Source organism: Penicillium chrysogenum, assembly GCF_028827035.1.
Source record: "Penicillium chrysogenum strain IBT 35668 chromosome Unknown utg000002l_segment0_segment0, whole genome shotgun sequence".
In the NCBI taxonomy this organism is placed as follows: Eukaryota; Fungi; Ascomycota; class Eurotiomycetes; order Eurotiales; family Aspergillaceae; genus Penicillium; species Penicillium chrysogenum.
The window spans coordinates 3,378,528-3,489,224 of NW_026622750.1; the positions used below are offsets into that span (position 1 = coordinate 3,378,528).

At 48.2% G+C, this 110,697-nt stretch overlaps 26 protein-coding genes across 26 annotated transcripts; 13 read left to right on the forward strand and 13 right to left on the reverse strand.

The window, feature by feature from the left end:
• Positions 1–24,838: 24,838 nt before the first annotated feature.
• N7489_004728 (uncharacterized protein) lies at positions 24,839–25,552 on the forward strand (the record flags this gene model as incomplete). Its single annotated transcript, XM_056710480.1, has 1 exon — positions 24,839–25,552. The coding sequence occupies one exon, from the start codon at positions 24,839–24,841 to the stop codon at positions 25,550–25,552; it is 714 nt and encodes a 237-aa protein (XP_056568901.1).
• Positions 25,553–27,639: 2,087 nt separating this feature from the next.
• On the forward strand, positions 27,640–27,852 carry N7489_004729 (uncharacterized protein; the record flags this gene model as incomplete). The annotated part of the gene is made up of 2 exons (XM_056710481.1): positions 27,640–27,673; positions 27,764–27,852. The coding sequence occupies 2 exons, from the start codon at positions 27,640–27,642 to the stop codon at positions 27,850–27,852; spliced, it is 123 nt and encodes a 40-aa protein (XP_056568902.1).
• A 462-nt stretch (positions 27,853–28,314) lies between these two features.
• Positions 28,315–28,689, reverse strand: N7489_004730 (uncharacterized protein; the record flags this gene model as incomplete). Its single annotated transcript, XM_056710482.1, has 1 exon — positions 28,315–28,689. The coding sequence occupies one exon, from the start codon at positions 28,687–28,689 to the stop codon at positions 28,315–28,317; it is 375 nt and encodes a 124-aa protein (XP_056568903.1).
• A 579-nt stretch (positions 28,690–29,268) lies between these two features.
• N7489_004731 (uncharacterized protein) lies at positions 29,269–29,891 on the forward strand (the record flags this gene model as incomplete). The annotated part of the gene is made up of 3 exons (XM_056710483.1): positions 29,269–29,319; positions 29,374–29,622; positions 29,676–29,891. The coding sequence occupies 3 exons, from the start codon at positions 29,269–29,271 to the stop codon at positions 29,889–29,891; spliced, it is 516 nt and encodes a 171-aa protein (XP_056568904.1).
• Positions 29,892–33,718: 3,827 nt separating this feature from the next.
• On the reverse strand, positions 33,719–34,311 carry N7489_004732 (uncharacterized protein; the record flags this gene model as incomplete). The annotated part of the gene is made up of 2 exons (XM_056710484.1): positions 33,719–34,008; positions 34,056–34,311. 2 exons carry the CDS (start codon positions 34,309–34,311, stop codon positions 33,719–33,721), a joined length of 546 nt encoding a protein of 181 aa, XP_056568905.1.
• A 372-nt stretch (positions 34,312–34,683) lies between these two features.
• N7489_004733 (uncharacterized protein) lies at positions 34,684–35,046 on the forward strand (the record flags this gene model as incomplete). The annotated part of the gene is made up of 2 exons (XM_056710485.1): positions 34,684–34,805; positions 34,845–35,046. 2 exons carry the CDS (start codon positions 34,684–34,686, stop codon positions 35,044–35,046), a joined length of 324 nt encoding a protein of 107 aa, XP_056568906.1.
• A 1,596-nt stretch (positions 35,047–36,642) lies between these two features.
• Positions 36,643–37,398, reverse strand: N7489_004734 (uncharacterized protein; the record flags this gene model as incomplete). The annotated part of the gene is made up of 3 exons (XM_056710486.1): positions 36,643–36,783; positions 36,840–37,002; positions 37,064–37,398. Coding segments are annotated over 3 exons (639 nt in total), but the record flags the coding sequence as incomplete, so codon positions are not given.
• A 3,473-nt stretch (positions 37,399–40,871) lies between these two features.
• On the forward strand, positions 40,872–43,204 carry N7489_004735 (uncharacterized protein; the record flags this gene model as incomplete). The annotated part of the gene is made up of 6 exons (XM_056710487.1): positions 40,872–40,976; positions 41,035–41,438; positions 41,490–41,765; positions 41,817–42,281; positions 42,326–42,435; positions 42,492–43,204. 6 exons carry the CDS (start codon positions 40,872–40,874, stop codon positions 43,202–43,204), a joined length of 2,073 nt encoding a protein of 690 aa, XP_056568908.1.
• A 1,885-nt stretch (positions 43,205–45,089) lies between these two features.
• On the reverse strand, positions 45,090–48,399 carry N7489_004736 (uncharacterized protein; the record flags this gene model as incomplete). The annotated part of the gene is made up of 6 exons (XM_056710488.1): positions 45,090–45,557; positions 45,653–45,922; positions 45,974–46,367; positions 46,417–46,580; positions 46,648–48,039; positions 48,112–48,399. The coding sequence occupies 6 exons, from the start codon at positions 48,397–48,399 to the stop codon at positions 45,090–45,092; spliced, it is 2,976 nt and encodes a 991-aa protein (XP_056568909.1).
• Positions 48,400–52,642: 4,243 nt separating this feature from the next.
• N7489_004737 (T6SS phospholipase effector Tle1-like catalytic domain-containing protein) lies at positions 52,643–54,456 on the forward strand (the record flags this gene model as incomplete). The annotated part of the gene is given in 3 exon segments (XM_056710489.1): positions 52,643–52,821; positions 52,839–54,108; positions 54,148–54,456. Coding segments are annotated over 3 exon segments (1,758 nt in total), but the record flags the coding sequence as incomplete, so codon positions are not given.
• A 6,292-nt stretch (positions 54,457–60,748) lies between these two features.
• On the reverse strand, positions 60,749–61,287 carry N7489_004738 (uncharacterized protein; the record flags this gene model as incomplete). The annotated part of the gene is made up of 2 exons (XM_056710490.1): positions 60,749–60,987; positions 61,035–61,287. The coding sequence occupies 2 exons, from the start codon at positions 61,285–61,287 to the stop codon at positions 60,749–60,751; spliced, it is 492 nt and encodes a 163-aa protein (XP_056568911.1).
• A 2,085-nt stretch (positions 61,288–63,372) lies between these two features.
• Positions 63,373–63,566, forward strand: N7489_004739 (uncharacterized protein; the record flags this gene model as incomplete). The annotated part of the gene is given in 2 exon segments (XM_056710491.1): positions 63,373–63,477; positions 63,489–63,566. 2 exon segments carry the CDS (start codon positions 63,373–63,375, stop codon positions 63,564–63,566), a joined length of 183 nt encoding a protein of 60 aa, XP_056568912.1.
• Positions 63,567–63,839: 273 nt separating this feature from the next.
• Positions 63,840–64,067, forward strand: N7489_004740 (uncharacterized protein; the record flags this gene model as incomplete). Its single annotated transcript, XM_056710492.1, has 1 exon — positions 63,840–64,067. The coding sequence occupies one exon, from the start codon at positions 63,840–63,842 to the stop codon at positions 64,065–64,067; it is 228 nt and encodes a 75-aa protein (XP_056568913.1).
• Positions 64,068–64,766: 699 nt separating this feature from the next.
• N7489_004741 (uncharacterized protein) lies at positions 64,767–65,066 on the reverse strand (the record flags this gene model as incomplete). The annotated part of the gene is made up of 1 exon (XM_056710493.1): positions 64,767–65,066. The coding sequence occupies one exon, from the start codon at positions 65,064–65,066 to the stop codon at positions 64,767–64,769; it is 300 nt and encodes a 99-aa protein (XP_056568914.1).
• Positions 65,067–65,144: 78 nt separating this feature from the next.
• Positions 65,145–65,378, reverse strand: N7489_004742 (uncharacterized protein; the record flags this gene model as incomplete). Its single annotated transcript, XM_056710494.1, has 1 exon — positions 65,145–65,378. One exon carries the CDS (start codon positions 65,376–65,378, stop codon positions 65,145–65,147), a length of 234 nt encoding a protein of 77 aa, XP_056568915.1.
• A 3,537-nt stretch (positions 65,379–68,915) lies between these two features.
• N7489_004743 (uncharacterized protein) lies at positions 68,916–69,620 on the forward strand (the record flags this gene model as incomplete). The annotated part of the gene is made up of 2 exons (XM_056710495.1): positions 68,916–69,124; positions 69,185–69,620. 2 exons carry the CDS (start codon positions 68,916–68,918, stop codon positions 69,618–69,620), a joined length of 645 nt encoding a protein of 214 aa, XP_056568916.1.
• A 12,395-nt stretch (positions 69,621–82,015) lies between these two features.
• N7489_004744 (uncharacterized protein) lies at positions 82,016–82,279 on the reverse strand (the record flags this gene model as incomplete). Its single annotated transcript, XM_056710496.1, has 1 exon — positions 82,016–82,279. The coding sequence occupies one exon, from the start codon at positions 82,277–82,279 to the stop codon at positions 82,016–82,018; it is 264 nt and encodes an 87-aa protein (XP_056568917.1).
• A 2,256-nt stretch (positions 82,280–84,535) lies between these two features.
• Positions 84,536–85,808, forward strand: N7489_004745 (uncharacterized protein; the record flags this gene model as incomplete). Its single annotated transcript, XM_056710497.1, has 6 exons — positions 84,536–84,676; positions 84,731–84,904; positions 84,990–85,289; positions 85,365–85,453; positions 85,483–85,675; positions 85,737–85,808. The coding sequence occupies 6 exons, from the start codon at positions 84,536–84,538 to the stop codon at positions 85,806–85,808; spliced, it is 969 nt and encodes a 322-aa protein (XP_056568918.1).
• A 1,461-nt stretch (positions 85,809–87,269) lies between these two features.
• Positions 87,270–88,946, forward strand: N7489_004746 (PP2C family serine/threonine-protein phosphatase; the record flags this gene model as incomplete). Its single annotated transcript, XM_056710498.1, has 6 exons — positions 87,270–87,475; positions 87,818–87,842; positions 87,898–88,007; positions 88,059–88,278; positions 88,405–88,507; positions 88,567–88,946. 6 exons carry the CDS (start codon positions 87,270–87,272, stop codon positions 88,944–88,946), a joined length of 1,044 nt encoding a protein of 347 aa, XP_056568919.1.
• A 3,499-nt stretch (positions 88,947–92,445) lies between these two features.
• N7489_004747 (uncharacterized protein) lies at positions 92,446–92,868 on the forward strand (the record flags this gene model as incomplete). The annotated part of the gene is made up of 2 exons (XM_056710499.1): positions 92,446–92,481; positions 92,533–92,868. The coding sequence occupies 2 exons, from the start codon at positions 92,446–92,448 to the stop codon at positions 92,866–92,868; spliced, it is 372 nt and encodes a 123-aa protein (XP_056568920.1).
• A 645-nt stretch (positions 92,869–93,513) lies between these two features.
• N7489_004748 (con-10 family general stress protein) lies at positions 93,514–93,809 on the reverse strand (the record flags this gene model as incomplete). Its single annotated transcript, XM_056710500.1, has 2 exons — positions 93,514–93,630; positions 93,684–93,809. The coding sequence occupies 2 exons, from the start codon at positions 93,807–93,809 to the stop codon at positions 93,514–93,516; spliced, it is 243 nt and encodes an 80-aa protein (XP_056568921.1).
• A 1,203-nt stretch (positions 93,810–95,012) lies between these two features.
• Positions 95,013–95,411, reverse strand: N7489_004749 (uncharacterized protein; the record flags this gene model as incomplete). Its single annotated transcript, XM_056710501.1, has 2 exons — positions 95,013–95,143; positions 95,210–95,411. 2 exons carry the CDS (start codon positions 95,409–95,411, stop codon positions 95,013–95,015), a joined length of 333 nt encoding a protein of 110 aa, XP_056568922.1.
• A 1,111-nt stretch (positions 95,412–96,522) lies between these two features.
• On the forward strand, positions 96,523–99,158 carry N7489_004750 (trehalose-6-phosphate synthase; the record flags this gene model as incomplete). Its single annotated transcript, XM_056710502.1, has 3 exons — positions 96,523–96,545; positions 96,607–99,074; positions 99,121–99,158. The coding sequence occupies 3 exons, from the start codon at positions 96,523–96,525 to the stop codon at positions 99,156–99,158; spliced, it is 2,529 nt and encodes an 842-aa protein (XP_056568923.1).
• A 4,112-nt stretch (positions 99,159–103,270) lies between these two features.
• Positions 103,271–104,221, reverse strand: N7489_004751 (uncharacterized protein; the record flags this gene model as incomplete). The annotated part of the gene is given in 3 exon segments (XM_056710503.1): positions 103,271–103,587; positions 103,599–104,160; positions 104,177–104,221. 3 exon segments carry the CDS (start codon positions 104,219–104,221, stop codon positions 103,271–103,273), a joined length of 924 nt encoding a protein of 307 aa, XP_056568924.1.
• Positions 104,222–105,984: 1,763 nt separating this feature from the next.
• N7489_004752 (uncharacterized protein) lies at positions 105,985–106,242 on the reverse strand (the record flags this gene model as incomplete). The annotated part of the gene is made up of 1 exon (XM_056710504.1): positions 105,985–106,242. The coding sequence occupies one exon, from the start codon at positions 106,240–106,242 to the stop codon at positions 105,985–105,987; it is 258 nt and encodes an 85-aa protein (XP_056568925.1).
• Positions 106,243–109,523: 3,281 nt separating this feature from the next.
• Positions 109,524–110,352, reverse strand: N7489_004753 (F-box protein; the record flags this gene model as incomplete). Its single annotated transcript, XM_056710505.1, has 3 exons — positions 109,524–109,914; positions 109,962–110,034; positions 110,085–110,352. 3 exons carry the CDS (start codon positions 110,350–110,352, stop codon positions 109,524–109,526), a joined length of 732 nt encoding a protein of 243 aa, XP_056568926.1.
• Between the last annotated feature and the right edge of the window lie 345 nt (positions 110,353–110,697).

Here is a 110,697-nt window from a genome sequence, read left to right on the forward strand (position 1 = left end):
CAGTGGAAGTGACCGTTCATAACATTTAACGTGATCGACTAAATTTGTTATACAATCCCGCAGCACTTGTACATGAATCATAACGTTGATCGACTTTGAACAGTCTTCAGGGCCCAGAGCACATGTTCTAATTAGTAGAGCACAGCAGAAGCCTTTGGGGGAGTTGATCCCTTGCACAAAGTGATAAGAGGAGAATGTCTTTAGAGGGATATAGGTTGCAAGGGGTGGACTGAACTAGTCAGGAGGCCCCTACAAGGGCATCCAATTGAGGGAGACACTTGTAGCTAGCATGGTAGAGATTCACGGCTTGGACTCTGGGTCGCCTGGAGACACTTGAATGGGTGTGGGATGATAAGACCTCTTGGAATCAAGTTATTACCTTTCTGGCGACGAAATCGATGACCCAGTGAACTTACTAGTTGATGTTGGGAAAGAGGCCAATCTTTTGTTTTTGAGGCCAGAACGAAGATCTTCCCGGATTTCTTCATCCGAAGAACGAGATGGATATCGGCATCGCATTCCGAACTATACTCCGATGCCTTTTTGAAAAGAGACTTTCTTCTCCTGCGTGCTTTTTGATTCACTGCGTCGGCTGGGTTTGTTTTCAGCTTTGGTTGAACATCCATATTGAGATTCTTTGCTGGCTCTGACTGAGAGCGGACAAGAAGTAGGAGGATAAAACCTAGGAGGAATTGAGCGGACGATTTTAGGAGTCGAGTTTGGTAGTAGTGACTTGATAGATAAATGGTGGTCCGTGGCGAGCGCCGCATTTTTGTGACAAGGGAAATTCAACACAGGGACAGTATGTTAGTAGCATTGGTCTTGATAAGGGATGTTGGTTGGTAAAGTCCATCGTTGAACTCGCGACAGGTCGTACAAGGAGTGGTGAGTCAACCCGACTCACTTAAACGGGGAACTCCATTTCCCTTTCGGATGTGAGAACATTTTATCGCAATGATGGGCTCACCACTTGTTCCACTCAATCGGTACAATCACATTGGTCTCGAAAGCCAAATATCGACCTTTTATCTGCTGTGGCGCACTTTTAGCCGAAGGACAGCACAACTAGGCTGCACTGTGCTCTTGTGATGGACTCACATATCCGCGGCAGCCTCAACAGCTCAAGCGTCCTTCCATTCATGTGCACTTCGGAGATATATAAGCCGCTGCCAAACCTAGTATAACCTTCAGCTACATGATATCTAACCTGTATTTGACCACAGGAGGCCATCTCGCCTTTTACTATGATACTCGTGAAATGGTGTCTGCTTTTGCAGGCAGTTGCATTTTCGCCGACATATGCGCACCTGAGAATGGCGTCTCTCGAGCCCTACGGATCTAGTAGGAAGACACTTGACAACTCGCCACTTGCAGCAGATGGTAGTGACTTTCCTTGCAAGATATCCCCAGGTGACTTTATCGTTCCGACTGAAGAGGCGACTTATCGGACTGGGAGCAACAATTCCATCAAGCTTCTGGGCAGCGCCACCCATGGCGGTGGGTCCTGCCAGGTGAGCCTCACCAGTGATCGCGAGCCGACAAAGAATTCGGAATGGAAAGTCATCAAGTCCTACGAAGGGGGATGCCCCGCAAAAGGACCTGGAAATCTTGATGGGAGTGCCGAGTCGGACCATTCTCTCCAACTCCACTTCGCGATCCCTGACAGTATTGCACCCGGGAAATACACCTTGGCCTGGACATGGTTTAATCGTATCGGCAATCGAGAGATGTACATGAACTGCGCACCCATCACTGTGGCTAATGAGTCGCCGTCAAATTCGTCGGACAACACACCCAAACAATCGCTGGCTTTTCCTCCTATGTTCATCGCCAACGTGAATGGTTGCATTACCAGAGAAAATGTAGACATTCACTTCCCTTGGCCTGGAAGTATTGTTGAACATAATGGCGACAGCAAATATCGACCGCAAGAAGGCGAACCGGTATGCACCGGAAATCCTACATTCGGCCCAATTCCCATCACCGATACAGCCGACACCGGCGAGGCTAATTCCACTACTGAAAATGCCAACTCGATGCCTTGTTCGTGTGGCTGCCAGGGTAGCTAAACTTGTATAAAATAAATATTCTGATGAGCAATGGGGTCCTGCATCGCAGAGATATATAGACGGGAGCGTTCAGACCCATCTAGCTCAATCCAGATCGTCTGTGAAGTGGAAAATTCCAGTCTAATAATATTCACCTCCCTTTGTTGATACAAATCTAGTTTCAGTAATATAGTTCCAGCGGGGAGCACATCTGCGAGATAATGATAGTATTTTGCCCAGCGGGTATGGTTATGTCTCAAATCCCAACAGAAGCAACGCACTCCTTGTGTTACATAGACCCTAGTTAAATAGGCGATAAACGAATGCAAACGAATGCAAACGAATGCAAATAAATTGGCAATACCGATGGGTCATATAAGTAAGAACTGATTATAACAACAGGTCGCAAATTGAATGTAGTCGAGGGGCTACCCTGAGCCTACTATATTTGTTCGCTTGAAGAGCGTTTGAAACTACCACCGTCTGAACCATGCTCCATCTACTAATCTGCCGTACCTAGCTTTCCTTATGCACCAATAATATATTGTCCGAACAGCACAGATGGAAAATAGGATCGCGGGTTCCTTCTCAATTTGGTAGGCCTCAAAAAACAGCCGAGCAAAAGCCAATGAGTTTGTCCTTCAGCAACGAGCATAGTAAGATTTGATACCGTGATAGGCAGTCTTGTTGGCTACACTGACCAACAATTTCAACTCTCCCTCGCATGAATCTCGGGTAAACATCTCATTCTGTCACATTAGCCGAGAACATGATGAGACGGAATGAACTTACCTGCAAGATTTCCTCGACGGAGATACTTTCCAGTTGGCAAGGTAAGTTCTGAATCTCCGTTTCCCACTCGTATGTACGATTTTTCAACATCAATTTCGTGACAACATCGGCTAGAGCGCATAATTTTATCGTCGCAGGATTCATTTCCGATTTTTTAATTTCGCAGCTATTCTCGACGCCCACTATTGAAAGTCAGTTTTTATCAATTTTCGCAATATTCGCGGATACCTCACTAATCTTGACATCACCAGACCGCGTAAGCAGGATTGTTTCCGGGCCTAGGGTAGCGAGTGCTCGCCCGACCCCGCGCAGATATTGAATTCCTTCTAGTACCTATTCCAAGTTAATTTCGAATGCACCCGCAAGAGATTTTATTGGCTCACCGGCTTGACAATTCCAACGAGTTTATCGGTGGTGATCGAGCAGCTGGAGGCTAAAATGTGACTGACTGACACTTCCGTTGGTTCCCAAACTAATGTGCATGAAGCATCATGATGGTAACATTCGAGCAATTTTAGGAAGCTTGGATGGGCGACTTGTTCCATCAGTTCTAGGAAACCTGTGGCGGGAGAGAACTGTTTTTCAAGTTGTTGGATATGCACCAACTTCCCTCTTTCCGACTTATTTCGGGCAAATATCAGAGACCGATCTTGGGATGATCCAGCGGCAGGTTCAAAAGTATCCCATGGGTTCTGATTCAGTTGTGTGATCCTTGCGTTCGGGCGACCCGGGTGTGGCTCCATTGAACCAGGTGTGATTACGGCGGTGGCCATTTTCTGTATTGTTGGGGGTTGGATATGCGGAGACGCCGTTGAGTTTGGACTCAGCTGCTTATTGCAGAAGGCCGACTCATCAAGCCACACGGTAGAAGGTCGGCTGTGTTTGGTCTTAGCGCGATTCATAATGCTGTGTTGGCTTCGCGGCGTGAAAAAACATAGCGAGGATGGACAAGGGTCAAAAAACCATTTATAGCTCCAAGATATTATTTTGACACATGACCTTCGTCTTCGCAATATCAGTCCATTGGTAACAACATAACGACATTGGATTTTTAAGTGTGGTGGTGAATTGCCGCAATTATAGTAGGTTACAGTGAACCTCTGCTGATCGGGATTTCCACCACCGTCAATTGAAGTGTGGAAAGTTGAGGTGCGGTTGCTCAGCATCATAAAATAGCCTATAATTTTCAGTCTATTCTAACAGGTCTACTTTCAACATGTTCAGATGCTGTTCCCCTTGAATATCCAACATTTTGTTTTCCTTTTTGCTAGAGTCTCGCTGCAGAAAAGGACAACAGGGAATAAAATTTTCCTGGACAGAGACAGATATCGTGAGCTAGCCCTATTCTGCTCCTCCGTGGAGGATGTTGAGCAAATTAAATGGATCGACTTTCATCAATTATTTTGACAACTAGGAGGAGCAGATAGCATAAAGTCAGCTATCGAGTGGTCGATGACCACAACACATTTCCAGACCCTTCAGCCGGTATGGTAGGTCCGATTCGTGTAGGGGCAGGAATATGAGCTGTTGTGATAGCCTCCACCGTACTCCCAGTTGGCAGCGTGAATGTTGGAATTATCAAAGCTAAGGGCAAGGCAGCGTTGTTCCAGGAGGGCGTTCGGGTTGTCTTCATGCTTTGAGTGGACGCCATTTCGTCTCCGACACATGGGCCGATAGTAGGGTGGCTCGTAATTATATCACATGCAAAACTCTCGGTACTCGAAATTGTCAACCCATAAACATAGCAATGTCGGTGATGTTGGTTGATCTACGTACTGGTTTTGTGCGAGAGGCACTGTTTCCGGCGTCACGGTAGTCGTTAGGTCTTTGGTAGACATGTCATTTGGCCTAGGCTAGATTTGATTCCTCTATTGGAAAACACCTGTCTCCTAGCTATGTCCCGCTCGGTTTATTAGAGATATTGCGAGGGAATGGGGTTTGCGGAGTGGGGGCTTCTTACCGTACGCACTGGCAAAACAGGCTAATTCCCAAGAGTAGCGCGCTTTGGGTGATCTGTCTGAGGATAGGACTCAGGTATTTGAGTAGAAAGGGGGGCTCACAAAGGCGGTTGGCCTAATATTTATGCCCTCTCATATTTCACTTACACCTTAGCCTTTAAATAAACCATGCTGGCATTAGGATCACCAACTACCCGAAACATCAACGTTAGTTAATAAATAGCTTCAACGGTATCCGGATCATGCGCAATATTATGAATGGTTACTTAACACGTTTGACTACCCAACGTTTCTCAACATGGCTACTTGAACTAAATCTTGTGGCACTCAATTAATGGCATAATTTAAGAGCTTGGTCTGTTAGCACAACTTCCATCATCGTATGTCATGTGCGTACGTAGCTCCCTATGGCTGTCATGTTGAACAGTCTCTTTGACATTTCGGGGAATCACAGCGTAGAGAGTCATTTAGCTGACCTTCAATCTACTGGCAATCGAGTGCTTCCGTACGAAAATCTCTTTACGATTGAACATGCTATTTTCCTGGGCGCGGACGAATGTTATTAGACGATGATATACGGGATGATTAGTGGATGGAGACCGGAAAACTGGACAGGAAGTTGTGCGGCATGATGAGGGAGTGAACTATCGGGAAGCACCCAAAGATCTACGTACACATTCAGCTATTTGTGGACATTCATGTCCAAACTACACAGAAAACGGCTTCCACAGAACAAAATCAGGGGTAGAATCAAAAACAGAAAAGATGGAAAATACCAGCCTCGATGCAACGGTGATACTTCTGACCAGGCTCTTCGGTCTGAAATCTCTGATATCACGTATCAAGAGTGGTGGATGCTCGAGAACGCCGAATATCCTCATCTTCTTTTCTGATCCGCTCCAGCTTGTAGAACTTGTAAAGCGCAAGAAGTGCTGAACAGCTCAGAAGAGTTGCTCCAGTAACAGCAGTTGTTATGATAGCCATCACCGACCAATCCCCACCTTGAGATGTACAAACATTGATGACAGTGGTCAGCAGCCCAGCAGCAGCATGCAGGCATAGGGGTCTAGTCCAGGATTAGAGTTGGATCTGGCTTTTCATACCTCTTTCAGTTGGGATTTGCTCACTTACACAAATACTTTGTTGATTAGCTAGGGGTAGTTTCCCCTGAGATTCGGGAAATGCATCAGCCGCATGAGAGCCGCAATTCCACTAACAAAAAGCAAGCACGCAATGGCGAGTAACGGGGGGTTCTGGATCATATGTAGAACTGTACGACCGGCCTCGTTGGCTTGCAACGTCTTTTCAACCTGGTTTGAGGTCTGCAGCGAAGTGAATGTGCCGGGAATGACTAGATAGCCGGCCAGCAGTGCCCAGTTAGCCGCGCCAACTGTGATACTGAAACGCATATCCATTTCTGCCTCTTCTCTAAGCATTCTGACATAGGAAGTTTCATCGGCGTGGTGCATCTGGTTGACTCTACACAGCGCCGGGGCCACATCCGCAGCTGAGCAAGACAGAACAAGCACAGGGTCAATTTCGCGAAGTGGAGTCTTTTCTGATCCCGTTTTCGCTGGCGTACTTGTATGATCGTCCACACCGAAGGCCATGACCAAAAGATTTTAAGGTTACCGTAAGGAGGCAAATCAATAAAGAACCGTGCCAGCCCTTTAAATAGTCCATATGAAAGGCCACTATGATACGTGCTCCAACTAGGTCTAGGGGTCCTAGTATAGGGGGAGATGCATTTTTGCCTTGCTGTGAGACTTACGCGGTCCGGTTTCCGAAGCCAAAACGAATGACTTCTAACGAAACGCAAAAGTTGCTGCATAATTGGTTTAAGCGAGCGTCATCTGCGAATGCACTGGCGGAAGGAATCTGGTGCTTGACATATTTTTGGTTCAGAGGGGATTTTGAGGCGAGACAAGGTTATGCCAACTTCAACCTGAGCGTCGGCCACCTGTAAGTCACTGCCAGTCACTTTCAAATGAGAGTCCGTATATAAAGTCCCTAGTAGGCCCATTTTTTTGCTAATCTCTCAATCTCTCGATCTCTATAATGGCACTCTGGCTTGACCTCGTCAAGGAGAATGAAGCTTGGGATTTAGTTGATACCAACCGCCTAGAACAACTAGTGCAGGAATTACCCAAACCAAAGCATCAATATCCATGCCTGCTCTACTTTTACGGAAATTCAAACCGCAAGAAAGCCTTGCGGACTCTGTTCCCCTACAACAACATCACACGGAAAGGCCCCGTAGGCTTGATCCGTCTCCATCTCAGCACCAAGACCGCCTATACACAGAATCCTATATTGTTTGCTGAAAGCGGTCTATGCCTCGAACAAAGCTTGGGGGATTCTAAGTGGCTAAAGAATCCAACGACAAAGCATCAAACCTTCTCACTAGGGGGGTGCAGACGGGACGTTGACCCCTGCAAGGCTACAGCAAGAGGTCAAGAGGCAACTCGTTTTACCATGGACCTAGATCCTGTGTTTATTCCTCGACTCCGTCCCTGACATCCAAGCCGCAACAGACTTATTACAGAGACCACGTCGACAGCTTACAATTGGCGATGAGGTTGTTCCCGCTCCCCCTGCAGGTAGTCATCGTCTTGACCAACAGTCAACATGTAACAGAAGCCTTCGCACAGGAATGCGCTCAGCTCCAAAAGCTCGATACTGGGACAGTCACGATTCTGGACCTGCGTCCACGTCACGGGCTTTCAGATAGCGTCGTTTTCCAGCCACTGCAAACATTGATCGTTAAGCAGCTCAATATAGTCCAGGCCGAGCAAATTTCCAATTGTCGACGCTTCTCGGCGTCTCATCTGAGCGCTTTCTGGAGCACGGGGGTACAAACCCACGAATGGCTCCTGCATGCACCACCATTTGATCTTTTGGAAAGAGCCCGAAGGGACTATGTGAGGAACAAAACGATGGACGATTGCCTTCGAGAGGTTATGCAAACATGCATTGGCTACCCAAAGGAGGACTTTGATGACCTTGTAGCCTCGGCCTTCTTGATGGACGCCTATCCCCCTCAAATGCATGGTACGACCATCCTTCTTGACTCATACTCTCAACTCAATTAAGAAGCTAATTTGCCCAGGATTCTCGCCTACCGTGGTGTTCGCCGCACTTATGAGAAGCGATGTCTAAGCATCTGGGACAATGAGTTCAAATACCATATTGCTGGCGTTTCATCCCGCTTCGTGCACCACTTTGCGCAATTGAGCGCAGTAAAGACATCGGCAGCCATTCGAAAAGAGACGTTGTGTCGCTTGTATCGCCAGTGGGGTGGTCTTCGCTCCACAACTACTTGTTTGGTCTGTCTGAGTCGACCCCCGGAGCATATGCTCCCGTGCAAGCATGCAATATGTGACACTTGTGTCGTAATCTTCGGAAAGCCAAGTCGTCTTGGGGAGTACCATTTCGAGATTTCTCAATGTCCCATCTGCGAGGAGAGGTCCGACGTCACTGTTCGCCAACTGCCTCCGACGAAGCCCCCGGTGATTCTCAGTTTAGATGGTGGTGGAGTGCGCGGTCTGATCCAACTGGGCCTTCTACGGGTTTTAGAAAGTCGCATTGGCATTCCGATCGCATCTTTGCCGGACCTGTGCATTGGAACCAGTGTAGGTACGTACGCCGAGTGGCCGAGTGTTTTATTGTGGTTGATATACTAAGAAACCTCCTCTAGGCGCATTGACGGCAATTGACGTTTTTCTCAATCAATCTTCGGTCACGCAATGTTTCGATGCGTTCCCGCACCTGGCGCGTAACATTTTTTGTCATTCATCCGAAACCCCAATTCCTCGCTGTATCCGGTGGTTTGCCTCGGCGTTCAACTTGACCATAGATGGCCTTTATAATTCCGAAGGTCTGTCGAAGATTTTGAAAGCAGCCGTTAACCCATCTCGTCGCATGTTCGATGTCGCCACCGCCAATCCTGCGGGTTGCCGGATCGCCATTGTAGCAAGCCGCACATCTGATGGTAAAGCCTGCGTGCTAGCCAATTACCGAGGAACAAGTCCACGTTCCACCAATACCGCCTACGAGTTTCTAACTCCACACAACGACCGACAAGACCCTTCCTTACTTGACGCGTAAGTGATCGTTTGCAGCCAGTTGATTTGGACAGTGGTAGTCGATCTTGCTAACAGTTAGCTTTTGACAGGTCGATATGTAGTGGTGCAGCACCCATGTGAGTCCAAGCACCATGAGACATTTCAACACGCTGACATTTTCTAGCTACTTCCAACCAAAAGAGTTGCCAGGCCTTTGTCTGCAAGACGGTGGGGTCCGTGCGAACAACCCACTCGCTATTGCTTTGCGAGAGTCGAGCATCATCTGGCCCATGGCGAAACGACACGACCTTCTCCTCTCTGTCGGAACAGGCTTCTCCACATCTCCCCCCAGTCGTCCAACGGGCATACTGGGTCGAATCTGGGAGGGGCCTCTTCCCCGACTGTTCCGGGCCATGATGTCCTCTCTATCTATGGATGGAAAGCAAGGGTTTTTGGAAGCTCTGAATTACCTACCCCATCTGTCGACGCCTGATATTTTCCGACTAGACCAGGCAATCGATGGGACGCTCCCTGATTTAGACGATGTGTGCTCGCTGGAAGCGATGTCGAATATGGATTTTGCAGTTCCAGCTGAGCTTGTGAGGACCATTCTCGCGTCGGCAATGTTTTTCTTTGAGTTGGATGAAACCCCTATCCAGGGTAAGGCTTCATTTCATTGTCGGGGATCTGTTCTTTGTTCAAGACCAAATCCTGCCGAGATCTTGCAGCGGGTGCTTGTCGAGTTCCCCGGCGCCAGATTTAAGTCTGGTCAGGATCTTGATTTAGGAAGCATAGATCTAGTCGACATTTGCCGGTTTTGTGGATACTTCAGGAAGCGCGTTGATTTTCGGGTCACCAGCCTTGACGAAATGGTCACAATTGAAATTGCTAATGATACCTTTCGCGAAAGGATTGGTGGTTTCCCCAAATCGGCGCAGGAATTCCTCGATGAGCAAAAGGCATACGCCCAGTTTGGTCGCACAGATCATCAGAATCAAGAATGGCCGCCGCAGAGATCTTGTTACTGCTATCGTGGGTCAAAGCGAGTAGTTCACTTCCTAGAACCTGCTCTGGGGCAGAAAAGGCGGCGGTAATGAGTTGGGTGAAGTTTCAGTTTGGCGTTTAAGTCAGTTAGTAAGTAGAATACAAAATCTAGTTAGGTCTCGACGGGTTACCCCATGAAATGCGAGACGCACGGAGACTAGGTTTACTCTGGCAATATTAACAACAATTAGAATCATATGATTATCATAGATAGGAGTCTGAATTCGAACTGCGGGATATGATCTGTCTATACCTTGTAACCCGTGGACTCGTGTTATGGTCGCCCTCGTTAGTTGAAATCTGAAAGCGCGAGTAGGTGGCGGGGCGAAGACAAAAGTTCGCTCGCTGTCAAAGAACCATGCGTTGTCTCTATAATACCACCCCTTAGTATGGCAATATACTTGGCGTCTGGGAACATTGCTGAAGTTCTCAACAGACTAACTTGGTACTATGCCGATGCTGGTCTACGGCTAAGAGTGCGCGGTTCGTCAACGTGGTGAGAATGTGAGGGAAGCCGTTCAGAAACTACCTTAGAGCACAAATTGACTGTTTCGCCCATGAAATGGACTTTCCGTTCTTAAAACGCTAGTAACTCCCGTTCCCTATGTACGTCGGTTTCAGAGAGCCGAGACGTGGACAGTCCATGACCGATATGAACCCTTTCCAACATCGAACTCCCGGTTACTCTCGCGACAACACTTCAAGCATCTACAGTCGATCCACAGACACAGCTAAAGATACTATCCCTATTACTACCATACCAACTACCCTACAAATCAAGCCATCTCTTCCTGAGATAAATTCACTGGACCACCAAATCTCTATGGCGAGCGGATCTACCATGGCCTTGGAAACAACCCGGCCACGACTGAGAAAATCCAAAACACTGACCGAAATGTCAATGTCCGAATTGAAGACCGAAAGGATACAGCAGCACCGTCAACAGGGACTTGAGAACGACTTTTATTGCAAGTGTTTTGAGAGCTTCCACCAACTTGTCAGCACCACAATAGACGCAACTCAAAGCCTGGCTTTGCAGTATCATTTCAACCGGGCAAACAGCCCTTCTAGGGATCCTCGCTTGATTCGAGCTATCGTTTCATTAAGAGTGGCTCTTGACAAATCGCGGGCCGAGGAAACCAGTGCAGAACAGGAGTGGAAGCAGCAGTGGAACGTCTCTCCTGTTAGGCAGTCTTCGCTTCGATGGCTTTGACACTTCCAGAGCTTTGTGTTGCTTTGACTCCTTTCAAGACAGATGACTGAGGACAAGTGGATGAGGTGGGTTCGGAATGAAAGTGGACCGAGTGACCTGACACCTAGACAGAATTAGATCTGTGGCTTGAGCATTTTCACGGAACTTGAAAGTATAGGAGCAATTTCAGAATTTATTCTTTATATTCCTACTCTTTTTACGAGACGGTGCAGTTCGCCATGCGCTTAGCGTTGTAGGTAGGATACGCGGACGACCCCTAAGTACTTTTGAACTCCGCATGTAAAAACTGTTTCACTTTAGAGACGAAGTCGTCTTCAACGCTCTGAAGCACTCTCTTGACAGCTTCCGGAAGCAAAACTAACCGCCGGGCTAAATGATCGGGGTGGGCTTCACCCAAAGAAATTTGTAAGCGGGCATTGTTTTTTAGCTGGGCTCTCAGCTGGTCGAACTCTGAAACCGATGTCTTCACGAACTTTTGAATGCGACAAAGTCTTTTGGAGCTTTCGAAGCCAGCGATGCATTTCGAAAATTTGATGGCGGCGCGAACCATCTTAAGGAATGGTTTCCGATCGTGTGGAATGCGGTGCACAGCTGCGTGGCGAATGCTACTAATCACGCGACGCCATCCTATCAACGTGCTCCAGGTCAACTGAAAACATTCGCCCTTGACTTTTCCTTGATGGACTTCCAAGAGACGAAAGAATTTGTGCAACTCTAAGGCCTCTGGGCAAGTCCATCCGGCTGCGAGAGACTCCGATGGAAGCCAACGCTGAAGGAAGCAGAAGGCATGGGTTTCGAGTTGTCGCTATATGAACTGCAGAATCTGGTGTTGAGCGCAAAATGGAAAGTAGCGAGCCGAAAATCCGGATAGCGAGATTATGCTTTCTATCACCCCTGTCCGAAGTGGTTAGCTAATTAGTAAGCACGCCGGTTGTCAAATTCGGTGACAAACATACCCTCATGTAGCAAATCTTTCGGGACCATAGAGGTGATTAAGTTGTGAATTTTAGCCCTTTGGGGGTTTTATAAATAATGATCTAAACTAATGAAGCGATACGTAGCCTGTGAGCTGCTGAATTCCCCTAAATATATATCATTGCTAAATGTGAGAACCTGGTTGGCTGAGGTTGGGGTACCGTTTAAGTGGGTAGGATGAATTCAAAAATTCCTCATGTTTCTGAGTAGGCGATAGCATCAAATTGCTGCGGGCCAAAGAGTTTAGATTGTGACTTCAACAGGGGTCGGTAGCTCTCTCCCTCATGTTATATATATCCCCAAAACCACAATTTGTATTGCAAGACTGCCTACAAAAGTCAGGTATATAACATCGAACTCTTTCCCTCATTCCCCTTCACGATGCATATAGCGTTTCTAAAAAAATAATACAGATGATCGCACTGGGGTTCTTCATTCTGGGCGTCCTACTGGTTACCATTCCAGTGGTATGGCTCTTTCTTTCGCCGTCCGAGTCCGAGATATGCTAATAATCCACCAGGCTTCCAGGCCATTAAAGGCAATCATGTTCCCACCAGAGCCGGTAGTACACACTGCCCATATATTATGATATCACGAAGACTTGCGCTGACAATTCTCTGCAACACAGACACCTGGCTCGCTACCTACTCACAGCGTGAGGCGAAGCCATCGCCTTTCTAGTGACCCAATCAGTAAGTATTATACTCCCTTTTGAAGCGTTCCGTTTACAGTACTTATGTCATGTTACAGTTTCTCTTGATCCAAGCGCGAAACACGGTCGATTCCACCGACATCGCCGGATGCACGTTAGGCGGAGGTAGCATCGGGGAACTGGACACAGGGTGACGGTTGCAATGTGTCGTAGAAGATAAGCCATTATCCCTCGCTCGATCCCCTGGTTGGCAGGCTCAATAAGAAGCAAGTTGAGGCCAATATCAATCGGTGGCCATCACCAGCTGATCACAGCCCATAGATAGGTTAGGCCTTTGCATATACCGAATAGAGCCTCTCAATACCGAAACTTCTCAAGTTTACTAGAATTATGATATGCTCTCAATATGGCCGTAGGAAACAAGACAAGTATTACAACCAACTAAAATTTACTTGTCCGCTCCTAACTAGCCTTCCTACTGTCCTCTTTGGGTCGTCGCCTCTAATCTACTTCTGGCCTAGACCAATTCGGGCCGTCGAATAGGAAAGGGCGATGAGCAGTACATCGTCGACTAACTACATTAGGCCTGGCGTGACTAGATTTAGAGTTTGAGAAACAATCAAAGAAATAAAATGGTGACATTGGTTTCGATTCTCCCTGATGTCATACCCGGCTTCTATGTTGAACAGGTTCCATTGCTTTAACCACCGTATTGAGATCGGTATTTCTTGACGTGCGCCACGGATCCCACTGTGCACCGAAGTGAACTAACTAAGCACGAAACGGTTTGTATTACTACGAGACCATGCAGCGATTATTGTTCAAATGATTCGCCAGAGCTTCCCATTTTTGGTCCTGACGAACTGGGGCGCAGAAGACCGGGATATCTCTGCCAACTGACTGAGCAGAGGTCGCAGAAATATAGTCGCGAGGCGTTCGAACAATAGTGGGCTTGGGCCGTGTTTTCTTTCGCCAATCAGCGGCAAATCATCGAATACTCATATTAATTTTGTCTTACCATATCTTCCCTTGAGGGCGGAGGGGTATCTGGATGGGAGTGGTATGTAAAGATCTGACCATCAGGCAGTTCCATGATGAGCCAGCTTTTCATCCCATACAGAAGCCAAAATTCATTGTGGCGTCGTAGTAGATTGTTGCGACGCTTACGGAGTTGCTCCCGCTTGACACGGCTTAAGGGAGGCGCCATTGTCCACTAATTTGCTGCAATGGAACTAGTAGTTTGCCTTGGCCGGTGGATGCACTTATTTATGTCGGACATCTGCGATGGCCTAATCGTCCAATCTATTACTTCAACGATGGTCACCATTCGCAGGAACTTTGAACGATGTTTACTGCTACGACTTATATTGCGGTCTAGCGAATAAAAATATGCGGCTGGGTATTGACGTGCAGAATTGACATTTTCCAAGGCCAGCACCAGACATAACTAACTGTTATAATAGTCTATGTGCCTTTTATATCGCCACAATCCTAGCCCTGGGAACTTGGAATTATATCGGCGATTCCCAGAGACCCAATATATTGAACAGTCCACCTTATCTTATTGACACGCTCTGGTCTTTCCGTGCTTGATCGATGCATATTCAGTCTGTAAAGAAGCTTGCCATGGAAAGTCATAGCTATCGCTCAGCAGTCGTATGTATCATACATGCCTCTTTCCAGATTTTTCTCATACTTTCCCAGCCTTCAGAGACGATATATTGCCTTTGAACATCATCGCTGACAATTATTGACTTACAGCCGACGTTGACCTCACAGAACCCTACGTACACTCAAGCTATTGGTTCTCAGACAAGCCAGGCACTACATGAGGAGGGATCAAGGCTTCACGTCACACCAGTCTCGAAGCAATTCCCTTTGTCGGCCTTGAATCGTCCATCATACTGTGATTTGCTATTACACTCCAGTTCTCCAGTCAGCGCCCCTGGTGATGAGCCTACGACGGAACCCAAGCACAATGGAGCAATTACCGAAAAAGATTCCATAACCGGTGCCATAAGAGGATCATATACCAGCACCGGTTCTGATGACCATAGTCTCTTTCCGATTGAGAATTCAAAGAATAACACTACCGACTTGCTTCAGAACGTGACCACAAGAGCCACCTTTTTGCCGTCTGCATTCAATCGTACATCTCAAGTATGGGCTAGTTTGGAAACACCGCACTCTGAGGACTCGTCGGGACCTTTCGTGGAGTCCCTGTATCATTCGACTAGCCAAATACATACCGAAGCTTCCGAGATCAGAGAAACCGGACAGAGCAGGGTTTTCCAAAGCGACGGAGCTTCTGGCACCGAATGGTCTGGCACTGCTGGTCGTATCGCTGGGACGGCTAGGCATCACTTATCTCTGGCCCATAGCGATAAAAGCCAAACCTTGTCGAGGACGTTGACAGGCACGCTGGCTAGCTCTCAAACTAATTCCTCGATTTATGGACCAACATCAGCCACAAAAACCTCAGATCATGAAAGGCACGATACAGCAATCTATGGTAGTAATCTATCGGCAAGGCTTTCAAAGCAGGGCACATTACTTATACTCAGCAGCGTTTTTGGAGGCAGTGTTGCTTTGATCGGGGTCTTTATTATACACTGCTTTATCCTCCGTTATCTCAAGAGGCATGCCGTGTGTTCGACCTCTCTCCTTCGGTCGCAACGAGTGGTAGATTCCCCGGAAAAAAGAGCGAAAGTCATACCTAGGACAGCTGAATTCTCGCATTTTTCAAATGATACTTGAGTTGGCACCTCATTAATAAAATACCTCGCAAAATTTATCTGGGATTAATCTTGATAGATCAAGCCGATGCTCCATTTCAAGACCACCTATTTCTCCAACTACACTCTGGGACACATTTTAATGTTGAAATTCTAGGTTCAGTGTATATGGGATGGAAGTCAATCTAAGCCTAAGAGTGGTTCCCATTCAAGACTCAGCGACAGTGAAGGTGGTGAAGGTGGTGAAGGTGGTGAAGGTGGTGAAGGTGGTGAAGGTGGTATGGTGGTAAGGTGGTAAGGTGGTAAAAATGATCACGGTGAAATCAACATCAGCACAGTCGTGCTTTGAACATGTACGCTACGCCTTCTAATTCGGAGTCGACCTGGTACGGACATGGCCATTCTCATAATGAGGCTTCACCGTCTCCAGCCTCCAATTCTGCTTCCTGCCAGCATAATCCTTATCCCGTTGATGCCGACAGCGATACAAATGGCCTAGCCTCAAAGATCGACAACGGTGACCGCGGTCGCATTATGGTGTACTGGCAAACTCGTAGCGCCGTTCCAGTTATTATAGAATACTTGATCTCTATTTAATATTGCTAGTCCCGCGTAGTAAGTCCAGGACAGCTACCGTACGTCATGTTGGACTTTAGCTCCAACACACCCACGGCGCAAGGGGGTGCGTACAGCATCCGTACCGGCCAGGTCATGACTTCTGGGCATCAATTGATTAGCCAAAATCCCGGCAAACCTTTAGAAACAAAAGTGTCGCCAGATGGGCGAGACCAAATCTCCGATGAATGCTGTATCAGTTGCATGATCCTGTTGGTTTTACTCTTTTCGGGCACCTCCCCAACTCATCGTATCACTGCCGTCGAGAATGAAGTGGAGCGGCCGGTGGGAACATTGATGGCAACAATACCAAATATTCACCGTCCCAGCCTGGATCCTACGACCATGTTATCGCATCTGTTGGCTCAATTGCAGTCTAAACAGGCGCTTCAGCGAAAGAGGGATGATTATAAGATTATGTTCCCTGCCAAGCAATCTCGGGTACCATTAGTAAATCTATTAGGTACAGGTCAAATCCTGACCAAAATTGAAACTCTGAAGAGACGAGGCTGGCCCAAATTGAAACGACTGAGTCGGGCTGTTTATCGAAATTCAAAACGGATTTCGCGTCTTCGTGCGCACTTGTCATTCTTACAAGCAGAGCTCGAAGAACTGACATCTCGAAACGGTTCATCAAAGGCAGTTGTGTGCAAGCAGGAGATGACTAAAAATGAGCTATCCCCGAGGCGGATATGTTTGATTGGATCTTTGTTGGTTCAGCATTATCTCGAGAAATGCAGTGAGGGGCCAGTTGATGGAAATAGGGTGAATATTCCGGGGTTGACCGCTCTGGTAATTGACCGATTTCCTTCCCTACGCGCGTGACATTATTTGTTTTGTGCTTTTTGGCTATTTTGGGCGGAAGTACTGTCGAAGTATTATCTCATCGGTCATGCAGTAAGCATGAGCACAATGATTGAGTTAAGGCTGGTACTGGTTTTCAACGATTTTACAATGCAACACGGCGAATGGTATTCCAAGCATTCTAAGAAGCTTCTTGGGAAGCGATAGCCTTCGATATTTTGAAGGAAGGGCATTACCAACGCACGAGCTTTACAGGTCCGCTCGAAATTCCTTTCACCATATTTTATTCTCTTTGGTTCTTTCCTAAGACTTGGCCAGACCACCTCGGCCTACATCTGGCCTAGCCCATCAATTACTATCGAATAGGAAAAGGGCAATAAATATTCACTAGCTATATTAGGCCTAGCGTCAATAAAAATAGAGGTGGAGAAGCAATCAAAGAGAACAAATTGGTGAAACTCATTTCGAGCGCGTGCATAGGAAAAACAGCTCCCTAATTTGAGAGTTCTAAAAGAATCTACATACGGAAATGTGAATCACATCCGTGCTACGCTCCGGCAGCACCTTAATTGGTCCACCTCGAATACCAATCCGACTCAGTGGCAAGGCCGAGAGGTCTGGACTACTCTATAGGTTACCCCATGGAGTCGACCGCAACTACCAAGTGAAAGTCAATCGAGTCACTCGCGTTTTGAGAAGAGCCACCGATTATTCCAAACGTATAAAAGTTGTCGACCTGACATGTTTCTTGAACCTTTGTCGCCAGTGGCACAAGGCTTCCACAGTTTGTTGAGATGCGCTCGTGGCTCTTAGTGCCGTCAGCACGGAGCCCTATTTGCCTTGAAGTTTGGAGTACTTACATAGTTGCAAAGGAATATACCAGATAGGTTGGCATATGACAGACGATGACAATTTCCAGCATCAACGTTGCACGAGGTTTCGCTGACTTTGCTCAAGTGGTCAATGTTCTCCGTCGTAGCGTCCATGTAAGCAATTCCGTGCGAATATACACAAGCCGGAGTTTGCTGTTGCGATCATTAGATACTTGCAAACAATCAATGATAGGGACCGACCTCTATGATCATTTCGTACGGTAGTTTCGGCAGTGGGAATGTTGGCGAAGAATGATACTAGAAAATACGTTAGCGGGTCACGGTCGCGGATGCGCTTTCTGGGGATCGCACTGGATGGGTGGATGTTGCTGTGTGGATCGGGTCATCATGGGGCCTTGCGACCTATCGAAAGTCAGTATATGAAACCCGCATAATGCAGAGCGAATGTGCAGCCACTCACGACTAAAACGGCGAGAAGCAGCAACAAAATGCTAGCAGAATCTATACCGGCCCTCATCACGTTAATTGGAAATAGACAAAGTCCGTTAAAGAGGGGGAGATCGAGGGTAATATATATCCCTTGGGTCTTGGAAATGGTATATTTCTAAAGTTATAGCTTCACACGCAGGGAATCTTAAATTGAGCCATACGGGCACAAATGTGCTGTCCCAAAATTAAGAGTTGATTCTCCCGCTGGCATCAATTTTCAATGTCATCGGCATTTCTTTGATGCCAGTGATGCCAACATAATGATGCACCACCCGTCGTTCTTCTCTATTTCTTTTACTTTCATAGGATTGCCACGCCTCCTAGGTAAATTGGTGCCTCAGAAATATGCTCATCGAGCCTTGATGATATAAAAGCGCTTCGCAGCACCACCCGCCAAAGCCGGGTCTTTGGATACCAAAGTTGTTTGATCATGTTCAGGTCTCTGCTTACAGTCATCGCTATCCTCGGTCAGGTTCAAGCCCTTGATCTTAGGCCCCTCATTCAATTCACATGTAATATAGTCAGCACATGGCACCAAGCTATGGGAGGAAGCTTGAATGCCACGCTTTCAACTTCTGGACACACGCAATCAGTTTCCTTGTCGCCTGACTGCGAGGCTGAGATGGAAAGCGCACTCAGTAGATGTAGGTATCATACTACCCTCGCATTATACCTGACTGCTAACCTTTACAGGTGTTGATGGTCCTTCCATCGATTGTCGTGGTATTGCAGTCTCCCTAGACGGTCAACTTCCCCTGATGGCTTCGGTGAGGCAACATGCAGAAAGGGCAGCTGGTGATGAGGTTCGCTCGCAACAGCAGGGCAATTGTTCATGCCAATCGCCACCACTGAATAAAGAGACTACAAGACGCGAAAGCACTCAACAACAGACAAGCACCAGTACCGAGAGTACCGGGTCTGCTACCCATACTGCGAGCTCTAGCTGCGAGCTCCCGAATACATCAAGCTTTGCGAGCATCTCGGCATCCCCAAGCGCACCTAGCGAGACACATGGCCCCACCACAATACCCTCGCCGAAGGGTTCTGGGGAACTCGACCTGAATACCTGCCTCATCAAGTAAGCCACTCTTTGATATGGAATTCAAGTTGTGTTGTCTAATTATATATTTAGGGAGGCGGACCATCGTGAGGGTGGTCTTTGTCATTGCGCCTCTGGGTCAGCAAAGGTATTTGAGTCGGCGGAGTGTACCATAGTCTATTGAGATAAAAGAGGCAGCACCTCACTTGTTAAACTTGAAGCGACGCCATGTGGTGTAGAACCCTTGATGGTGGCCAGAGAGTGAACTACAAGTATGATGCTATATGTTGAATGGAAGAAGAGTATATAAATCAGAGAATAGTTGAAGCCATTGAGATTCCTCGGGCTATGGAACTTACATCTAATTGTCAGCTGTAAAATATAAATAACGATCAGTGCCGGACACCAAGCGCATGTCTAATAAATATAATTGATCGAACCACGATGCATCCCAATAAATCAAGAAGTACATTATCATCTATTCCTTCGCACTATATAAGATAGATACCATAGGCTTGCTCGCTTCAAGCTAAAACGTTGCCGTTTACAGGAACATGCTCTGAGATATGATAGATCATAACATATGAATTTTTACATGTCTCACTCATACCATCTCTACCATACCAGGCCTCCCCTATACCGTGAGCCTCTTCAAGGCCTTGGTGAAACCCGAATTTGATACCTCCTTTCCCGTCAAAGGTCTTCGTCGCCGTTACGCCGATCCGAAAGCAACGCAATTTGCTCCTGTAACCATATTTCCGCTCTAGCCATCTGCTCGTCTTCATCAAGCATCCTTCTCTTGCTCCCAGCGCCGATTTGCGAGGGTGCAATAGCGTAGGTAGTATGCTCATTTTGTCTGAATTCGGCGTGTAGCACCGACGACGGATTGTGCAGATAATGAGAGTAGCACGTATATGGGGAAATGGATCGCTTTTCCCTCTCATCGGTCTGGACGTTAAAGTTGTTGTTGAATAGACCAGTCGAAAAGTCTTTCATAAATGAGTCGTGGATTGGTAGGTCTAATATTCGTGTAGTTCGTCCAACCGTGATGGTCATGACACCGAACGGCGGCAGTATGTCAGCTGGTGAAGCAGTAGCCGCGGCATTATGCGTCCGCGCTGCTGAGGTGACGAGAGGGTTTGGCCTGAGGCTCCCAGGATCCACGTCCATGCCGTCTGTGGCCATCATGGCCCGACCAACATTTGCGGTAGTCGGCCTTTCGCCGCGATGGTGAACTTCAATGTTGTCGTCAGGAGGATCACCACCGGCCATTTGACTATTGCTATTCCACAGATAGCCAAAGAACGCCTTGAAAACAGACTGTCGGAGAAACCCCGCCGTCACTCGAACCGAGGCTTGACTTTGCCGCAGCGTCTCTGCGGACAAAGCGAATCGATCTGCCTCGACAGTGTTCGAGTACGGCTTCCCACATCTTTTGGCAACTTCTATTTCTTCGGCTAAGTCTTCTGGAAATTCGCACACTCTAGGGGAAGGTAGCTCCCCTGTTGCAAATGACGTGTCGTCTGTGACGGGTGCTTGGAAACCTCTCGCTCTCACTAGTGTAAAGAAATGGCCCCATATTTCCTGCTTGGGAAGAAAGGACGATCCGGAGCTTCGCCGATCAAGTATATCCTCGGGATCAGCGTCTGTCGGCCATTTAAGGCGTTGGTGATCGGTCATTTCAAATCCATACTGGAAGCTGAAGCGCCAAAATTCGAGCAGGTCGGATCCTAACCATTCCTGTCTCAGCGCCATCGAGACGGGAACCGGAGTGTCATACTTCCCATACACACCCAGGTCAATGGTAATCTTATCCCCTCGCGGCTGGACGAACAGTCTCTTCATGACACTTTGAGCCACCTCAAGATAGAGCCGATCTTTGAAAAATGTTTTCAAGGTTGGAATTGGATAATCGATCTCTTTCAAACGCGCCCATATGTCCTGCCGAGCCTCTTCCGAGAAGTTCGGGAAAAGCCGGCCCTCCTCCAACTCGACCTGCAAGGATTGCAAATCTTTACGGGAGATTTTAGGGACGCGAGATTGAAGCAGCTCGACCGTAACTCCGTCAATCAGCAATAAAAGCTCTTCCCTTCCTCCAACCAGTCTCGAAAAAGTGAAGAAGATCAATTCCCAGTAGCATGCTACTGGCTAGATTTGCAATCAAGTTAGCTGAGATGGAACTGGCTTTGTGGTTCAGAGTAAATTTACCTCGTCGCAATGCATGGCTGTCAGTTTATGAAGTAGCCCAATCCGCATCCCTCCCCAGAGACCCGGAATAATGAGCAAAGAATTTAGCTTTTGGTGTAAGGTCTCGTGTTTGAAAAATTGCTTTAAATACTTTCCTTTCTTGCTTCCCGCGAGGGCCTCCAGTACAGCCCACCAGTTATTCGCAGCGAGCGGATCCCTGGGCGTATCAAGGTAGCCTTCGTACCGGTTAATCCGCTCGTAGATCAGTCCATCAGGTGGGCGATTGTCGTTTGGATACCGCTCCTTCAGCGATTGGATGAATTTGTGACGAATAGACTCCGCTTCATTTCTTTGGTCGTCTGGCGACACTATAAACTTATCAACGACGATCTCTGAGAGCTGAAACTGAGCAAACGCACCTTCCTCATTATCTGTTAGATAGACATCTACGATCCACCACTGATTGTCGTGGTCAAGGAAATTCCTTGCAGCTGTTATGAGGTTCTCGTGGTCGTATGCGCACAACCTATAGTCCAGCTCCATATCCAAGCTAGGAATGATTCCACCGCCAGATCGGGGCCGCACGCGATCTTGCCAATGAGCCCTGGGGACTATCACCGGCACGTGGTTGTCCCTCATCAAGCGTTGACAGCCTTGCATCTTCATCATTTGTGTCAATCGACGGATATTCTGCCGGCCGTCCATCCGTCTTCTGAACCCACTCTCGAAGACGAGGTGAGAGATGTGCACTCTGGCAGATAGCTCGAAATGACTTTCTCGATAGTCATATAATTTCCGCTCCCAATGTTCAACTTCTGACTGCCTAGAAAATGACATGACGGGGTCTAGTACAAGTCACCTGTGATTTACAGGTGAGGAGGTGTATGGAATAACGAGAAAGACAACTTAGATGTCGAGGGTCACTCCGTGCAGTAGTATTTATACCACCTTAATTATTGAATCTATCTGAGAATAATTGTGGGCCGAAGATCTAACTCGCCAGCCTGATCACTTGTAATTGCATGCCCTCATATTCCGGCGGTTAATGCTGTCAATTATCTGCCTGCCCTCACAACACCTATGTATTATGGATCCCCATTCACTGGTAGTTTACCTGACATATTTATCTACTACTGCCCATAGAATGAGGCGGAAAATTGCGCCGGCCTCAGTTAAATTTGCAGAACACTGCCCACACGGGTTAAGTTGACCATATCTGGAAAGTTTATATATATGCTTCCCTGAATTGCGATACAGCATAGTTCTCAATTGTTCTCTCGATCTCAAAGTCTATTATTCGGTCAAGATACAATCCTTTATCTTCTCCCTTCTGAAGCCATGAAGCTTTCCACCAAGAGCAGATTGGATTCGCTAGTTTCAACCACAGCATTGTCATTTACCGTCGCCGTTCTAGTCTGTCTATCTCTTGTCTTTGTCGGATGTTCGTCGTCTTCCTCGCCGAAGGGTCTACATTTTCTAAAAGTAAGATACGCCCGAAAAACTTCCATGCTAATCAATGCTAAGCAATCGGCAGGTAGACCTGAAAGAATTTCCAAAGCTGCGTGATTTGCAAATTCGGGGCTCATTCAATGTTGATACTGCGCGTATCGAGAGCGGGGGAAGAAATGCCGTCGAAGGCGTGGCATCTAGCATCCATACCAGCGCAAACGAAGCAACCCATGAGGCAACGTCGGCTGCAAGCAGCATGGTTGAAGCCCAGGTACACGAATTCAAGTCACATCTGCCTCAATACTATTTGGTTGGCCTCTGGAGCTACTGTAAAGCCAAGGATGGCTCGGAGATGGTTTGCTCCGACCCCAGCAGCTCTTTTACTTTTGATCTATCCGCCGTGCTTGATTCCACACCCATAAATCTCAGCAACATACTTCCAGATATTGACCTAAGCTTGGTTTCCGGCTACCGACGGTTTTCCCAGAGTGTGATCTGTTTGTATATTGCTGGGTTTGTGGTAACCACATTATCCGGAGTTTTGGCTTGTCGCAAAGTTTTCTTTTCAAAAGGCAGCAGACCCCTTGCCATATTTTGCACGGTATGTGATACTTGGACAAATATCGAAGAGACATGCTGATAAATTAAGCTTTCCTCGATGCTGATTACGACTGCCACAATTGTGGTCACGGTGATGTATGGGGTTTTTGCATCCAAGGTCAAAGACACCCTGCAGCCTTACGGCGTTGAAGTTACCCTTGGAGCTAAGATGTTTACCACAGCATGGTTGGCAGTGTTCTTTTCTATTGGTGGTTCAACCATATGGTTGGTCCATCTTTTCTGCTGTTGCATCTAATTGCCAAGCCCGTAGATGGTCATTCGGCTGGGAGTGTGGGAAATGATATATAGGGACGGTGGCAGATGGTGGGCTAAACATTGCTCGCCTTTATGGTGCACATCCTGTGGTAATCGGAACTTCTTGATAGCTGCGTCTGATTCATGAGAGCTTTGTGTTGGTGGGCTCCTACATGGTGTATGAGCTTTTGGAGAGAAATACTGTGGTACACAAAGTACATTATGATTTTCACGCGGCTATATAGAATTACAGAAATTCCGCCTTTGAAAATATCACTATAGTAGAGTGGCCAGTCGTGCTCGTCCATCTTCCCAGGCGACGATGCCAGGCTAGTAGTTCCACCATCATCTTGTACCCTGCAATGAGGCTTGTGGATCGGTGTACATTCTCCTGATGGGCTCGAAGACAACGCGCGCTGAGTGTGATTCATTCACTGAGCAGAACTCCTCGCATTCCGCTTGGGCTTCGCATGCTCTTTCAACCATATTACAGATTGTGTTCTGAAAATTTCGGAGAAGTTGATGGACAGAGTTGGTCGAGCGCTCGGTGCCGGATTTGTAAAGTCTTTGTAGTTCGGTGAACGTATGTTCTGTGAGCTCTTGGAGTAGCTTGAAGAGGGAATAGCAATCGCAATAATAAGCATTATGAGCTTGCTGTTGACCGATCTGGCGTACAATATGTACAATATCTTTCATGGTGCTATCATGGAAGAGAGGAGGAATCACAAACGACTCTCAGGTCCTGCATTTGCATAATGAGACACCAATTACATAGTCAGGGAGGTCTGTCGGTCGGTCGGTTAGATTGAATATCGATGAGGCAAAAAGGAGTTTCTGGCAACTCAACATAAACGTGGTCACTTCTGAGGCGCCGGCCGTTGAGGTGGGTGGTCATTACAGATATGATGGTTCCTCACCGTTCTGGTGATCAACACCGTACCCATCATTATTCCAACACTTATGTTTTTGCAATACCTGACCCACGGTCAAGGAGTAAAGACTGAGCTCCACTCTCGTCTATAAAGCCAAATGCTCGCCCGAGGGGTGCTGCCTCAAGAGGGCCGGTGCTTACTCCAACTTTACACAATGGACACTCTCGATTACCAAAACCTGCGCAGCTGCGCCATCGGTGCCATCATAGGCACGCTTGGATTCTCCTACTTTGTCATTTATCTACTGATGTTCTTGATCTTCCATTTCCCCTCATCTCAACAGTCAATCCCATACGCTCTAGCAGTGATGGCGTTTGGTGGAGGAAGCGCCATATGGTATTTGTGTGTTGTCTTTCAGAATTGCTTCAGTGCATTCCAGAAGGAGAAAATGACGAAAGAGCAAGATTCCGTGTGGTTTGGTGGTTTATTCCTGGTCTGGACCGCAGCTCTTCCCACGATCGCTTTTCTCTTCCCAGCCCAACCATTGCTACAACTTGGGTGTGCATCGGCTTTCACAATGATCGCGGTTGGAAGCCTCTCGGACGGCTATCTCAAGGACATGGACATGGGGGCATTTTCCGCCCAATTGTCTCTTCAATTTGCCTCAGTGGTCCTGTTGGCCTTGGTACCGTCCATTCACGCATTGGCCGAGCCGCTCCACGCTCCCTCTCCACTGGCCACTGCATTCGGCAGACTAGTGCTTCTCAACCTCTGCGGTTATGCTCTGTACGCTTTGCGCCCTCTTGAGAGAATTGGAATGGTCCAGTTCTGGCAGCCCAGTCTCCACGGCATGTACTTGATCTTGACATACAGCCTCGTAGAGTATTCCAAAGCGGTGTTGCAGGTAGCAATTCCTTACATGTCTTGATATCGAGTGTGTGGAATTATGGCAATAGTGGACTACAAAGGCTCGCACGCATGAAACGTCATGTCCTGTTGTCCATCGTTCGGTTTATTCCCGGTCTACTGTCTAGATGAGCCGTTAACATTCAAGTGCGTGACTTATTCACCATATGAAATGTCTGCGTCGCGGTGATCCAGATGCTGTTTTCGATTTCATTATTATCTCTTATATATGTCATTAACTTTTGTTTCTTAGTTGGGAAAGTCTGCGTGTATTTTTTAGAGGAGCAAGGAGAAACGTGATCAATTTGAAAAGTCCCACATTCTGAGCGGATTGACTTTGAAATAGCAGAAGTATTTCTGTCACATCTATCGACGTTTATTTGCACATCGCATGCTGTAGATTACAGGAACCAATTTACGATACCCTGTATAACCTGTTGTCTGGAACCTTCTGACACGAGTGAGAAAAGGGAAACACAATCTATATATCATTGCCGATTTGGTAACTTCACGCTGTTGGAACAACTACTCATCGGCCAACACAATATATACGCACTTCAGACCGCCAGTGAAGATTATAAGCGATAACCCATGAATAGAGCATATTTCGCTTACTTTGATGGTTTAGTGATGTAGCTATCCATTTGTCTCCGTTACATAGAGTACCGACGAATCCCAAGATACTATCATGACGGTGAACGGATATTGTAACCCCGGTCTCCACATTTGCTGATCCCAGCACCCTTTGGAAAGGAGATACGTATTGATTTTTGCCGATGGTAAAACATCATCAAATAATGGGCCTTGAGCAAAGGTTAGTTACGGTTTCGGCCGAAGGAGTAATCACGATAAGCTAATGAGTCCGTCAGGGCAGACAATCATGGACTGCTGAAACTGACACGGAGAATCCGCGGTGCATGAAAACTGCCCCTGGGATGCACTCATTCAAGACACCGTGTACTCTATGGCTAATTCCAGCCATTTTAAAGGTGAATGCTGTTTTATCAAAACATTGTGTGACTTCCAGGCATATTGTAGCGAGCACACACTTTACTTTTTCTACGGGTCCGGAGGCTGAGCCCTGAGAGAATCGCAGTGCTCTCCTGAAATTGAGTTTGGCATTTATAAATGTATGCACCACCTTACTGCATATCCTCGATGTCTATGTGAAAGCAGGATGTTGCAACTGCGATTGGCCCTCCTAAATGTGGTCTGGTACACGATGCAAGTTAGATCAGAAACAAACCCTTTCAATGTGGAGTCTATTCTCGGGTCAGCACAAAAGAAGAGCAAAAATTTTGCCCCGAAGCCTCAACTGAGGGTCCCCAATTCGTCTTCAGTGCCATAAGATTGAGGGCAGCTCCTTTCTATACGCAGGAAATATAGTATGCTATCCGCCAAGAAAATTTCAGAATCAAATGAAGACATCCTGGGAATTTATACACTATTACCCGGCCAATATGTCTCTTTTTCGGTATATAAATCTCAAGGCCTCGTTCAAACAAGAACATTAGCTGGCAGTCAAGTATGGCCATGGTTTCACAAAACACCATCAGGTCCGTCTTAGTGACTATTCTTCTACTCCTCAACTTTGGGAGACTATTTCTTTTGTATCGTATCCAGCCACACTGGCGTTGGTATAAAGTCGATTTAGCGCTGTGTGCCTTGTCTTGTAGTTCCTTTGCTATTCTTGCTGGGTTGTTCTGGAGCAACAGGTTTCCAGCATGGAGTCAAGTACTCTTTTGGATTACACCAATATTCCCACCACTACAAGCGGTAAGTTGACAGCACACCGAACTCGGTCACATACAGTGTTTTCGTTCTGAGCTAACAATGCTGCAGTACATTCGCATAATCTTCCAGCAGCGCGAAAACCCACTCACACCTCGATTACTACGTTTCATATGCCCTTCTTTCTCTGTGGCTTCAACTTTGGCGAAAATAGCAGTCTCCCTAGTTGGAACCTTCCTTCTGAAATCTGCTCATCTGGGTAGCCTCTATATTCTCTTCGCGGACTACCTTTGTGTAGTTGCATGGTATTGGTGGTTGTTTCAACAGTCAACTGCCGGTCGAGCTAAGCTGCGGTGTATCTCGTGTCATCTCTCTGCAATGGCACTTCTTTTGCTTGTAATTGCCGTCATTGGTACGTTGGGGAGATCGTGGATGGTTGCATTGGAGGTAATTGCAGATTCCCACGTTATGCCGTTATACCAATAATGCTGACACTCAACAGGTCGAACTGGTCATCATCGCCATCTGGGCGTCGTCCTTGCAGTCAATCCCGTGAGCCAAATAGGTGGATCCTTGGTTATCTCCAACTAGCTTGTGGTATGTGGACGGGTGGCTCAGACAAGACCATTGAAACCAGGAGTTTGTTAATCGTGCTGTCTCTAAAAGATAAAATATTCACAAGAATCACGCAACGGATCGTTTTTCAAGTCTAAATTAGGTATAGAAAAATAAAACATGACGCCCCATGAACTCTGCCTACACCGTAAACTGCGTTCTCCTTGCTTCAGTGCATGTAGAGTAGCATGATCTCTCTCAGAACAATTTGGTAATACACAGCAATCATGAAAGCATGGGTATACTGGCAATCTTGCGTATATCAATCGATAGGAGGCCTAGCTGAGCAATCCCCTACATAGAGTCCATGTTTACGGGCTACCTCATCACGCACTGCATTATCATACTCATTGTCTTGCAAGTCAATTTCATCTATTCAACGATATATGAACGAAATTAGTAATTGCGGCATGCCGACCCCTGGGGCTTCATTTTGCCCTATCCTTGTCCGATATAACAACGTCTATGGGGCTTGGGACGAAGTCGCCGCATCCAATCCAATCGAATTGCCTCTCGCTCCGAAATCGCTCGCTTCCGGCGCGGGCTTTCTTTGGCACCCTTCCTTTGGGGTCTGCCAGGCTGTCCTTCTAGGAACGTAACGTGCGAGCCATGAAATCGATGATGAATCCTCATTTCAAGGACCTTCTTGGCTCGCTGCGAAGGTGGGCTCGATGAGTCAGTGCGAATGTTACGACCGGCATGGCGAGTGATCATCTTTGATGGCAGAAGCTTTGAGGAGTCACACAGTAATGGCGTCAGATCGTGGGCGCTGGCTAGTCTTTGGCGGCGGGGCCAGTGAGCTGTTGGAGTCATCGCAATTTTAACAGATAGGTGGCACAAATGACATGGAGTCGACCCAACCTTGCTCAATATATATCTTCCAATGTTTGCTGTGTCTTTGGGAATGTTGTTAGCGAGCCCGACAGTCTGCTCAGTGGCATCAGTTTTCGACCCTCCATTAAGTCACTATGGGTTCCGCCGGCACCTTGGGAGGCAGAAATCTTTGGCAGCGTGAAGAGGCCCCAACCAAATTAATCCCAGCGTTTGCCGACCAAAACTTAATGATTGAGGATGTATTTGAACAGAAATTGAGGTTACTTTTTCCTGTGTTTTATTCAGTAGTCCAGTTTAGTTGATGAGGTCTCAATAAAAGTTATACTCGACTTTCAACCAAGCCTCAACTAATCCAAGTTTCAGCTGAAACTTTATTTATCCAATATGAATGGGATACTAGTGGGGCCCCACCCACGGATACCATTTTCGACCTAGGAAAGAACGAATCATCGATCTTACATTGAGCCGGTCTTTGGCGCAAGGCTCAGTTTCGAATCATATCTTAAATACCGGCCTCACCATTTCCTTGATATTCTTTGAGTGCTAAGGTACCCTACGATGCCTAAACGTAGCAACGAGAAGCGCTTCAAACAGAATCAGCAATGTCGAGTAGCCCTAGCGGCAAATATATGTATTTGTGGTCCTCTTCTGACAATAACTCAGCTAATACTCCTAGATGACCGACTTCGCATCGTAGTCGCTCCTGAAAAAGTCCGTCTTCAACGGCGACCTGAAGATGGATACGCTTGGTCCGTCACGAGCGCAAATGCTGGTTTGCTCAAATCTAGCTTAAGTAGCGGCAACATTCATCTATACCGGAAAATTTGCAATGAGATCGGTCATTCAATCGAGGCTGTTTCCCCGCACACGTTGGGACACTCGCAGACAAATACGAGCTGTATTCCAAAGGAGGTGAGCATTACTAGACATCCTTATCAATATAGCATTGCTGACAGAGCCTGGAGGCGGAGAGTTTTGGTGACGGAATGGATGGTTCTTTCACAGCAGAGATCTCCAAGCTTAAGGCTGCTAATAGCAGTATAGAAATCGAGTTGGAACGCACGCGTGCCCGACTGAATGACCGTCTTGACGAAAGTCACACGGTCCGGGCTGAGGCCAATGAACTCCGCCACGATACGCAAATTCTTCAGTCGCCAATAAGAAACTGCATGAGGAGCTAACAGAGGCGAGAGCGGGCATTGCTGGAGCAAGGCGGATCTTGAACTCATTGCAAACGGAGGGAATTGAGATCTCACTTGGCACCCGCGATATCCAATCATCAGCCAATGGCATCCATGGGGTAGCGAGCGAGGTCTTGGATTGACGGGAGCACGCGACAGAGATCCCATATGCGCTAACAGCCTACTGAGTACCCTAGTTGTCATGCGTCAAAGGCAACAGTGAATGTATACCTCCAATAATACGCCTTACAATTTGGTACCAACTTCATCTAGATTCAAATCAACACCGGCCTCGTGATGTATAGTATCCATAGACTGTGAACGTGGGCTACCAGGGAAGTGAACTATAGGAGTCTCGAGTTGGATGCTTGATAGCAGAACTCTCAACTGTTTAAGGCCGAGGCCCATGCCGTAGCTTAAACTGACAATTATAACATGCTCAGGTACCTGCTATGACTGTCGCTTGATTGGTAGCACTGGAGATTCCTATCCCTCAAGCATGTCTATGTTATGGTGGACACTAGATGGATACCCTTACTACTGCGTCTTGGCCGCAAGAAATGCCTTTCCCCCGTAACAAGGGCACAAGTATCAATGATGCTGGACAAACAAAATTCAGAACAAAACTCAAGTAACGGCTTGTTGAGGAATCCAGACGTATGGGGACAGGAAACTGAAAATTGTTAATTCGGAAAAACAAGGCTGCTATCTTCTTAGGCAGGACCAATGGAGAGTCGGTGGGAGTCAGTGGGAGTCGGCAAACTCCACAAAGCATTTGAAAGATGACATTGTAGTCTTAGTACTAAACTTTGGATGGGATGTGACCGATTGGTCCTTTCTATCATGAGACAGGGTTGTATGCAACAACGTACATATTTGTGCGGACCTGTTGCTCGCACCTCCATAATCGAGCGGTAGGTATTTTGTGCGTTCGCGCTAATGCCCAGTGCTCAGTTTTCTTAGGATTATGATCCTTGTTTTGGCATACCTCCTGGGCAGGAGCAAGAGCGGCTTCATTCGGGTTCAAGTCCTGCGCTTGGGCCTCCGCATACTCCTATATAATTCAGCTTCTCGAAACTCGCTGCTTGTATTTCTTTCAAGCTTTCTACGTCTCGGTTTTTCTTGAGCCGTTGTTCATCTCACGATCGAACACACCTAGCATGGCAAAGGATCACAAGGCTTTCCGGGAACAGGCGGACCATTGCAGCGAAGTACAGCTGCGTGCTGCGCCTTCGTGTTATTCCCTTCGGTCTACCCAATCTAGATCCAAAGATGATCGGAACCCTCTCAAACCGGCGACTGGGTTGCACAAGCATACGGTACCCAATCTCTACCTTCCACCATATTCTCTGGTTTTGCCATGGCCAACACTGCCCTGGAGGCATACCTTGATGTACTCCGTACTGACTATGCTAGGCCTCCATCACAAAAAAACGAAAGCTTAGGCCGAAACATGATGAAGCGACCCATAGGAAATGTCTTGAGCTGATGAGCATCATTGAGGAAGAGATTCAAAAAGCACAGGAGGAGAGAGAAGAGGAACGACGCAAGAATTACCAGTTGCTGGAACAACTTGAAGCCGAGAAAACCGAAGAAACTTCGAAATTGCAGCTGGCTATAGCAGCAAGAGATGCGGCATTAGCTGACAGTCAGCGGGTCGGGCGCAAGATCTGTGAGTTGCAGCAGCAGCTGGAGTCCACAAATGCCGCTCTGCAGGATCAGGTGCCGTGGAATGATATTCAGCTGGTTTTGGATCAGGCACACGGGGACATGGTATCAACGACCACTCGATTTTGGGACACGATTGATGCCCTCCAGAACAGACGACTGGCATCCTATTTGCCAGGTTCCGGGGTGATTCACGCGGACTGGGCCGAACAAAGCGGCCCGGCTACTCAGGGCCACGATGTCCTCCTCAGCCTCGTTGCGCCCAAGGACCATGTCAAGAGCTTGGGCGTCCTCATGGACGCGAAACTCAAGTACAAGGAACATATTGCGAGGGCAGCATCCAAGGGCCTGGAGGCCGCGATAGAGCTTCGGCGACTTCGGGGTTTATCCCCAGCGACAGCGCGGCAGCTATTTACATCGACGGTGGCACCGGTCGTGGACTTCGCATCCAATTTCTGGATGCACGCGTGCAAGGATAAGGCCATGGGGCCGATCAACCGCGTCCAAAGGGTAGGAGCGCAGGCGATTGTAGGAACATTCCTCACAGTTGCGACCAGTGTAACAGAGGCGGAGGCCCACCTTGCCACTGTTCAACACCGTTTCTGGAGACGAGCCGTGAAGATGTGGACGGACATACATACCCTACCAGAAACCAACCCTCTCCGCAGGAATACAGCACGGATCAAGAAATTCAGAAGATACCATCGTTCGCCGTTGTATCAAGTAGCAGACGCGCTGAAGAACATTGAGATGGAAACACTGGAAACCATCAATCCGTCCACATTGGCACCATGGGAAGCACGCGCACAGGCTGGCGTTGAAGCAACTCCGCAGTCGCCGACCGTACCAGGCGGGTTAATGCAGATAGCAACCAGCAGTTCGGCACGGAACGAGCTGGTCGGATTTGGGGTGGCGATCGAGAGGCAGCCACCTCGGTACCGAAAACTGAAACTGAAGACCCTTTCCGTCACATTGGGTGCAAGAGCAGAGCAAAATCCGTTCTCTGCGGAGCTAGCAGCGATGGCACATGCATTGAACATGGTAATTGGACTGAAAGATTACAGGATTACGCTGCTCACGAGCAACAAAGCGGCGGCTCTGACACTAAGGAATCCTCGACAACAGTCAGGCCAGGAATTCGTCTGCGAACTGTACAAGTTGATGAGAAAGCTACGGAGAAATGGAAACCAGATCAATATCCGGTGGATCTCAACGAGCGAAGACAATAAACTGCGGGGTCTGGCTAAAGAACAGGCCAGAGCCGCGACACAAGAAGATGCTCTCCCGCAAGAACGCGTCCCGAGAATGAAGTCAACAACACTGAATATCGCAAGGTCCCAAGCAGTCCCCAGCAATGACCTGCCAGTGAACGTAGGGAGACACGCAAAACGAGTTGATGCAGCAACTCCCAGGCAAACACACCCGGCAGCTGTATGATCGATTATCTTGGAAAGAAGCGAGCGTGCTGGCTCAACTCCGAACCGGCATGGCAAGACTCAATGGAGACCAGTGTGCGTGTGGACAACCGAGAGAGACCGTGGAGCACTTCCTATTTCGATGTCAAAAATGGACGGCGCACCGGACGGAACTACTACAATGTACCAACACCCACCGAGGAAATATATCCTTCTTCCTAGGAGAAAAGTCGCCTTCCGATGATCAGAAGTGGACGCCGAACTTAGAGGCGGTACGGGCCTCAATACGATTCGCCATCGCCACGGGCCGACTCGAGGCCACCTAACCATGCCGACGGACATAAATCACCCCCTTTCGCCGATCTAACCCACCAACCACCTCGTGTTACAGATGGTAGACGCGCTTCAACTGCCAAAAATAGGATGTTGAACACTTGGAGAAGCGCCTTCAAGCCAGCCTACTAACAAAATTACTAACCCACGAGGATCCGCTGCGGCACGGACATCTGAGATGACATATATTGCAAGGCTTTATGTATGGGCTCTGAGGAGACACAGTACTGTATATATTATGACATGTATAGTAGATCAGAGATAGTTGCCCTTCGGCTTAGCCGCCGGGCGTTAATACATTGTGTGTGTGTGTGTGTGCGTATCTAAACAAGTCCTTTCATATCATCCCTAATGGCACCAAATCCTCATGATTGAAACGCGAGTCAAACCTTAGCTTGATGGGAGACATACTTAGATTCCAACAAGAGCCATGAGGCCAAGGAGAGTTGATCCAAAAAGTTCAATTGTAAGCTTAGTTGACCTGTCTGCTGAGTTTGGAGTCGACGACGCAACATTCGGGCTAGTAGAACTACCTGTGGCAGACGCAGTTCCGCCCATAGATGTGGCTGACATAGTTCCACTGGCCGAGGCCGTACTGGGAGAAGTCATGCTGGCCGAGGTGTTGGATGTTGCGGAAGAAGAGACAATAGCGTCATACGTGGTTGAGGTAAAAGAGCACTTGCGAGCAAGATCATTGGCGTCTAATGATTTAGCACATCTGTAATTTCTCCTCACTAGGTGAACATACCGTTGTCCTGTCCGTCTTTGCTGTACTTGTCAAGGCAAGCAGCACAGTTGGGAATGTCTCTCGAGGCGCGGTGGTCATTGCAGATACATCTCCTCTCAGCCGCATCATCGTTATTGGATTTGTCGCAAGTGGAAGTCAGACTGACAACAGGGGCGCAAGCGCTCTTGCATTGGGACGGAATATCACTTGAATCCACATCTTGAGCCACGATAGACGCAGCGATGGCTAGCACGGCTATGATGAAGAACGAGCGCATTGCGATTAACCGGGCACGTTTAAGCTGTGATCAGTTCGCATACTGAAGTTCGAAGGGAAGGAGAGCATTATAAGTAACTGCCGTCGGAGCCCCCGGCCACTTTAACTCTCGGTACCGGAGCGCCACTGCTGATCATGCAAGGCATCGGCATTCCAGACCCCACATTAAACACTCTCGTTCTATCGATAGAGGAGCAGTGCCGCGTGCCCACTGGTTTCCATGCAAACTGAGTTTACAGTAGCTCAGAAATACTCCCTATTGAACATGGTTGTCATAGATGCATGACGCAATAAGAATTCCACCACCTCCAGTTGCTGGAGATCTCCCCGGTCCGAACGTCCCCCGCAGCCAATCATATGTTCGTTCTTATGGATGGTCGAGGAGCGGCGCATCCAGAGAACACTTGAGATCTGGTCTTTTGAACGCGGAGAGTGGAAATGGTCAGACCGTCTCCGCATCAATCCGTTGGATCCATCGCTGCTGGAACGACTGGCGTAAAAGTATTTATGGAAGGATTATTAACTGTACGATAGGAATCTGCACAATCTGAGGCAAGCTCAGTGTTACCGCGCAGCGACTGCTGATGGCAGTAATGCCTTCTTTGTAGTTTCCGAGCATGAAAAGGAGAAGCTTGCGGCAGAAGGCCGAGTTCTAATGGAGAAGGAACTTCTATGGATGGCACCTAGAGTCCTAGACCGGGTAGAAGATGAAAGAGACACGCCTCCTGGATCATGAACAGACCTATGTTGCTTGAAACAAGGGCATACTACAGACAAGATCTATGACATCCCGAGAGAAATCTGATAGAAGTGATACTGGACTGAGGGACTGCTTTTGTGTCTATAATGGACCTATGTAGAGAATCCTGGCAGTGGTAACACGAAAGGACGCTGATAACAGATCATTTTCAGCAAGCTCATGTCAGGAGTGAGGGTCACTTGGAAGGCAGAAAATAAGAGACTTCTTTCGGGAGGGTTCCGCTCATGGGGCAAAACTCTTGAGGAAAAAACCAGTCACAGTACGCCCCACCGAAAAGCACAAGGCGACACAGTAGGTCACACACCATCTGAGCTGGCTCTTAGTACTACTACTCTCCTAGTCCAATCATTCTAGGCCTAGACCAGCGTTGACATAGTCTAGATGCCGGAGAATGCGGATGGTGATTCTCAGCCAGACAGCCACTTCTTCAAGTTGATCTCATTGGTTTATGAACTGTGCTGAAGGAGTGGGTCCCCGCAGCGGCCTTCAACTCGGCGGTGGTCCTTGCCGCACCCTCCTCAGCACCTAATCTCTCTCCTACGTTGTGAAACAGTCTTCGGTGGCAGATTGTTCAGAGCTTGCAGCAGGCCCAGTGATGCGACCATGTCTGAACGACACGTGCTATCTTGACTATTGCACCTCTGCATGCCATGCCTCACGTACACCAAAGCCACATACTCGAGAACACATCGCAAGATTGCCCTTGCATGCATGAAAAACATCACTGTCCCTCTCACTCATCATGAGGCTCGGTTCGTTGGCTTCGAAATGATTAGCAGAGACCGAGTGCGCTTGCTGGGTCATTAAGAATCTGTAAATCCTATCTGCTCTGACACAATTTTAAGACCGATAAGTTTTTCGATGCTACGTCGACTACTCCGATATATACCAATGCCTACATAGCCTGCCATGCTATGTAAGTTTCCATATACTCCCCTCTGCGAGAGAAGAGCAACAAACAGAGCGCGTTTGTGTACTTTCATTCGACATACGGCCGAGCGCTTGGCAAAGATGAGATCTTCCAGAGTCGCCACGATGGATTGCCCGCTGTTATCGTATACCGAAGCAAAAACCCGCTGTGCAGCGGCCGAAGATCTGTAGTGACGTGGGACTAAGGGGCCGAGCCGAGGTGGCCAACCAATCCGGCGCGGGTTAAAGAGAAAAAAAAATAAAAAAGGATGGCGATAGCATTGCGTAGCTCGGCTTCTAGCTTCGTATTAGTGCCGTAGGTCGTGATTTATTCTAGCCCTCATTCTAGCGACCGCATGGGCCTTGGGCCCCGAAAATCTTCAGTCGGCGGTCTTTTTGGTCAGCCAGGTCTGGAGACCGGGATCCTAGGACCTGGCTGATCTCGGATTATGTGTCACAGGCACAAGATTTCTAGCCCTTAAGTCGATCGTAGATTCGTAACCTCTACAAACATGGAATCTTGGTTGAGAGTCTTCATCGGTCTTTCGGTGATGTATAGATGTTCGGACTCAGGAATACTCAGGCCATGTAATAGCTGACTTCAAGGAATGGGATATGTACCTTTAGCTTAATAAAATGAGCCGGAGCGATACAAAACTGGTTTTAGCTCTGTTCCGCCATCCCTGACCGGACCCAAAATATGATTGATTCCAGACTAGGGTCTTCGTTCAGCCAGTAACCAGCCCTTTTGTCAGCTGCGAAAAGTTCCGAAGCAACAAATTGATCTGAAACCTTGCTTAATTCCTGGTTTCTCAAGCTTCTCAGCGACATGAAACGGAGGGACTTGCATCCTCACTCACACTTTGTAGCATCCCGTCAATCACTTGCTGCTGTGCAGTAACCTCACACTGTCCCGAACGACGCGCTAGATTGACACGATTTATCTCCCACCGTTTAGCGGCGGCAACGCGGAGGTAAATTTTGTATGCTTCGTGGCGATGGGCACTCGCGTCGAGGATGATTCTGTACGATTAATTCCGTGTTGATAGCAAGCGAGCAGAAATGAAAATGTTGCTTCGCTTACCGTCTCAGTTGGGACGTTTGAGTGTCATCGTTCCCTCTGTTGTCGGCGGCAGCGGAGGGTTTGTAGCTGGTACGCAACAAGTTCAAGGCAGCCGCACGGTTCTGAATGAGAACCAGATGGCCTTCCAGGAGAGCGCCACTCAAGGGTAAGCTTGAGGTTTGTTCCATTATGTGAAGTTGGAGTGTACGGTAGTCATTCATCAATTCTGTAATTCTCATGGCACGTGCATCGTTAGATGTGGGTGTATATTGATGTCTGGAATGGGTCGATTCGATCAAGTCGTCTTGACCTACCGACGAGGAAGACAGGGGAGCCTGCCTGACCATACCATCAGCCTCTGTTGCATAGTCGAAAACTGAGTTGTCTTTTCCCGATTGCGAAAAAATGGTTCAGCTGCCTCGAGGGAAGTCGGAGTCTATGACCCAATTTTTCTTGCCCTGACTCTGAAAAAGGGCTTCTAGTGTGATGTAATGGGAGGGACGACGTTGCATCAATAATCACGCACCCTGCAGAATCTGAGGTAGGATTCAATAGATAGCTGATGCTAAGTCGATGAAGAGTAGTGGACATAGTGGAAGAATGCTGTAGTGGAAATGATCTGGAAAGTCCAGCTCCGCCCGACATTTGCAAATTCCGATCACATGATGTCTGCGACTTATTAATCATGGGCGGGGTCCCATCATTGGACGTTAAAAGTAGTCATCTGACGTTGGTAGGTTGGGTTGCGCGAGCCTCAAGTAGGAAACTACCGGATCGGTGACACTCCAAATGTTTTGTAGAAGACATTTGCCAGGTAAAGCCTTTGTAAGGCTAGAGAGAGAGAATTACTCCGCGCTGAGCTTCAACGGCATCTTAATCGACATGGTTTCCATTTATCAAATTTGGTCTAATGTTACTCTGAACTAAAGGACAGAAACGCCAACCGATTTGCGTTAGCTCGTTCGCGAATGATCCGAGAATCTACGACTATCCTCAGGAGCTGTAGGTCCTCTGGGAACTATGAGACTGACTCCTGCGAGCGACCAAGAGCGTGCCTAGGAGCCATGCTATGGATCCTAGGGCCGGATATGATCCTAGGAACGTGGGTCTTCTAGATAATAAGTGGGATCTAAAATGCAGGCAATAATTGCGGGCAGCACAATAATTGCTCCCCGAAGTAGTCAACGCTCCCGTGATCGGACGGGTGTGGCTCCAGGATCCAAGGTAGAGAGCCCAGGAACAATCTGTCTCGCTTCCACAATCTGTCACAACAGTTCCCCGAGGACATTGAGCTCCCAGAGGCCGTGAGCATGATCCTAGGAGCGATAACTGTAGCTCCTTAACTCAGCATATCGTAGGTTGATCAGAAAAACAGCCTGATTTTAGACCAGAACAAGACAGGCAAACGCAATTAAGTGCGGCGGCGTTGAAGGATTGAGACTCCGCTCATTTTCGATGGCGTGAAGAGGCCGATTCAATGTGTTTGAGCTCTTGCCATAGTAGAGTGAGGAAACGGAGGCCCTTCAAGAAATGTCATTGTGCAAATCGGGTGGATTGGTTGATCCTGGACTTGTGTTGACCATTGCACACGACGAACTCGATAAACGTTCAGTAAATAGGAAGTCAACAGTTGTTGACGGTAGTGTTAGTCCCTGTCCTTTATGTGCATGCCAAAGGAGAAGAAAGTTCCTAGTGAATGTTTTGCATGCTCGAGGAAATCATATGTTTTAATGATTTAATTGATCATCACCTTAGTAGCAAAGGAAAGATGATGTTTTTACATGTTATTGGCTTATTTGTCCCCACTTGCTTTGATGTTCGTGCATTTCCTAATACCCTGCCACCCCCCAAGTCTACCAGCGATAAATTTTTTCACCCCGCTCTTACAAGATTGTTCTCAGCCGATTTCCAATACTTGACGTCACTCCGCACCCCTCTTTGCCATGTTTCCCCGGCAAGCAGTAAATACCCACTCGGCAGAGAACGGACAGCCAAGGTGCATAAATCTCCGCAGAATCGAGAGTCCGGTTCTATAGTTGATCAGCGTTTCTTTGTGCGCGCCATCTCCTGCTGCCCTTTTTAATTTTCACCGCATTTGACCGAGCGCTTTGATGACTTGCTCAAGCCACCACGCATGACTGTTCCTCTACAATCCTAAGAGCACCGATTGTCTCAAATGCGAGTCGAGTGAAGCCTCTATTCCAAGATCTCAGCATTAGCGGCGAAGCAGCATCAGCGGCGAAGGGTTGTACGTATATGCGGCGGTAGCCAATCGTAGTTCTTAATCCCAGGCTCTTTTCTGTAGAGACAAATCTCGCATGGCCTTCTAGCCTTGCGCCGTGGTAAAATATGGTCAGTAGTGTCTTGATTGGGCCCAGCGTGACTGAGCAAACGTGAAGAGAAACGCTAACCGCCTCTGGCTCGTATGAAGCCTGAGGCTGCAGCCCCAATTTAAAAAGGGGTACCTATGTAGACTGCAGGGGTTCACGCACGCATTACGTGCTTCTTGCCAGACCACCTGCATGATGTGGCATGCACTAAATCGCTGCAAGCACAACGCCTTCGCCGCCTCGCAAACTGTAATCTTATCGATTTGCCGAATCTCAGATACGCGCGCGGCCACCACCATGTGCGTATTTAGTAGGTGAAATCTTATTAGTCGAACACCCCCCTTTGGTGGAAAGTCTTCCAATTTGAACAGTAAAAGCTATAATATGAAGATTATCACAAGGAAATTCAAGATCGTTATTCTACCCGTTCCTAGGGATCACACCACCCGCACGACGACAATGACGCCTGGCTCCATTCCCAAGTCATGCGGAGACACAAGTCCGGGCTAAGCATGTGGACTCTGTCTCAAAGCCAGCATAGTTGTTAGATTAGAATCTCGGATATCGGGAGTAACCAAGAACGACGTCCAAGGGACGGCGATATGCGACCAAGAACTGAAGACTGTCGGCGTGGGCCGTATTGTAAAATGTAGGGGTCCAATCAATGGTATTCAACTCTCTGTATTGCTGTTATCGGCTTTCCTAGCAATTTATAAGGGCCGCCGATTACTAATTTAAATTACAAAAACATATGGGATCAATAGATCCCCCGGTATGCCGGTATGCCAATGCATCTGCTCCGACAAGGGCGCTGCAGTGGTTTTGATCGTCGAGAGCCATAGCTCCCAGTTCGATGAGTCTTTTAGGGTGACGCGAGAGGACGAAGTCGCGGAGAGAGTGTAATCCGACATCGTGAGGGTTCAGTCAACGTTCGCAAGTTGGATTTCCGATGTTGTTGATGCTTCCCAGGGGCCTATCTCCATGCAGCCAATGGCTCAATGTGTGAGATCAACAAGGAGATGTGAAAAAGGGATCAAAATTGAAGCGATTCCGGCTCATAACTGACAGAAATCAGGTGTATGGCGAGCGTACTGGTAAATTCACGATGGTAAGATTCTCTAAATACAACAATGGTCTGTATTTACCAATCTGGTCAGACACAATTAGTAAGCAAAATGTATAGTAAAATATCACTATTTTCAGGGTAAAAAGACAGTACCATCCTGTATCTTGACATTATTTTTGAGATTGCATCAAGTGAAATAGAGCTGTATGTAATAAGATGGTGGACTATCTCAAATGCCAGTGTATCAATTGAGATTCTCGATGTGCTACATATTTGGTATTGTTTGTTTGGTTTGGAATTATAGAACCGGTTTGTCAAGCACCCTACGTCATGATCGATAAAGCCTCCTCGATGTACTGTTTTACTCCGGATTCTACCCGACTATTAATTATCACTTGTGTTTGCTGTGTCTCCTTTGTCGTCCAGTATTACCATGGCAGGCAAAGGGCATGAATTCCAACGCCATGGATCTGTGACTATACAGCGCCGGCTATCGCAGCAGTTCAGAAGGAATGCCTGGCTGGCACCACCGTCAGATGTACGCGCAGCTCTACCAAGGAGGAGTATAAGCTTGAGCAAAGACTAACAGACCTCAGAACATCTACGCAGGGATTTCCGCCTACTTCTCCAACCATCATGTTTCCGTCATTTCCATCTCCATTCGGGACACCACGTACCTGCTCGACTTTATCGAGATATCATTTGACCAAGGGAAAAGACCGTCCGTCGAAGAAGCAACCAATTTTTTCGTCACTCAACTCCGGGCATATGGAGAGAGACACTTGGAGAAGATCATCGGAGCGGCAATGCCCAAGCACGTTGCGGACTGTTGCCCTAGACTATGTTCCCGTTTATGGGGCGAGCTCGACATCATCCCACTAATATTGCCCGATTCCAGCTTGATGGATATGTATGCAACGCGGGCAGAGGTCAAATCGCTTGCATGGGATGTTAAATCGATAGACGAACAGGCTGAAGCCATGTCGCGGAAATGTGTTCGGTGAGTGAGGATCGGCGAGATGTGGACCCAAGATGCTGACTGCATGCGCAGGTTATTTGGACCAGAAAACGTTCCCTTGTTGCAAGTTGGTTTTATGGGCCTCGTGGAGGTGGACACAAATTTCCACGTGCGGCTAGCGAACCTTGAAGATTTCCAGAACACCGTGTCTCCCGACACCTGGGGAGCGGTACAGCATTATGCCTCGGACCTTAAGAAACGGAACGTCAGCATTGCATTCTTTAGTGCGACGCCGCAAGGAGGTGGTGTAGCTTTGATGCGGCACGCCCTTGTGCGGCTTTCTCATTCATTGGACACGGATATCAAATGGTGGGTCTATACGTTACTACGGTGATGCGGAGAAAGACTGACTTAGTGCAGGTACGTGCCGAAACCCAGACCGGGCGTCTTCCGAGTTACCAAGAATAATCACAACATCCTGCAGGGTGTTGCAAGCCCAGATGAACGCTTAAGCCCCGAGGATCAAAAGTTGTTGACGGAATGGATCGAGGAGAATGCAAGACGCTATTGGTCCTGCCCCGGCGGTCCTCTATGTTCACCATCGGACGGGGGAGCAGATGTGATCGTTATAGATGATCCTCAGATGCCAGGATTGATTCCTATCGCCAAGAAAGAAGCTCCAGACCGACCAGTTATCTTCCGGAGTCACATTCAGATACGAAGTGATCTAGTTAACACGCCGGGCACTCCACAGGCAGAAGCATGGGAGTTTCTGTGGAACCAAATCAAACTTGCCGATTGCTTCATCAGTCACCCAGTCAAGGCGTTTGTGCCTCAAGATGTGCCAACAGAGATCTTGGGCTACATGCCGGCCTCGACCGATTGGTAAGTGCCCGATAGATATGCAGAATCTTGCTAATGTGGCGCAGGCTGGATGGCTTGAACAAGGATATGCGCGACTGGGATGTGGCACATTACGGTCGCATATTCAATGCAGCATGCAGGAATGCGGACATGCCGATTATCCAATACCCAGACGGTATGCTTCCTCGGCAATTTGAGAGCATGGGACAAATCACTGATCCACGCATGCAGATCGTTACATTGTGCAGATCGCACGGTTTGACCCAGCTAAAGGGATCTTTGATGTGCTGGACTCGTACGAGAAGTTCTATAACCGACTCGCCCAGAATCGGCCAGATCTCAAACCGCCCAAGCTCTTGATCTGCGGACACGGCTCCGTAGATGATCCAGATGGAGCTGTGATTTACGATCAAGTGATGGATCACATCGAGAACAGGATTGCATACGTCCGTAATTTCATCTGCGTGATGAGACTGAGACCCTCAGATCAGGTTTTGAATGCGGTTCTTTCAAAAGCCGCAATTGCACTGCAACTTTCAGCCCGAGAAGGATTCGAGGTAAAAGTATCCGAGGCGATCCACAAGGGCAAGCCGGTTATTGCCACCCGGGCCGGTGGCATCCCACTTCAAATTGAGAATATGAAAAACGGCTTCTTGGTGGATATCGGCGACACCGATGCAGTAGCGGGACATTTGTACGATTTGTGGGTCGACAAGGCACTCTATGACCGCATGGCGGCGCATGCAATCAGTCACGTCTGCGACGAGGTTAGTACGGTGGGAAATGCGCTGTCTTGGTTGTACCTGTGCTCGAAGCTTTCCAAAGGCGAGCCTGTGCGGCCACACGGACGGTGGATCAATGATATGGCATTTGAAGGAAGTGGTATTACTCCAGAAAATATGTCTCGGCTGAAGCGCGCAGTGGAGGTGGCCAAAATGGGATGACAAGGGGATGGCCATGTCTAATTTCCCATTGAGAGTCATCTCATCCGTTTGTTCCTTCTCCCGAGAATTTATCTATTCCCATTTATATTTGAAATCCAAGCATAGTGATAGGTCACTCCAGGCCGTAGCCAGAGCCCATGCAAACAAGCTTTGAACCAAGGTGTATCATTTGCAAACCACAATCAAAAGCCGCCAGTCTCCTAACATCCCGATATCTTTCTCGTGCCATGCTATGCCACCATCAGCTTCCTCAACTCCATACCCCTTGCCAACCGCACCAAAGATCCAAGCAAGTCTCCCACCAACAAAAAGCCTATTGGGCCTCCTGGGTGAACAACAGTTCGGGCAAAGTCTTCGATCCGTAGATGCGACTACCTATGGTTCTCAACGGCCAACCATATCTTGGAAGGCCGCTAGAGTCCAGTATCCTACAATAATAGTATCCACGGTCGCAACTGTCTTGTACGATCAGAATCAGATCTAAAACATGAAGCAGAGGCCAGTTGGTAGGTAAAGACCTAGCGAACAGTCAACGATCTTTTTTTGTTGCCAGTGAAACCGTACCCTAGGACATAGAGCCAGAATTTTTCCTACCTTACCCATAATCAGCCCCACATTCGTCTCATTCTTGGCATGTCCTCGTTAAGAAGCGAGCCTTTGGTGTATGGGTTAGACCTCGCCAAAATCCGTCCGCTCGAAATACGATTTTGCTGGCTCAACTAAGCATCGTAATGCGATAGACTGTCCTTGCGTAGTCAAAGTCATCGCTTCAGTCAGCGATTGCAAGTCACTCAAACCGACTCTACTGTAGAATGCCCACATCCTAGAACGATCGCGAGAGAAAGTGGATTCGCAACAAAGACAACCAAGTAATTGAGGGCTTTGGCTCAAGAATATCCGATTGGCTCCTACATACGGGAGCCGCCGCAACCTTGTGGTAATCCCGTCGGTAACTACGATTTATATTACCAGCCCATCTCCCGTTTATCAACATCCGCTACTGCACTCAAAGCGGCGATCATGTTTTTTGGGGCGTAGTACCCGGGTTTATGCGATGAAGCATTCTCTGCTGCCTAGAGAACATAGTTGAAGCCCGATCGGGGTCTAGCAAGCGCAAATTGAAACCAAATCTGGTAAAGACATCTCCACCGTCATTTACGACGGGCCTCCGTGAGGTGATGTCATCGCAAGTGGTAATCCATTTCGCTTGTAATCGCAGCAGGCATGCCCCTAAACCATTCCCCCAAAGGTAAACATGACATGAGCGCTGATTAGGGGTAAAAAATTCAGGATAGGTTGTCGGGGATAGTCGAAGAGGTACCACAGCAGGATGGCTTTTGGCGGTGTCGTTACGGATATCAATGCCACCTTCACCAATGATCTGCTTGAACGGTGATACGCCAAATGTTGGCCAGGGAGCGGTGAGAATGACAAATATATACTAGATGTTCAAGGACAGTTGACGTAGGGGACGTAGAGAGCTCGGCCGTTTCCTGGCAAGAGCTGTTTGCACGCCATATGTTAAAAGACGATTTCGGTGAGAAAATGATACACGCGTTCGGCTTGACCGACCTGTAGCTGCAATATGGCAAGGCGTCATGCATCAAGTAGGAAGGTAGGAATTGAGCCGCCAGCAGAACGAGTGTACAGGCAGGTCTCGGACGCAGAGTGAAGCATTTGAATACCAGGAGTCCTGACAGAAAAGGTTATAGCGGCACTAGAATTTAACGAAAATACAAGTTTATGCTTATAGTGCTAGTAGAGCTAGTTTGATCCCACCATGACACCTGACCGAAAGAAGCCAGGAATTTAGAATAGAATCCAAACAGATTCTCATCCTCGTTGTAGCCCATCTCTTGTAAGGCAGGAAGGACAGCCTTCTGGATCATTGTCGGAGGACCACAAAGTAGCGCCACAGTACGCTTTTCAGGCCCGAAGGCATATTTTTCCAGAATACTCTTCGAACATGACCCTTTTCTCCCTTCCAATCATCTCCAGGATGCGAAACTACATACGTAATCTCGAATTGGTCGGGGTGTTTGTTGGCCAGTTCATCCAATTCCCCTCTCAACAGAATATCGCCCTCCGTCTTATTCGCATCGATGACCTTGAGAGCAGTCTTGTCTTCCTTGTCATCCTGGTCTTTTGCACGTAATATCCGTGATATAAGCTGGTATCCAGGCGTTATACCAGAACCGCCTAGTATAAGGCTGACTTTGTCGAAATGATATTCCTTCTTATCGATCACGAACTTGCCCTGACCGACGTACATGATTTCGCCAGCGGGCCCCTTCACTTCGATCTCCTCCCCGGCTCGGAGACAGTCGAGGATATTACTCATAGTGCCACCGGGCTGGGATTTGTCGGGGGGTATGTCTTGACCACGAGACTGAATGTTCCATCTTCCTCCTTTTCAAAAATAGGTCGTGTAGGCGTGTATGGTCTGACCACAAGCCGATCTCTGAAATGGAAACCCAGTTGAAGATGCTGGCAGGTCCCAAGCCCGATCTTCTTTACACCCGGTGGAAGGGTGAAGATGTACTGGTTGGTGTCTTCGGAAAGCGCTTTCTTCTCTTTGAAGCAAACAGCGTTCCAACGGTGGCGATCCAGCACAATCCCCGAGGCCTTTCCTGACGGATTGGCTTTCTCTTTGGCTGTGGCTTCCCTGTCTCTTGATGTATCCCATCGCCTTCTTGGTGACTTGGCCCAGGACACATTCTATAACCAGCCGGTCAGACAGGGGGCGAAAACGGATTTAGGACATGATACCTTACCACTCAATTTCTTCTCCGCGTAATCGTCATGAATACTAGCGAACTCGTCGGTGGTATCTACATGCACCTTGCCCGCATGTGCCATGATTGGTGTCTTGCCACCAGGGTGCCAGTCAAGCACGCTCGTCGCATCGTAGACCTTGCCATTGAGAACAATCCAACAGTCATCTTCTCTGTTGTGCTTTTCAATCTCTTCGCGCGTAAATTGTTTTTGCGGTGATGCCACTTCGTGCTTAATTCTCTCGATCTGATTCTCTGCAGAGGGCTGCATCCAGCCTCCATTTCCTGTGCCAGGCTCGCACGGGTGTCGGAAGTAAAGGGTTATCGCGCGATGTTCATCATCGTGTAAAATCTCCGGACGCACGGTATACCAGCAGTTGTTCATCATACTATAAAGCGTTAACTGGGCTTCTAACATTATGGGTGATATTGGCTTACCCCATTATGTTCCATGCAGGTTTCTCGGGTTGTGTGTTCTTGAAGACGTTGAAGCTGCGGACGACGACGCTCTTGGCTCGAACAAGATGTGACAATCCAACGTCCACATGCCAGTGAAGCCACGTCCAGAACTTACATCCATGTCGGACTGGGTATTGGGGGAACTAATCGTCAAAGTTAGTGCTAGATATAAGGATACAAGACCTTCAAGTGGTAAATGTATAAGCTCACCTTGCGGATACAGTATAGCCAGGTTATTCCACCATCTAGACTGACCTCCACCCTCTGGACCTCATGGCCACCACCATCGTATGCTATGCCAGAAATTCGGTAGTTCAGGTTGCTGTCTGAATCAGGAAGGCGGATGGTCTCGCCATGCTCTGGCTTGACAATAATCGAATTTAGATTCTGCTCATTGCAGGCCGTACTCGGATGGCGGAACATCGTCTCGGCAAACTCCGAGTCCATATCACGAATGAAAGTAGGGAGAACACGATTATCCCAAATATGATAATAACTATCATTCGCCTTCTCGGAGACCCAAATTCTGTGAAGCCACTTGACACAACGACCACCAACGAAGCCGGGAATCAATAATCGCACCGGATAACCATGATCCGGCGGTAGTGGAACGTCATTCATTTCATAGGCCAAAATCACGTCGTTCTCTGGGTCCATGGCATACGCCAAGGGAATGGATGTGGCATACTTGCCCTCGCTGAGCTCATCTGCCCCTTCGAAGTGCACCCAACGGCGAATTCCATTATTTTGAGTGCTCTCGCCTTCGAAGCCGGCAGCCAGAAGCACGTCACGCAGGAGGGGTCCCTTCCAAAACGCACAACTGATGGCGCCAGCGCCCCAATTAAAGCCTTTGGATTTTCTGATCATGTTAAGTTCTTTCCGACGGTTGCCGTCGCATGCTAATGCTACTGCGATATTGATGGCCTCATAGTCATTCTGCAGATTGTCCATGGAAAGGACGAGTTTCCCATTCTGAACGTCGATTCTATGAGTTTCCCACAGAAGATGAGGTACGGATCCATGGTTGCGTATGTAATGGAGTTGATTCGGTGTGATGAGCCCCGCGTCAAAGAGCGCTGTCAGTTCAGGCTCGCAGTTGAGTGGATGCTTGCCCGTGAGACGGATGAGATTGGTAGATCGGTTGATCCAGTTGTCCGGAGTAAATTGGTCGGCCTCGTCAATGGAAAGGTCTTGTTCCTTAGCTGGTTTGATGGGCGACTTGACCGTACCATCGTTCTCTTTGATAGTCCGCATCAGTTCACTCTCCCCTTGTAGCGAGCGGAGCAGAGACAATTCCTGTGGTGAGTACTTGTCTTGGAGGCTTTGGCTCTCATCCTTCTTCTGGCCATCGCCTTCACCTGCTGCGTGAGCCTCGTTGTGAGTCTCATTCTCGCCGCGACCTCGTCGCCATTCGTGTTCTTTTTCCGGGGCCTGACTGTCATCTTCCTTCTGCTCCGACTCCTTCCTTTTCTGATCTTCGTCTTGCTGTCGTTTCTTTACATTTACAGGCCAGTCCTGTTTGTACTTGATGAAATCTTCTGTGGTGTGAAGGACGTAGCGCCAGCCCCGTGGGTGATTTCCAGGGAACCTCAGGTGATAGTCCTAGAAGAATGGATCAGTCATGAACAAACTGCTAGAATCAACGCGGAACACTGCTGAGTTTCCGAAGCGCACCTCTTGTTTGGTCATGAACTCGCGGACATCAATCAATTTCTTGTCGCTTAGTTCCGTACCAAGTTCCTCGGCTTCTTCCTTCGCCTGGATCAGAAATTGACGCTGTTGCTCGGTGTTCCAGTCATCGCCGGCGTGAGTGAGCCCTGCATGCCGATCGTTTCTATCGCGGAATCCGATTCGGTGGTTATGAGTCCGGACCCAGTCTGGTTCGTCTTGGATTTCCCCCTTGGACGAACCGCCATGACTGCGGTTGGGACGTGTGTAGTGAGGTTTTGCTGTAGGTGTCATTGTATCGCCTCAAAATGCTGTCCTCATGCGGAAGATGATGAACAGTGGTCACTGTGCCGGCCAGAACGTCAAAACCTTAAAGATAATTTGCCTATATTTAATTGTGGTGAACACACAGAGCAGACACATGTCCATGCTTTGTCCTGTTCGACCACATATAAGAATGGCGAACACTGCTATGGAACTTTATCTGCTAAACGTCATCTTCCCCACATCCTGTTTCTGGTTCGCTAAGAAGATTTGACACCTCATTCTCGTTCATCTCGTTTAATGAGGGATGCTATGATTCGATAATATCTCACCGCCATAAACAGGCCAACCCCTTACGCAACGCCAGTAAGTGGATTCTCTGTAAATTAAGCAGGAGGAATATCACACCGCTTTATGTGGAAAGGATTTAAGATGTGAGATTTGCGGATAGACTAACAGTGGTAAACAGTCACGTTAACCAAAGACTTGGCTTTTTTCCGAAGTCAAGCATCGTAACCTGTGCATACCGGCGCACCGTGTTTTCATTTCCCAGTCTAAGTCTGCTGCGGGAATACCGGAGTATGGCAATGACTAGCATACTCGAATGGATGGACAAGTATGACCGTGCGCCTGCATCAGACCCTAATTTCGCCTCCCCACTATTTAGTTCGGAAATTATTAACTTTAACTCCGCGGAGATCGCACATTGAGGGGACAATCATTCTTGTGGAAGGTACTAACCGGCCCTTGCGTTTTTCGGGGTCCGCCACCCAAATGGAAGGATCACATCACCCAAACGCCAGAATTTTCTGTATTTGCTTCAACCACCATTTACTATGTCAGCACGCAGTAAATCAATTAATCGAAACAGGATATAGATTGATTGGCCAATCTTCTTTTAGAGTACAAAATTATAACCGTCCCTACTGTTTCTTGGCCCTTCCGTTCTTCCTGATTCCAACAAACAGCTTCCATTTTTGGCCGGCTTTTTCGCTCAGTTTATATACTTTCCGCTTCATTTCTTTGATCTGGATTGAAGATATGGTACCGGTAATATGTACATGACGCCGAGAGGTATCATACAGGGCGTGGCGAGCCCCAGAATCGCTTGCTTCCGATCGAATCACCGCTGTAGCTGGAAAGCTAAAGTACAGTGACCTTGCAACGCGCTGAGAAAGAAAGGAGCAAAAGCACACTCGACCTAAAAGGCAAGTACCCGCCGAAGAAGGTCTCTCAGTTCAAGAAACTTCTTGGCTAATTACTTAATTGCTGAACTAGAGGGTGTTGACGAATAGGGCACAAAATCAATAGATGCGTAACTAGATAAATCATTGCAGTCGAATTGATTTAAAGGCGATTACATTCAAGATAAATGCATCTAAAACCAGTAGGATGGGTAGTCCACTCGCTTATATGACCCATGCGCTTACCGCTTACGTTCCTTCCTTTGCATGACATTCACTGTCGTATCTCTCAGTGATCTTGGAGTCACACTTTACTTTTCACATATTTCGATACTTCGTCATGAACATTCGCCATTGTGCTCATTGGGATTGCTCCCTGCCTCGTTCCTTCATATCCCTACTCTACCAAGCAGTTAGAACCGTGTTGTAGGCTCGGTTCGCGGACTCTGCCAGTGGCCACGAAACGCGCGAAACGCACGAAAGACGCGATGACAACTAAAGATCTGAAAGCAACCTGGCTAACAGCTCTGTAATCTATAATATGGAAGGTGGCGCTCGCTATTAAAAATTCTCGAAAAATGTCCGGAAGTGTGGACGCGGCTGGCAATCCAATCCCCTAAGGAGAGCACGATCACGAACATAATTGAACGCAACCGTAGTGAAACCGAGCGGTGCAGTTATACTGTAACTACTCTGGGTAGATCAGAAAGGCCAATCCGGAAACGGAAAATGGGCTGAGACTAGGGCCACAATCACCATGCCGTCGACGGCGTTGTCCATGAGGTTTTGGAATGTCATGTCCAAAATAAAGTCGGACGGCGTCACGAGGTCAGATTCTGCACGGTCCCGCAGGACGACCGCAAAGTCTCGAGTGGCTGAACTGAGTCTGGCGAGGGCCGGCCAAGTGATGATAAGGAAAATAAAGACGAGACGCATTCGAATTTTGGTGGCGACAGTACTCGGAGACATTTTGTCTCCGTAAGAACAGATTTATCGAAGGTGAAAAGGTGAGGGGGTGTCGCTCAAGGGAACAGTTGAGCAAAGTAAAGAGTGGGAGACAGAAAGATGAAGCAGGTCATTATCTCCGGGTACTGTAAGAGCCTTATCACTCCCTTGGGAGTCCCATGGGAATGACGGGGTAAAGGGACCAAAAGTCTGATCTGACAGGGTTTTAATGTTGGCGCTCTCCCTGAGCAACATGGTTGAGTCTAGTTTCCACCTCAGTGGTAGTTTGGCTGCCGTCGGCTGTGTGAAAGACACTCGGGGAACTCGACGTGCAGGGAGGGGCCCAGAGATTGTCGCCTCCTAGATAGCAGGACCATAAATGGAAAGGAGCTTGGCAAGTTGAGTTATTATAGTGTTCGTCTTCGTCCCCAGTGGATATCCAAATTTCTATTACCGACTATCTCAAGTATCAGCTGATGGACCTAAAGGTAGCGGTAATGTCAGACTATCAGCCTGCGAGGCTTACCTTCATCCAATGTTCTACGTGCATATTCGTGGTTCACATCAAAATGCATTGACGCAACATTATTGTTGTGGTTGTGAACTTCGCAGCTCGGCATTGCAACGTGCCTTTCCAATTCTATCGGCCCGTTGCACAAATTTGCAAAGAAGTGATCTAAGCATTGTGTCTGATGCCGCTTCTTATCAGTAATCGATGCTTCCTCGCCGCTGCCTGTGTCCTGTACGTCATCCCCAAGTTCGTTACCCGAGGATGCCGAGTCAAACGCAGTCCTGGAGGATATTGAAGGATCAATGGAACAGTGGCACAGGAGATTTGACCGTTCCGAGGAGAGACGGGCCACCCCATTAGAGGAATCATGGACCGTCTCAGCTAAAAATAGTTTTAAACTGAGGCGTTTTACCTTCTCGTAGGCACAAATCTTATCGTGACGGGAACCCGCTCACTCAGTGGTGCTGCTCGGCCACCGATAAGGATGTCACATGATATCTGATCTCCCCACCGTTTTGAAAGGTTGATTGGCTCCACATAATCCAAAGACGTATCGTATCGTCTGGGGAACTGACCAACGGGACCTCTTTACAGTGTACGACACTGTGACCAAAAATCGAGGTTGGTTTGACCCGAACTTGGAGACGATAAGACACACTGGCACGTTCTAGACATATGGTCTCTGGCAGTCGCGAACCGACGGTCAGTTCGAAATTTTGCACATACCGGCCTGGGTAAACAACCCTGGGCCCGACGACAGCGAATTTGTTGTTTAGGACAGTTGTTGCATTTGAAAGACATCTTTTAATGTTCCTTAACGAGAGACTTCCCTTTCGCAACTGACAGTGCCGGGTTTCGCGAACGTCGCCGTTCACGGGCGGATGACCATCAAGCTTCAAGCTGCATCCGTTCCCCAAACCATTCTCCGGGTATAAAGTCCATGTCCGATTGATTATTTTGTTCGTTTTACATGCCCCTTCTGTGGTCAGTACCGAATTCAAAGCCACGTATGGGCATCGCTCACCGAAATGAGCTTGGCTTTTGGACAACCCAAGGAAATTTAACGAACAATGTGCCATACTGCTCTTATTGTGAACGTCGAGTAGGATTTGTCCGCGCAGCACAACTGGAGTCCCCGCGTTCTTTTTCACGTATATTATCGATTCAAGCCACGGAAAAGATACTAAATGGAATGCCGAGAGAAGACGTCAGGCGTGGTATTCTTCATTTTCGCCCAGCTAAGACACAAGGCCCTGTCCGCACGAATGAAGTGAGCACTATAGGGATCCAACTTCAGAGGATACTCCTCGAAATTTTAGGCTAAGAATTGGAGTAGCGTGTTCGATATGACGAACCGTCTGGACCAAACTGCAAATCGAATCATATACTAGGTTTTTCCGAGGGGCGCGGAGAAGCCCGCTGTTGTCAATCTTGCTTGCGACGTGTACCGTGCTCCAGGAAATATACCGGTGGTGATATGACATCAACGTACCGCACTTGCTGTGTGCACCCCATATCTTAGTATTAGAGTAATTGCGGCTGACAAGTTTTCGACTTACCAAGGTTTCCCTGGCAGATTCCGGCCCATCCGGATGATACCAAAATAACTAATTAATCTAAATGATGGACAGCTCGACGCGATGACCCTACAACGAACAGAACCGTCACAGCCCATGACGGCACTCCGACCGGAAAGCAACCATTCATATGGCGCTCACGCCAGGAAATAGGCAATTGGTACTGTGTCTTGATGCGACAGGATATATATTTCACGGTGACGACTCTGATAGCAATGTCCTGCGGATATCCCGAGTAAGTCTTCAGTAAAGTTTTCATCTGATTACAAACGTCACTGACGCTAGGGTGAGGAAGATGCTCGACGACGATGGTACTTACCAGCATTCTTATTATCAACCCGGATTCGGGACCTATGTCAGCTCGACTTGGTTATCTCAAAATCCTGGAAGCCTTAAGTCGCGGTATTTAAGAGCAAAAGATGCGGTCACTGGCGCGACATATCCTCAGCATGTTATGGCTTCCTACCAGTGGGTTATGCGCCATTACTCCCCGGGTGATAGCATTTATATGTTCGGATGCAGTCGCGGAGCTTTCGTTGCACGTATTTTAGCTGAAATGTTGGATCATGTCGGACTGTTAAGGTCCGGAAATGACGACCTTATTCGATTCGCTTGGACGACCTTTGCTTACTGGAAGAAAAGCGGCACCCAGTGGAACACGAAGCCAGGAAAGAGAAATCAGCAGCTCAAACATATGAAGTCGTTCAGGGAAACTTTTTGTCGTCCCGTGCCGCAGATCCGTTTCCTGGGATTGTTTGATTTGGTGAATAGCGTTCCACGAGTTGAAATTCGCCGGGACAAACTGCTGTATCCCTTTCTGATGCGGACGTCAGCCAAAGTTATCCGGCACGCACTTAGTATCGACGAGCGGCGTTCCAGGGTTCGGAATGAGTTGGTCTCAGACACGCGGCCAAAGGAAGCACCGGCGCAGTCGTATTGGCGTAAGCAAGTCCTGCGCCATATCAGCCGCTCTCGCCGCGAAGATAGACAAGACGGCTTCCGCGCGTGCAATGACGAGACTTCGGGGCCTGGAATCGTTGGTCCGCCACCAGCTCGGCAGGAAAGTTGCGACTCTGATCCATTCTACCGGACGAAACGGTTTTCGGTCGGGCATGACGTTAGCGTGGGCTACCACGTTAATGGCCATGCTCACGGTGAGACGGAGAACACTCAGGACGTGGAGGAAGTGTGGTTCCCTGGATGCCACATGGATATCGGTGGTGGGTTTCATTTAGCAAAGAATGAAGACTGGCCACTAAGCCACGTGCCATTGGTGTGGATGGTGCAAGAAGCACAGCGCGCAGGACTACGATTCGATTTGAACAAATTGAAGCAGTTTAATTGTGTCGAAGATTCTACGCTTAAGACAGATAGTGCCGCAGAACATGATAACGCCGGCGGACAGATGATTGGACGAAGAGAAAACGACGCTGGCGACGCATACTATGAGTCTCACTTCGTCCATGCTCTTCGAAGCGCAAGCGCCATGGCAAAATCCATGATGACCTGCAATATCATGAGGGTACTCCGCGGATTGGAGTACTGAGCTGGAGGATTCTAGCGTATCTCCCAATTCGGAGGATGTCGTTGGTGCGGGATGGAGCTTGGAATACGTTTCGATGGCCCTTCCACGGGGGAAGCGCGGAGTATCCCGGCTGATTCCAACATTCATGGATCAGCTATTCATCGGATGCAGACTAAACCCAGCTATCGGCCAAGAAACCTCATCGAAGGTAAAATGCGGGGGAGGCTTCCTATTGGGTGCGAAATCGGGGAGTGGAAAGTGTACAATCATCGGGGAGATCCAGTGCGCGAGACATACCGTCGCATGCGTAAGCCCACAGAAGAGAACATGCCAATGACGGCGTAATCTACACCAAGAATTCCAACAAAGCTAGTTTTCCGTACGTTGAACAGACCACGTCTTTCGCCTCTGATGACGGAAAAATCTCCTTGTTGAAGTACCGCGCTCGTTTCCTTTAATCTTGCGATAACAAGAATGGAGAAGCCCATGCCTCGCGCTTGTTTCTCCAACCATTCACGCAGACTCGTGTTTTTAGCTTGCGAATTGACTTGCAGAACAACATTCAGGTATCGGTTGTGATCAGTTAGCCCGCATCAAGGCGCATCTGGTAATCTGCATCATTTTGTTCGTCTGCGATGGAAGGATACGACTGCCGGGGGTGAAGGGTCCGCGGTTCCGCCGAACTTTTTGGCAATGTCAAAGTTCTTTCTGGTTTTCGTAAAAAAATCCTTGATTTGCTTCATTGCGGAGGAGCTTTTCTGAGAGAAGGTAGAGCACTCTTGCTAGATCATAGATAGATAGAAAGCATACAGCGCAGACCAAGTACCACTAAAATTAGGACGTTCCTCGGGCCAGACGATAATACATGGAGCATGTTATGATGACTTAGATTAGCTGACTAGAATAATGCAGCATGAAGGAGCTATCTTGATCTAATGAGCTGAAATGTATGGGTGAGAATCAAACAAGTGGGTTTGTCTAATCTAGGTAAAACCTGGAAAAAAAGATGCTCTTTAAATACATGCTTGGGACCCGATTTACTATGTCCAAGGCATAGAAACCTCTGCCGATCAAGGGTAATCGAAATGTGAGGCAATTCCTATTGGCTTATCCACGTGGGACAACAACCAGGTCAGAATTATGGAGTTTGCGATGCACTTCGGGAATTAAATTCCCAATAGGATTAAGGGCAATTCTCAACAAAACAAGCAGACAGTAGTTGTGCGAGACCTTTAGAATCTGATGTTGTTGATATTTTTCAAAAACGACAGACGCTAGGGAGAGCAGCCTTTATTTATAGGCCTTTCCATGTTCAACCGATTCTTCTCACATTGCCGTAGGTTTCAACTCAACCGCAGCCCTGTGTTCTTGCGTGCCGATCGCAAGGGTAAGGAAAGCACGGCTCCAATCAACTGCTTTGAGAAGCGGAGTTACCGTTTTCCTAGCCGCCAGTTACTGTACTTGAAACACGGGAAGAAGATGCATGCCTAAAAATACAAACTTGTTTATGGATAATTAACTGGTAGAAATTAGATGTATGACGAACGTACTGGTAAATTCACGATGGTAAAATTCTCTAACTAATTAAAAATAAAAACAACAATGGGCCGTTTATGACAATCTGGTCGAACACTATTAGTAAGTAATTTGCATAGTCTAAAATCACATGATTCAATGGTACTGGACTCGGTAATCCATGTAATCAGTCATTAACTAATTGGTAGGCTGTTTGAATCTCACTGAGTCGGTCCCAAATCAAAAGCGGTAAGGTGTGGGTGGCAAGACGGATAATTTAATTGGTGAATGCCAGGACGGCAAAACAATTGGCCGCATGAAGGGCCAAAGGGGGCTTCAGACCTTCGATCTCAAACTCCCGTGCGGCTTACGTTCTGGGAGAAGCAAACCAATAGCCTGATATGCTCCGAGTCTGGCGGTGGTTGGGAGTCGCTTCGTCAATCGTTCAGCATTGTCGATTCCGTTGCCCATCTCGAACATTATCCGACATGGGAAACAAGAACAGCGCACCTTCGCCGCATACCCGGCTGGACAGTACATCCCCAGGAACAGATTCGCACGAAGTAACTCGTTGTTAGTAGCACACTCACCGGCGTTGACCAACAAGTTAATACGTCACTGTCTTTGCATTGTAGGACATGATCCGCATTCGTATACCAGTGGAAGATGGCTGAATCGGGACGAGCTCGAGCGAAACTCTCGCCACGTTATGTTTGACTTTCAGCGCTGTGTGAGCGGGCTGTGTACATATGTCTAGGAGCTACCAGAGTTGAAGCAGCGAGAAGGTGGGTCCAACAGAGTCTTCTTTTTAACAATGGACAATGGACCAGACGGTCCGACGGAAGGAGTTCCCCTCGCCATCGCAGGGAGTCCCAGGGCCGTCCATCAATACAGTGCAGAGAAACCTCAAGAAATGTACATCCTGCAAGAAGCGCGGCCATGTGGTCGCGGAGTGCTGGAAGAAACAGCGCAAAAAACACCCGCCCAGGGACCATGCCCTGAAGGCTGAACGGAGTGCCTCCGGCTCACCAAGAAACAACGTGCAAAATATACCGTTAAGCCAGAGGGAAGATTGGCAGGGCCAGCCGACTTCAAGAGACCGAGGATCAATATGGTGAGGGCGAGGGTGACGACCCTTTATACCCACGCACCGCAACCCCGGTGGATCCTGGACTAGGCCGCCACCAGCCACATCCGCTGGGATCGGGGCTGCTTCAGCAGTCTGCGGCGCCACCGGGAGATGCTGGACACGGCGGGCGATCCAGTGGAAGCCGAAGGAATTGGTACGGTGAAGCTTACGCTCCGGGGGAAGTTCAACCAACCCCTGGTGTTAAAGAATGTATATTTGGCGCCACGCGTCGGGATTGAGCCTGGTCAGCGTGCCGAAGCTGTTGTGAGACCGCTACTCGGTGGTGGCGCACCCGCAGAACGTCTTCGTGTAACGCCGAGGACGGACTGTGTGGACTGCCTACCATGCTGAGGATGATCTGTTGATCCTGCGGTGCAATGCGAGCAAAAACACCCCGAGAGCGAGCCCAACTGGCGAGGGCGCCGGCGACCCACGGCCATGCAGATTCCCTGGAACCGCAGGCGGTGGCTATGGCCGTCGACGACCCTCAGGAGTCAAGTGGCACAGAATGCGCAGCGTCAACCTCTGAACTCGGTGGTGAAGCTGTGATACTCGAAGAAGATGCGTGCAGAGTGGACCAGGCCTCCGAAGCGTCGTGGCACGCTCGGATGTGACATCTGAACCGGGGAGACTTCAGGGTGGTCCTCCGGCGGACCGGCACTCCGTACCGACCGCTGACGCAAGCGCACCTGCTGGCAACGCCGCAGTGCCCGGCGTGCATGTCGGGTAAGCAGTATCAGAAGAGGAACTCCCGTGCAAGACGGCCGCGTCTGCATTCGACGAGAATGTTCGAAATGATTCATTCGGACATTATGGATATGCCGATTGCCAAAGATGGCTCCAGGTACGTGATCACCTTTACTGACGATTATTCTCGTGGCTCGTGGGCATATGCTATGAGATGAAAGCATGAAGCGCTCCAGAAGTTCCGACAATTTGAGGCCTGGGTGCACCGTCAGTTCGGCGCCCACAGGAAGAGGTTCCTCACCGACAACGGGAGAGAATACTTGCCGATCGGAACACACCTCGAGACCCAGGGAGTCGAGTTTGACATCTCGCCGCCATACTGCAAAGGGCAGAATGGTTTGGCCGAACGAACGAATCGCACTATCCGGGAGCGGATCAACACGCTCCTGTCCGATGCAAGACTTCCTCCTTCCTGGTGGACCGAGCTTTTAGAAACGGTAGTCTATCTGAAGCTGCGCGCTCCAGCATCAATGTTACAGAAGCAGACACCGTTCGAAATACTGTAAGGGAAGCCGCCCTCGCTGTCGCATCTGCGACGGATTGGCTCCCGCGCTTGGGTGTTGACCCCGAAAGAGCATCGAGCAAAACTGGGACCCAGATCGTCCGAGTGCCGATTGCTAACCGAACCAGTATAAGCTGTATGCAGTCTATTCCGGAAAGACCGTCTTTTCCCGTGATGTCGAGTTCGATGAGAGGACCTCAGTGGCGCCACTCATCAAGAGGGAAACAGGCAACGACCTCCCGGACATCGCTCCACCATCACCCGTCTTTCCATCAATGCCAAGTTCAGCCAGCCGATTGCCAACACCACCTGCATCGCCATTACCTCTCGAATGAGCGAGAAGAAACGCTACCTGAGCGAGAAGAGGAGACACCAGTGGTCAATCCAAGTCAACAAAGAACCCGGCTTGACGTCGGATCTTGGGTATCCGATATATGGTCACAGAGGATGGCTATCACGGCGTCTCCTCGGATCACTAGGCAAGGTGTACTCGGCAGGCACATTGAATACCGCACCGCGGGCCAGACAAGTCGACCCGCGACCTTTCACGAAGCTGCGTCAGACCCAGACAAGCTGGAATGGTGGGCCGCCATCCAGAAAGGATACGCGTCGCTTCTCGTACACGGAACATGGGAAAGGGTTCGGCGAGAGGACGTGCCAGCCAGAGATCATGTGATTGGCTGCAAATGGGTCTTCAAGACCAAGGCCAACGGAACGCGCAAAGCGCGATTGGTTATCAAAGGCTACCGGCAAAAACAAGGGATTGACTATCACGAAACTTTTGCTGCTGTGTCCAGGATGGACTCCGTCCGCTGCATTATCGCCAGTACCGTGTTGCGCGGATGGAAACTCCAACAATTCGATGCTGCCACGGCATTTCTTCATGGAGACGTCGATACGTCTATCTATATGGAGTTGCGCCAAGGCTTGGAAGAGCCAGGGTACGTATGCCGGCTGCGCCGCTCGCTGTACGGGCTGAAGCAGGCTCCACGGATTTGGTACCAATGTGTCCACCGCGTCCTGGCTTCTCATGGCTTCACCATGGCCCAACCAGGCAACTGTGTGTTCTACAAACCGGATTGCGTCGTTTGCGTGTATGTCGATGGCTTTCTCGTTGCTGCGGCAAACACCCACGAAATAAACCAAGTGCAACGAGCCTTGCAAGCAGAGTTTCGACTGAAGGATCTGGGCACCCCGCGATCGTTCCTCGGAAACCAGTTCGACCATCACATCGATGGGTCCGTGTCTATTCACCAACACCAGTATATCCAGAAGGTTCTCCCTGCCTTTGGTATGGAGAGCTGTCAGCCGAAGTCTACGCCTATGAATACCAAACAAAGTCTGAATCATCGCCCAGACGAGGAACTTCCGGACGAGGAAGCAAAAGCGCGTTTTGCGACCGCCATTGGATCGCTAATGTATCTGATGGTTGGCACACGACCGGATATTGCGTTTGCACTGCGCTTGTTAAGTCGCTTCGCGTCTCAGCCGCAATCGCACTACCAAGTTGCTCTACAGCGAATGCTTCGCTACATCAAAGCCACGCAGTCTCATCGTATCACCTACCGCAGTGGGCAGTTGATTGGATACACGGACGCCGACTTCGGGGGCTTCGTCGTCACTGACGGGGCATACTCCACATCCGGCTATGTGTTCCAACTTGCAGGTGCGCCAGTTTCCTGGTCGTCCAAGAGACAGGGGGAAGTAATCAGGTCTACGACACATGCCGAATACATCGGACAGTACAATGCCATTCTGCATCTGCAGTGGCTCCGCACTTTCCTAACTGAAACGCAACTGTATCGGTCTCCGGTCACCAAAATCATGGCTGACAACCAGTCCACCATTGCTCTTTCTCGCAACCCTGAATCCCACAAACGGACGAAGCATTTCAATGTGAAATTTCACTATCAGCAAGCCGTGCTGAATGCAGGCGAGATTGGGTTTCAATATACTCCAACCGAGAAACAGGCCGCAGACGGTCTCACCAAGCCATCGGGACCTACTGCCTTTGCGAAATTCTGTAGTCTCTTAGGAGTCGATGCCTCAGAGACTCCAAGGCAACATGCATGACGGCGCAGGCGCTCTTTCCACTTTATTTTCCCACGAAGGTTTTTTGAGTGGTCTTACTGAGGCCTGACTGCTCTGCGCAATTCCAGTCTCGCCCTGCCAGCAAAGCGATCCTGAGGGGGAATGTTGTGATATGAGGCTGGTGCAGATCGGAAAGCAAGCCGCACCATCGGAATTAGCTCCGAGATGTCTACACAGACAACCAAGTTGATTGGAAATCAGCTTGGCTCATTGTTGTATATATAACCTCATCTTTCCCTCTAGAATAACATATAATCCATACCTCTGAACTACAACAACCATGTCATGTTCATTGCTTTTGAGAACCGCAAAGGATAGTTTGTGCGCAGTAGTTTCGTGTATAGAAATCTTCTTCGTGGCATGTTGTACAATAAAAAGACGATCTAGCAAGTGATCAGGGTAGCAAGTATAAACCGCCTATTTTTTTCAGGAGCCGCGCGCTTCGAATATATTATCGGAAAATCAAGTGTGCAATATCTTGGATACATGTACCTTTTGAAATACATGTGGCCGTCATTCTATAACTAGGTTGCTACAACTTCATCCAAAGTTAAACTCCTTGGATGAAAGACGGCTTGGCATTGACGTCGATGAGATTGAATTGAACGGCATAGTAAGACGATCGTTCCCCTAGAGCAGGAAAGTTTTAATGATCATTCAAAGACCGACATAACGACTAGAGTAGCACTCTCTAACAGCGTCGTCCATTTATTGTTGCACTCCACCGTCTCCTTATCGACCGGCCCATCCAACGCATGAGCCAAGTTCGAGCCGTCTATTGCTTGGGCCAAAGGATCTGAATCATCCTCTTCTGCCGTTTCAGCTTCGTTCTTCCAGGACCCTGTAAAGGGCATATTCTTCAAAATGCTTTTGTACGCCTTAGTGTCATTCCCTGTGGCATGGTACGAAGGATATCGTCATTTTTCTAATTTTACTTACTGATGTGGAAAAGATTTGAATCGGCACGTGCCTCGACGGTCATTCCGGAGCATGAAAGTTGCCCCAGCAAAGCCCGGAGTCGCCGCGGCCCTGTCTGGCAAATGGCGATATTGTTAAACACAGCGACGCCGTGCGCATGTTCGTCGGGGCGAAACTGTATATTAGAGGTCAAGCTGCCTTGTAGTCCCCCGCTTGTTCTCGCACCGTATTCGTCGACAAGGGACACGTTGACAGCAGATGCTTGCGTTTGCATTCTTGAGAATCTTCTGGACTCTCACGGATATAAAAGAAGCGCCATGTTGTAAGATGAAGGGGGGCTCCTGTGAAAATCTAATAGTTCTTCCATAATCAGGCGGACATTGCTGCCCTTCACTAGGCCCTAACATCATGTGTCACTTTTTCCGCCTTTGGCTTGATTGCTGTGGGCAAGCGCATACGGATAATACCGATAGCGCAAACAATAACCAAGGGAGGACACAGATAGACAGCAACTAACTGAACCTGTCTAAATGCATAACCGGTGTATGCATTCGCGGTCTTCTACCTTGCTTTTGTAGGAAAACCGAGAAGATTTGCGGTGACCGGAAGCTTCAGCGCGAAAGGTATGTGGCTCTCTTTTTCGTAGGTCTGTGCATCCCGTAGCAAGATTCTGCGTGGTTGGTAAGATCTTTTAAGTTCCTTCAAATCCCGTTCAGACCCCGATCATTACATGGGATCTCGCGAAGCTGTAATTCAGCCTCCAATAGTCATTCCGGCCAATACAGCCATTGTATACCCTGCGATCGGGATCGACCCAACCCGCATTTTAATCTAGGTGTTCATTTCATGACCTTGAGCAATTAACCCGGCCAAATCGGGTCTACCTATCAAGCCTGCTTCACCAACAGCAATGATTCGTTTGGTAAGAAAATGATCGTTCGCAGAGCACTATTTTGATAAGCAGATCGCCATGGGCAATTTGCGTAAGCAGGTTGGTGGAAAAGGTAAGTTTTTGGATAAGATGATTTTCCAAACGCCGACCACTTTCTGCGGCCCCACAACCCGGCAAACCCATCTTCGAATCCATTACCTATCACGAACGGGTGTGGCCCAGGCCCGCAATGGTAGCGCCGTTTGCAGAAACCAGGTTACGGTTTTCTAGTTGAAAAGTGAAGGATTGGAGCAGCAAGTTAGTGAGCCTCCCTTTTTCTCTATTTCGCCAATTGACCCCGCAATTGCCCTACCTTGACGCCTCGAAACGCGACACACTACCCAAGTCCTGTGCTTTCAGCCAACGAGGTGTAGCATACTCAACAGGGCTCCACTTCGCTGAAATATCTTGATCCGACTCGTTATCATTGAGCACTCGGCCATACGGAGCCATGAAAGCTTCGTAATTTGTGCCAATTTTTGCCTACAATCAAAGTTGGATAGCTTTAGTCGGTTGCGATCAGGCAGAACACTCTCAGGCCGTAAATCACCATGAGCGAGGTTGACGGATTCCAAGACAGCGGTGGCTTGAGCAAGATCGTTCATTCATTGTTTTGGTAGGTGTAGAAGTTCCAACCTTTTTACTGTAGTAACCACCATAGTTGGCTGGTCCCGAGTATGATTTTTTGTATCCTAGAAGAAAGTGACATGTCTAGGAAGTACACTAGACAACCTTTTAACTGCCAAAAGGTGTCGCACCTTTCATGTACTCGAGGAAGATGCCACTGCTAGAAAAGAGAAAATACTGCACAATATAGGGACAAGGCGGATTTTGCGAGAATACTTGATATACATTGGGCTCTTTTTGAAATTGTCGCCTTGATCTTGAAACGCTCAATCTCCCAAGACAGGGTACCATCCTTGGTCCCATAAATCTACGTTCTTCCGCATGTGGAGAATGGGTGGGGCTTCACAAGGCTGCTTGTTGATGGGTGGGGTGGAAAATGGGTTGGACTATCGGACTCTCCTGCTCAGCAAGTTGACCTCTTCGGGACCTTCAGACTGTGTGCGATAATTTCACTGCTTGCTCTGCCAACACCCAGATGTTTCAGAGGGCTCACCTCCATGCTCAGCCAATCACTATGCGGCATGGTAGAAATTTATCTCGCTACTTTTCTAAGGCCAACACTTTTTCCCCTCCATCACCTCCCAGTACATTTTTTAGAGTTTACAAATTTCAAGACCACCAGGTCGCGCAGCTCATTTACAACTGCATCGTCCAAGCACGACACCAAGGTAGCAGAACCTGTCGAGCGTCTGATCCAGACACGGCGACGTAACCCCCTCCTTTTCATCGTATTTTAAGCGTCCAATCCACTCAAGTTCCGAACGAATCCTGACCCCAATATTGCGAGTCGAAAGCCACAAAATGCTCGCGTCTCTCCCGCCGTTTATTCCTGGGATATATACCCGCCAATTAGACTACTTATACGGTAGCGCGGGCGGCTCGGGCTGCTCGAGCCGCTTGGGTTACGTAAGTTGCAGACATACGCAACACTCCTACACTCGCCGCAACCGACCATAGAATTTCCCTTCGATGCCCAGCGTGAGGCTGCTGCGTAAATGAGCATGCCGATGAAGGCTTAAGCTTATGATTGATAGTTGCTGACCGCAAAGCAAGTGATACCTTTCAGAAGCTCGAGAAAGAGCTGGCCAGCTATTTCCATCGAATCTTTGCCCATATCTTCACCGGATTTGCCAGCGGCACAACATTCTCATTCTTACTTCCGTATTTCCCTGAAACATGGCATGTTGGGCGGCACGGCAAGTCGAAATAAGCTCATTCTAGGATTCCAGGGTTACTGACAAGCATAAGAAAGCACTCCCAACCCAAAAATGGTTCGCGACGGTGCACTGCTCAGTCGGGTAGCTCAGCCAAAGCCAGCGCGGCCGTCCCGAGGTGGTCGATCGAGCCGGCCACGACCCCACGAGAAGCGCCTGGCCATAATCCCCTACGGCGGTCGGCCACCCCACAAGACGAATCCCTGTCGCCGGAAACGCCTTCCCACTCGCGCCCAGTCCATACGCGGCTTTATAGGCAGCCCCTTCAAAACGACTCGTTAGACTGCACAGTATGTTGCGAGTTAAATGCCCTCTGCGATCGCGCTCGACCGCAGTGCTCACGCTGCCACCAACAGCAAACCCTTTGCTTCTACGTAAGACCAGGGCAGAGGCCCAAGAGCAAGGCAGAAATCTGGAGATGGCTGGATCAATCCTAAATTGAATTTGGATGGTTAAAGGAGATGACGGGGAAAATAGAAACAAGGAAGTGGGCGTGGGCGTGGATCAACCAGATGGCAGATCTAACCGCCACTTCTATCTCCCTCGCTAGGGTTCTCATGTGAGAATACGATATTTACAATGACCCACGGTCCAATATGTTATACCGCTTAGTAATGTTGCTTTCATAGTAACTACGACCAAGCGTAGTTCGGGGTATGGGCCGAGAAACATCGCGTGAGTGTCTGGGGGTAAATTGTTCTAGAATTCTACTGTACCTCTGTGATTGTCTACTCGAATGACATGGCAATGGTGAATCTTTTATTTAATATCCTCTATAACTAAGAATGCGACGGATAACAATACTGCAACTGAAAAACCAAATAGCAGCAACTCATTGTGACATTGCAAAATGCCAACCCTATCAAAGAAGTCAAAGTCAGCTCCCGCTACATCTCGAGCCTTTACAAGCGTTCTTTCTTTGCATTTCAGTGGTTTAGGTGTATAAGTCGCCAAACCTACCGTCCTGTCGGGGTTCGACTCTCAACCACCTAACATTTCTATTTTCAACCCCGCCTGGCGAAATGCGGGGGCAGCCTTGATGAGGTCTTCGTAGTTTTTGATGTCATCTACCTGGATGAGGACGTCGCCGCTGGCAGAACTCATGCTGCGGAAACGACTCACTAGAAGTCTCGTGCTAGGCTCAGCATTTTCTAGCTCCCTAGCTACGTGATTGACGGATCTGCTCAGCCGTTTGACCAGCTCGTCCTCCTTCCTGCGAAGAGGGTCAACGATGGCACGGTCAGTGCCGCGGACGGTTAGCTGGAGATGCTCGCGCATCATCGTTGGTGCAGGTGCACTGCTGTTACTGCTCAAATCATTACTCGGGACAGAACTCCCATTACTCTGTGTTCTGTTGATTCATCCAGAGACCAGCGAGGACTGGGGTGTCACGTGATTCGCGAGTGCATCGCGATATGAGGCCGGTCGGGGGATCGGAAGAGTATTGATGGGGTTGGTGGTTGCTGGTGTCTTTGTACCCTGGACTTCGGTGGTACGTTGCATTTCGCATATCATGTCCGAGTGCTTTCTGTCGTGCTCACTCAGCAGGGCGCGGATGCGCCCTAGCTCTTGGAGCATTTCGCTGTCGCGCATCCTGGTCGTCAGTGAAGTCACTGCACCCAGAAATTCCACGAATCGATCATGGAGAGGTAGTTCGCCTTCGTCAGCAGCAGCTTTCCACTGCTGGGTGAGCTACAGGAGTTTTTTCGCATGCGCCTTTGGTTCTAATTCCACGTGGTCGAAGTTTGGGTCGACCCACGCGGAGGACCCCTTGTTCCCTTTTACCGCCCATAGTGGCCACCACGGGCGGCGGAATGAGGGTAAAAGTTGGGTCAATTGAATCGTCTATTCGTAGAGAAATTAGTAAGGTAGGTTGCGAAGCGCCAAACCTGCTAACGTATTCCACATGCGAGCCGCCCACACAAGCGAGCCGCACCCCCAAAACACATAGTAAATGCGATATTTTAGAACCTCTTATCACAACAACCACGTTATCGTTTTATTTCATGGTCATTCGGTAGCTATCGATAAGGAATTTAAACACTATATGTCGAAGCAAGAAAATCGAAGAGTTGCATTATCGCGGTATTGAAGATTACGATGCTCGTAGCTAGAAATATGTAGATCGCAACCATCGACTCATTAAAATCTTTTTATCTCTATAGAGTGGCTAGATATCAGCAAAAATATATGAATTTATTAGGTAGACTCTGTATAGACTACTGTTGTTGAAATATCAAATTGTAATTTATCACATTTACTATGTGTTTTGAGGGTGGGCGGCTCGCATGTGGAATACGTTATTTCAGCAGTTCGTGTTTCGCAAAGAGTGAGGTCTTAGTTTATAACATTCCCACGAGGCTGGGGTTGCGATAACGGTACTTGTCATGTCCCCTAGTGGGAATAGATAAAAGAAGGGTCAAGATACAGGATGATACTGTCTTTTTACGCTGTAAACATGTGACTTTCTTTACTTTACTTTTGCTTACTAACTGTGTTTGACCAGATTGTTAAATTCAGGCCATTGTTGTATTTAGTTAGTTAGTTAGATATGGTACATTGAACTACTGTACTAGTATCAACCGCGAAGGATCGTACCTCAATAGTCGCGACCAATCTGCAATCACCTTTACATGGCGTATAATTCTTATGTACTACTGTGGCTTTAGCCTTTGGGGAATGTCTCCAGTTGTACAAACCGTGCACAAGCATACTGGACTAGACAGTACAAATCATCTGCAATGGTGGAACTAATGGAGGGCTTAGAGTACTCATTTACATATAGTGGTTCGCGACTATAGCCCCTCGGCTCGGGTGAGATAGCTTTGGTGTGCACAACCTAGGCAAGCATTGATAAAATTCGAAGACCCTAATACAACGACAAGATTATACATGATTCGCCCAGGTATCAGCTTGGCATTGGGTCAATCAGGCCTTTTCCAGTGACCCTCCAACCCAGCGTCCATGATGAGAGTGTCCATACTCAGTAATATTTTCAGTCGGGTGGAACAGTCGTATCGACAACTCAAGACCAACACGGATTCATGCCTTTCTCTGGTGTACATGGTCGGATATCAAAATACAGTTTGGCTCGCATCACTGCTGCCGACGCAGGGATCGCCCGGTCTTCTGACCCTCTGTAGTTTTGTTTGTACCCTGTCTGATCACCTTCTGCACCTCAGTCTCGGCGATTGCTAATCGACCAAAGATGTCGGCCAGATCATTGCGAACGGTTTCATTCCAGGTGACTTGGTCATGCGATGAGCGCTCAATAGACCTGCGGAGACGGTTAGTGCTTTACATTCTCACTCAGTATCAACCGCAACTGACCCCATTCGGTTATCTAGTCTGGATATTGTTAGCAGGCCAATTCTAAATTATGTCCGTGTGGGATTGTACTTACTCCGTCAGGCATTCAAGAGCGCCCGTATCGCTGTCTCCGGATAGCTGAGTTTGCCCACGTATTTCCAAGTCCGTTTTATGTCTGAACCCAGATGTCCGCTGTTGTACAGTTTCCTGCTCACTCTCATCATCTGAGGTGTTATTTTTCTGGTCGCCAGAGTCGTTTTCCTCCTGAGGAGGTGGCTCGTCCCCTGTTGTATTCTCTGTAGCGGAGCTACACTTTTGATCGCGGCTGGTCTCGCAATCTATTATGGTGGATGGAAGCGGCGGAAGTTGGAGCGGAAGTAAGAGCAGTTGCAGGCGCAACAACAAGATTTGGCAGTTCCTACTACCTATACCAGGTTCAATCATAAGGAGTCTCCCGGGGAAATGCCTGGCTCAATACCACAATCGTGGATCGTTCGCCCGGTTCCCGCTATCAGAAGCCTTGGAAACAATGAACCTGGAGAGACTACAGGAAATCGAAATGATTGACCCTACCCCGCAACCACCGTGGCGTAAGGAGGCATTCTCGAGTTCGAGATCGAATCGGACAGGGAGATCGCGATAGCAAGGGCCGAGGGTGCACGGTCAACCGCGGACATCGTGACGTACTCGGATGCCTCGGGAGGAGAAGGTCATCTGGGTGCCGCAGCGGCCGCGCTGAATGACTCGCTGGAGACAATCGACAGCATACAAGTGCAAGTTGGGCCCATGGGTCGATGGTCCGTACATGCTGCCGAGCTGATTGGGATCCTGTACGCCATCAACATCATTCACAAGGTCGCCCTCCGACACTGGAGAACATCCCATACACGGGTGAGATCTGCCGCTATCGTCAGTGACAGCAAGTCGGCCCTGCAAGCAGTCCAGAATCCCGCGAACAAGTCGGAACAACCAGATCATCCATGCTATTCTCCAAGCAGCCAGGAACACCAAGACCCACGGCACGTCGATACGACTACAGTGGACACCCGGACACTGCGAAGTGGCAGGGAACGACGCTGCCGATTTTCTGGCCAATGAGGCAGCTGTACCGGGAAAGACACGCCCGTTTTGCTCTTTGCTGTCACGCGAGAGAGCACACGTCAGGCAAGGAATCCACGCTCAATGGAAGAAAAAATGGAACGACTCAAGCAGCGGCGCCCATCTGCGTCAGATCGACAACACACTGCCGGCCAAGTACCCCTGACGGATCTACGGCTCTCTGCCTAGAAATCGAGCGTACTTACTAACGCAGCTGCGAACTGGACACTGCTGGTTGTCAACATACGCAAAGACTTTCCGATTCCGAGACGACGATCTGTGCGTCTGTGGTGAACTGGAAAGCGTCCACCACGTGTTGTTAGATTGCCGACGATTGAGAGAACTGAGGAGAGAGCTGCGAATTAAGGTTGGCGATGCTTTCAACAGCATATCGACACTGTTGGGTGGACCAGGAGAAGAAGGAAGAGATAAGATTGGCAGTGCATCACGGACCAAGACAGTGGAGGCTGTCTTGGATTTCGCTGAAGCATCGCAACGGTTTTAAACCCGCGCGCCATAAGGGCAGCATAAACACAACGACGGCATAGAGGCCACGGCAGGCCTCGGCGAGGCTCCAAGTTCGCTTAGGAAGTGGTACACGATACATGTACATAGGAAGATATATATAGTAGTTGTAGGCTGTGTATCGTTTCGACGAGGGGTCAGCGTAAATGAATTACACACACACACATACTGGAGAAGCCTGATCTCTATCTTGATGAGATGGCTGTTTTCCTCTGGGATGACTTCCAGACCATGGTGACAACCTCCAGCATCAGACGAGCACTTGTTGCCAAACGCTGGTCCAGAAAAACCTCCCGGCAACGCGCAAGGGAGCAGAATGCCGACTTACGTGACTATTATCTGCAAGATCTGTCGGACTTTTATTCGTATCACCTGGTATATGTCGGTGAATCTGGAGTGATAAGAGGGTTGGATTCAGGCGGACCGGCTGGGAACCACTTGACAGAACTCCTTTGCAAATAACACAGTTCCATCGCGACCAGCGATATCAGATACTGCCCGCGTATACCCAAGACGGTATCCTCCTCGCGTGTCTTCCGCGGCTCCACCCATGCCACTGTGTTTGAGAGCTTCATAGCTCAGCTTCTCCAGCATTGCGGAAGATGGCCAGAGCCTAGATCCGTCCCCGTGATGGACAACGCATCATTCCATCGCTCAGAGCTGCTTGCAGAAATGTGTGCGGAGGCTGCAGTGAAATTGGTTTATCTGCCACCCTATTCGCCGGATCTTAATCCAATTGAAGATTTCTTTGCTGAGCTTGAAGGTTTCATCAAACGTAATTGGAGCTATTATGAAAGAGACTCCAGCCAGGGGTTTTATTTTGCCTCGAATGGTGTATCAATGTGGTCGGTACAAAAGAAGAAAGTGCCAAAGGTCATTTTCGCCATGCAGGCGTGGAAATAGAGATTTCAGATGGTGAGTTCCTGAAGGGTGGTGTGTATCATGGCATATATACATGTTGGTGCAAGCAAAGAGAACGCCTCAAGGCGACACAAGGTCTGATTTGCTTTTGATGGATCCGTCGCCCTTCCCAAAAACATCCCCATGAGCTGCCGCTTTTATACCTTTTTGTAGAATTGATGTGTGTTGTACTCATGTTCATCTGTTATTAGTATAGTCCCAAACCATCATTGTTTCTGTGATATACAGTGAGGGTCAAAAAAAAACAAATCCCCTCTGGACACAGACGCACTGCTTGCTAGAGGCCGAAGAACATATATGTGGGTAACAAGCAATTTGGCGTTATGTCTGACTTGAGATGGCATGCGATTTTACCACCTAGACCCTCATAGCCTCCAAAGGATATGTAGAGGAGCTCGCATCAACTGTATCCAATGAGACTCTCAAAGCTGTATTCTAGCAAGCCGTGCTATGTAACGCTGTCAGATAGCTTTGAACTTGAGCACATATCTAAGGACCAAAACTCAGGCTTCTTCTTCGGCGAAGGGGTCAAGCCGGGAATAGCTCGAATTTTGTAGAGGGTATTCGTGGCTGCGTTGAGAACGTGAAGAATGCAAGACCGGTTGAAATGGTTTGTTTAGAAGAGAACATGTTTGCGTCGGGTGCGGTTCTTTGGTTTCTTTTTTAGATTAGTTTCTCAAGCTCCACAATTGGAAAACTCGACGCAGCGAAGTTCAACATTGTATTCACCCCAAATTGATAGCGATTTTGTCCGGCCCTCCTTCAGGACACGCTTATCATTATATGGTTTAACTGCAAATCCTCCGGTTCTCACTTTCGGATTGTAACAAAAGGAGCAGCTCTCGTAAAGTACTTAAGAATACCGGAAATTTCGACCTCCTCACCTATTACCCCTCTTCCTTTACTATGGCGCTCAGCTGAACAATACTCATCATCGATGAGCTTCATCAGCAACTGCTTCAGGTGAACCACGTCTGGGCTGGTTGGGGATGATCCTGGAAGACAGGAGTGTTTGCAGTTTGCGTGTTGGCAAGGTTGGGCAATACCTTTTCACGGACTTCATAGAGCTGCTTCAGGTCCTCCACAGTAGCCTGAGGCTAGCCAAAACATTAGTGGGGCTATTGGCGGCGTCAAGCCCCAGTGACAGGGGGAGAAGCCTTTTTAGATGCCATGTTGTGCGATTTAACGATGAAGAGAAGTATGCTTGAAGTATTGCAAAAGACTGGAATGTCTATGATGGAACAAAAGGTCAACGAGAGCCTGAGAGTTGCGCCTTCTTATATGTTCAAATTGTGGTAATTTATGCCTGTCTCACTCCATTTCGGGCATTACATTCCGTCTTCATCTCCATGTCCTGTGTTGCTGATCATGAACGGTTACATAGTCGTCTCAATCTCCTCTACTCCGATACTCTCTCGCAGGTTATGTGAAATTTCTCCAGTCTGGGAATATTGGAGAGTTGCCTTGGCGTCAACAAGTGGCCCAAGGAGGCGTCAATACCAATGCCCTTTAGCGCAGTTATATTTGAATCTTCCAAGTCCAGCCTGAATGGACTAGAACAACTTTCAGGCTCTGATATACGGCATCATGTGTTATCTTGACATACGTTGCTTCAGAAATACCCAAATCTAATACTATGAACGGTTCTAAGCTTTCGGTACGATAGAACCAACAGTTGAATAGAGATTTCGATTGGGGTTGTTCTGGTCTGAACTGTTCATCCCCTGGTGACTACGCTGACTGGATGATCGAGGACTATGGTTTTCTGTCTGATGCTTGCCCATCATATACCCTAGTACAGGATGTTTTGGCGGCATCTGTGAAGAGCAACAAGACATTATGGAATGAACGCCCGGACAAGTCTGCTTTGTGTTCCATTTTCACAATTTTGCCTAGGCTGAGAACCATGAGCTTTTACTTTTTCCAACTATAGAAGAGGAAGAATGGACAGGGTCTATACTGGCTTGGGTAATAACAATTGAAGGATATGGTTGATGCCATTCCAATAATATCCGGAATGCTATTCTGGTCGCGAGGGGCCTACATCCAACGGAATGCCTTTTCGGGTCCCCCTTCCCGAGCAGCCTCCTTAAGGATCCGGCGGCAGTTCAATTGCAAATTATTTACTGTCATTGCCCGACACTTGCAATAACAGTTTCCAGTCACGTGTACTTCAATGTAAGTCTCATTTCTAGCAATGATACAATATGTGCAATAGCCCGGTCATATTCAATATGGCGGGTGGCCTCTATATCGCACCCAAGGGCTACCGGCACCTAGCATACCGAGGGAAGTCATCCTGCTCGAAAGTTCTACATAACGGACCAGCAGGCCCACGTAAGGTAAAAGGCGAGCAGCGCTTTCTGTGGCCATTTAATGTAATACAGAGAGAGCTTTCGACTAATTTCAATGTACCCGGAGGTCGCTGATGAGATACGTCCGACATTGGCTCCTCCATTCATGCTTCATGTTCTCCTCGGCTGCTTCCCCAGTCTCGCGCGACGGCTATCTAGTCTTCCACCAAGCACGTCGCGACGTTGACCCATTAGAGAGATAAAGAACAGCCAAAATCGGCTGAATGAAGAATCCCTACCGGAAAGAATCATTTTTACGGGATACTCAAACCTACATAGCTATACGCGGAAAAGATCTTGAAATTATGTTGAATGTAACTTTAGGTAGACATAGCAAGCCACTGTGTGTTGTCCACCGCTGGTTGGCGACTTCCTAGCGCCCCCCCTCCCACCACCCCCACCTCCCCTCGGGGACCAGCTCCATACTTTGTGTACTTGGCATAGAAGGCTCCCTTGTAAGCTCGCGCTTTATTCTCTCCTCCTTCTGTGCTTTGAAAGAACCCAGCGGGCAAGGGATGGGTGAACGATCAGGGATGTCTCTTCCTATTTGGCCGTGCCACTGATTGTGTAGTTTCTCCTGCTTATCCCAATGCTCAGGGATCCTTTGCTTTTGACGCAGGGAGATCTGGTTAGTCTAACCAGATCTCCCTGCGTCAACAAGACACCTCGCAGGAAAGAGCTGCGCAACCAAGGACTTCAGAGCTTCCGTGACTACGACTGTCGCTGCCACGAGCCCAGCGATGTAAGACTTGCGCTCCCTCACAGCCAATGAGCCCTGTGCATGTAAAAATGCGCTCATCCACGCAAGACTTGGCTCGCCAAGGACTTGTTATGGCTCCCCAGCAACGTACAGGCGCCTCTCCGTGGTGCTGGGGACCAGTATTCGAGTCTTCATGGGTATTCGGAGAAGGCAAGACCTGCGCAACATCTCCGTTTATCTGTTTCATATTTCGAATTATTGCCATTGGATACATAGAGTGAGCCCTAGATAGATATTCGCAAATGTCATCGCCCAAAGTAAGATCCAAACTGGAGTTTCTTCGTTAGCGACTGCCGTATTCTCAGCCTCTGCCTTGATATTCTGCTACCTGGTAAGGTCCCTTTGCCGCGGTGTTATACGGTATCTGCCAGCAAACTTTAGAGCAAACGGAGACGTGAGTGTTGATGTCAGTGTTGTGATGAGCGTTGTGACGAGCGTGGTGGTTTGTTCGGGCGGTGAAGGAGTTGGTCAACGGCTAGAGGTGGTCAACGGCTAGACCTTGCCATCGGTCCATGCCAGCCTCAGATTATGTAAGTTATTTGAATAGGGGGTTCAACCTCAACTTCTGGAATTTATCGGTTATTTACGTCTGTCACTGTCACCTGCCGCCATAACCACTAGTGTAGTAGGTAATTGATTATAATAGCAGTGTATCCTGTTATATAATTTATTAGATATATCGCTTTTATAATAAATATATTGGTGAGACTGGTAGACAGTATAATGTGGGTGGATTTGTAGTTCAGCATACTTTGTAGTCATATATATATTTTACACACATTATACTCGCATCACTATTTCTATTTATTTTGGATCACACGCTCAAGACTCAACAGTCCACTGCTTTGACCAAACTTGGCTCAACCGATCTCGTTCATTATACATCCTTCTACCCAGCTAATCTGAATACGTAGTATTGTGGGACCTGTACGTGTCTAAAGCATAAAGTAAGTGCATGCGTGAAGGGCTTGTTAACAAGCGGCCCATGGGCCAGTCAAACGCCCTGCCCGCCCATAGGCATGTGGAAGTAACTCAATGCGAATCCATGGGCCTCATGGGCCGTGGCGAGGTCTATCAATATCTCACAGACTTAGCACGGAGGTTTTCTTGCCATCCCACCCACATGATATATGTATCAATTCGGATTGACTCTATTCAACAAGCCCATATCTCGTCCCATTCTGATCACTCGGTGAATTTGGCATAGCAGCCCCCAATTTAATTGAGCTGGTCGAATGCAAAGACCAGACTGCCCTCCGTCGGTTCAACTATGAATAGGCAATACATACGCTCAATATCAGACCTACCAGGTATAGAAGCATTTGATGAAGGGCCGCTCGAAATACCATTTGTTGGCTCAACTAAACATCGTGATGCGATAGACTCTGCCTTGCGTAGTCGAAGTCATTGCTTCAGTCGGTGGTTGCAAGTCACTCAAGCCTACTCTACTATAGGATGGCTATATCCTAGAACCATCGTGAGAGTGAAAGTGGATTCGCAACAAAGACAACGAAGTTATTGAGGGCTTTCTTTGGCCCAAGAATATCCGATCGGCTCCTACATTTGGGAGTCGCCGCAACATTGTAAGTAATCCCCCCGTTGGTAACTACAATTTATATCGCCAGCCGTCTCCCATGTATCAATATCCACTACTGCGCTCAAACCGCCGATCGTTGCTTTCTGGGGCGTATTACCCGGGTTTATGCGATCAAGCATGCTCTGCTGCCGAGAGAACGCAGCAGGATGGCTCTAGGTGGTGTTATTACAGACTAAAACTCATCTTCACAAAGGACCTGCTTGAACAGTGATATGCCAAATGTCGTCCAGGGAGTGGTGAGTTGACAAATATATACTTAATGCTGAAAGGATAGCCGACGCATGGGTGGACAGAATCCGACGAGTCCCTGGCAGGAGCTGCTTGCGCGCGATAGGTCAGAAAACGACATAAATAGACAGAGACACGCGGCCAGCTTGATGACCTGCAGTTTCAGTGACATCCTGTGCATATTGCATATGCGACTTTCTGGATATTTCTTGGGCTTTGATAGAGAAACGGGTGCTTGGGATCCAAATCTACCAAACATCTGTTCCGAAGGAGACATTTCTGATGCCGACTTGATAGCTTCGTATATTTCCGCTTGGTTCATTTCCGCTCGTTCGTATATGTCGAACACCTGAGCAACGCAGAGTAGGAGATGGGACGGTATCGGACGGTATTTTTGGCTCTTTAGTTGGCTCGGCTGTGCCTCGGTATAAACGGCCTTGTCTTCTCGTTCGTAGCTGGTATGACCAAAATTAGCCTGTAGGTCAGAAACGAAGGGAGTTTTGCCTCACGTTCTCCTTGCACGCGGATTTGGACTAACAACATGGCCAACAGCGAAGGTAGGGCTCCCCTGCCATTAAACAAGACGAAACATCGGCATTTCTCGGTGTTTGTGGAATTACCAGGCTTGGAAAGACGCCAGATGTCATCCGAGAACAACGTGGGGCACCCATTGGACGCCACTAGTGCAATTCACGAGGACTATCATTTCACGGTGTTCGAATGCCGAAAGACACACGGTCATGAAATTTGGCGGATGTATCGCGTAGACACATCAGCATATGAACTGATGTACAGAGTCGACTGAGAGAGAATGGCGAAGGTAAAGGCGATCAGAACTTTACATTGGCTCATCATCTATGCCACCAATGGTCATGTCGGGTGATAGAGCATGGGATCGCATCGGTATCGGGGAGTCCGAGCAGACAATGCACTTGCGCGCTTCAAATTCGACTCGAACGGAACCACGAGGGCACCTCCTATTGTACGACCCGAGTCAGCAAGGCTTGAACCACTGGGGCAAGTTGTTATGACTTACCAGTTCATAAAGATCGCAAAATTTTTGCTTGAAACGAGACGACCAATTAGCTTCGTGATAATATCATATTACTGACAAGATCACTTACAATAGTCTTCATCGATGTGGTCACCATTCATGCCATGTTGACATGATGTTGTATCCAGATCGTTGCAATCTCCGGCTGTCGCTTCGAAGAAGCCACGCTGGGTGCACCGGGCAACTTCCGAGAGACAAAGGCGCGTGATGAACCCACCTTTGATAATGAATTGTACAGTCGTAACGGAATAAGACCTCGCGATGCGGACGGCCAGAGGTTCATACACTCCGCGGTTCATGGGATGAAGGCGGTGAGACCGAGGGCAGAGGACGCGATGGAGCACGTGTTGTGATATGATGCAGATCAGGAAGCAAGCCGCACTATCGGAATTAGCTCCCAAACGTCTATACAGACAACCAAGTTGATTGTAAATCAACTTGGCTCCGTGTTGTACACATAACTTATCTTCCCCTCTACTATAATTCATACCTCTGTACTACAACAGCACGCATCGTAGTCCGATCCGTGATAGGACTCCGCACAAGGGTGTTTCACGGGCGGCGATGGGCTGCTCCTACCTACAATGGCATGAAGATCAGTAATGGCGTTCCTGTTGTGGAGCACAAAATATGGCACAAATAACTGGATATAGCGCAGCAGGAGGCGCGATATATCACTTACCTTACCAGGAAGAATGGACGTTTCAAGCTTCTATGCGGCGAATTTCGCAATCGGATGTTCACCCCTGATATTGGCCCCCTCCTTCGAGTTATATACTTTACCTAGGGTATGCTGTGTGGCCTGAAGCGACGAGACCAGGACTGGCGTTTAGGCCATGGCTTTATGCAGCACTAATGGGGTGCTGTATCCTCGGGGCCACTCTGCTGCGATGTCGATGCTTCACTGTCATTCATTAGCTTGTAGATCGGTAAGTCCACTCCATGACTTACATGCTCGGGTGGCAAAACTAGGGACGGAGAGACGGCCAAGAGCTGTAGTCCTTGCGCTCGTGCGTTGTGGTCGAATGTCCTCGGTTCTAGATCTTCTCGACTTCAGGATTAGTAGAACTTTAGACAGGCCAGGCTAAGATTCACATACCTGCGACGTGGTATTCGCGCTTTTGCCTTAGAGATACACGCGGGGCTGTCCAGTAGATCAGCTCAGTCGGCTGGGGCGGAGAGACATCAGGCATCTTCGCCTAAACGTTTGTACCAGCCAGGCTAAGTCTTGTCTCTTTGATCGGCTGGCTGGTTGCAAAGTGAATTTGCTGAGAACAATATCTTCCGCAGGCACTGTATGGCTTGCTGGTCCATGTTGTATTCTATAAAGTCAGTACAGTACAAGTTTCAATACTGGGTCAAAGGGTAAGAACATATCAAGTGCTCCAGGCACAAGGCCTGCTTGACTCTGCGTGGTCAAATGTGAATAAATTGTAGAGCAAATTGCCCGGGGGTAGAAGACGTATTTATAGCCTTCTCGGTTTATCCTGTTTCGCAAGTGCTCAGCTTGCGTGGAGGGACACTCTTAACTGAGGCCTGTTGAAACCCGTGTCTCCTTTTCACCGCAGTTATTTCCAACGACAGCTGCTTTTGCCTTTAAATGCTCAGCGAGAGAGACTAGTAAGAGTGGTGTTGAGACAAGGGATGCTGAGTCGGTCAAGAAACGTTGGCTGACTGTTGAACCCTTCACGGCCCTCTTAATTGAGGCTCTGAGGGAGATATTCAATCCGCAATGACCGGCCCATATTTCTTGTCCAGATCACCTCATCTGTGAGCGACTCAACGTTGAATCACCGAAAGGGGCCTACAATTTCATCTCTAGAAATCATGGAATTTTTTACACTGGCCTCGCTTTAGTGTTGTGTTAGTGGTGTTGAGCTGTGGGTCTGTCCGCCTAGACTGCAGAAAGCGAGGTCACGGTAGGATGTGCGGGTGCTCGACCCCGTCAACCGCTTTCGAGCCTTTCAACGAAGATAAAAGAGGTGTCTGATTGAAATATATATACCCGAAATGAGCGGTTATACTTGGCTCAATATCGTGAGGCTTGATCACTTCACGAGACAGACTCGTTGATCACTATGATCGAATTGACTGCTAACGGCCCGCCAGAAAGTGATCAACTTCTAGTCAAAGCCTGACTGCATCCATTACATAGTCACCAGTATTTGCATAGTCTATAAATTACACCAAGGCCTGATGGAACTAGTATTGCCCAGGTCTCGACTTTCTCCTGCGGAGAAAATGGATGCCTCGAACAGCTCGCCAGATCAGGAAAAAGGAGAACAGCAGCTCTGTGAATTACCAATCCTTAGTGATAACGACAATAATGGGGAACTTTCTGATCATGTCCCTCCATTGGTAAGTGAAACCCTTCGGCTTCGAATCCTTTGGCTGACCATCGTAGCCCTCCCATTCCCAACACGAAGAAGAAACAAGACATACCTTGGCGACCGAGCCGTTTCAACCCACCTTGAAGGTGCTAGCAGACCTCGAACGCGACGATCCCAAGTTTGCATCTCCAGCAGCTCGACTTGTTGGACTCTATCGACGCCTGTGGGAGTCGTGCGTGTCCAAACACATCGATGGCCAAAAACTACAGCAGAGCAATCAGACTTTGAAGGAGGCTGGTGCGTCCCTGAGAAAAGAGAGGGACAGTCTTCAGCTTTACCACGAGAAGCAGCTAGCTCGGCTGCGCTTTCGAACAGGCATTGGAATCATCTCGTGAACGACTGACTAGGGTACTCGACGGCTGGAATCACCTTTCCAGACTCAATCTGGCAGAGACCCCGGACATTGCAAAACAAGGGTGAGGGGTTGCTTATTCCGTGCTCTCCTGTTCAATTTTCCTGTAAACACAGATACTACAATTGATATCTCATTCCAAGGGATCTATTCCATGTAAAGCAACCAACCTCTACAGTTAAGTCCGAGTACTTTTGATAATAAGCGTATAGCATAGTCACCGGTTCAAGCTTGACATGTTCCCTAAGCGTTGGCAAACAATTCCACATGTTTAGATCAGTGTTATCAAAAATTACCGGATGTATTATGTACAAAAAACCGTGGGTCCAGGGATAGCGTTGGGGGAAGCCTAGTCAACAGAGAATGTTCGAGAGACTCGAATACGGTGGAGATTCCGTACGAGGCCAAAGGGACAGTCGGAAGCTAGTGTCTGTTGCACGGACAGCATGCCAGGTGATTGTGTCTAGCAACTGTCTGCGAAACCGACACAGATTTCCCAGGGCCGTTTCAACCCGCGGCAGGAAGAACAGATCCTCTCCTGTAGTCTCACCAGATACCCGGTCAAATCGCCACAAATCGAAATCCTATCCAGTGCACCTCTTTAGGGAAAAGGAGCGCTGACATGTGGAGGAAAATGTCGCTAGTCCGAGTAGAGTTGGACAGAGGATCTGGACCTGTCCACTTGAACCCGGACAGACTGTCGAGATTGGGGTAGAAAAGACATTCGATAAAGGAAGACCCTTGAGTTTCATATTCTGCAGGGTCGTCTTTGCCAAGAAAATCCCGCCACAGATCATTGGGATCAGTAGCGAGACAGGGAGGCGGTGTCGGTATGCCGGAGGATTCATGCCAGATAGCGTGAAGGTCGAGATCCAAATCGTGGTCTATTAACATTAGCGCAAACTCTCATCAGAGAAACGGGTACAGACCATTCTCGTTCAATCCGTTCATTTCTGCTATATGACTGGCCGTCGAAGGCTGTAGGGAAAATATGGAAATGTATAAAGCAGCGATTTAACGCGGGTTGCGAGGGATGGAAAGCTGGAGGCCGAGCAGTTATTTTATTCCCCTCTTATTAGACAGAATCAGGACAAACTAGGGGGATTTATAGCCGTATGCTAAGTTATCGAATGCGTTGAATGTATCAACAGCGTGCACCGTTGGCACCCGGCACCAACCCAAGGAAAGTTCACCAGCAGTATAAGCCTTATCTCTCCTTAGGGGCAACGCAAATAGATAGCGGAAAATCCAAATGCCATTCTTCCTGCCCATGAACGCTCTACCACATGGAGACTCTATCAAGGCTCAGGCTCATCGACGGAGTAGGCTTGAAGATCGCTCGCTCCCAAGGCTGAAACAACACCACTACAAAGAGCCTGAACCGCTCGTTTGCGGTCCCACAATATTGATGCTTGCACATTGCAGAGCTGTAGAAGGATATCGCTATCGCTTGCTAGCAAGTCATTTGACGCTTGAAGCTGTCGCTGCTCCTCCTCGAGTCGTATTTTCTGGGCCGATTTGACGATGTAGCAATCCCACAGGGAAAAGTAGAAGTCAAGCAATTTGAGGGTTGGTGTAGCGAAAGAGTCATTGAAGTTTACTACTTTCATGAGCTCTGCCGCAAGGGTACCGCGTGTTCTCGGTGGAATCTGTTCAGAATTAGTGGGTTTTTTTTTTCATTCCCCGCCGAGGCGGATATGACCGACCTTCGGTTAGATGGTTGTGCCTTTTGAGGCTTGCTGTGGGTAGTTTTCCAACTTGGGTTCATCTTCGGGAGCTTGGGATACTCGGCACTGTCTCTTGGCTGGCCGATCAATTGGGAACGTGGGATGATCCATTTCGGTCATGAGATATTGGTCGTGGAATTGTGCTCTAGAGCCATTTATAGCTGACAAGCCACGCCGAGGCTGCTGTCATTTCTACCAATGCTTCGTCGTCGAGGAACGACTGAACTTTTGAAGAGCCAGTGAACAGTTAGCTCATCCGCTGATGCTCGATCTCACCAGCTGCTCAGGGCAAACAGCTCAATTATAAGCAGGATTAAATAACACATAAAACATTGACACAAACCATTGCATAACTGTCTCATAATGGTAGTCTACAAGTGTACATCCGATGCATGGATGCTATATACTAATTTGAAATCATTGAAGCTTTACCGTGACTGCAAATTATTAAGCGTGGAGGTGCGGATAATTAGATTCTAAATGTTGATGTCAACAAACGCTGGAAACAGCCATATCGTATCGCATCACCAAAGCTACCGGAGGTGGATGTCGCCAGCTCTTATAGACCACCAAACCGTCCCCTCCGAGACCGCTTCAACAATGCTTGAGGAGTATTGCCATCTTCCATTCTGGTTCGAATGGCCCTCTGGATGCAGTCGTCCCTGGCTAGATCCAGAGATCTCTTCAAACTGAAGTGTGTCAGTCTGGGATTGACTACAAGTGCATCAACAACTGAGAAATGTCCACCCTTGACCGCCAACATCAATGGATCCTCAAACCATCGATTTCTGAGGTTGACATCAATTCGATCATGGCGTAGTAGTACTCGGACCGTCTCCAAGTCACCAATACGGGCCGCCATGCAGAGAGCAGTGTCGTGAACAGTGATCGTGCTCTCGTTGATGTGCAGACGTGCGCCTTGCTGCACTAAAAGACTTACCACAACGAGATGGCCATGTGCAACCGCTCGACAAAGTGGCGGATCTATTATGTCCTTTCCATTGATCTCCACGCCCTCGATACTGAACAGGCATGCAACCGTGCTCATGCGTCCGTGATATGCGGCAATAGAACTTGGAGAGTGGCCTGCAACGCATAGATTCGGATCAAGCCCCGGCACTGCAAGCAGCTGTCGTAGGACCATGGTATCCAGCCTGGTCGCGGCGTGGTGTAGAGATGTAGACGCAGTCTCGAATCTCCCGCGGCCTCCAACAAAGTTAACGTTGATGCCTTTCTCGGCCAACAGCCTTTCGGTTATCTCGTCGCATGACGAGTAAGTAGACAGCCAAAGTGGTGTAATGCCATCCTTGTCTGTGCAGTTTACGTTGACACGGGGATGACTTAGGAGCAGATTGACAAGTTCCAGGCGTTTGCTTTGAATGGCGAGATGGAGCGGCGTATAGCCTTTCCGGTCCTGGATGTCTAAATCGAGACGCTTTTTTCTGAGAAGCCGTTTGACAGCATCTGCCGACCCATAGGATACTGCTTGGTGAAGAGGTAGCTCAGCATCCTGTGATGATCGAGTACCAAGAAATACCTCGGACATCGGATCGTTTGAAGGGATCATCTCCATCACAGGCCTGTTGAAGCGACGTGCCCAGTCCCATGGCGAGTGGCCTGAGTCATCCTGTAGATCAGGGTCGCTGCCACTAGAAAGTAGCGGATGCACGAACCCTATTCTGCCTGCGAAGACTGCTAGGTGGAGAGCCGTGCGGCCGTGTCTGTGCTTGACGTCCACCCTGACGTTAGGTTGTTCTAGAACTCTCTTCACGGTGGAATAGGTTTCGTAGTGGATGGCATACGACAGGGCGCTAAGGGTCTGGCGAGGAAGGGCCGGACAGCGAGCTTTGGGTTCTGCTTGTGCTGGCGCGGTTGTCGGAGGGCCGGTAGCTGAAGAACATTTGGGATGGGCCCGTTACGTGGTTGGTGCTACTTTGGGTTGTTGCTGTGGTGGTGGATAGTGCTGGGCTGGTGTCGTGGTAGCTGCGGTTGTACCAGTAGTTTGGGCTTGGGGGAAGCTTGGTGAGGGTTGGTGGTAGCTGTGACGGTTGGATGAGATTGAGGCGTTCTGGGAGCGTGGAGAGATGTCTCCGTCGCCTGGGTTCAGTAAGGCGTCGATTTTCATTTTGCTTTGTCGTGCTGATGGGAGTGTTGCGTATGATTCTGTGTGGGTTGCCATTTTGGATGCCAGTACGTATAAGAATTTGGCTTTGGGGATTTTATAGAGGACCAAGCTTTCCAGAATGCTCAGACCAGGCCTGATAGTAGAAGTGGGGAATATAGAGAGGTCTATATCAGAGAGCCCTGGACGGTGTGAAGTACAGAAGATGAAGTATAATATGTCCTTGGGGTAAGCAAGGTTTATAGATCTCTAAGGAAAAAGAAAAGCTGGAGCACCACTCGGGCTTAAATGAGGGAAAGAGCAGAAATTCGAAAAAAAAAAGTCAGAGACTAAAGCGCTGTTGGATGCACTGGACCGACTGCCTGGGTCTGGTGTTCCTTTTGGCCCCCCTGTATAGCTGTGTACCGCGGATACACAAGGCTCGTTGGGCTAACAGGGGTCCTTTTTTCTAGAGGTTCGGTCCCACCCCCAGAGAGACATATTTCTATTCAAAAAAAAAAAAAAATTAAATTGGAAAATAATTTTATAAAAAAAAGGAATTAATAGACCGGTGAACCGGACAGTTGCTCCGTGTTCGGTGTAGTGGAGAGACCATACTGGTTTTTATTATTATTTTTCAATTAATTTGATATCTTTTGAAGATGTGGCAATAGCTTTGGTCTACTCCGCTCCTTAACCTTTTCGAATCTTTATGGGAAAGTTTGGCTTTGTCTATACCGTTGGCTTGTTGGCTTAGCTTCATGACACAATCCGATCGAATCTTTTTTTTTTTTTTTCCTTTTTCTTTTTCTTTTTCTTTTGGTATTGTACATATGCAGTTACGAAAAAAACTGGGGCCACGCGGTAACCAAAATTACAATTTACCTTTAGCCTTTTGCAATTTTAGCGCCAAGGCGAAGTTTATGAATGACAAATCCCGAATTTGGAGAATATCAAAGTAGTTATCCGAGAAGATTCGAGATGTAACAGATGAATGAACGGCTTCCTAAAAGATCAAAGGGGATTGATTTCTTGTTTCTGTACATATCTGCACTGTTATTGCATGAGCGATTAGGTGATAGGCTTGAGACTCGAGGACACATATGAGTTAATATAACAAAACTAAATAATTAATAAAGAGATGAAGAATCGAAGAACTCGTGTGCATTTTCTATCTTAGTGTTTCATTTGCGCTGTCCAACGCTATCCAACGCTATCCAACGCTACCCGTTCATGTGAGAAGTGGATAGGTAACGAACTAATAGATACAGTCAGGTGTGATTTTCTTTTCTTTTTTCGAGGTCATGGATGTGGGAAGGGAAGTGCAATTTATCTTAAAGATAAACACATGCTAAAAAGTTCAAATCTTATAAAACGAGAAAACCAACACAAACGCGCGGCGTCTATTGGTAGACGCAAAAGTCATATGTTGCGACGTACGCCATGGTCCTGGGATGTCAGGACGAATGAGCGTGAGGAGCTAATGCAAGCTCAATTTGGCATTGCCAACACATCTCCAAGCATTATGAGGTAAGAGAGATCCTTGAAGACCGTGGCACACAGGTCTCGTCGATCCTCTTCAGGGCCTTTTCGGAGCTGCCGATAATCTATAGATGTACTCCGTACTATGTATACCTACAGATCTCAAATACCCGAAACCATGGTTGATTTCTTTGTCCCAAACACCGGACGCGGGGGGAATTGGGGGAAAATCCAACTTCAACTCCGCAGCAGCCGACACAGCGGATTTCCCGCGCAGTCAACTTGCATTAAAATATCGAAGTGATACATGTCCACTTTACGGATCCCGTTTACTGTGATGTTACTCGCGTGATAATAATTTTCCTCTGCGCCATTTTCCCCTCGATCTACGCCTTGACCAGGCCGATCGTTAGTCATCTGCAGCCGCCAACGGTTTTCTTGGATTTTCTTCAAGGTTTGACCGTTTGGACCATTCAATTTGATTAAAAAAAGGGGTTATACAATATAGGCAGGTATATGCAGGTAGACGTAGTATTCCCAGGGTATCAGGTATAGAAACCTGTTCTAAATCACTCGGAGACATTGACCCATGCGATCTCTCTCAAAAATGTCCGGAAACAGGAAAAGGACCAGGGCTAAAGGAAAAAAGAAGGGAAAAAAACAAAGGCAAAAACGTTGTGATCGTATCTCTGCGGCGCAGTCAACTTGCGCAAGCGCCAAATCCATACTTAATTAGGGCACCATCCGCCACTTCTGTATGGCCCGTTGTTTCCGAGACCCCCCTTGGCAAGCCTCTCCTCACAGGCAATCCTAGTCCCTGAAGCCCCCGAATTCCGTGCAGATCGGATCAACATGGCTCCCCCCGGGGCTAAAACCAGCCTTTCCCCCCTCTCCACTCTGTTTTCTTTGTCTGCCGCTCTCCACCAAGTCCTAAGTCCAATCAGGATCCTCCTGGCGTTCGTCAGTCGCGTAGCCGCAGCCCGTTTCAATCACGTGAGATTATAGTGGTATTATAGTATGTTTTAGTTTACAATACGCAGTACTCAGTGTCTTGCATTTTTCATTTCCATGTGCAAATTCAATGCACTGGTGATTCACGTGCTATTTGCTGATATGCGCAGATATCTCGTCACAAACCTCATGCAGACCGATCTGCGAACGGTTATGAACTTGAAGTCCATTGACCATGAGTTTGTTCAGTTCTTTCTATACGAAATCATGGTACCTCCCGTCCTCCATGGTTAATGTTACTGATTGTATGTCTAGAGGGGACTGAAATACGATACATCGTGATCTTAAACCCGAGAACATTCTAATCAATGATAACTGTGATCTCAATATATGCGATTTCGGGCTGGCGCGAGTCTATGAACCTCAGATGACGGGCTATGTTTCAACTAGATATTACCGGGCTCCAGAAATCATGTTGGCTTGGCAGAGGTATGGTGAACAGGTCGATATTTGGAGTGCAGGATGCATCTTCGCTAAAATGCTACAAGGGAAGCCTCTTTTTACAGGAAGGCACCAGTGGATCAGCTCTGTGCCATTACAGAGTTATTTGGTTACTCCTAATGAGGAAATTCGGGCCAGGGTAGCCTCAGAAATTGTCAGTTGATATAAAAATCTACCTGCAGCATCAAAAAATTGATTAACGAAGTGCTGACTGTTGAACCTGTGGCAGGCCCTGAACTTCCTTCAGTCACTCCCTCAGCGTGAGGCTACAGGTGTCTCAAGTGTGTCCTCGGTTGTCGAACCAAAAGGTATGTTCATGTCTGTGTCGGTTGACTGGTTATTTACAGATTGCAGTGCTCGACCTCTCAACAAATGCTGATCTTCAACCCGTACGGCCAGATTTCTGCGTCTGGCGCTCTTACCGCTCCGTATCTTGTCTCCTGTCATGAGCCCACAGATGAACCTGTTGCTAGAGAACTATTCTATGAGACATTCGACGGAGATCACGGTTCTGACGACTCCTGGAAGCAGAAGCTGCATGTTCATACATACATTTGGCTATTATAATGCTGACTTTGTTCCAGGTACGCTGAGGTACTAGAATATCAAACAACCAGAGGGTCGCGAGTCTGTCAGAAAATGGGCTTGGAACACCTTGATGGCCGAGAACTGATCATTCGACTTTGATACAACAGAAAACATGTTGTCATGGGGAATTTACTATGGCTTGGGCCAAATAGAGGTCTACTTTTAGGTGTGGATGCGTCGGGGAGGTACATATATACCCAGTTGTCCGGTATGATTTTGACGTTCTACCTAGTCACTGCAGCAGGTTGCTTGGTTCTGAAAGGGGGCCAGCGCATTGGGGTTGTCATGCATTACTTCAGGGAAAAGGTAGCATTTGGCCTTAGCGGCGCCGGATCAGTGCTTGGCTTTTCCAATAATGAATCGTCTTCCAGGGTCGTGGCCCGCTTTTAATGGTTTGTGCTACACGTTACTTGTTTATCTCAACGTTTTCATTTTGATCCGACATCGTGGTGGAGGGTAAAATAGGTAAGAAAGTATTGAAAAGGCGAAAATTTCTTAACGAGTGGGAATTTGTTATCGACTGGGGCCCACCAACGGGTAGGTGGTGGTGGGCTTGGCACGGTTATCGGGTAAAATAACCCTTATTCCTTGTCCTCAGGCAGCCTCGCTATTCAGAAAGGTATCAATTTTGCCTGCAAGTATTTAAAAAGACCCAGAAAAATCCGATCGTACCTCGGCACTGTATAAGAAATCAAGATGCTAGCCGGACTTGATGACACCAACGTCTTATTAAACAGCAAGACTTGACTTTAATGGAAGGGGTTGTTGAAAGCGTTCAATTTGGAGAACGATTATTACGGCCACCTTTTCAACACCTCAACACCACCTGATCGGGCCAGATGCGGCAAACTAGTTGCTCTTGTTACATATCGAACAAGCATCTACTGAATTCCCGTCTGCCTTCTATTCTTCTTTAGTTTTTTCTATCACCTGGTACACAATGGCCAACCGCTTTTGGTCCGTTTAGCCCAAGCAAGATTCGAAAAATCCCATCACGCATTCAATTGAATCCACATCAACAGCTCGTTCCTTTCCCTCCTGTCCACGCAGCCACTCAAATAGGAACTCGTATTCATCTAGTTGAACTGGATAAATCCACTTTAGGCCAGACGGTAGTTCGGAAGATAGACTTGTACCCCTGCCTTTTCCGCATGGATGCGACATCCATTCTCGAACTCATCTGCCACACCGACTGAGTAAACCCCACCATGGATATAAATGAGAGCGGGTACAAGGTCGGAGTTTTGCTTCCTTGCTGGCTTTGAGGGATATAGCCCTCGCAAGGTAATAGTCTCGTAAGGTCCTCTGACTGATACGAACTATTTGGGCCTGTAGAGGCCGGGGATGGCATACAAAGCCGAAAACATGTGCATAAACTTTCCCTTCCTGGGTCAATCCTCTCGTGCCCAGAGATGACGCCGGATGTTAAAATTTGAATTTCCAGATCAAGTTTCTTTGATGCTGTCTTAGGTATCATTCTGGCGACGAAGACTGGATTTAAGCCGGATCTGCCTCTCATATAAGTATCCGACAGAGCGTCTGAATCATGGAATACACGGATACGAAATACACGGGCACAACCAAAATTGGGTCCGTTGTTGCCTGCTCAACTATTGCATCGGTCTCACATACGTCAACTATGAGCTACCCCGGCATTATCTGTTACCACGAAACCCTGGACCCCGGTTTTGCATTGATGGTTGTAATTGGGACTCTCCGAAAATTTACAGTTCATGTTGAGTTTTCGAACTTGTATGTGTCCCAAACCTTATTTTGATATCATTCAAGCATCATCCCAACTAGTTCAGAATAAATGACGCCCATGGATGGCTCGTGCTCCGAGGATGATGTACCCCTGACGTTTGGGTACCTTGGCAAGTAGCCAACAGGCAAGGACGACATTCCAGTTTTGTTAATTCGAATCCTATAAACAGTGAGGTAGCTTGCAAGCACACAAGATCTAAAAGATAACGAGAAATAATTGCTGTCAGGTTTACTCTATTCGGTCGAAACGGATCACCGACGCTGGTAATAGTTGGGAATAGTACCTATGTTCATGGATACAGATACACACTCGTTCACCGACAATTTCAGACTTGGAGGCAGTGGAGGTGCAAGTGTAAGTACATTTCCGGCGGCTACTGATTAGAGTATATGGACACTGACGGTCTCAGGCCAAAGGATCTCGACCCTCTCAGCAAGATCAGTTCGCAATTGTCCTTTCTGATCACATCCCGGTCCAAATTAGCGATACGTTGGCATTATTTGCCGTTTATGACGGACAGTAAGTGTAATCCCGCCGCTGGAAGGATCACAGCACTCACATGCAAACTAGCGGATCGAAGAGAGTCGCACAGCATGCTAACAGACATCTAAAGCGCTTCTTGTTCGAGAGTCCTGCATTCCAAGCAGGTCGCTATGAGGACGCTGTACGGGAAGCGATTAGCAAAGAAGAGTCTTCTCTACTTGAAAGTTTCAGGAACGGCGATCACGAATTTGCAGTTTCGGGATCGACCGTCTCTCTGGCAATCGTGAATCTCACCAAAGGGATCCTGGTACCGGGAAACCTCGGGGATTCTAGCATCTTGATGGGGCAATACGGGAGAGCAAGGAAATTGGACAATCTGGCAAGTCATAAATTCGCCACCTATTATTTGGCCATAGTATAACAAGTATCACAGCTGCACCTGACAAAGTCTCATAAACCTTCTGATCCCCCTGAAAGAGATCGAATTGAGCGTGCTGGGGGTTCGGTCAATTACGAAAGCGGGACAGCAAGGCTGGGTCAGTTCGCGGACTAGCAAGACTTTAAAAGTAACAGAGCAGATGCTCACAGACTACAGGAGCTTTGAACATGTCCCGTGCCCTAGGGGACTTGCAATATAAGAACCCCCTCGACAATGTTGGCGCAGGTCCGGTAACTAGAGGCCAAGAAAGAGCAGCCATCACCCCAGCGCGAGAACAGGGTGACCTCTTATCCAGCGAGCCGTCGCTCTTTCGGATGTGCTTAAAAGAGGACCATCGATATATCCTTGCTCTAACTACAGACGGGGTGACAAATGTATTGGAGGATCATGTGATCATCGATGAAATCATGAGGCGCCATGGAAGTGGGTCGGATGTACAGGAAATAGCAGACGCACTTGTCCGGGATGTCACTTGCGGCTCAGCCAAGGATAACGCAACTTGTATCGTCGTGCTCCTTGACGGCTGCTTGTTTTGAATCAAATTTAGTTATCAGGGATTTTGCTAGTCATCCCAACTCCTGCAGGGGTTGGGGTTCCCACATAAAAAGCCCGTTCAATGTACCCTACAACATATACGCTAAATCGTTTAGAAGAAACCCTTCAGCAAGTGGTCACCGTATTTCGTGAAAATGACGATAGCAATTCAGTAATATAGATACAGGTCTAACCCTAATGCATGGGTAGTGCGTATCAGGATAACAGAACAATATCATCAAAAGCAGGTGCTCCAACAAGTACAAACCAAGTACAAACCAAGTACAAACCAAGTGCAAAGCAATTGAGTAAGAAGAAATCGATCCATAGATGCCACTACTTAGTCGAGCGCATGCTCACGGGCCCACAGTAAGTGACGCTACCAGACTTCTGGTTGGTGCCTTCAGCCGCGGAACTACTAAATGACCGCTGGCCGATAACAGCATCAGTGTTCTTGAGTGTAAAATTACTCTATTTAATATTCAATAAAGGCAGAGACAGGGTAAGTCTGTTCATAGAGGGAAATCAAAGCCCGTGAGTCCCTACAATGACACTGTAGTCTCTCAATCGTAGGTTTACTCCTGAAAGGTGTTCCAAGGAGATCAGTTTGGCCCAAAAGGCTTGGCACAAAAGGCTTGGCACAAATAATCAGACCCGGCGCAGCAGTAGGCGTTATATCTCACAAACCTTGGCATGTAAATGGAAGTCTCAGGGTTCTATGCAACGAAGCTCGCAAGTGGATGGCCGCACCCTGTTGTTGACCCGCTATCTTGGTTTGCAATCTTCCACCTAGGGCATGCTGCATTGCTCGAAGCGACGGGGCCAGGAATAGTGTGTAAGCCATGGCTTTGCGTGGAGCGCTGACGGTAGTGCAGGATTATCAGGGCCGCTCTGGTGAGCTCTCAAAGGTTCACTGTTTATTATTAGCCAGTAGATCAGCGTGACATTTCATGACTCACTGTTCTGATGACCAAGACCAGGGATGAAGAGACGGCCAGGAGCTGTCGCCCTTGCACTGGTGCATTGCGGTCGAATGTCCACGGTTCTGGCTGTCCCGCGTCTTTCAAGCCAGTGCAGTTTCAAACAGGATTTGCAGACTTTCCCATATCTACAGCATGAGCAGTCGCGCATCAACTTTGAGGGTACATCCAGAGGCGGGACAGTAGGCCAGCTCAGTCAGCTGCTATAGCGGAGACATCTTCGCATAGACACATTAACCAGCTAACCCAAATCCCATATATTTGATCGGCTGGCGTGAATGGCAGAGTGGATCTGCTGGGAATTACATCTCTCACAGACACTGTCTGACTTGCTAGTCCACGATGTATTTTATAAGCGTCAGTACACTAGGAATTCCAGTATTCGATCAAAGGGGAGAACTTATCAAGTGACCCAGACTCAACCCTGCTTGAATTTGCAGAGTCAAGTGAATAAATCGCAGAGCAATTGCTAGGTGTAGGGGACGTATTTATAGGCTTCTCGGCTTCCGACATTCACAAGCTTGAGAGAAAGCGTTGAAAGACACCTATGCTTATTGAGGGCTGTTGAGACCCATGTCTTGTTTTACTAACTATTTGCAGCGACATCTTTGATGCCTTTATGTGCTCAGCGAGAGAAACAAGTAAGAGTGGTGCTGGGAAAAGGGATGCTGAGTCGGTCAAGCAACGTTGGAAGGATCCACGGCGCTCTTAAATTGAGCTTTGTGGGAGATATTCAATCCGCAATGACAGACCCCTATTTCTGGTTCTGTTCACCTCATTTGTGAGCGACTCAAACGTTGAATTACCGAAAGGCGCTTACAATTCCATCCCTAGAAATCATGGGCTTTTTCTCCTAGCCTCGCTTTAAAGTGATGTCTGATTGAAATACATATCTCATAAATGAGCGTTCATATCTGGCCCTCACTATCGTGAGGCTTGATCATTCCCCCGACCGACTGGTTGACCACTATCCATGACCAAATTGATTGTCAACAGCCCGCCGAAAAGTGACCAGATTCAAGTCAAAGCCTGACTGCATAATTTAACAGTATAAAATACACTACATAGTCACCTGCATTTGCATATTCTATAAGAGACAACAAGGCCTGTTGGAAACAGCACTTCCCAGATCATTGACTTTCTCCTGCGGACAAACTGGATTCCCCAAACAGCTCGCCAGACCAGGAAAAAGAAGGAGAGCAGCAGCCTAGTGAGTTGCCAAGCCTTGGTGACAAAGACAATCCACCGGTAACTTCTAATCATGTCCCTCCATTGGTATGTGAAATGATTTGGCTTCAAATATTCTTGCTGACCATCGCAGCCCTCCCCTGCGCAACATGAAGAAGGAACAAGACATACTTTGGCGACCGAGCCCTTCCAACCCACCTTGAAGGTGCTAGCAGACCTCGAACGCGACGATCCCAAGTTTGCATCTCCAGCAGCTCGACTTGTTGGACTCTATCGACGCCTGTGGGAGTCGTGCGTGTCCAAACACATCGATGGCCAAAAACTACAGCAGAGCAATCAGACTTTGAAGGAGGCTGGTGCGTCCCTGAGAAAAGAGAGGGACAGTCTTCAGCTTTACCACGAGAAGCAGCTAGCTCAACTGCGCTTTTTCGAACAGGCATTGGAATCATCTCGGGAACGACTGATTAGCCTACTCGATGACTGGAACTATCCTTTCAGGCCCAATCTGACAGGGCTGCCGGACGTTGCAAGAGAAGGGTGAGGAATTGCCTATACCGGATTGACCTGTCCTATCTTGGCGATAGGGAAATACTACAAGCGTCCATGCAGTTCAGGGGGAATTACCGCATGGAAAGCAGCTATATCTTTCCGAGAGTTTATAATAAGAAGGGCATAAAATAGCCAATAGTTCATTATCAACGTCTTCACTGCAATGTGTCTGCGAACAATCCCGCATGTTCTGGGTCAATCTCACCTGGATTACCCGATATATTATGCACACAAAACCGTGGGGTGAATAGCGTCAGGGGTAGCTGCATTTACTGCAGCCGTGTTTAGCTTCCGTGATTACTACCTGTACTCAGGATACGTATTTTGGAATAAGACTTTTGGCTAGTTTTTGGTTTTGGCCCTTTTTGGAGCTCCGGCAGGCTGTAACTACTTCTTTATTAGCAGTAGTGGATTTATGTTAGCTTGTCTTCCCAGTATGATCACTTTGAGCGAGACGAGACAAATACGAGCATGTATCTCGCCTTATAGCTGACTCGGGGTAATATTCAGCATCCCTAGCCCACTGCTTCAGGAAAAGTAAAGGACTAGACTCTTCAAGCTTAATTGTAGAGCGGCACCTCAAACAAAATTGCAAAACATCGCATAGAGTATCTTCCTTGAAGCCTTCCTCCCCTCTTTGTTTGTGGACTCTAGATCAAGTCGCAGTATTCCATGAGCCCGTGCTGGCTGACAGTCATGCAAGCACTCCGGATATGCTCAATGCATAGTGATAGTGCATATGGAAGGCACAATGGTCAGAATAACCTCCAGTTCGCTGTCCGCGATGAGCTCACCAAAAGGCTCACGCGTAAGCAATATGGTATGCCATGCACTTGAGCACTGACATCGCGTTTGCCATGCCAGGCCGCAGTCGCGCGCTTCCCAATTCGAGTTTCCTCTACTGATTGGCGGTCCTTATCACCTTTTCTCGTTACATTTGCCTGTCATCAATCGAGACAATACGCGCAAAACTCTTTACTCGTGCCGTGGTTGCACTGCCATGCTCACGTACCCCAAGGATGAGAGAATCTCTGACAGCCACATGCGGCTGATGAGGCTTGACCCTGAACTCGACAAGTATGAGCGGTCGTTTCAGATCTTCCGTCGGGCCTTCCGTGTGTGGACTGAGGCCGAGTTGATTGAGAATGTTCGAACCGAGTGCATTGGGGGTTGGATCCTGCTGTATGCTGAGGGTCGAGATGAGTAGTCATGGGTGGCTCGATCTCCCTGGATGCAAGAAGTAATGACAGCCAGTGATGGACAGGGGAGCTGGAGAAGAAGCGGGTCAGAGGGGCCTCGTTGGGTTCGTTTGTGTTCGCTGGAACAAGCGATAACCCGCCATTTGAACAATGAAAGGTTGGACAATTTGAGGATTTCAATTTCCATGGACATCAAGATGTGGGTTGGGTTGGACGAACAATGTATGTACTTTGCGCATCCAACATAGGGACAATAAAAGTGCGTGGCCCATTAATGGCAAGTCGTTTTTGTCTTCGTTTTATGTGAGTGGACTTTCTTGATTCTCGTAGAAATCTTGTTATCTTTTCTTTCATTCCTTTTCTTTCGTTGCATCTTCCCCAAGAGGTTAAGAAGGACATCCTATTCGTGAGTTGGGAGTGGAGTGATCTAAAGAATGCGATGGCTCTCACACAAAACGGTGGGCCAGAAGCCCCTAATTATAGAATTCAGGCGGATATACGTTTTGAACAGAAATCGATCGTTCCGTAAGCACTTTAAAACGAAATGTATTACAAAGAAATCTTCTCATCTGTTCACCCCCCATCGTCTCCCAACAGGGCTAGCAACTCGTTGACAACGAATATAACCCAACTACTAAAATAAAGTAATCGCCCTACTCCTCAGGTTGCCCGGATGAGTGACCTCCTTTCCGGCCTGCTTCTTTAGCTCTCGGGTCTCCAGGCTGAAAGCTTCCGCCTGAAGCATGACCGCCTTTCGAGGCGATGTCCCTCTGTATATAGAGTCAGTCTGTTTATCATACACACAGTAGGTGCTTTTACAAACCTGCTTGTCTGGATCCATAGAAGCAAATCCGCCTTGATGGCTAGACCGCCCGCCCTTGCGAGCAATATTCTCAACCTCTTCGTGAGGTCGGTTGGCGAAATTACCAGGGTTTGGGTTGTCGGGCATTGTAAGGATAGTGTTGTGGTAGTGTTTTGGTGGTAGAGTTTTGGTGGTAGTGTTTTGGTGGTAGTGTTTTGGTGGTAGTGTTTTGGTAGTGATGTGGTAGTATTGTTTACTTTGCTTGTATAATTGCAACATAATTCAAAGTCGAAGATAGTCTTCCAATTGGTATATTCACTGGTTATTTATGTGTGCCGCCAAGATTGAGCTGTTCATGGGCTGAAGTTACATTTGACGTCAGTCAACTTCGATTGGATATCTCCACCCCAACATAAAAACGCATCAGTCTCGGATGACTTCAGAGGCGTAGATGCACCTAACAGGGCAGAGTGAGTGTACTCTTGATGAGGCAATGTCAATGCCGGTTTTCTCGTCTCTTGCTTAGGTCGGTACCTGATCAGAACCTGTATTGGAGGGACGTCGTGTCACTATGATTTATTAGTTCGTTCTGGATATTTTCATAGGAAGAGCGATAACGAGACCAAAAAAAGCCATGGAGCCATCGGCTCCTGGATGTGCGACTAACCTGTTTTTTATATGCTTCCTGTGGCTGGCTACCGGTGCGAAGTTAGGGCAAATGGAACTTTATATAGCTAAATTACGTTAATAAGGTTCTGTATAAAGCAATAGTTCTGGGTTCGGTTACAAGATAAACCGACTTCGTACATCTAGAACGCGCCTCCAGAAGAGTCATATGAAGGTCAATCTTTAGCCGGGGTCCATGAGCGGCTAACGTTTTCGAACGCCAACCAAGTAAAAAAATATTAACGGTGGTGGCTGGTTGCAGGCTCAACATAATCAGCCATTCTTTGATTATGTTTCTAGCAATAGACGTCGATAATCAAGAGAGTGCCTTTTAGAACACTATAAGACCTTTACCAACAGATCTCATAATCGTCATAATCGTCATAATCATATCTTTTGACGTTCCTAAATCACGGCTCCTTCTCTAGAAGCTGACCTCCCAGAGTTTTGTCTTTTGAATTTCCTAAGAGTATTATAAGTTCTTGGATAGCAGTAGATCACCTAAGGTACTACAGATTGTGGGGACCAAAGGACAGAAGAATAGAGCTATAATAGTTGTATTGGGAGAGAGAAAAAAGAGAGCGAGCTCCCGACTAACTAGCACACTTAAGGGACGGATCACAAGACACCCGAACTATCGGCCTAGGCCTAAGACCACCAACAGGTAATACAGAAGGAAACAAATCACGGCGGGTCCGGCAAGTCATCTTCATCTGGCCCCTCGCTGTACTTGTTCGAGGTTCTAGGCTTCGCATGACGGAGACGGTCTCCCCTCGAGATATTGGACTTATCGATCGCTTCTTGTTCGTCCTCCTCTAGACCATGTTAGTGGCCTTCCATATTTACTATAAAATTGTTCTTCTAACGTAACATCAACTTACCAAGCTGTTGATCAGTATTGGAATAAGGAGGTTGCATTGGATCGTCATATTGCTGATCGTCTTCCTGAACAGGGACTTGACCTCTCAAGTTTGCGTTGGTCTCTTTGGTATAGGAATCATCTTTGATGTCCCCGGACACGGGTGAAGGATCATTCTCCCTCTCATAACTATCTTCTGCGACTCTCTCGGCGCGGTTCGACATCTTGTGGCTGGAGTGGATTATGTGTTGAATTTCAAGATTTCAAAATCAAAGCAACGACCCGAAAACGAGGAAGAGGCGTCCGGAATATATAACAGTTGTTGGACGGAAAACCTGTGGTCTAACCAGTCATTGCATGGTCATAAGTTGGTCGTGCAACTCGTTTCTTGTTTTCCAGCTGTTCTGAACCATGGAATATCTAATTCAAAGCCTGTTGGCAAACATACGTCGATATGCTTCAGAACGGAGACGATGACAAGTGAAGTCATTGGTCACAAGCCATCGACGGCTGCATCAACTACTGCGATCAAATTGTGAGAACATAAGCCGTCAGAAGCGCCTGCTCAACGAGAACGCTTGGTTTGCCGGTATACGACCTCATGTTTATTGCCGATGACAGACGGCTCCTATCTTGGAGCAGGATATTTCCTAGGTGCCAACGGCTCGAACTAGTCAAATGCCGAGTTTCGGTGCCTCAAAGCCGGGTTAAGACTATGAAGTTCAAGTATTTTAACAGGATGTGATGAGCGGTCAGCACTAATTCTAATAAATAACTCGACATCGCTATCGAGCTGTACACGCGGACTTGTGTAGTCAAAAGCCCTTGATATGGCTCAACCGTGTATTGCACTGCATGAGGTCTATAGTATTTCCAAATTGGGGAAGTTAGATGAACAAGATCTGCTATCCCTAGCGCTACGGGAGATAATTCCTTGCCAATTAGATAACATAAACATTGAAGTTCTAAATGTAATATTTCGAGTCCTGGTTTAGTCCAATCATTCGGCCACAGATTTCATAAATTACTGCCTGATGGTTTGTACCGATGATCGGGCGTATCGGTCGCCAATCTAAAACAGTAGAACTAGCCACAATCGAGAAAAATACAATCGAGAATAAAAAGACTTTAAAACAGGTCAGAGATTGATATTATTTATATGATGTAACTTCAGAATATGACGTCGGCCCCAAAAGTTATAAAAGCCAAATCAGATCGCATTGGGGGTTGTTTCGAGCTATCCAGGGATGTATTACATGTACAGATTGTGAATATTTGGGACCTTCGTACATATGTCGTTGGCTTCTCTGAGCCCCGCCTGAGGTATTCGCTATTATGACGATTTTCGTCGCGTCTCTGTATGTGGTCATGAGTTTTACTTCCGCGCATACATATCTGATACGAATCGCCATAGTCTAGTTCCCTCCCTTACACTGTGGCCCGCCAAAAGTCATGCAGCTCTGAAGTTCCATCACCAGCTGCCCTCCTGCCTCAGAGCCTTAACTCACCACCGAGTAGAGGTAATGGCGAATTTGACGATGGGACACTACACGGAAATGGCTTGACCCCTGATGCCACAACAGACCACAAGCACGTATTTACTTCTGATTCACCCCTTCCAGCAAGCAAGGGTATGGGTTATCCGTTTCCCTCAAAATCGCAGTCAGATGGTCAGCCACCTACAAAAGGCGAGCCCCAATGGAGCATTATTCCTGCAACAAGAGTCAATGATGGCTTAGAAAGCGCTATACGTTCCGCTGCGGATGTCGGCTACCTCAATGACACGATGTGGGTGGGCACGCTCGGAACACAAATAGACACAATGGAGGACTGTGATCGGCTGGCCTTTAAGCAAAAACTGAAGGACGAGTATGGGTCCTTGCCCGTGTTTGTATGCGACCTTGACTTCCAGGGACACTGCACGCACTGCAAGACCATCCTCTGGCCGATCTTCCATTACCAGGCTCCCGATAGCCCCAAAAGCAAAGCCTACGAGGACTGCTCCTGGGCCTACTATGTGAATCTCAACCAAGCTTTTGCGGAACGCATTGCAGAACGTTGCAAGGGAGACGATTCGGTCTGGGTACAGGATTATCACTTGATGCTGGTCCCAGCCATGCTCCGAAAGAAACTTCCCGACCTCCGGATTGGATTTTTTCTTCATGCCGCTTTCCCGTCCTCCGAAGTTTTCAGGTGCTTGGGCCAGGGTAAGGAGCTACTTAAAGGTATGCTCGGTGCCAACTTGATCGGCTTCCAGATTGACGAGTACTCCGGTCGTTTCCTCCGGACTTGCAGCAGAATCCTTTCCGTGGAAGCTACCGACGAAGGGATTCAGTTGAACGACCGCTTTGTCAATGTGAGCACATTCCCAATTGGCATTGACCCAACCTTATGGGACCGGCGAAGGCAGCCAGCCGATATTAGGCGCGGGATTGACACTATATCGGCTCGGTACCGGGGTAAGCGGATCATCATCTCCCATGACAAGATGGACTCCATCGGAGGGATCCGCCAGAAGCTGTTAAGCTACGAACATTTCCTTAACACATACCCGGAATGGGCAAATCATATTGTTCTGATACAATTAGTTACCAGCACTACACGGCAGCCCGAGCTGGAAGCGAGTATATCCGACATTGCTTTACGAATAAATTCTGTCTTCACATCTCTTGATTTACATCAGCCCTTGATATTCCTCAAGCAGGACCTTATCTCTCCGCAGTACGTCGCGCTTATCGCGGTGGCAGACGTGCTGATGGTCACCAGCCTTCGAGAAGGAATGAATCTGACCAGCCACGAGTTTGTTTACTGCCAAGACGGCCTCAATAGTGATAAGGCTTACGGATCATTGATTCTCAGCGAATTCACCGGTAGTGCATCCATATTTGGTGATCATGCGCTGCTAGTCAATCCTTGGGATTCCCGTCAGTGCGCAAATGCGATTTATACGGCATTAGTTCGGGACCAGAAAGAGCGAAAGAAAGATTGGGAGCAGCTTCACAGATTACTATTGGATAATTCAGCAACAAATTGGGTTAAGTCTTTTAGAGAAAGGATGTCTTTTGTCTGCAGCGAGCAGTTATCGCACCGAAGAATAACACTACCGTGTCTCTCCGTCGATCATCTGAAAGAGCAATACCGACAGGCGGGCCGCCGCATGATATTTATCCAATACGAAGGCGCATTAGCACCCTGGAGACCCCCAAGTGGCGTCTTCTTTCTTGCCACGCCCCAAAGTGCAGTCACGACCTTGACTGACCTAACAGACGATCCTCTTAATGTCGTTTACGTGGTAAGCTCGCGGACGCTGGAGGAACAGGAGAGACACTTCCGCCATGTTGCCGGAGTGGGATTGATTGCCGAAAATGGGTGCTGTTTGTGTGAGCCACACGCCAACGAATGGAATAAGTTGGCGGACCAAGGGCGCACGGATACCTGGAAAGAAGGGGTATTCTGTATCCTTGCACACTTCCAGGAACGAATGGAAGGCAGCTGGGTCGAAACCCGCAACAGTTCGCTCGTCTTTCATTACGGTTCGGTAGCCGACAGAGCAATGACCAAGCGTCTTGCAGCTGAGTGCGCAGACCAGATTAACGATGCCTGTGCCAACCAGGGGATTCACGCTATTATCCATGAATCTGCTGTGATAGCTGAGCCTATTAATACGAACAAGCGTCCCGCGGCGGAGGTGGTGTGGCGCTATGCGGAGAGCTCCAACAATTCGAAGCCTGACTTCTTGTTGATCATTGGTGGCGGCCGTGAGGACGAGGATTTGTTTAGGTGGGCCAATGAGCTGGAGAGCACCGGAGCAGTCGATTACTCCATGACAGTCACCATAGGCTCACAGGGTTCTGAGGCTAAGACCATGTTGACGCATGGAGTGACAGGTGAGTCTAGTCATTCTATGGGTGATTTTTGCTAAGCTAAAACCAGGCATTCTTAATTACTTGCAACGACTGGCCTCCGGCTAGGGGCGAACGCCTGGCATTATTGCAGCGAAGGCAAATCACGAAACAGCAGGGGTAAATCACGCACAGCAAACACTATTGGTTATGGCCAGAGATTGTTATGCACGAGTTGGCATCACATTTGAGCAACGTCCTGGGAGCGGGAAGGCCTACCTACCTGTCATGTTTGAGGCGTGCTCTATTTGGCTTGATGGTATGTCTGCGTGGCATATATTGGGGCTGGGATTGTACCCTTACCAGTGCGTTTTGGGACACCCGTCTCTGAAGTTCATTTTTATAAAGGTGGTATGGTCGGATATGTGTGAGCTGCAGGTATCTTACAGGTGGACCTCGTGCGAGTGCTATTTCGGATGGGACGATTAGGGCAACTTGTTGTAGTTCAGAGGTATGAATTGATTATTATTTCAGAGGGAAACATGAGGTTACATATAAAAGACGGAGCCAAGTTGATTGGAAATCAACTTGGTTGTCTGTATAGACATTTCGGGGCTAATTCCGATGGTGCGGCTTGCTTCCTGATTGCACCAGCCTCATATCGCAACACAACCCAATAAGAGAAAGTGACACTTAAAGCGGGGCTAGAGCAGTGCAATTATTGAGGTCGCTTCGCAGGCCCTAGGCTCAGGTTCTGCTCAGTCCTACTCAGTGGGCAAAAAGCGGCAAGGCCTAAGCACTAAAACAGAATGGGAACGCCAAGAAGTAGCAGAGGAAATCAAGTATGTGCAACGCATTACATAGGTCGCTATACGTCCTTGATTTCCTCTGCCGGGTTGGGGCTTTCCTTCTTAGCTGCCGCCGCTTTTATGAGGGCGCTCAGAGTCAGGCTCACTGAGTAGATTTCAGTCCGGGCTCAGGCACACTGAGCTGCTTAGGCTAATCACGTGATTAATTAGTGAGATCTAATGAACACTTCCAAGGTTAACGTATTTCACATGCGAGCCGGCCACACAAGCGAGCCGGCCACCCCAACCAACATACCAATTGCAAATCCATTTATTTCAACCAAAACGCCATTAAATTAGATTTTTTAAAAAGCAACATCTATCTGGACATGTCTCTCTCCTATGTCCTGGCTTCCTACATACTCCGCACCCCCCCGGGGGTTTTGTACGCGGTTGTAAAGCTGATTCACTATGCTGACCGGGACCGGGTTCAGCTGCTTCCACCGGCTGTGTAATCAACGCAGATGCTTCCTGCACGGAGAGACCGCTCTCTGCGTATAGATGCTTCCCAGATCTAGTACGCTTTTGCTTCTTCTTCTCGTTTTCACCGCGTAAATCGCTCACTTCTCTTTCTAGAAGTGCAGCGGATTGCATCGTCATTTGACAGGCTTTTAAAACCTGATTTATAGCGGAATTCAGCGGGCTTGGGGGACTTTTTGATCTTATACGAAGCAATGCTTTGATAGAGGAAGCTTGCTTTTCCAATTGTACACAGTTTGAAGGTGTTTTTGGATCCCAATCACTACCCTGGCTAGGGGGGGTAGGGGTTCGAAGCCGAATATCCAGCTTCGAAATCACCCTATCTGGTTCAAAGGGGACTAAACCGGCAGATTGGAAGCTGTTTTTAATAGTCTCTGATTTAAAAGCTTCCATTCGTGCTTTAGGATAAGCTTCGAGGAAATCCAATTTATCCACATGATTAGATCCGCACCGCATCCGGAATTCAACCAGTCTCCTATAGGCCCGTTTTAACACCGCAAAACAGCCTATATCCAGAGGTTGTAAAAGATGGGATGAATGCGGAGGCATACAGATTGGTATAATCCGGTTTTTTTCGCAGATTTCGTCGACTTTCGGGGTTAAATGGCTTCCGTGGCCATCTAGTATCAAAAGCCGATATACCCCCTTCATCCGTATAGAAGTGGTCGGAATAAAGAGCTTTTTAAGCCAACGGAGTCCAATTTCATTAGTAGTCCAGCCGTTAGGACTAACTTCGAAACGCTAGTCGGAAGGAAGACTATCGAACCAAGATTCAATAAAGACTTTGCCTTTAAAAATCACACACGGCGGAAGGGCCTAACCAGCAGCATTCGTACACTCAATAACCGTCACCCATTCACGATTTCTAGGTTGTAAAAGTGCTCTCCGACCGTAGTATTCGCTTCTCGTAATCACCCTCGCGGTCGCCGTTAATACCATCGCGAAACCGGTCTTATCAAAGTTATAAACGTCGTCCGGGTCGATCCCAAATTGTAGGATAGTTTTTTAAACAAGATCAAACCACCCCTTTATAACCTCCGGATCCTCACACTTCGCACGCTCGTAGTTATACCGCTTCGAAAACCGAGAGGATAGAAGAGAGCGTCTTTTCACATAGTTTGTCACCCAATTTTCGCCGACCGAAGGAACCGGGGTAGTTCCACGCTTTTCGAGAAGGAGATTCGCCATTTCTCGTACCATAGAAGGCCGGGGGCGCCTCCACGTCGATCCATAGAGAGAATCCATTTTTCAAGAGATTCCTCTTCAATTTCTGTCAGTTTATGTGAATTGGCGCGAGAAATCGCGCGGCTTTGGTGGCCCTTTAGTCGGTCTTGAAGTGTTGAACGTGGAATCGTATAATGGCGCGCCGCTTCACGAATAGAGGAGATCTCTTGATTTTTAAAAGCCTGGATAGCTAATAAAATCCTACCCTCTTGCTCCATTGAATTTTTAGAGGATTGAGAGCGAATTGGTGGCATGGTGGGTGGTTGAATTAACTAAGTGCTAAATCATATACGCGTTTTGGTTGGGGTGGCCGGCTCGCTTGTGTGGCCGGCTCGCATGTGAAATACGTTAGTAAGGGCCTAGTAAGTCTGATTGGGTGTCGCTAATAGCTCACCAATTACTTAGAGACCGCTTAGGTCATTTATTAAGCCCCTAGTCTATGCTAAGACTATACCTAAAGAAGCACTTTACCCTAAAATACTGTTTACTCTTACGACTACTTTTTGATAGACCTCAATTTTCACTATACTCTTCCTATTTCTAGAAGTGTATGAACTTCTAGTGTCATTCAGCCCTTAAAAATACCGTAAAAATAAAGCATGATGACGCAAAAATGGAAGGTATAGAGTCTACCTGTTACGGTGAGGTGTCAGCGGAGGTAGACACTCGGCACAGCCCGCCCGTGGGCGGTGGGAGACCGCCCGTAGCCCGCCCGTCCGAGCCAGTAGGGCAGCCACCGGCCGCCCGCTCCCGCCCGGGGTGCCCGCGTAGGGCCGCCCAGGACGGTCCGTTCTGGCCCATTTGGTGCACAGTTCTCCCAATTTGGAAGCATAACTTGATGATTCACCCGATAAATTACCTGTTTTTTACCCCTGTTCCAGTTCCGTCTATACTGGGTGTTAATATTTATCTACCCCCGCCCTGAAATTGAATAAATAATGCTTGTATTTAGATTCCGCATACCCTAATTATACTAGATGCTTCCTTGTCTCGAAGCTAGACAGTGTTGGTGGTAGGTTATTTACTGGAGTGGTGCAAACACGTAACTTCATGCCAGAAGTATATTTGAGCACCAGAGGTCTATACCACCACACCACCATTCTCCTAAAATCATCAATATTAAAAATGACTTCTTCCGTCGTTTGTTTGGTTGATTTAACCGTGATAATAGATAATTCAGTATCTAAGTTTTTTATTTTTCTATCAGAAAGCCCAATTTACTAATATAAGCCGGTATAAAAGTCCCTTCAAAATTCACACGTCTTGCTAAAAGGATCGCAAAGGCGGGGTGACCACCCCTATCTCACGAATATTTCTGAGAACGGGCGGCAGTTCGAGATCTGGGATCTATGTGATCCGGAGTCAGATACTGGACCCGCTCTTCCGAAAGAGCCAATTGAGCCGAATTGGGAGGGTCCAAAGAAGGATCATCCAATGGACTGGTTTCATGTGTACGGCGTAATGAATACGCAGTATGAGAGAAAAGCTCAGTTCCTATAAGAAGAAGCTCCAAGACAGGAAGATAGTTGCAAATGCTATTCGTCAAAGCATTCACGAGCAATACCTGGTCTTTATAGACCAAGAGACACCATGGGGCTGCTTAGGAATCTGCGTCAGCGGCTTTCACTTGATCGTGACCAGACGTATAAAGCAGGCCTTCGTGCAGCATGGAGAAATCTAGACAGAGGACTAGATAAAGACACAGACATAGATAATGGCTGTTAAATTGGCAGACCTTGCAAAAACGCTCTGGCCGATCGTGGAATTCCTCCCCCTGTGGCTTAACGACCAGAAAGTCGCGGTTCCCCAAGGGAGGCAGCTCTGAAGGCCATGGTCATGAAAGAAATTGATCAGTTCGCCGGTGTCCTCGATGAATCGAGGTTGAATGTGGTTGCTTCCGCACGCTGGGTGGTGGCGACTGAAGTCCCCGGCCAAAACAAGGCTAAAGGTTCTGCTGTCGTCTCTTTTGACGTTTTGAGTCATGTCGTGGATTGCCGATAAGGTAGCTTCCGCCGACGCCCATCAGGCGTGTGCATCGGTACGGGCGGCATGTAGACCGAGAAGATCAGGATCTGGGAGTTGGCCGTCCGGATCTTGACCGCCGTCAGATCCGGGTGATTGCGCCGCAGTTGTCGGTGAGAGGAGGTTGAGGGTTTACGATGACATAGATAAGGCTTCGGAATCGAACCAAATCGCTCTCCACTGTGGATTGATAGAGTCGCCACGCGCTGTGGTTCACGTGTGTTTGACAGGCAGTAATCGACGGTTCTTGGATAAGGAGCACGTCTAGTTTCTGGCTTCGATGGTCGTTGATGAGAACTTCCATGACCGCCCTCGATTTCATGGTGTTCAGTTGTAGAATTCGGAGGCTGTTCTCTTAACATTGCGATGGGGGCGCCGTGGCTGGCGTCGGGCACAGCAAATCTCCAGTCGGATGTTCCCGCTGCGTTCCAGGCAGCGCGCTCTGATGCCCGGGGGACATCTTTCTCGCTCACAGTTGGCCGCCACAGTGGCCGCATCGAGGTGTCTCTTTGCACGACCACGCTAGATGGCCGAATCCTTGGCATTGGAAGCACCGTCTGTTTTCGATCTCACACTTTTCCACTCTTCCAATGTACCGTTGATCGATCGGCAGGACATTGTCCAGATCCACTCTGCTGTCTCTAATTAATCAAACCAGATGCCCATAGGCAAACATTCCCAGTCCTTTGTCTCTTTTCCTCAGCCAGGCAAGGTCCTCGATTCGAAAGCCGCGGTCTGTGAGGTCGTTCTCGTTTGTGATCTTTTCAATGGCTTCGGTTTTCCTGTTTTCGAGGTCCAACCCAAAGGTCGGGATATGGTGAACAGCTACTCCGGAACGTGGTCACCATTCTAGTGTCATTGCCCAGCTCGGCCAGCCACTGGGTCTTGTTGCGGGCCGTTTCGGCTGACGCCTGGCTTTTGAATCGGATCACATATCCGGTCTTGGTAGCGCCGACCCCCGCAATCTGTACATCCTGGGTGGATGGCGCCTTTAACAGCGCCGTCCTGATGCGGGCGCTCGCGGCCGGGGAGGGGAGCTAGCGGCCGAACGCGTCTCCGCTGTACTCTGCGCCCAGCGCTTCAGTGACAGATCGCTGGGTGCTAATTCCGACGCAGTTCTTGTCTTTGTCTGTTTGTCGCCGGGGCTCACGGGGTTGCGGATTGTCTACGCTGACTGCAACGGCCGCCCATAATCGTGTCGGGGTTGGAGCGTTCCGCCCGTTTACCTGCGACCGTAACGCTACAATCTCTTCCTGTAGCTTCTCATTCTGAGTTTGGAGCTCATTCTAGTTACCTTTCACTTCTCTCAGTTCGGTCCGGGTGACGTGAATGAGCGTGGTTTGCTGCTCAATGATGCGTTGCAGGTGTACGATAATCTGCCAAATGTCTCCGGTTGTCCCTCGTCCAGTGCTGGTTCCGGTATTGGTCAGTTCCACGGGTTCCGGAGCCGCGTGGATCTGCTCGCTTTCCACTCGTGTAAGTCTCCTGGTCCGGACCGTGGTCGTTGGTGCAAGGTTTTCCTTACATCGATCTCTGTGCCTCTTCGCGTGGTTGTGGTGGCAAGGGGCTCGGGTGGGTACGTCATCCGTCTGGCGTTAGCTCCCGCTCGGCACACAACACAATAACGTTATTTCGCAATAGTATCAACCACAACGTCTTCCTTAACAATACCTACTTCTCTCTCTCCTTGGTAAACAGTAGAATCCCGAACCTCTGCACTCTTACCGCTTCCAGAAATACAGTATTTTTCAAAATCATTCGTTACCCCTCTCGTACAACTGATTTCCCAGTAGCTATATGGATCGCACGATCGCACATACAATGACGCTCAGTACCATGAGAATCAGACATGACGTGGATGCTAAAAGGCCATATGCAAGTGAGATAATTCTCTTACCGACGGACAATATATGTCGAACTTGCATGCCCCCAGAGTCAGCCTTTTCGGTCTCTTTAATTGATATCTTACAGATTTGCTGTGAGGCTCTCACGTATACATAAAGATGAATAGCGTCTCCAGATGAATAGTCGGTGCTAAAAGCAACTATAGTCGATTCTAAATACAAGACGTAGCTCGAGGAACGAAATAAAGACAGCTTCGTCGCGTTCAGGGGAACCCGCCATGGAAGTCCGCCAACCGCGTATCCTCCACCCATGGTCTAACCTTCATTGATCCCTGACAGCATCCCACCTCTTCCGACCCGATCACAGACGGTAACAGGCGTGGCTCACCCTCCTTTGTTGGTTGCAATATCCACAGATGGGGTTCAGGAGATTTTACTGTCAAGCCGGGCAATCCGTACGTTGGTTCAGTTGTGCACAGTAGTTTCCAAGGGGGTCGCGGTATAGCCTCTTCGGTCCAGCGATAGGTATTCCGACTCTCAAGGGTCGGGAGGGTACGTATGAGACTGGCCGATATGAGACTGGCCCAAAAAATTTCCAAGATTCGCTGCTCGGGTGCGTTCCTTGTCCTGTTTCCTTTCGTCATGCGCCTGTTTCACCTGGTCTTCTGCCTGCTTTTGACTGCTGCCTGCCTCTTTCCGCCTCTTTTCCTGCAAAAAGAGCGGTTTGTAGTCTGGAGAATCACCGTCGGTCATCGTTTTGTCGAAAGGGAAGGGGACGCAGCTTGCGGCAATCATGGTAAGTGCGACCGGCATTTTATCCAACTGGCCGACGTCAGCTGATCACTAGACTCGATGGAAGTAATTTTCCGGCAGACCCACCCCCGGTGGGCTGGGTCGAGCCCTGAGGAAGCCTCGTGCTAAATCGTCGCTCCAAAGACTTTTCTTCGACTGATATTCCAGACCTAGAATCTTTTCGTGGCATACTAGAACTCGGAACAAGTATAAGTATTCTTACAATCAAAGTTTTGCATACGAAAACTATCCTGCATATTTATATATCATAAATATGTATAACTTTACACAGAAAAAATCAAACTTACTGCATCTTCTTTTTTCAGCGCCTGACGAGTGGTTAGTACTAACTAAGATAAAATTCACCGTAGTTCTTCGTGTGTTGCTTAGAGAAGTACACCCACAGAACTCTGCCGTCCGGACTCAAGGGGCATTAGCCTCACCCATAACCTGGTGTATAAATGGAAGGGATCATACCCTTTAAGACACCTGAGGCACTTGCCTTCACCATACACTGCCCCTAGACCATCATTGGTGGTGTCCGCCGTAATGGGCTTGGCGTACTTAAATAAGCAATCGAGACGCTTGAAGGTCGCCCGACAAGACGTCCCAGACCTGCCTTGCTTTCAGGTAGGAGGTCATGAGACGTTTCCAGGTCGTGAAATTGTCGCTTCCTGTCAAAGGCCGTGGCAGGTCGGCCGGGCGAGTCGTGAACCAGAGCAGACATGGTAATGGCTGTGAAAGCGGGGTAGATAAATATAACCAGGATGATAAAGATGTTTCTCAAATGAGTAGAAACGGCACCCGAGAGTTTGCTCCCGGGCTCATAACCTGTTGTAGTTCAGAGGTATGAATTGGTTTGATTCAGAGGTAAGCACGAGGTTATATATATACACCACAAAGACCAAGTTGATTTCCAATCAACTTAGTTCTTTGTATAGACAACTCGGGATTTATTCCGATGGTGCGGCTTGGCTCCTGCTTTTCACCAGCCTCATATCACAACATAGATAACTAACGTAGCTCGAGTGAATATTTCCTGTAGGCGAAAAACTCACATGCTGTTGGTGTGCAGTGGTTTTTATGCTCAACGTTGGTGTAAACGTTGACATCAACTTTCTGACACCATTCACCACCCGTACATCGTCAAAGGTAGTTATCTGAGAATAACAAGCGAATGCATCAACACGATACTACCAATCTATTGTGGAAGAGGCCAAAGGCCCCAGTGTTCCTGGAAGCACAAACAAGACTCCTCCGGTCGTCTTTTTTACTATGGAATTTGGCGCGGCTGAATCATGATGCAATAACAACCCCCGAGACATCGGAAATGCAACTCTCTTCCGCATGCTTCTACTCATGACCAACTTCAATCTGGCAGCCAGGTTGCTCCCGGGAATGCGCTTCAAGTCAATTGGTGGTTCGGGCAACATGTGGATACGGCAACTGGATTGAAACATCGTTGATTCGATCGTCGCATTGGTCTACGTACCGTGATTGAGGCAACAAATAAACACCCGCAGTCCTCCTGGGTGCCGGCGCTGATATTGGTAACCCGCGAAAACTTGATAGTGGATATATCTTTCATGGTAGACATCAAACATTCAAAAGCTCATGATTGTCCCATGGCGGATGCTATTATGCCCTTCTTTTGCTCCAATAGCTTGCCATTGCAGCACCATCAATAGTAAGACCAAGAAATCATCATGGATCACAAGCTGTCACAGGTATCAAAGATGTCCAATACCCCAGACACAGAAGAACGCAATAGACTTACATGGCAAACTGGTATCGTTATCCTAGATCCTGTTCTCGAGGAATCCATCGGCTGACGATCTATCTTATGGAGGCAATGAATCGGCTGAAAACTTCCGTCAGGTCGTTGGCCAGTTTATCCACGGGAATCGCGGCCACACAGGCCAGGTTTTTACAGCCGTCTGTTGACCAGTCCACTGGCTCTGTATCTACAGAGGTAGCCACTTCTGTTGCTAGCTCGAGGGACTATATGATGCCCAAAAACGGCCATAAAGGCCGAAAGTCGAGACCTACCCCCACCGAACGCGAGAAAGAGAGTAGCCAACTCCTCAACCTTCCCACGAAAGCAACGTCGACACTCGCCCTCCGCCTCTCAAATACAGGACGGTTCATAACGGGCGGCTCAAGAAATGTATCAAAAGAGACCCCTAACCCTTACAACAATTAGTAGGGAATTGGTTAGCGATACAATTCAATCCCTACAAACGCTATCCGACCGCACCTTGATCCCCGACACCATCCCCTCCACGGAGCGGGCCACGATACATCTCACCACGCAATTGCAACAGAGCAGGTACGAATATACCATTGCGAGGGAAGAGATGGAAACAGACGCTCTGTTCTATTTTACCTTCCCATCGACACAGCCACAAGAAAAGTGCCGGAAGTGTGCTGCTGTGGGCGAGGAGCGGCTGTATGACTGAGAGGCTACTCGTTCTTATAACCTTGTTGGCTCTCTTTTGATAGAACAACTGGTTTTTTGAATATGAACGATTTCCTTGGGTGAGGAGACCACTCAAATATCAAAACCAGCCACTCTTTGGGTTACTCAACCCGCTTCACTCGTAGCGATGCAACTGTTTGTGCTGCGCCATCTACAAGAACTGGAACATTTGTGCCGTTCTGCTAATCGACTCATGACTGCTGGTTCTTACAACTCGGCCGTTTGGTGGTCATTCTGTGCCTAAATGTCAGCATATTAATTCAGATGAGCCAATATGGCACCACTTGTAGACTATAGTAGACTCTAATATTGGTAAGACAGGAAAAACAGAGCGCCGAGACCCAAATCAGCCGTGCCAGTATTCGTCGGACAATGATGTGAGGGCGCTTTCAAATTCCTTTTTTTTTGCAACGGTTAGTATCAGACGACACATTTTTCTCCCTAAGAATATTGTAGCTCCGTCGAGAAACGCCCCCACCTGCCTCTATTATAATAGCCACATAGCATATCTCTTGCGATGGAGTCATGGCACCTTGTTGATTGATTGGCGCCGAAAAGACATCAGCGGTGGCTTTTAGTCTCGGAATCTCAAACGTGCTTGAACGAATTTGGATCCAGTTTATAAGACGGTATCAGTGGCCACGATTCGCAACTAATGTTACTAACGTACCCTTAAAAAAACCAACTTCGTCCAGCGGCCATCGTGCATTCTGTGACCGCGGCACCAGTAAGCCGATCCACGCCTCGTTGGCAGTTTGCCCGACAAGAATACAGTTATCTGGAATCAGGCACTGATTCGCCAAGTCTACATCATCTTCAATTCATATGTATCAAAGTCGTTGAGTAGCCCTTCCAGCGCAGAGAGCAAGCCAATCCAACCCGCGTTTTGCAGACGTCTACAATCCGACTTGCGCAAACAAATCGCCCGCACCATGTTCCCAGTGTCGCCCGCAACTCGGATGGCTTTGGTTAACACGCGAATATGATGTTCGTAGGATTCCGCTGTCATCGACATTCCGAAAGCTAGATAGGATTCTAGTGCGTTCGCGCCCACCATGGTCGGACAAAAGTGCATTTTCAACTCTGCTAACCTGGGCAACTCTCGCAGGGCAGACGATAATGCCGCAACATTGGCCGCGCAAATCAAATCGAGGTGTTCGTTGCCAGTGTCCCGCAAAGTATAGTTGTATAGTTCACTATCTCATTGAAGGCACAAACGTCAGTTGCGTGTTTCGCGTCATACCAAATCCCTTTGTTCTCTTCGCAATTGTTTGGCGCAAGCGTATTGAACCTGAAACGTTCGAATTCAAGCGTTTCTGGGCAGGTATTAGTGAAACGGCCGAAAACGGAGAGAGGTCTTTCTTACCGGGTTCCAGTAACTCCGTGGTTACGTAGGTCATCGACCTGACGTGTCGACGCACATCGGACCCCAAAAGGTGGTTAAGGGCCTCGAGCCCGGACTTTGAGAATTCAAATTTTACTTTGGAGAAAATGGATGGAACGCAAAGTTCTCTCAAACGCTTGTTGATACACGAAAATGTCTTAAGCTCGAAGCGCGAAAGGGACTCTACTATCTGTAGAATAATCTCGCTAGGAAGCAGAGCAACCCAGGCGCTTCCACCGTGCAAAGTCATCTTGATATCCGAGAACACAAAAGGAACAGATGTGAGTCTATATCCATGGTGGGACAGAAAAGGGCCTGAAATCAATCTTGACGCCCTGCCCTCACCGCCCCGTGACTCGTTCCATGCGGCCGAATTCCAGGGTCACCCAGTGTGCTTCTCGAATTTGCCGGACGAATCTTGGCCGATGCCAAGGTCAACTGGGTGCACGGACGCTGAATGTATGGTTTACATCTGGACAGTGGCGAGTTCCGTACGTCATCCTGACCAGTCGGTTTGGATTGATTGCGTAACTGCGCGTCTTGACATTTCATTTAGCACCCGGGTCAGTAACTACCCAGAATTACATTGCTAGAT